Source organism: Hypanus sabinus, chromosome 1 (genome assembly GCF_030144855.1).
Source record: "Hypanus sabinus isolate sHypSab1 chromosome 1, sHypSab1.hap1, whole genome shotgun sequence".
NCBI lineage: Eukaryota > Metazoa > Chordata > Chondrichthyes > Myliobatiformes > Dasyatidae > Hypanus > Hypanus sabinus.
Genome location: NC_082706.1, coordinates 171,247,470 through 171,391,648, shown reverse-complemented (window position 1 = coordinate 171,391,648; position 144,179 = coordinate 171,247,470). Strand labels below are relative to the sequence as shown.

The following is a 144,179-nucleotide window of genomic DNA, read 5'->3' as shown; positions in this document are numbered from 1 at the left end:
TTAAAGTAAGGCCACGTCTTTCTTCGTGATGGACTTAAAAATCCCAAGGCAAAATTTGAAATGCTGATAAATTCTGCCACAATCTAGTTATTAATCCTCCCTTGACTAACCCCACATAGAAGGGCCTCAACAGTCAACCATCTCTTTGCTATTTGTGCAATCTTGCAGTGTGAAAATTAGTAGCCATTTTTTCCAACGGTTACATTTCACGGCTCTACTCTCCCTACTCTGGTGATTGTGGACTAAATACACCTCAAACACCATCTATAACTTTACTGAATACACAATTGCTGTTACTCCTGAATCACTGAGTCTAGGTCTTCAGGCTCCTGTACCCCTTCTCCACAATTCAGAAATAACAACATTTGTGTTATCGGCAAACTTATAGATGGTACTTAGCACACATCATGAGTGGAGAAAGAATGGAGCAGTAACTCTCAGCTGGTAGGAGTGAGATATAATTGGCTGATTCTATGGTGTTGCTGCACTCAACATCAGCAAGACCAAGGAAAAGATTCTAGACTTCAGGAAAGGGAGGTTGAAAGAACACACAATAGTCCTCATTGAGTAGTCAGCAGTGGAAAGAGTTAACAGCTTCAAGTTCCTGGATATCAGCAGCTCAGAGAATATATCTTGAGCCTTACACAATGACAATGATGAGGAAGACACATCAGTGACTCTACTTCATGAGAAGTTTGAGGAGATTTGGTGTGTCATCAAAGATTCTTGAAAGTTTCTGTAGATGTATGGCGGAGAGCATTCTGACTGGTTGCATCACTACCTGGAACGGAGGATGTAAAAGTGTGCAGAGGGTAGTAGATTCAGCATGCATTGTCACGGGCACAACCCACCCCACTATGCAGAACGTCTTGAAGAGGTGATGCCTCTAGAATGCAGCATCCATCACTAAGGACTCTCACCATTTGGGAAATTCCCTGTTACTACCATACAGAAGCCTGAAGACCCACACTGCTATAAAACACCACAATTCACATTGCAGAAATAAGTGATAAGAAATCTGATTCTGAAAAGCTTTTTAGTGACAGTGAATGACTTCACAATATGTGAAAATCCTCCAAACCCCTATTTTCTTTACTATATAACCATATAACAATTACAGCATGGAAACAGGCCATCTCATCCCTTCTAGTCCATGCCGAACGCTTACTCTCAGCTAGTCCCACCTACCGGCACTCAGCCCATAACCCTCCATTCCTTTCTGTCCATACATCTATCCAATTTTTTTTTAAATGATAACATCGAATCTGCCTCTACCACTTCTACTGGAAGCTCGTTCCACACAGCTACCACTCTCTAAGTAAAGAAGTTCCCTCTTGTGTTACCCCTAAACTTTTGCCCTTTAACTCTCAACTCATGTCGTTGTGTTTGACTCTCCCCTACTCTCAATAGAAAAAGCCTATTCACATCAACTCTATCTATTCCCCTCATAATTTTAAATACTTCTATCAACTCTCCCCTCATCCTTCTACGCTCCAGAGAATAAAGAGACCTAACTTGTTCAATCTTTCCCTGAAACTTAGGTGCTGAAACCCAGGTAACATTCTAGTAAATCTCCTCTGTACTCTCTCTATTTTGTTGACATCTTTCCTATAACTCGGTGACCAGAACTGTACACAATGCTCCAAATTTGGCCTTACCAATGCCTTGTACAATTTTAACATTACATCCCAACTCCTATACTAAATGCTCTGATTTATAAAGGCCAGCATACCAAAAGCTTTCTTCACCATCCTATCCACATGAGATTCCACCTTCAGGGAACTATGCACCGTTATTCCTAGATCACTCTGTTCTACTGCATTCTTCAATGCCCTACCATTTACCATGTATGTCCTATTTGGATTATTCCTACCAAAACGTAGCACCTCACACTTATCAGCATTAAACTCCATCTGCCATCTTTCAGCCCACTCTTCTAACTGGCCTAAATCTCTCTGCAAGCTTTGAAAACCTACTTCATTATCCACAACGCCACCTACCTTAGTATCATCTGCATACGTACTAATCCAATTTATCACCCCATCATCCAAATCATTAATGTATATGACAAAGATTTATTGTTAAATCTATTGTTAACACTTATTTAGCAAATATTATCTTCAATTCAATTTGAAAGAGCTGAGCTATTTGTCACTTCTAATTATAGACCCACATTACAGTAATGCAGGGTAATTTTATTGTTTAGAAGGTAAATTAGCTGGATGATATTTCTTCAGCAATGTGTCCCACTTAGGTATTGAGGCAGCAACATAACTATTTTCAGAAGTCATCACAAACATTAAAGTTTGACTCTAACCTATAAAATATACTGTTCTATAAAGCAAAATAATAAATTAATCCCTTAAGACAGGAAGCTTTGTTGCTTTGAATTGCATCTTTTTTTCTGGTAGGAGTGGGGCTGAAGCACAAATAATAGGAACACAGAACCTGAGGACCCCCAGGCTTCTATTGACTTGGTGGCAACCTTGCAGTTAATGTCCTAGGTATCCTCTGAAGATAAGCTTTTGCAAGAATAGGCCACACTGTGGTGAACTACATATACCTGTCTGGACACACCCCCGACAGCTACGCTACTGACACCATTTGCAGCCTCTCCACCCTCAAGATCCCTCCCCCACCACTGTTCGCCAACCTGACCCACGACTGTAAACCTGTGGCAACTAAAAGCAGGAGGTACAGCGCAGGGGATAGGGCCTTCATTCAGTCAGAGGTGCAGCGGCTGCTCAGGGAGGGGATCATTGAGCCCAGCACAAGCCCTTGGAGGGCCCAGGTGGTTGTTGTTCGGACTGGGCAGAAAAATAGGATGGTCATGGACTATAGTCAAACCATCAATAGGTTCACGAAGCTTGAAGCGTACCCCCTACCCCGCATCGTGGATATGGTCAACAAGATAGCTCAGTACAAGGTGTACTTGACAATAGATCTGAAATCCACATATCACCAGCTCCCCGTCCGCCCAGAGGACCGCCCCTATACCGCCTTCGAGGCGGGCGGCAGGCTCTATCACTTCCTGCGCGTCCCCTTTGGTGTCACAAATGGTGTCTCTGTCTTCCAGAGGGAAATGGACCGGATGATGGACCAGTGCCAACTGAAGGCCACATTTCCCTATCTGGATAACATCACCATCTGTGGTCGTGACTGGACAGATCACAACACCAACCTCCAACGATTTTTCCAAGTGGCCGAAGCTCTGAACCTTACTTATAACAGGGACAAGTGTGTGTTCGGAACCACCCGACTCGCTATCCTTGGGTATGTCGTGGAGAACGAGGTCATTGGCCCTGATCCCGACTGTCTGTGCCTCCTGTTAGGCTCCCTCTTCCCACCACTCTCAAAGCCCCCAGACGGTGCCTAGGTTTTTTTTCCTATTACGCCCAATGGGTCCCCCATTACGCAGACAAGGCCCGCCCCCTGGTCAAGTCTACCACATTTCCCCTCTCTGCTGAGGCCTGCGCGGCCTTCAGCTGCATTAAAGGGGACATTGCCAAAGCAACGATGCATGCGGTGGACAAGACCATTCCCTTCCAAGTAGAGAGTGACGCCTCCGATTTCACGCTTGCTGCTACCCTTAATCAGGAAGGCAGGCCAGTAGCATTCTTTTCTTGTACCCTTCAAGGCTCTGAAATTCGGCACTCCGCGGTGGAGAAAGAACCCAGGCCATAGTGGAAGCTATTAGGCACTGGATGCACTATCTCGCCGGCAAAAGGTTCACCTTGCTGATCGACCAGCGCTCGGTTGCGTTCATGTTCAGCAACCAACAGCGGTGCAAAATCAAAAAGGATAATATTTTGCAGTGGAGAATAGAACTCTCTACCTACAACTATGATATTCTGTACCGGCCTGGCAGACTCAATGAGCCCCCCGATGCCCTATCCCAGGGAATGTGTGCTAGCGCACAGCTCGACCAGCTATACGCCCTCCATGCACATCTTTGCCATCCGGGGGTCACCCGATTTTACCATTTCGTGAAAGCCCGGAACCTGCTGTACTGCCTGGAGGACATCAGGACGATGACCAGGGACTGCCAAAGCTGCGCTGAGTGCAAACCGCACTTCTACCGTCCTGAAATGGTGCAAGTTGCCAAGGCCACCCGCCCTTTTGAGTGACTGACTGTTGATTTTAAGGGCCCCCTTCCCTCCACCGATCATAATGTCTATTTTCTCAATATTATTGACGAATACTCACGGTTCCCCTTTGCCATTGCCTGCCCCGACACCACTACCATGTCCGTCATAAAAGCCCTGCGCCAGCTCTTCACTCTGTTTGGATATTCCTGCTATATCCACAGTGATAGAGGGTCCTCCTTTATGAGTGATGAGCTGCACCAGTACCTGCTGGCTAGGGGCAATGCTACTAGTCGGACCACGAGCTATAATCCCCAGGGAAATGGTCAGGTGGAGAGGGAGAATGCCACAGTGTGGAAGGCCACACTTTTAGCCCTTAAGTCAAAAGTGTTGCCGGTCTCTCGATGGCAGGAGGTCCTCCCTGAGGCACTCCACTTTATCCGCTCCCTGTTATGTACGTCCACCAATGTCACCCCTCACGAGCGTCTGTTCTCTTTTCCCAGGAAGTCTGTCACTGGGACCACCCTACCAGTTTGGCTGACGTCCCCAGGGCCAGTGTTGCTCCGGAAACATGTGAGGAGTAATAAATACTCCCCGCTGGTTGAGAGGGTTCACCTTCTACATGCGAACCCCCAGTATGCCTACGTGGTCTTACCTGATGGGTGGGAGGACACGGTCTCCATTCGTGACCTGGCACCCGCAGGAGCAGCAGACCACTACCCCGAACACTCCACGGTAACTATGAACCCTGCACCCGAGGTGACACCGTGCACACTAAGCCCTACACAGACTCCTCACGACACTCATATACTGGGCGTTTCGTACACATATATACCAGGCACCTTGCACATGCGTAAGGGATCACTGACGCCTAGTGGGCTGACACCTCCAGAACCAGCACAGCCTCCGTCTCCTGTGCAATCACCACCACCGGCATCTGCGCAATCACAGCCGGTGCTACGTAGATCGCAGCGACAGATTCGACCACCTGATAGATTTAACCTGTAAGAAACTTCGCCACATGGGGACTCTTTTTAAAACAAAGTGGGGGTGAATGTGGTGAACTACATATACCTGTCTAGACACGTCCCCTGCTGACTGCTCCTGTGGCTCCTCCCACAGACCCCGGTATAAAGGCGATTGAGGCCTGAGCTCGGCCTCTCAGTCTCCAGGATGTAGTATGGTGGTCAATTACAGCTTGTTCTTTCTTCCAGTCAATAAAAGCCGATATCTCACCTTTACGTCTCAGAGAGAGTTATTGATGGTGCATCACACACAAATTGGGATCCAATGATGTCATTTCCATAATGCAAATTGCAGTTGCCATGTGTTCAGCAGCCATGTGTTCAAGATCAATGGAGAGATTGCTTGGATGCTGAAAGCAAATTAAAAGTTTAACTTGATTTTGGGAGTACAAAAGCTCTAATTACTTTCCTATACCAACATTTTGGCACAAGGGTGTTGATAAAACTAGGTCCCCAATCTATGAAATGCAGAAACAAGGGAGAGGGGGAGGGGGGGGAGAGAGGGGGGAGAGAGAGGTGGAGAGAGAAGGGGAGAGAAAAGGGGAGAGAGCAACAGAGAAAGAAAAACTTCAGGGCCACCTTGGGAATGATGATCTCATGCAGCACAGCCTGTGGATACAATTAAATATTCCTGTTTCAGCCTAACACAGCTGAGAATCACAACAACTTCCAAGGTCTGTATAGTTATTAAAGAGTGGGAGTAAACGGGACCTTTTCAGAATGGCAGGCAGAGACTAGTGGGGTGCCGCAAGGCTCAGTGCTGGGGCCTCAGTTGTTTACAATATATATTATTGACTTAGACGAGGGAATTAAATGCAGCATCTCCAAGTTTGCGGATGACACGAAGCTGGGCGGCAGTGTTAGCTATGAGGAGGATGCTAAGAAGATACAGGGTGACTTGGATAGGTTAGGTGAGTGGGCAAATTCATGGCAGATGCAATTTAATGTGGATAAATTTGAGGTTATCCACTTTGGTTTCAAGAACAGGAAAACAGATTATTATCTGAATGGTGGCCAATTAGGAAAAGGGGAGGTGCAACGAGACCTGGGTGTCATTGTACACCAGTCATTGAAAGTGGGCATGCAGGTACAGCAGGCGGTGAAAAAGGCAAATGGTATGTTGGCATTCATAGCAAGAGGATTCGATTACAGGAGCAGGGAGGTTCTACTGCAGTTGTACAAGACCTTGGTGAGACCGCACCTAGAGAATTGTGTGCAGTTTTGGTTCCCTAATCTGAGGAAAGACATTCTTGCCATAGAGGGAGTACAAAGAAGGTTCACCAGATTGATTCCTGGGATGGCAGGACTTTCAAATGAAGAAAGACTGGATTGACTAGGCTTATACTCGCTGAAATTTAGAAGATTGAGGTGGTATCTTATTGAAACGTATAAAATTCTAAAGGGATTGGACAGGCTAGATGCAGGAAGATTGTTCCCAATGTTGGGGAAGTCCAGAACGAGGGGTCACAGTTTAAGGATAAAGGGGAAACCTTTTAGGACCGAGATGAGGAGAAACTTCTTCACACAGAGAGTGGTGAATCTGTGAAATTCTCTGCCACAGTAAACAGTTGAGGCCTGTTCATTAGCTATATTTAAGAGGGAGTTAGGTATGGCCCTTGTGGCTAAAGGGATCAGGGGGTATGGAGAGAAGGCAGGTACAAGATTCTGAGTTGGATGATCAGCCATGATCATACTGAATGGCGGTGCAGGCTCGAAGGGTCGAGTAGCCTACTCCTGCACCTATTTTCTATGTTTCTATGTCTTAGTGTGATTGAATAATCTATCACTGCTTAAAAACGATGGAAACATTGCTGATTGTGGCCTTACATCTCACTGGATTTCACATTGGAAATGTGGCTACAGGTCAGGGATATGGGTATGTTTGAGGAAATGGGGTTTTAAACTCCCAATACTGACTGCCTTGCTGGCAAACCTACAGTCTCAGGTGAATAAAATTGATGGTCTCAGAGCCAGGGTGCTGAATCAGAGGAACATTGTGACCTTTGTGTCACGGAATCCTGGTTAACCCCTTCCGTACCAGACATAACAATTCAGATTGACGGGTTCACTATACACTGTCAGGATAGGACTGTCAAGTCTCTCAGAATTAGAGGTGGAGGTGTATGCCTCATGATCAACCCCTCTATGTGCACAAAGGTATCAATGTTGTCTGAATGCTGCCCACCAGACCTGGAATATTTCACAACTAAGTGTTGTCCATTTTACCTGCAGCGGGAGATTTCTGTGACCATTTTGGTAGCAGTGTACATTCCACCTCAGGCCAATGTCAAACAGGCTCAAGATAATCTGAACTATGGGATCAACATGCACAAAACAGCACACCCTGATGTCTTCACCATCACTTTGAGGATTTTAACCAGGCCATCCTGAAAAAGTCACTAATAAATGCCATCAACAAATCACTTGTAATACCAGAGGAAGCAAGACACTGGACCATCAAGAATGCCGACCATGCTATTCCCATGCTCTCACTGCAAAAACTTGCTGTACATTCCCAAAACAAAAGCCATGGATGAACCAGGAGGTGTATCATCTGCTGAGGGCTAGATCTGTGCTATTTAAGTCTGGTGACCAACGTCTGTACAAGAAAACCAGGTATGACTTGCTGAGGGCTATTTCAACAGCAAGTTCTGAGTGAGGCTGGAGGTGACATCGGATGAACGTCAACTCTGGCAGGGTTTGCTGGACATCACTTTCTACAAAGCGAAACCCAAGAGCATGAATGCTTCACTACCGGATGTGCTCAATGCCTTTTATGCCCACTGTAATAGGGAGAATATAACTACAGCTGTGAAGATCCCTGCTGCACTACGATCTCTGTCTCGGAGGCTGATATCAGGTTGTCTTCAAGGAGGGTGAACTCTTGCAAGGCAGCAGGCTCTGAGAACTTGTGCCAACCAACTGGTGGGTGTATTCAATGACATTTTCAGTCTCTCCCTGCTACAGTTGGAAGTTCCCACCTGCTTCAAAAGGGCAACAGTTGTATCAGTGCCTAAGAGTAGTTTCAGCTGCTTTAATGACTATCATACAGTTGCACTCACATCTACAGTGATGAAATGCTTTGAGAGGTTGCTCATGGCTAGAATCCACTGCACAGCACCGAAAGAAGCTGCAGAAAACTGTAAAAATAGTCAGCTCCATCTTTGATACTAGCCTCCATAGTACCCAAAGCATCTTCAAGGAGCTGTGCCTCAGAAAGGCAACATCCATTATTAAGGACCCTCATAACTCAGGACATGCCTCTTCTCATTGTTACCATCAGGTGGGAGGTACAGAAGCCTGAAGTCTCACACTCAGCAATTCAGGAACAGCTTCCTCCCCTCAGCCAAACGATTGCTAAATGGACATTGAACCCATGAAAACTACCTCTTTTTTTAATATTATTTCTGTTTCTGCACCATTTTTAATTTATTCAATATACATATACTGTAATATATATACTTACTGTAATCGATTCACTTATTTTTTCTTCCTACCTTATTATGTATTGCATTGAACTGCTGTTGCTAAGTTAACAAATTTCACGGCACATGCCGGTGATAATAAACCTGATGCTGAAATGCACAAACGTCTCAACAACAAGGCATAAGCAAGAATTTCGGTATCACTCACCTGCCATCTCAGAAAAGCTGATACATTAAATTTTAGTGCACAGAGTTAAAATTTCAATTCAAGTCAGAAATCCAAATGGTTTGGTACTTCAGGTCATTGAGCAACCAGTCTGTTATAAAATAACTGTGTCATTTTTCAACATGCTGTTCGTTCATATGATCATAGTAGATGTTAAATTGGATTACAGACCAAATTGGACATAATTCATTCAGGTCCATTGGCTGCAAAGCTGGCAAAGCTGATTTAAATCTGTTAAACCTGCTGTTTTAAATGATTGAGACTTTCAAGCAGTGCTTCCTGCAATGCTCACTGGCTCCAATTATTAGAATCAGAATCAGGTTTAATTTCACCGACATATGTTGTGGAATTAGTTGCTTTGTGGCAGCAGTATGACAATACATGAAAACTACTATAAATTACAACAAGAAAAATATATCTAAAGCAAATTAATTAAGTAGTGCAAAAAGAGTGTAAAAATAGTGAGGTTGTGTTTATAGGTTGGTTCACTGTCCGTTCAGAAATCTGATGTCAGAGAGGAAGAAGCTGTTCCTGAAACATTGAATGTGTGTCTTCAGGCCTGTACCTCCTCAAATCAAATAAAGTTTAATTGTCATTCAAACCACACATGGATACAGCCAAATGAGACGGCGTTCCTCTGGGGTGAAGATGCAGAAGCATACATGTGCATTCAAAATAGCGAGAAAGGAAAGAAAAAAGGATATGGTCATGTAAGAAAAAAACATTTTTCATCCAAAACGTTGAGCAACAAGTCCCGAAAATTGGCGGTTTCCAGCAGTCGAGCCTGTAATTCCACTGATACAACACCAGAGGGCAGCACTGATAGGAGAGGCCTCCCACAACTGAGGCCAGGCGCAATGCTACAACACAAGCCTGTGGCTTGAGGCCTCATCCTTGCTACAACCGAAGCAACTTGCTACCTCGCCACCAAACAAAGGAAGCAGGCCTGCAGCAATCAATATCCAACAGGGTCTTACGATTGCAATAGGTTCCAAGACAGTCACTCACGGTTTCACTACGTGCTGCCTTCATGCACCAACTCCTGTGCCTCCGAAAAGCAGACAGCAGTAGAGCCTGCCCCCAGGTCAGCTCTTCCGAACCCAATCCAGCACTTCCTTCGGCCCAAACTCGAATCCCTCGGCCAGACGACCTGACACAAATCCCTCGGTCAGCTAGCTCGACTCCAATCCCTCAGCCCGATGGTCCAACTGGCGTAACTCCCCTCCCTCAGTCCGACTCAAATCCCTCAGCCCGATGGCCCAACTGGCGTAACTCCCCTCCCTCGGTCCGACTCAAATCCCTCAGCCCGATGGCCCAACTGGCGTAACTCCCCTCCCTCGGTCCGACTCAAATCCCTCAGCCCGATGGCCCAACAGGCGTAACTCCCCTCCCTCGGTCCGACTCAAATCCCTCAGCCCGATGGTCCAACTGGCGTAACTCCCCTCCCTCGGTCCGACTCAAATCCCTCAGCCCGATGGTCCTCCCTCAGTCCAACTCAAATCCCTCAGCCCGATGGTCCTCCCTCGGTCCGACTCAAATCCCTCAGCCCGATGGCCCAACTGGCATAACTCCCCTCCCTCGGTCCGACTCAAATCCCTCAGCCCGATGGCCCAACTGGCTTAACTCCCCTCCCTCGGTCCGACTCAAATCCCTCAGCCCGATGGTCCAACTGGCGTAACTCCCCTCCCTCGGTCCGACTCAAATCCCTCAGCCCGATGGTCCTCCCTCGGTCCAACTCAAATCCCTCAGCCCGATGGTCCTCCCTCGGTCCGACTCAAATCCCTCAGCCCGATGGCCCAACTGGCGTAACTCCCCTCCCTCGGTCCGACTCAAATCCCTCAGCCCGATGGCCCAACTGGCGTAACTCCCCTCCCTCGGTCCGACTCAAATCCCTCAGCCCGATGGTCCAACTGGCGTAACTCCCCTCCCTCGGTCCGACTCAAATCCCTCAGCCCGATGGTCCTCCCTCGGTCCGACTCAAATCCCTCAGCCCGATGGCCCAACTGGCGTAACTCCCCTCCCTCGGTCCGACTCCAATCCCTCAGCCTGATGGCTTGACTCGCCTTCTCTGAACCCCCCCCGCCAGTTCTTACGACATGCTGGCCAGCTACTCCGAACAATGAGCAGCTCACTCATGCAGTAGTCCTGCTGTACATGCAGCATTGGAGTCAAGAACATTCTTACTATGTACAAAAACACATTTAACGAAGAATAAAGCACCTTTGTTGGCTTCCAAGAGAGAGCTGTGTGTATACACACTGCCACCTAAAAGAAAATCTTGACAGTATTTAAAGGGGAAAGCATGTCCTGGGTAATGGAGGTCCTTAATGATGGATGTCACCATTTTGAGACGTTGCCTTCAGAGGACATCCTCGATGCTGGCGCGGCTAATGCCCACGACAGAGCTGGCTGAGTTTGCAACCTGCTGCGGCTTTTTCCGATCTTGTGCATTGTGGAACCCAATGCAATAGGAGCCTGGACTACTCAATGCTTGTCTAAAACTTAAAGGTAAGACTCGTTATAGCTGCTGGAGGTGGGCGGCATCAACTTCAATGCGTGCACAATGCAAGAATTGGCAATGATTCACCATGATAAGTAATGAGTCAATTGTCGGTGGATTTTCAGGAGATTTTAGAGGCAGAAGGGGAATGGAATGAAAAAGATTGATGCTTAAAGAGTGTTGGAAATAGAGACTCCAGAGATACAGCAGGAAAAGCCTGGATGTCACTTAGGAAGAAGTTTATTGACCAGAAACCAGAAATAAAAACAATACTTACACCCTCTTAAAAAAACAGCATGAGCCAATATTTACTTAATAAACAACATAACAAGTATGCCAATTATTTCACAGAAATGGAAATTGATAGATAAATAACGGCTTCAAAGAAGCAGAGAAACACAAAAAAAGCTGAGGAACTCAGAACGTCAGGCAGTGAATAAACAGTCAATGTTTCAGGCCCAGACCCTTCTTCAGTACTCGAAAGGAAGGAGGGAGATACCAGAATTAAAAGGGGAAGGAGGATAGCTAGAAGGTGAAAAGTGGGTGGGAAAGATAAAGGGCTGGATGTGTAGGACAGGAGAGTGGACCATGGGAGAAAGAGAAAGGTCACCAGAGGGAGGTGATGGGCAGGTGAGAAGAGGTAAGAGGCCAGAGTGGGGAATAGAAGAAGAGCGGTAGGGGAAGGAATTTTTTTACTAGAAGGAGAAACTGATAATCATGGCATCAGTTAGGAGGCTACCTAGACAGAATATAGGGTGTTGATCCTCCGCCCTGAGGGTGTTCTTATTGTGGCATAAAATTCAGAGGGTGAAGCAGTCAATCGAACATGAGTACCTGGTATCCACAGAGGATCCAAACCAGGAGGCCTGAAAACAGAGCTGTAATCCAGGTGGACCAAAATGGCGGGTGAAGACAAGTTCCCAGGAATGATACATGGCTGTGGTAGCAAGACTGGCTGAAGAGTTGGAGAGAAGCAGAGATCACAGAGGGGGAATAATCAGAGAGGGTCTCACTAAACTCCTGTTGAAGAGCTTCTTCATGGTAAGCAACCTCGAAGCGACTTCACAGTGGAGCACCTAATCATAAGTACAAGAGATTCTGCAGATTCTGGAAAATCAGAGTAACACACACAAAATGATGAGGAAACTCAGCTGATCAGGCAGCATCTATGGAAATGAATAATGAAGGCTGAGACCCTTCTTCGGGACTGAAAGGAAGGGAGAAGATGCCAGAATAAAAAAGGGAGGGAAGGGGAAAGAGCATAGTTAAAAGGTGATAGATGAAGTTGTGTGGTTGGGAAAGGTAAAGAGCGGGAGATGAAGAAATCTGATAGGAGAGGAGAGGAGACCATAGGAGAAAGGGAAAGAGGTGGGGCACCAGAGGGAGGTGATAGGCAGGTGAGAAGAGATAAGAGGCCAGAATGAGGAATAGGGGAGGGAGAAGAAAACATTTTTTCAATTGAAAGAGAAATCGATATTCTTGCCATCAGGTTGGAGGCTACCCGGATGGAATATAAGGTGTTGCTCCTCCACCCTGAGGGTAGCCTTATTGTGGTAAAGAACTAGGAGAGAGAAGTGGCGGGAGAAGGAATTAGTCGAACTTGAGTATCTGGGAACCTCAGTGGGTTCAAACCAGGAGGAGTGAAAACAGAGCTGACAGCAAACTCAAGTTCCCAGGCTGTGGTAGCAAGTCTGGGTGAGTAGATGGTCAAAGAGTTGGAAGCCAGCAGAGATCACAGAGGGACAGCAGTGAGAGAGGGTCTCACTGAACTCCCATCAAAGAGAAGATTTTCACTTCTTCAGGGCAGGCAGCCCTTGAAGAGACTTCACAGTGGAGCAGCTAATCATAAACACAAAAGATTCTGCAGCTGATGGAAATTCAGAGCAATACACACAAAATTCTGGAGGAATAGAGCAGGTTAGGCAGCATCAATGGAAATGAATAAACAGTCGAAATTTCAGCCAAGATGCTTTGTTGGGACTGCAAAGGAAGGGGAAAGATTAAGGTTTAAAAAATGTCTTGAACTAGGAAAGAGCAGTTGAGAGACAAAGCAATTTTAGGAAATAAATACAGAAGTTAGGCCATAGCACTGGAAGGGACAGTTGGCAAAATTAATTTAAATGATAATTATGGAAAGTAAGATTGATCAAAATGTATATGTGTGGGTGATCCAATTTAATTGATTTACAGCTGGCTGAGTTATGTTCAATACCCCAAACTATAGATCTTTCTATTGATCTACCAAGCAATTATTTACAAATAAGAATCATTTTTGAAAAGACCAGCCAAAACCAGGAGAAATCCACAAAATTACTGACAGCTAACGAAGCATGGTTAGCAAAATACAGCCCCATCATCCGGTATAGATTTATTTACAATCTACACCTCAATGTGTCTTATAATTTCTGGAAAGTGCTTCCTTGACATAATTTCACAATTATATGTACAGCAAATCAGAATGAAAAGGTTGATTATTGAATTTTAAATATGGGTGTTTGCATTTTTCATATATTCTGCATCTTATAGAAGCCTCCTCCTCCCTCTAACCTACCATTTCTCACTCCTACAGGTGTAATTGACTTGATATGCTTTTTATTTTATAAATATTCATGGATTTTTAAAATAGCCAGAAAAGTGAACTAAAGCTCTACTACTTTTGAATTTGCACACAAATTACACATGAAGCAAAGTAACCTTGGCAGACAAGGGCTGAAACAAGAGCTGGGCTCAACCTCTTTCCTCACTGATCAGAATTGTCATTACATGTCATATCAAATACGAATGAGCTGGAATGGGCTGGCTATGATACACAGTCTGGAATTACTGCCTATGGTGCCTGTCCAGAAATTTACCTTCTCTGAATGTATAGAGTCAGATCAATTGGGATCCCACAAGGCAGAGTGAGTTCATTGTGGTAAGTCCATCTCAGATGCAAATCCTGTTGTTCCAGACAAGAAAGAGCATTTACAGCCTTAGATATGTGTCACTGTCAAAGGAATTTGAACACTTTTGAAACATCTCTAAAACCATTATTGAATAATTTAAAAAATACCCAAATAATGATAAATTATTTCATAATCAATGATTAAAAGTGACACAATGAAAAAACCTTAAAATGCTAACAATTAACTTAAAATATTAAAATAATTCACTATTTTGGGGGGTTCTATTTTTATTCATATTGTACGAAATCACGCATTTCCTGTATGTCCTCACACAAAGCTGAGGTAAAGGTGCAAAGTACTCTGGGTGCCCCTGTCCAGCACATTGTGGGGTCAATAATGAACCCAGATTTTGACAGCTGACCTTTTCTCCTCTCAAACACACACACAAGTCTGATTCAAGCTGAACTGCAGGACTACAGGAAGATAGCCTTCCTTAGGCAACCACCACCTATCTGTCAGCTACATTACATGTGGCTCTGGTTTTAAGCTAACTATTCAGTTGTATCAGACAGCTGCAAGAAAACTAACTAGCTCATCATTTCCGTGGCTGTCCTCTCCTTTCACGCCGAACCTACTCCTTGAACAGATCTTCCAGCAGCAAATTGTGATCCAATCATGAACTGCACAGAACTGTTTCATAGCCATTTAAGTTATCATATTAACAAAGTTGATACACAATCGGTCACTGTTCTCCCTCTGTGACTTCTGCCTCTCTCCAACTCTTTGACCATGTACTCATCCAGAATGCCTACCACAGCCACGTACTTGTCTTTTCTGCCATCTTGTTCCACAAGGCTTACAACTCCATTTTCAGTCCTCCCGTTTTGAACCCACCGAGGATCCCAGCAATGTTCCCTCAAATTTGTGATGAAATTTGTAGCTGAAATACCAAAGCTAATCAACAAGTCTAGAAAGCATAAGATCATTCAACAGGATGGCCAAGAATACAGCAAAGAGGTAGGAAAGGCCTTCTTTGTCACAACCATACTCAGTCATTAGTGACCTTGATTAAAAAAAACACCCTTCCAATATCATGGTAAGGACTGAGTCCAAAGCTCATGAGCTGAAATTTTCAGTACAGTTGCTGTTAAATTTGCTGTCAAATTTTTTACCCAGTGACAACAAAATGTGCACACTGAATAATTTCTTCAATAAAAGCAGTGTAAATAAGCCAGCTCTAAAATCTGCAGAAAAATCATCATAAATCATTGTCAACTCCGTCCACATCAGAAACAGGAAAAGGAAATGTGATTGTGTACGATCATGCAATATGCCAATGAGCGAGAGGATGCCAACCCTTTGTACGCAGTTTAAATTCTTCTGTGCGCTAGTCGCAAAAGATGTGTGTACGCATACACTTTAGAGGGAACATTAGATCCCAAGTGCTCACATTTGATTGCTTCTTCCGCCACATTTCCCTCCAAATTCTACGCCACAATGAGGCCAACCTCGGGGTGGAGGGGCAACACCTTATATTCCATTTGGGTAGCCTCCAATCTGATGGCATGAATATCGACTTCACTCAGAGACATACAAACTATTAAAATTTTCTTGAGAGAGAGAAACAAGGAACCGCAGAAGCTGGAATCTGAATCAAAAAAACGTCAGCTGCTGATGGAACTCAGCAGGTCAGGCAGCATCTGTGGAGGGAAATATTCGATTAGCATTTCAGGTTGAGACCCTTCATCTGGACTGAGAACTTACTTAAAGGCCCAGAAGTAATAAAGTAATAATAAAGACATGTTAAATTATCTTTATTGATTAGAAACATTGATTACAAACAGGAAAATGATTTGAGTTCTTAGAAGTCAATCACACCAGCCTTGAATATCAGTGCATGAATTCCTCATCATCATCATCTGCTACAATTGTGAAATTCCTTCAACATATCAGAAATGGGAACATTTACTGATTTTTTTTTTGATGGTGGGATATAATGTAAGTGGAATGTAGGTAATCAGTAAGGAAAAATAATGCAGTAGCTAAGGTTTGTTCATCTGAAATGGCCAAAAAGAGGCTGCTCCATTTGTAGCTGAAATACCAAAGCTAATCAACAAGTCTAGAAAGCATAAGATCATTCAACAGGATGGCCAAGAATACAGCAAAGAGGTAGGAAAGACCTTCTTTGTCACAACAATACTCAGTCATTAGTGACCTTGATTAAAAAAAAACACCCTTCCAATATCATGGTAAGGACTGAGTCCAAAGCTCATGAGCTGAAATTTTCAGTACAGTTGCTGTTAAAAAATTACATATTTCCTGATTGAGACTTCGGGAAGTCTGAAAGAAATTTCAATCTGAAAAACTCGCAGCAGTTTTTTTTTGGAGCTTTTACTAACGTCCAATCAGGAGATCAGAAGCTTGAGAGGAGGGAATTTCAGTCAGGCTCCCTAATGGAGTAGGAAATGGAGTATTTTTGGAGCTCGGACCAGTGACCAATTGGCAATTGGGGTTGATTAGCAGGGACAAATTAGAGAAGGTGGGGCAAGTGCAGCAGCCATCGTCTGACTGGACAGAGTTAGATTAGAGTGGTGATTCTTGAGGATTTAGCTCTTCAATGTTTCAGTGAAGAGAGGCTTCAGTCAGAGTAAGCAAAAACAAAAAACTGCAGGTAGATTTACAGTTGCTCAGTTAGGACAGTAGAGATGCTAAGCAGGATCGTGGAATGCTCCTCTTGCAGAATGTGGGATGGCAGGAAGATCTCCAATATCCCGAACAATCCCTAACCTGTGAGAAGTGTATCCAGGCTGCAGCTTTTAAAAATTCTCATTAAGGAGTTGGAGCTAGAACTTGGTGAACACTGGATCATTCGGGAGACTGAGGGGGTGATAGATAGCACATATAGAGAGGAACTTACACCAAAGGCACTGGACACAGGAAACTGGGTGGAAGTCAGGAAAGGGAAAGGGGTTAAGGAGCCAGTGCAGAGTACCCCTGTGGCCAACCCCCTCAATAACTGACACATCACCTTGGAGACTGTTGGACGGGGGGGGGGTGACCTTTCAGAGGAAAAACACAGAGGTTGAATCTCTGGCATTGAGTCTGGCTGAGTGGCTCAGTAGGGAAGGGGGAAGAAGAGGCGTGCTATGTTGATAGGGGATTTGGTGGTTAGGGGCACAGAAAGGAGGTTCTGTGGGCAAGACCGGGATTCCTGGGTGCTTTGTTGCCTCCTGTGTGCCAGGACATCATGGATGAAGTCCTCAGCGTTCTTAAGTGGGAAGGTAAATAGCCAGAGGTCATGGTCCATGTAGGGACCAATGAGATGGGTAGGATGAGTGATGAGGTTCTATGTACGGTGTTCAGGGAGTTAGGTGCTAAGTTAAAGGGTAGGCCCTCCATGGTTGTAATCTCAGGATTGCTACCCATGCCTCTTGCCAATGAGGGCAGAACTAGGAAGACTATACATTTAATCGCATGGCTAAGGGTTCGTGTAGGAGGGAGGGCATAAGATTTTGGGGCCATTGGGCTCTCTTTAAGGGAAGGTGGGACATGCACAGAAGGGATGATTGGCTCCTGAACTGGAGAGGAAGGTTTACTAATGGTGCACAGTGGGGTTTAAACTAGAGTTGCAGAGGTATGGGAACCAGAGTGGCAGAACGGTTAGTGGAGAGGTTGTGGAGACAAATGTTCAACTAAGTCAGGAATCAAAAGATTGCAACTAGTGTCCTGAGCAGAATATATCTCAATGCTGGAAGTATTACAAGAAAGGTGGATGAGCTCAGGGCATGGACAAACACCTGGAATTGTGACATTGTAGCCATTGGTGAGACTTGGTTGCAGGAGGGCCAGGACTGACCACTCAGTATTCCGGGGTTCCATTACTTTAGACGTGATTGAGCGGGAGGGATTAAAGGAGGAGGGGTGGTCTTAATAGTCAGGGAAAAATTCAGGCAGAGCTCCATCAGGACAGACTGGAGAACTGACTGAGTGGGGCATTATGAGGGAAGGCATGACCACACTAATGGGGCTATATTATTGACCAGCCAATAGTCCTAGGGATTTAGAGGAACAAGTCTGTAAAGAGATCACATACTGTTGCAAGAAACTTCAGGCTGTTATAGTAAGGGATTTCAACTTTTCATATATTGACTGGGACTCCCATACTGTCAGAGGACTAGATGGATAGAGTTTGTCAAATGTGTTCAGGAAAGTTTCCTCAATCAGTACGTAGAAGAGTGTGTGATACTGGATCTGCCTTTAGGGAATGAGACAGGGCAGGTGTAGGAGAAGACTTCGCATCCAGTGCCACAATGTCATTAGTTTCAAAGTAACTATGCAAAAAGATAGGTCTGGTCTGCGGGTTGAGATTCTAAATTGGAGTAAGACCAATTTTGATGATATCGGGAATAATCTGGCAGGTATGGATTGGGACAGGCTGTTTTCTGGCCAAGGTGTACTCAGTAAGTGGGAGGCCTTCAAAAACAAAATGTGCCGGTCAGAATAAAAGGTAAAGATAACAAGTGTAAGGAACCTTAGTTTTCAAGAGATATTGAGACCCTGGTTAAGAGAAAAAAGGAGGTGCATAGCAAGTATAGGCAAGTAGGAATAATTAAGGTGCTTATGGAGTACAAGAAATGCAAGAGAACAGTTAAAAAAGAAATCAGGAACTTGCTTCGGCAGACAGGGTGAAGGAGAATGTGTCCTCTGGAAAAGCAGAATAGTAATCCACGTGTGGGGCCAAAATAGATGGGGGGGAGATCTTATATTTCTTTTGAATCTGTATTTACTTAGGAGATGGACACAGAGTCTATAAAAGTGCAGAAAAGCCACATCGACTTCAAGGCCCCTGTACAGATTACCGAGGAGGTGTTCGCTTGCAATCCTGAGGGCAAATCAATATTGATAAATCCCCAGGGCCTAACAAGGTGTTTCCTTGGACCCTACAGAAGGCAAGTGCAGAAATTGCCGGGGCCCTAGAAGAGATATTTAAATTATCCTTAGTGACAGGAGAGGTACCAGAGCATTGGAGAATATCCAATGTTGTTCACTGTTCAAAAAGGCTCTAAGCATAAACCCGGAAATCATAGGCTGGTGAGTCTGAAATTAGTTGTGGGAAAGTTATTGGAAGGTTTTCTTAGGGATTGGATATATAAGTACTTGGATCAACATGAACCAATTAAGGATAGTCAACTAGGCTTTATGGATGGTAGGTCATGTCTAGCCAAACTTATGGAGTTTTTTGAGGAATTTACGAGGAAAGTTGATGAAGGCAAAGCAGTGAATGTTGTCTACATGGCCTTTAGCAAGGCTTTGACAAAGTCCAGCATGGGAAGTTGCTCAAGAAGGATGAGCCACTTGGCATTCAGGATGAGTTAGTAAATTGGATTAGATATTGACTTTGTGGGAGAAGCCAGAGAGTGGTAGTAGATGGTTGCCCCTCTGACCGGAGGCCTGTGATTAGTGTGCCACAGGGATCTGGATCCTTTGTTGCTTGTCATCTATATCAATGATCTGAATGATAACGTGGTCAACTATATCAGCGAATTTGCTGATGACACCAAGATTGGGGGTGTAATGGACAGTGAGAACAATTAACAAAGCTTGCAGAGGGATCTGCGTCAGCTGGAAAAATGGGCAGAAAAATGTTAGATGAAATTTAATACAGACAAGTATGAGGTTTTGCACTTTGGTAAGGATCAAGCACAGGTCTAACACAGTGAACAGTAGGGCACTGAGAAGTGTGTTAGACAAAGGGATCTGGGAATACAGGTCCATGATTCATTGAAAGCAGCGTCACAGGTAGATCGGGTCATAAAGAAAGCTTTCATCACATTGGCCTTTATAAATCAACATATTGAGTACAGGAGATGGGATGTTATGTTGTAATTATATAAGGCATTGGTGAGGTCTAATTTGGAGTGTTGTGTGCAGTTTTGGTCACCTACCTACAGGAAAGATGTAAACAAGGTTGAGAGAGTACAGAGAAAATTTACAAAATGTTGCCGGGTCTAGAGGACCTGAGTTATAAGGAAAGATTGAACAGGTTAGAACTGTATACTTTAGAATGTAGAAGATTGAGAGGAGATTTGATAGAAGTACACAAAAATTATGAGGGACAAGGTTATTGCAAGCAGGCGTTTTCCACTGAGGTTGGGTGAATCTAAAACCAGAGGTCATGGGTTAAGGGCAAAAGGTGAAAAGTTTAAGGGGAACATGAAGGAAAACTCCTTCACTCAGAGAGTAGTGAGAGTGTGGACTGAGCTGCTAGCGCAAATGGTGCATGAAAACTTGATTTCAGCCTTTGAGAGAAGTTGGGATGGATACACGGATGGTAGAAGTATGGAGGTCTATGGTCCAGGCGCAGGTTAATGAGAGTAGGCAGCTTAAATAGTTTTTGGCATGGACTAAATGACTAATGGCCTGTTTCTGTGCTGTACTCTATGACTGTAAGTCTGCAGAGTGGCTATAGTTTATGCTGAGCAGAAGGAGACAAGGACCTGAAATCAGAAATTTGAAAAAAAGAGAATGAAGAAGCATGCAACAAGTCAGGCAGCATCTGGAGTAAGTGAAACAGAATTACTATTTCAGGACTGACAAAGAGAGGAGCTCAGATAGGACAGGTCTAAAGTAAATTGGTAGGTGAATGGATCACTGTGCATGTGAACGTTTGAGGGGGTGATATCATCAAATAGAAAAAGGAAACAGAGTAGAAATGGCCATGATATAACATATGGGGGAACGCAATGATAAATCTCATCAATTTTATTGCAAGGAGTTTGATTAATCATCAGATAAGCTTAGAAAAGTAAACTGCAAAAAGGATTGCGATTTTGTTGCTATCACAGAAACATAGTTGAAAGAACAGCAACTCAGCATTCCAGCATATGGAATCACAGCAGATGGGTGTTATGACCATAAGACAGAAGATCAGAATTATGCCACTCGGCCCATCAAGTCTGCTCTGCCATTTGATCATGAATGATCCATTTTCCACTCAACCCCAGTCTCCTGCCTTCTCCCCATAACCTATCATGCCCTGACTTATCAAGAATCTATCAAACTCCACCTTAAATACATCCAATGACCTGGCCTCCACAGCTACTTGTGGCAACAAATTCCACAGATTTACTACCGCAAGGCTAAAGAAATCCCTCCTTTTCTCTGTTCCAAATGGACATCACTCTTTTCTGAAGTTGTGCCTCCTGGTCCTGATGGACCATCAATAACTCTAGGAGACTGGAAGTGAATGATAGGCTTTTATTAACAGTGAAAAGGGAGCACGAAGACTGAGGGAGGAGCAGCACCCCTATGGCCTTTATACAGGGGTCTGTGGGAGGAGCCACAGGAGCAGTCAGCAGAGGGGCGTGTTCATACAGGTATACAAGGTTCACCACGTTCACCCCAACCCCTTTGTTTTAAAAGAGAGTTCCAATGGGGCGAAGTTTCTGACAAGTATATTTACAGGTCAAGTCTATCAGGTGGTCGAATCTGTCGCTGCGATTTACGTAGCACCGGCTGTGATTACACAGGTGCCGGTGGTGATTGCACCGGAGACGGAGGTTGTGCTGGTTCCGGCCTGACTTCAGGTGACAGCCCACTAGGCATCAGTAACCCCTCATGCGTGTGCGTGGCGCCCGGTATGGGAGTATTGTGAGGGGTCTGTGTAGGGCTTGGCGTGCGCGGTGTCTCGTGGGTATATACATCGGTGGGTACGGGATTCATAGTCACCATATAGTGTTCAGGGTAGGGGTCTGGTGTTCCTGCGGGTGCCAGGTCGCGGACGGAGACCATGTCCTCCTGCCCATCAGGTAAGACCACGTAGGCATACTGGGGGTTCGCATGAAGTAGGTGAACCCTCTCGACCATCGGGGAGTATTTATTGCTCCTCGCATGTTTCAGGAGCAGCACTGGCCCTGGGGACGTCAGCCAAGCTGGTAGGGTAGTCCCAGTGGCCGACTTCCTGGGAAAAGAAAAGAGTCGCTCATGAGGGGTGGCATTGTTGGACGTGCATAACGGGGAGCGGATGGAGTTCAGTGCCTCGGGGAGGACCTCCTGCCAGCAAGAGACCGGCAATCCCTTTGACCTAAGGGCTGAGAGTGTGGCCTTCCACACCATGGTATTCTCCATCTCCACCTGTCCATTCCCCCGGGGATTATAGCTCGTGGTCCTACTAGTAGCAATACCCTAACCAGCAGGTATTGGCACAGCTTGTCACTCATAAGCGAGGACCCTCTGTCACTGTGGATATAGCAGGGATATCCGAACAGTGTGAAGAGCTGGCGCAGGGCTATTATGACGGACGTGGCAGTGGTGTCAAGGCAGGGGATGGCAAAGGGGAACCGTGAGTACTCGTCGATTATGTTAAGAAAGTACACATTGCGGTCGGTGGAGAGAAGGGGGCCCTTAAAGTCAACACTCAGTTGCTTAAAGTGGGGGGTGGCCTTGATAAGTTGCACCATGTTAAGACGGTAGAAGTGTGGTTTGCACTCAGCACAGACTTGACAGTCCCTGGTCATCGTCCTGATTTCCTCAAGGGAGTAAGGCAGGTTCCGGGCTTTCATGAAGTGGAAAAGCCGGGTGACCCCCAGGTGGCAAAGATCTGCAAGGAGGGCGTATAGCCGATCGAGCTGTGCGCTGGCACATGTTCCCTGGGATAGGGCATCAGGGGGCTCATTGAGCCTTCCAGGCCGGTACAGGATATCATAGTTGTAGGTGGAGAGTTCGATTCTTCACCTCAAAATTTTATCATTTTTGATTTTGCACCACTGTTAGTTGCTAAACATGAACGCAACTGAGTGCTGGTCGGTCAGCAATGTGAACCTTTTGCCAGCGAGATAATGCCTCCAGTGTCTAATAGCTTCCACTATGGCCTGGGCTTCTTTCTCCACCGTGGAGTGCCGAATTTCAGGGCCTTGAAGGGTATGAGAAAAGAATGCTACCGGCCTTCCTGCCTGATTGAGGGTAGCAGCCAGCTCAAAGTCGGAGGCGTCACTCTCTACTTGGAAGGGAACGGTCTCATCCACTGCATGCATCATTGCTTTGGCAATGTCCCCTTTAATGTGGCTGAAGGCCACAAGGGCCTTGGCTGGGAGGGGAAGTATGATGGACTTGACCAGGGGGCGGGCCTTGTCTGCTTAGTGAGGGACCCATTGGGCGTAATAGGAAAAGAAGCCCAGCCACCGTCTGAGGGCCTTGAGAGTGGTGGGAAGAGGGAGTTCCAATAGGGGCGCATACGGTCGGGGTCAGGGCCAATGACTCTGTTCTCCACAACATACCCAAGGATAGCGAGTTGGGTGGTTCCGAGCACACACTTGTCCCTGTTATAGGTGAGGTTAAGAGCTTTGGCCGCTTGGAAAAATCATTGAAAGTTGGTGTCGTCATCCTGCCAGTCCTGACCGCAGATGGTGATGTTATCCAGATATGGTAACGTGACCTTCAGTTGGCACTGGTCCACCATCCGGTCCATTTCCCTCTGGAAGACAGAGACACCATTTGTGACACCGAAGGGGATGCGCAGGAAGTGATAGAGTCTGCTGCCCGCCTCGAAGGCAGTGTAGGGGCGGTCCTCCAGGCAGATGGGGATCTGATGGTAAGCGGATTTCAGGTCTATGGCCGAGTACACCTCGTACTGAGATATCTGATTGACCATATCCGCGATGTGGGTTAGGGGGTACACGTCAAGCTGCGTGAACCTATTGATGGTCTGGCTATAGTCCACAACCATCCTATTTTTCTGCCCATTCCGAACAATGACTACCTGGGCCCTCCAAGGACTTGTGCTTGGCTCAATGATCCCCTCCCTGAGCAGCCATTGCACCTCCGACTTAATGAAGGCCATGTCCCCCGCGCTGTACCTCCTGCTTTTAGTTGCCACAAGTTTACAGTCGGGGGTCAGGTTGGCGAACAGTGGTGGGGGAGGGATCTTGAGGGTGGTGAGGCTGCAAGTGGTGCCTGTAGCGTGGCTGTGAGCATGGTGTTGGGTGGGATGTACGGGTCGGTGTGTGTGTGTGGTCAGTAGCGGGGTATATGACAAATTACTACAGAACTGAGGATTTCTGGCAGTGATTGGTGGGAGGGGCCCATCATACTCCATTGTCACACTTTTCAGGTGGCTCTGGAAGTCGAGCCCCAATAGCACAGGGGCACACAGTTGAGGCATGACCAGTAGCGCAAAGTCCCGATATTCTGTGCCCTGCACCGCTAGTGCCGCTACACAACCCCCCCGGATGTCTGTTGTATGCGACCCAGAAGCCATGGCGACCTTCTGGCTTACCGGCCGTGTCACAAGTCCGCAGCGTTGCACCATGTCCAGCTGAATAAAACTCTCAGTGCTGCCCGTGTCAAACAGGCAGCTAGTCCTGTGCCCCTCCACCAGGATGTGCATCATTGACTTTGCGAGCTGGTGTGGAGCGCTTTGGTCAAGGGTCAGGGTGGCCAGAGTTGAATCGCCGTCTTGGTCTGGCGCAGTGGGGTGCCCGGTAAGCACCGGTGGGTCAGAGGCGGTGCGAGGTGGTGCCGACCAAGATGGCCACCCCCATGCCTAGCACGCGGTGGGCAGGCAAGATGGCAGCTTGACCCCGCTCGCGGTTTGGACTTACGGGCCTTGGCGAAGTGGCCCTTCTTTCCGCAGCTGGAGCAGGTAGCTTCTCGGGCCGGGCAGCGTTTTCGGGGGTGCTTCTTGAGTCCGCAGAAGTAACACTTCGCGGACTTGCAACTGGCAGCAGCCGTGGTCGAATCGCCGGCGGGTTGCGGGGACTGCAGTGTCCACGAGGCCGGCGGGAGACCGCGCACCTGGAGAGCGTCAGCGTTGTGCAGAGCGGCCTCCAGTGTCTCGGCCAGCTCGATTGCCGAATATAAGATAAGATCGGCGTGTTCCAGCAGGCACTGGTGCACATACACTGACCTGATCCCCATGACGAAGGCGTCTCTTACTAGGAGCTCCACATGCTGTTCGGCCGTCAGCCTGCCGCAATCGCAGACCCGCACGAATGTCTGTAGGGCCCGGACAAACTCAGAGCTCGACTCTCCTGCCTGCTGCTGCCATGTCGCTAAGCAATGTCTTGCGTAGATGGTGTTCACCGGCCGCAGGTACTGTCTTTTGAGGACGTCCCTCGCACCCTGGTAGCTCAGTTGGTCCCTGATCATGGAATAGACCTGTGGACTGACCCTGGAGAGGAGAACTCTGCGCATCATGGCAGGCTCGGTCACTTAAATCTCCTCCAGGTATGATTCGAAGCATGCTAGCCAGAGTTCGAAAGCGTTGCCGGCTTCCTGGGATTGAGGGTCGAGATCCAAGCTGTCGGGTCATAAAATGCTCCCCATGTTTTAAAATTGCTGTTAATAAAATTGATGGACCATCAATAACTCTAGGAGACTGGAAGTGAACGATAACAGCAAAATTTATTAACAGCAAAAAGGGAGCACGAAGACTGAGGGAGGAGCAGTGCCCCTATGGCCTTTATACAGGGGTCTGTGGGAGGAGCCACAGGAGCAGTCAGCAGAGGGGCATGTCCAGACAGGTATACAAGGTTTACCACAGGTCCTAGGTTCCCCCACTACAGTAAGTATCCTCTCCACATCCACTCTATCTAGGCCTTTCAATGAGACCCTCCTTTATTCTTCGAAATTCCAGCAAGTAGAGGCCTAGAGCCATCAAACACTCATAAGCCTTTCATTCCCAGAATCATTCTCCTGAACCTCCTTTGAACCCTCTCCAAAATCGGCACATCCTTTCACAACTGCCCACAGTATTCCAAGTGAGGCCTTATAAAGCCTCAGCATTACATTCTTGTTTTTCATATTATAAAATATAGAACAGAAGGTGAGATTGGAATAGTAAACTCCAAAATGAGCAAGGATATCCTAGAAGGTAGTATGGGTAGAATCGTAGATCCATCAGGATACTTTCCCTCATAATGGAGTAAAGAAAATGAAGCAATCATTTTGCTGGGGGCACACAGCAGACTTCTTAATAATCAGCAGGAGACAGAGGAACAGGTATGTAGATGGGAAAGGTTAATTGGAATTAGTAGGAGGGTATTCCCACTTCCACAACATTATAACTAGGAATGCCTTATTGTAAAACTCTAACAGGAAGCCAAATTTTTAAAGTACATTCAGGAGAGTCATTCTTTGAGCCAACACACAGAAAGTGTGAATCTGCGAGAACGTAAGCAGGTAAGTGTGTGGTTGGCCTGGACAGGTAGGCATAAGGGCCTGCTTCCATGCTTCATGACTATGATTCTAAGTGTTAGACCATAAGAAGCAGAAGCAGATTTAGATCACTTGGCCAGTCAAATCTGCACCGCCATTCAATTGTAGCCGATTTATGTGCCCTCTCAGTCTCATTCTCCAGCCTTCTCCCTTTGATGATCTTACTAATCACGCATCTCCACAGCTAACTATGGCAATGAATCCACAGATTCACTACTCTCTAGTTGAGGTGTTAGTGGAAAAGCATTTTGGATATGGTGAACATAATTCAGTAAGTTTCAAAGTCGTCATTAAAGGGATAAGAATGGTCTGAAAATTAAGGACCTATACTGGGGAGCCTGATTTCAATATCATAAGACAAGGCCTGACAAAGGTAAACTGGGAATAGCTACTTCAAGGTAAATCTACATCTAACAAGCAGCAGTCATTTAAAAGTAACGAGAGTTGATGCCAATGTCTTCACGAAAGGATGAAAGATAAGGAAAGTAAGTCCAACAAAATCAAGGATGACAAAGGCTATTGATGGTTTGATGAAGAAGAAAAAGGAAGCATTTGCCAGATATGAATAACTGAAAGTTGGTGAGGCCTTTCAGGAAGAGTACTTAAAAAGGAAATTAGGAGGCAAAGAAGCAACAGAAAACAACACTGTCAGGCAAAGTTAAGGAAAATCTCGAAGTATTTTAATGTAAAGAGGGTAACCAGGGAAGAGTAGGGCCTATTTGTTAGTGTGTGGAATCAGGTAAGGTCATCGATGAATACTTCTCTGTATTCACTAGGGAGAGGGACATAGTAATTGTAGAAATCAGGAAGGGAGATTTGTGAAATTCACGATTATGCCTTCATTAAAAAGAGGAATCAGGTATTTTACCTGATGCAAAAGTGGATAAATCCCCATAGCCCAATAAGACATATCCAAGTCTGCTATGGGAGAGAATGAAGGAGATTGCTAAGGTCTGATGGAGATTTTTAAATCTTCGCTGGTCATAGATAAGGTATCACAAGTCCATCCATAGGAGAACAGGTGGTACCTTCCTAACACAAAGAAAGCCTGGTTAAGTCTAGTAATCATGGGCCTGATAGGCTAAGTAACTTACATCCCACAGATGTTAGATCAATTGGCCTATTAACAGCTACCTTTCTTAAATGAAGGCCGATCTCCACTACCCGCCTGTCTACCAACACCTCACCTGTGGCTAATGATGATGCAAGCACCTCAACTATGGCTCCTGCAGTTTCTTCTCTGCAGTGTTATTGGATAAAACTGACTAAGCCCTGGAGATTGGTCTACCTTCATACCTTTTAAAATCTCCAGTACCTGCTCTACTATAATGTTGACTTTCCCAAGACTTCCCTGCTTTTCTTGCTTAGTTCCAAAGTCTTCAAGTCTTTCTCCCCAGCAAGAACAGAGGAAAATTATCAATCAAGGACCTTGCCCATTTCCTGTGGCTCTATATAAATGTGACCTCTGTGTATTTTGAGGGTCCCTATTCTCTTTACTCACTTTTCCTTAGCATACATATAAAATCTCTAGATTTTCCTTAATCTTTTCTGCCCGAGTTATCTCATGCCTCCTTTTTGCCCTCCTGATTTCCCTCATGATGTACTGCTTCAGGGATTCACTTGATCCCAGCCACCTGTACCTGACCCAGGCCTCATTGCTCATTACCCACACCTGACCCATTGGTACCTGTACCAACAGAGTAACAAGGGTAGAGAGAAAACAAAGAAAGGGGCATGGAAAGCTGTGAAATTTAGATCAGAGCTCTTGCTAAAACTTGAAACCAAATGGCAAATGCAGAAAAAAGACCAGGAAGTCAATAAGTATCTGTGGAAAAAGAGTTAATGTTACAGACATTTTTTGTGAGTTAATATTACAGATGGATAAGTTTGCAGCAGAACTGAAACCAACAGAAAATGTGAGTTTACCTGAAACTGATGAATCTGACAATGAGACCAGAAGACACTCAAGAGGAAGATAAAGCTGTTCCTCGAACCTACACTGAGTCTCCAGAGAAGAGCTAAAACCAGAACTGGGCTGTGCAAAGGGGATTTAAAAACAAGGTTGCATGTAAAGTGGAGTGTAAATTTGGATTTCTCTTTCACAACGTCCAGGCGATTAATAAGCAACACTGGACAACAAAGATTTTGCATCCTGTATATTCTTCAGTGTATCTTTGGGATTCTGGGCTGCTGATCATGAAAATCACCTATCATGTACCATTGTTTTGAAATCGCCTACATTTCTTATTTCAATTCATTAATTCAAGACAATTAAAATATTGCCCAGAATGTAAGATAAAAAGTTTTCTATATTGTCCAGGCATGCCTGGGCGAGTGGCAGGTCAAGTTTTAGAAAGGCTATAAAAGCATCAATAATACACTATTTTATGCATTGCATTCACATATATGTCGGACAGCCATGCAAAAGAATTTCATTACGTTAAAAAGGATCGGCCACTCTGTAGGCTGTTGGTTCCAGGGCAGAAAAGCGAGGCAGATAAGCCACTTCTAGTCCCAACAAAGATATTTTTGCTGCCTCTTCATATAAAACAGGAGCTTCTGGAAAATTCAATAGAAGTTCATTTCTTCTTTCTCCAAGTTCCCATGCAATACTTGCAGTTTGGAATTACATTTGTGTTCAGCCTCAAGTGGTCTGTCACAACCACAGAAAAATCTACGAGGAAGCAATACTTTCAAAACAGAAATTGTTGTCCAGTGTAATTTATACTCTAAGATCAATGAACTTGTTAGCCAATATGGAATCAATACAATTGGGATACTGATCCTACTGTGGTGAACTATGTGCCTGTCTGGACACGCCCCCTTGCTGACTGCTCCTGTGACTCCTCCCACAGGCCCCTGTATAAAGGCGATCTGAGGCCTGACGCTCGGCCTCAGTCTCCAGGACATGGTATGATGGACACTCACTCCTGGTTCCTTCTTCCAGTCAATAAAAGCCGATATATCTCGCCTTACGTCTCAGTGTGAGTTATTGATGGTGCATCACCTACATGGGGTTGGAACGTCTAATCCACCATCCTCAGGCAGTAACAGCAACACAACAGTAACAGCTTCTATGTATTGCTTATCAAAGCCTCATCAACCCTGGCAAGCTTTTCAGCTGTATCATCGATGCACATAACAGGTCATATGTCTGGGATTGGTACCCAATGACATATGAATATTAAGGGCACAACCCCAATTTTGCAACTTGATAAGCATTGCCTGGTGGATGAATTTCCTTCGTTATTAAGGAATGTGGGAATTAACCACTCTTTCATAGAGGTCTGCATTGTATATTTTATAAACGCAGCAAAATGCTATACAACCCACATTATGAATCTTAGAGGGTAGAATGTTACTCTACTGTTTGACTACAATAACTTATTTTGATTATACCCTGATACTTCAAATGTCATCAAATTGCTTTTAATAGGATTTGAGTACAGTTTTGTTACAGCAAGGATTTCAACAATAGCTCTTGCTTTGTTGACAATATTAATCTTTTTGATCTCTTATGGGAATTGATGTTTCTGATTTTTTTCCATCTAGGATGTGCCAAATATATATTTTTGTGTGTATATCACTGCTAGATCTGTAGTTCTATTGTCCGTGAAAGGTATTATTGTTCAATTAATCTTAAAACAGAAAGTCTACACTGTGGTGAAATTTTGCAGACAGCAAACACACCATTTCTGTGAGTAAAACCTTATTTGTTATCTTCAGCCTTAGTATTAGGTAGTGAGAGAAACTTTAGAACACCATGTCTCTTCTATATGTGAGTTCATATGTGAGTATTGATAACGATTATGATGGATGCAGAGGATGGACAGTCTCGGGGCAAAGATTAGTACTCATAATGCTATCAGTTCATTTGGAATCATTGGCGTGTCAGCTGCACATATCCCAGAACGGCAATCAAACTTGAAGTAACTAATTGTATCCCTTTCATAGTTGAGTAAGTAGGCTGATATTACAGCAGCTTACTGAAGCTTGCTTGCACCCAGCATGATTTCTCAAGCGGGGGCTACATCTGAAATGCCCTCCTTACACCATACCTTCCAGGTCTGAGACTAAAGCAGAGCATTCCAAGGGTCTCCTGATTCTGATCCTGCATTACATGTCTCCAGTCATCCAGTCCATACCCCCACCTTTTCCTCATCATCTCTCCTGATGTCAATCAACTTCCCAGATTCCATCGCTGCAGTCTGCAGTCTCTCTATGCTATCCGTTCAATCTTCTCGCTTTGCCCAATGCTGAATAGAAAACTTCTCCTCTTATTGGGATACTACTCATGTTACATGGTGACCATGCAATCTGTTTTATTATTCTTTCACTTGCCATTTCGCATCTCCTCGGAGAATACAGTTAACCTTCTCATGAAAATTTCATCTCCACTCAAACAGAGAATTTGGGTAAGTTATATAAATCATCCTTGTCTGAGTTTCAGTATGTGTTACACTGGTGAAGCAGCAAGTCAACCTGAGCGCTACTCCTGAAGTGAGTAGTGCAATAATTGGTCAAGAGGCAAAGTATTTTCTGCTTGTACACCTTCCTCCTTTGTAGAGGCACTACATACGTACCAAACTGCTCTGTAGGCTAATTATTTTTTAGAGAAATCTATGTCTAAAGATTCCTTTTATCCTGACTACAAACTCCAGTTTGTCATCAGTCTGAAAATAATCTTTACCTTGATAAATGATAGCAGAAAAAAAGCAGGAAACAGGAATTCTTATTATGCATACTCCACACTCTAAAGTCCTCAGCCTACCCCCTCCAATCTCACACCATATCATTCCAATGAAGCATGCACCCCCAACACCAAACACACCCTACTTGCCCTATTACACCACAATTCACAGCATACCTCCAAATCACACATCCATTTACTGGAAAGCACTATCTCCAATCCACTTTCTTCTTCATTTTCTTCATTCCCAGTTTATCAGGATCAAAGGTGACTTGTTTCCACCACTCTGATTTTGTGGGTTCTAGGGTGCCAGGTGAACCCAATGCAGAAACTGCAAATTCTCCCATAAATGGGGCAGTTGTTGGCTTGATGAGAGGGGTGGGTAAGTTGTTTGTGAGATGGTCCTCTGATTCCCTGACTTAAATGGCTTCTGTGTGCTTCCCAGTGCATGGCCTTGAGATTCGCAGTGTTTCTCCACTTTACAAATCAGTTGGACTTTTACTCTTTTTGTGTCTACCTGGAAATCACTTTCTATGATAGAACATTTGTTCCTGGAGTTAGGCATTGGACATGTGTAAGGTGTAGCCTGAAGAATGTATTTGAATGATTGCAATTAGGACCTTAATACTGAGGACAATGGTCTGGGAGAGAGTGTACACATCGGTTCCCTTAAACTTTGGAAGATTTTGCAGACGTGATGTTAGTGCAGTCACACACCTTGGCCATTAGAGGGTCCACAGGAGGTTCACAAGAATGATCCTGGGAATGAAAAGGTTAATGTATGAGGAGTGTTTCGTGGCCCTGGAATAGTGGAGCAGACTTGATTAGGTTGAATGGCCTATTTCTGCTCCTATATTATATGGTCTATCTTCCCAAATCTTGAGGTACCTGCTGTAAGTAATCAAGTTCTCAGAAGCTTATGAGAGGACGTGCTGCCTGGTAGACCATAAGGTCAGAGCTCTTGATCTTCAAATAAACCTGTCTCAATTGTTGTATTGGTGCATGAAGATGATGGTGTATTTTAATACTAGTGTCTGCATCTGCTGAGAGGTGGCACATCGATATGAGAAGTATATCATCATTTCCCAGGTCTTGGTGTGAAACTCTATGACAGATAGCACTGGGGTGCAACGGGGCAGTTGGTAGTGGACCTTTGTCTTGCAGATGTTGATTTGTAAGGTGTATCCTTTTGTATCCTTCAATAAAAGCACTTGTTCATCTTGTAGCTTGGCCTCTAAGTGTGACCATCTGCATATTGTAGCTTGGCTACTGAGCTTCAGGTAAGCTTGCTTCAGGAGTGTAGTTGTCATAGGTAGAACTGCGTTCCACTAGTTCTGAAGGTTAGCTCTAGTTCCGCTGAAGATGAGGTGCAACAATGTGACAAGAGAGAAGCATTGCAGTGATGACACGGCTCTATTTGACACCATCTTCATTAAGAGTACTTCTATTGTAGACATGCTGGCTCCATAATCAACTATTGCCACACATATTCTCAGTTCCATCTGAGGCGGAAGCCCTGTTCCTTCCCAGAATCTGTCTCAGCCCGAGGGCTCCTCTCACTTAGTGGATCAAAAAACTTCAGCTGAGGATGATTGACTACCAGTGGGTGTCACTCAAGTGTCAAGTAATTCCTTACTCCTGGTGGCGACAGATGCACAAGCAGACATTCGACAGCAAATACATGTTCAATAGGTTGCCAGCTGGATGATTAAAAGTTAAAGATTATTAAAAGATTAGGTTTGTTTGACTCATGTACATTGACATGTACATAGCGAAATGTGTCACTTGATTCAGATCAAATCAGTGAGGATTGTGCTGGCTAGCCTGCGAGTGTCAGCTATTTCTGGTGACACTCCCTCAACCTGGGCACCTTCCAACCAGGAAACAAAGATAAAATGCCTTGAGTTACACTTGATTGTTGACAAGTCAGACTATCAGTGACAGTCATGTCACTGACTAGCAGAACAGATTCAACTCATTAAATGACTCATCCTGCCCTTATATTATTATTTCCAAAATTTGATAATCAAAGCTTTTGAAACTCCAATCAGAAAATTCAAAAAGGAATTTGAGTAGGTGTTTCTACTTAATGATTACTCTAAGACCATATTCAATGCAGAGCAAATATCTACAAAATGTCATTGTTAATCATTTTTTAGTGCTTCAGTAAACTATCTTGTCACCACCAAACCATAATCATCAAAATTCAGGAAGAAATTTTTGAATTCAGTAGTCAAGTAGTTAAGAACCGATGTTAGATTGAACAAAATCAATATGAACTTTTACTTTAATTCTTTAAGACTGCATCATTTAATACAGTTTATGACTTTAATTTTCTTAAGATTTTGAAAAAATATTGCATGAAGCTTTTCTCAGCCTAAACATTGTCAGCTTTTATTTGCTATATTAAGATTTTGTATTTAATTGGATGATACAAAAAAACTGTCTTTTTTCTATGGCAGAATATATGTGCTTCTTTTTTCACAAATTAATTGTAAGACCATAAGACCATGAGATATAGGAGCAGAATTAAGCCATTTGGCCCAACAAGTCTGCTCTGGCATTCGATCATGGCTGATCCTTTCTTTTTCTCCTCCTCAACCCCATTTCCTTGGCCTTCTCCCCATTACTTTTGATGCCATGTCCAATCAAGAACCTATCAATCTCTACCTTAAATACACACAATGACCTGGCCTCCACAGCTACATGTGGCAACAAATTCTACAAATTCACCACCCTCTGGATTAAGTAATTTCTCCACATCTCTGTTTTGAACGGACATCCCTCTATCCTGAGGCTGTACCCTTTTGTCCTAGATTCTCCTACCACAGGATGTGTCCTTTCCACATCTACTCTGTCTAAGTCTTTCAAATTCAAAAGGTTTCAATGAGATCCCTCCTTATCCTTCTAAATTCCAGTGAGTATAGATGCCAAGCCGTCAAACGTTCCTCATTCCTGGAATCATTCTGGTGAACCTCCTCTGGACCCTCTCCAATGCCAGCACATCTTTTCAAAGATGAGGGACCCAAAACTCTACACAAAACTCAAGGTGAGGCCTCACCAGTGCCTTATAATGCCTCAGCATCACGTCCCTGCTCTTGTATTCTAGACCTCTTGAAATGAATGCTAAAGTTGCATTTGCCTCCCTCACCACTGACACAACCTGTAGGGTGTTCTGCACAAGGACTCCCAAGTCCCTTTGCATCTCAGATTTTTGGTTTTTCTCAACATTTAGAAAAATAGTCCGCACATTTATTTCTACTACCAAAGTGCACAACCATGCATTTTCCAACATTATATTCATTTGGCACTTTCTTGCCCGTTCTCCTCATGTATCAGTCCTTCTGCAGCCTACCTGTTTCCTCAACACTACCTGCCCCTCCACCAATCTTCATATCATCTGCAAACTTGGCAACAAAGCCATCTATTTCATCATCTAAATCATCTATATATACAGCATTAAAAAAAATTGTCCCAACACCGACCCCTGCAGAACACCACTAGTCACTGGCAGCCAACCAGACAAGGATCCTTTATTCCCACTCATTGCCTGCTAACAATCAGCCAATGCTCTAACCATGTTAGTAACTTTCCTGTAATACCATGGGCTCTTAACTTGGTAAGCAGCCTCATGAATGGCACCATGTCAAAAGCCTTCTGAAAGTCCAAATATACAACATCCGCTGCATCCCCTTTATCTATCCTACTCCTAATCTCCTCAAAGAATTCCAATAGTTTCATCAGACAGGATTTTCCCTGAACGAAAGCCATGCTGACTTTGTCCTATCTTGCCCTGTGTCACCAAGAACTCCATCACCTTGTCCTTAACAATTGACTCTAACATCTTCCCAACCACTGAGGACAGGCTAACTGGTCTATAATTTCCTTTCTGCTGCCTTCCTCCTTTCTTAAAGAGTGGAGTGACATTTGCAGTTTTCCAGTCCTCTGGCACCATGTCAGAATCCAATGATTTTTGAAATATAATTTCTAATGCTGCCACAATCTCTAATGCTACCTCTTTCAGAACCCTAGGGTGCAGTTCATCTTGTCCAGATGACCTATGTACTTTTATGTCTTTCAGCTTTTTGAGCACCTTCTCTCTTGTAATAGTAACTGCACCCACTTCTCTTATTTCACACACTACAACATCTAGCAAACAACAGCAATAAAAATAGCATTTATAATTTTTTATTGAAGGCTATAATCTTAATAAAAATATTCTGGTGGGAACTATTTTGTGCATGGTGAAGCTATAGTATATAATACTTCTTTATGATTAACTGTATGGTAGCTTCATTGCACCAAAAAAATTATTGTTCATTTGGTAATGATGCTACAGTTGAAATAATTACAGCATGTTTACATTGTTCATGTTGTAACACAGAGTGCTGCATGAATTTTACACATGTGAAATGAAACACCAGTCAGTTTATTAATTGTAAACAATTCCTAATATTTTTCAAAATTGCTCACTGTGGAGCATTTTATCGGCCATTACCAGTAACCAAATCCCTCACTAAACTGGTTACTATTAACATAAAGTGAATCATACATATCCTTGTCTAAATATGAGCTTCCAGTCTGGTAACACTTAAGCAGGTCAAATGATAATTAGTGGGACTTTGTGGATATATTGCAGGGTTGAGGGATTTTGTTTGGTCATCACTCTTCTGAAATCCTAGGATCAACTGATCAGGGTTCTTGATGGGCAAGTCCAGCAAAAAATCAGTCTGACTGATTCTAAACCAAAATATGACAACAATAATGCATTGAGCAATCTGAAACAAAAGGTAATTTGGCCACAGCAACAAATAATCACCAGAAGGTAGTTTCAATGCAACCACACCTTTAGAAGCAGAATGCAGAAAACAGCCACTATTACCTTGTGTATTTAGTGCAAGCAACTGAAGATAATTTTCTACCACATGTGATATTGCTTGAGGGATGAATGTTTAGTGAGGATAAAGATTCTGCTGTTTGCAACAGCACTGTGGGAAGTAATACATCAGCCTGGGAGAATAAGCAGAACTTTGATTCCAAAAGGTGACAGTTTTGCATTCTAATCATCAGAGAGGTAAGTTTTTATTTCCAACCTCCCCTGACCTTTAGTGGCTAACTTTAATTTGTAAACAGCATACACAAAATGCTGAAGGAACTCAGCAGGTCAGGCAACATCAATGAAGTGTTGATATCAAGACCCTTCATCAGGACTGGAAAGGAAGGGGAAAGAAGCCAGAATAATAAGGTGGGAGAGGGGAAGGAATACAAGCTAGAAGGTATTAGGTGAAGCCAGGTTGGTGGGAGAGTGGGGAAGAAGTAAGAAGGTAAGAGACGATAAGTGGAAAAGGTAAATGGCTAGAGAAGAAAGAATCTGACAGGAGCGGAAAGTGGACCATAGAAGAAAAGGAAGCAGGAGGGGCACCAAGGGGAGGTAATAGGCAGGTAAATTAAAAAAGAAAGGGTAAGAGGGGTGCCAGAGAAGGGAATTGAAGAAGAGGGGAGAGGAAAAATTTACCAGAAGTTGGAGAAATCAATATTCATGCCATCAGGTTGCAGGCTCCCTGTACAAATGTAAGATGTTGTACCTCCAACCTGAGTGACAATCTGTGGCAAGACAGCTGCCTTATCATGGTAACAGAGGAGGCCATGGACTGACATGTAGCAATGGGAATGGGGAATGGAATTAAAATGGTTGGGCACCAGGATATTCTGCTTATTGCAGAATAATTTAAATTTGCACCTTTTTGAAACAGTAAATTGCTACAGGAACAGCATATCACTACTTACTCTGACATATTGTTCAACATTTTTAAGATCTCTATTAGAACATCCATAGATCTTCTTGGCTCTGGTAATTAAAAGTGAAATTTCTCAAGTATTTCTTCATACCACACGTACCTGTACCTGACAGACTCTGCGATGTAAACTTCCCAATGCAACCGTTCATTTCACTATTGTATTCTTCCTAAACCATCACTTCCACATTCATTATTTTATTCTTTATCTTCTCTTACAACATTGCAGAAGATCATACACCCCATTGATTCTCAGGGCAATCCCAACCCCTCATATATTTCTCTGTAATCCATTCCCTCATGCGTGCCCATCAATTCCACTCTGAATCTCCTACCACTCACCTATACTAAGCATTATTTATTGTAACCAATCAAGCTAAAAATCAGCACATACTTGGGATCAATATCTGGAAGTCAAGAAACAACTAATCATTGGTATGTTATCTGTGGAAGCGAAGGCAGAAAAGGGGACTAAACCTGATAGCTCCAATAACCAGCACAGGTTAGCAACATATGGCTCTGTTGACCATTCATCAATGGAACTAGGTTAGAAAACTCACAATGCAACTCAAAATTAATCCAAGCTCACTCTTTATTGCCTCTGCACAAACAACATAACTATGTTGAACCCATGGCCAACAACATGGAATATGAATTCTGCTGTTCCCTCTGTACCAGTTCTCACTCATTCCACTTTTCCAATTTCTAAGACCAAGGTAGGGGATCTCTGTCGGCAGACAATCTATCCTTTCTTCTCTCAGCCCCTTGCATGAGGGTTCTTCCTCATGGTAGTAATTCACCGGAGTTATAGCTCCTAAAGCTATAGCTATAGCTTCTTTTATATTCATTTCTTATCAATTCAAATGTAGCATTCCAGTGTCATTGGCTGAAGGTCATGTGTCTGATCTTTAACACCTTTTTATTGGCTCTGCTCCAGGCCAGCATCTATTAATGCCCTCTTCCTAGCAAGTGAAAATCGGTAATTCATGGCTCTCAATCAGCAAAGAACTTGATTCACGCATAACAGCTACTGACCCTAACAGCCAAAAACCTGCATGTTATATCCAACTAAAGAACATCTTACAAATAAATTCTTACTTGGAAATAATCTATAGTCCAGCAGATTACCTGACGCATCATCGGGTCACCTTTAAAACACTGATCAATCCAAGCAACTGACACAAAATGGAGGACATAAAACAGTTCCACAAAATGGCAGCCTCCATCTCCAAGCACATGGCAGGAACAAAGATAATTGATCTGTCTGCTTCCATTGTCCTTGACCTATTCGAGTTGGACGTTTTCTTGCATGGCCAACAATTCAACTGTCTCTGATGGAGGCAGAACGCCAAGCTCATATAGCCTGCCGAGACTGATTATTGCAGTGTGCAGTAATTGTTTGATGCACTGCTGAAAGCTTGCAAACCTCAGCAGGAACCCAATACCCTCTGGGAACCCTGTAATACATAAAGTTAATGAAAATCAAAATACTGGAAACATGAAATAAATACAGAAAGTAAGTTGATGTTCCAAGTCAAAGGTCTTTTTTTTTTGGAACTTTCCATAGATGCTGCTTGACATGCTGAGTGTTTTAGTATTTTATAAACACTCCTCTCCCCCACCGACCCACCTGGTGAAGGTCAAGTATGACTCCAAAGCCTTGTTCAGCTCAGGCAGATGCCAGAAAGAGGGATAAAGAGAGGCAAGAGAGTACAGATTGACCTCAAAAACATGGTCACAGTTTTGCCCTATTGACCACACGTTACCCTATTCAACTATTCAGTGAGTCACTAATCCATCACTCATAATCTCTAACATTCAGACAGGCGGATCTGTGGAGGTGATCAGGAGTCCTGGATGGTAGTTTGCCTCCCTGGTGCCAGGGTTCGGGACGTTTCTGATCGCGTCCAAGATATCCTGAAGTGGGAGGGTGAGGAGCCAGAGGTCGTGGTACATGTAGGTACCAATGACATAGGTAGGAAAGGGGAAGAGGTCCTGAAACGAGAGTACAGGGAGTTAGAAAGGCAGTTAAGAAGAAGGACCACAAAGGTAATAATCTCGGGATTTTTGCCTGTGCCACGCAACAGTGAGAGTAGGAATGGAATTAGGTGGAGGATGAATGTGTGGCTGTGGGCTTGGAGCAGGGGGCAGGGATTCAAGTTTCTGGATCATTGGGACCTCCTCTGGGGTAGGAGTGACCTGTTCAAGAAGGATGGGTTACACTTGAATCCTGGGGGGACCAATATCCTAGCTGGGAGGTTTGCTAGGGCTACAGGGCAGACTTTAAACTAGTAAGATGGGGGGCGGGAATCAATTTGAGGAAACTATGGGAGAGGAGGTTAGTTCACCAGTAGAGCAAGTAAGTAGACAGTGTGTGAGGGAGGAAAGGCAGGTGATGGAGAAGGGATGCGCTCAGCCCGAAGATGTAGGGGAGAAGAAAGAAAAGGATAATAAATTTGAATGCATTGTTAGGGATGAAAAGAGAGGAGGAGGTGGAGAGTATCTTAAATGTATCTATTTTAATGCTAGGAGCATTGTAAGAAAGGTGGATGAGCTTAAAGCGTGGATTGATACCTGGAATTATGATGTTGTAGCTATTAGTGAAACATGGTTGCAGGAAGGGTGTGATCGGCAACTAAATCTTCCTGGATTTAGTTGCTTCAGGTGTGATAGAGTAGGAGGAGCCAGAGGAGGAGGTGCTGCATTGCTTGTCCGAGAAAATCTTATGGCGGTGCTTTGGAAGGATAGATTAGAGAGCTCCTCTAGGGAGGCTATTTGGGTGGAATTGAAGAATGGGAAAGGTGCAGTAACACTGATAGGAGTGTATTATAGGCCACCTAATGGGGAGCGTAAGTTGGAAGAGCAAATGTGTAAGGAGATAGCAGATATTTGTAGCAAACACAAGGTGGTGATTGTGGGAGATTTTAATTTTCCACACGTAGATTGGGAAGCTCATTCTGTAAAAGGGCTGGATGGTTTAGAGTTTGTGAAATGTGTGCAGGATAGTTTTTTGCAACAATACATAGAAGTACAGACTAGAGATGGGGCAGTGTTGGATCTCCTGTTAGGGAATGCGATAGGTCAGCTGACAGATGTATGTGTTGGGGAGCACTTCGGGTCCAGTGAATACAATAGCATTAGCTTCAATATAATTATGGAGAAGGACAGGACTGGACCTAGAGTTGAGATTTTTGATTGGAGAAAGGCTAACTTTGAGGAGATGTGAAGGGATTTAGAGAGAGTGGATTGGGTCAAGTTGTTTTATGGGAAGGATGTAATAGAGAAATGGAGGTCATTTAAGGGTGAAGTTATGAGGGTACAGAATCTTTATGTTCCTGTTAGGTTGAAAGGAAAGGTTAAAGGATTGAAAGCACCATGGTTTTCAAGGGATATTAGAAACTTGGTTCAGAAAAAGAGGGATGTCTACAATAGATATAGGCAGCATGGAGTAAAGGAATTGCTTGAGGAATATAAAGAATGTAAAAGGAATCTTAAGAAAGAGATTAGAAAAGCTAAAAGAAGATACGAGGTTGGTTTGGCAAATAAGGTGAAAGTAAATCCGGAAGGTTTCTACAGTTATATTAAAAGCAAGAGGATAGTGAGGGATAAAATTGGTCCCTTAGAGAATCAGGGTGGTCAGCTATGTGTGGAGCCGAGGGAGATGGGAGAGATTTTGAATGATTTCTTCTCTTCGGTATTCACTAAGCAGAAGGATATTGAGTTGTGTAAGGTGTGGGAAACAAGTAAGGAAGTTATGGAAGTTATGGCACCTATGACAATTAAAGAGGTGGAAGTACTGGCACTTCTAAGAAATTTAAAAGTGGATAAATCTCCAAGTCCTGACAGGATATTCCCCAGGACCTTGAGGGAAGTTTGTGTAGAGATAGCAGGAGCTCTGACGGAGATCTTTCAGATGTCATTAGAAACGGGGATTGTGCCGGAGAATTGGCGTATTGCTCATGGGGTTCCATTGTTTAAAAAGGGTTCTAGAAGTAAGCCTAGCAATTATAGACCTGTCAGTTTGACATCAGTGTAGTGTAAATTAATGGTAAGTATTCTTGGAGATAGTATTTATAATTATCTGGATAGACAGGATCTGATTAGGAGTAGCCAGCATGGATTTGTGCGTGGAAGGTCATGTTTAACAAACCTTATTGAATTTTTTGAAGAAGTTACGAGGAATGTTGACGAGGGTAAGGCAGTGGATGTAGTCAATATGGACTTCAGCAAGGCCTTTGACAAAGTTCCACATGGAAGGTTAGTTAAGAAGGTTCAGTCGTTAGGTATTAATGCTGGAGTAATAAAATGGATTCAACAGTGGCTAGATGGGAGATGCCAGAGAGAAGTGGTGGATAATTGTTTATCGGGATGGAGGCCGGTGACTAGCGGGGTGCCTCAGAGATCTGTTTTGGGCCCAATGTTGTTTGTAATATACATAAATGATCTGGATGATGGGGTGGTAAATTGGATTAGTAAGTATGCCGATGATACTAAGGTAGGAGGTGTTGTGAATAATGAGGTGGGTTTTCAAAGCTTGCAGGGAGATTTATGCCGGTTAGAAGAATGGGCTGAACGTTGGCAGATGGAGTTTAATGCTGAGAAGTGTGAGGTTCTACATTTTGGCAGGAATAATCCAAATAGAACATACAGGGTAAATGGTAGGGCATTGAGGAATGCAGTGGAACAGAGAGATCTAGGAATAACAGTACATAGTTCCCTGAAGGTGGAGTCTCATGTAGATAGGGTGGTGAAGAAGGCTTTTGGAACGCTGGCCTTTAAATCAGAGCATTGAGTACAGAAGTTGGGATGTAATGTTAAAATTGTACAAGGCATTGGTAAGGCCAAATTGGGAATATTGTGTACAGTTCTGGTCACCGAATTATAGGAAAGATATCAATAAATTAGAAAGAGTGCAGAGACAATTTACTAGGATGTTACCTGGGTTTCAGCACTTAAGTTACAGAGAAAGATTGAACAAGTTAGGTCTCTATTCATTGGAGCGTTGAAGGTTGAGGGGGGATTTGATCGAGGTATTTAAAATTTTGAGAGGGATAGATAGAGTTGACGTAAATAGGCTGTTTTCATTGAGAGCAGGGGAGATTCAAACGAGAGGACATGATTTGAGAGTTGGGGGCAAAAGTTTAAGGGAAACACGAGGGGGGTATTTCTTTACTCAGAGAGTGATAGCTGTGTGGAATGAGCTTCCTGTAGAAGTAGTAGAGGCCAGTTCAGTTGTGTCATTTAAGGTAAAATTGGATAGGTATATGGACAGGAAAGGAGTGGAGGGTTATGGGCTGAGTGTGGGTAGGTGGGACTAGGTGAGATTAAGGGTTCGGCACGGACTAGGAGGGCCGAGATGGCCTGTTTCCATGCTGTGATTGTTATATGGTTATAAAATGCAAACCCAAATTCACAGGCTTAATGCACTCTCACACACTTGGAACTTCCCTTGCATGGTTTATATCTTGCACGTCCAGGTGTTCATCTATCACTACCACACATCACCCATGGTCAAATTTACTTTCCCCTTCCATGAAATCGTACACAATTAAGGCAGTAGAAGTGTGGTAATATATTCTTAACCAAAGGAGGAGACAGTGCTCCCCACTGAAGTAATGCCAGTCTGACATGACAGACAAGGATGATAACCATATATCTAATCCTCCTTCAGCTCATTTTCCTGTTGTGGGTTAGAAGCTGGGGATGGTGTGAAACCTATCCCCTCTCCCCCCACACCCATTCCTTCAACTTTATACCAGCAGCCATGCATTATTAAGGACCTCCAACACCCAGATCATGCCCTTTTCTCACTATTACCATGAGGTAGGTGGTATAGAAGCCTGAAGGCAATTCAGGAACAGCTTCTTCCCCTCTGCCATCTGATTCCTAAACAGACATTGAACCCTTGGACACTACCTCACTTTTTTTAATATACAGTATTACTGTTTTTTGCTTGTTTTTTTAATCTATTCAATATATACATATACTGTAATTGATTTATTACTATTATTTTTTTCTCTTCTATATTATGTATTGCATTGAACTGCTGCTGCTAAGTTAACAAATTACACGACACATGCCGGTGATAATAAACCTGATTCTGATTCTAATCAGTCATCAGCCATCATCGGACATTGGATGTAATTTGAAAGATTGCTCAGAGACAGAAAGTACAAGTGGAAAGAACCAGGCATGAAGAGCTGAAGCCTGGAAGGACAATGTTGCCAATGTTGCCAGCTTTCTGGAATGATTCATTCTTCTGCAATGGACTTTGCTAATGCAGACCACAGATGCACAACTGATTTCTTGCAGCATTTCTGTCAGAGTGCAGCTGCAGGTGCTGCTCCAAAGCTTAGACTATTATAGCAATAAATGCACCTTTGTGACTTTATGGTGAGAAACACTTTGGACCCTTCTTCCATCTCCATCTGTAGGTGAGCCTCAATAAGTCCTGCAGAAAGGATTTCAGAGATATCCTGTATTCTGGGCAGAGAGTATCGATCTATTTTCAGTACCAGATTGATGGTGACCTTAAAATCACCACACGTTGACAAACCCATCCTTCTTGGGTACTAGGACCACTGATTTTGCCCATGGGCTCCACTAAACCTTGGAAAGAATTCCTTCAGCCTCTGTGCAATCCAGCTCACTGGCTATTTTATCACAGATGGTATTTGGAACTGAACAGGCTTTGCAAAACTTGGGTGTTGCATTTTCATTTAAAATTATTTTACCCTTTTTATGATTGAGTTTTCCAATACCATCCTTAAAAAGCTGCTGTGGCATCACCCAGTACCTTTCTTAATTTGCATACAATTGAACTGTTGCAGGGGCTCAGGTATGCAAATAGTGGGTGGAACTCCAATCGAATTTTAGACTCTGAAATGTCATTCAGTCTCTTTTTGTGAACTAACTCAAACAGCCGAGCCAATGTCCAATTCTATTTTAATGAATTTGCCATTCACTTCTGGTGTAAGCCACATTGGTTGTCTCCTGTTAGTTTGACATTGTAAATCTCAAAGCTACGCAGTCCCAGCCATTATGAAATACTTTGAGCAGTTGTTTATGGAGCACATTAAAGCCTTTCTCCCAGCTACATAGACCCTTTCTTATTTGTTTATTGCTCAAATTAATCCACTGACGATGCAATAGCCTCTGCCCTCCACTCTGTCCTGTCCCACCTGGAGAATGGGCTCTCAGATGCCAGACTACTGTTTAAAGACTTCAGTTCGGCGTTCAACACCTCACAAACTAGTGGGGAAACTGTCCTCGCTAGGTCTCAACATCTCCCTCTGCAAATGGATACTGGACCTCTTAACAATAAGACCATAGTCAGTCTGTGTGAGCAGCAACTTCTCTCGTCCCTTTACACTGAGCACTGGCACTCTACTCTGCTGTTGACACTGCTGAAGCTCAACTGTGTCACAGGATCCAGCTCAAACCATGTCATCAAGTTCATGGATGACTCAACAGTGGTTGGCCTTATCAAGAACCATGCCAAGATAGACTGTAGAGAGGAAGTTAATGGGCTAATGCATTGGTGTGAGAGAAACAACCTAAGCCTGAATATGGAGATGACCATGGAAGGTGCAACAAACCATCCCCTTTTTGAATACCTGGCTCCTGCATAGAGAATTAAGTGCACCAAGTTCACAGATGACCTCACCTGGTCCCTTAATGTTCCTCTTCCTAAAAAAATTGAAGCAAGTAATGTTCCCACCAAACCCCCTCCCCCATCTTAACTGGAGCACCATTGAGAGCATCCTGACAAGTTGCATCTCCTTCTGGTATGGGAGCAGCCGAGTATCGGACCAGAAGTCCCTACAAAGGATTGTGAGAACAGCTGAGTCAATCATACGGGTCTCCCTACCGTCCATTGGGAACATTTACCAAGAGTGCTGCGTATACTGGGCCCTTAGTTTTATTAAGGATCCCACCCATCCATCCAGCATTCTCTTTGACATTCTACCATCAGGCAGGAAACTATGATGCATAAAAACAAGAATGGTCAGGAAGAGAAGCAGTTTCATCCACTTCTGAATATCCGGGCACACCATATTTGAAGTGTCCCCAGTTAATCTTTAATATTAATGCACTTTAGTTTGTTACAACACACACAAAATGTTGGTGGAACACAGCAGGCCAGGCAGCATCTATAGGAGAAGCACTGTTGACGTTTCAGGCCGAGACCCTTCGTCAGCCCGAAACGTCAACAGTGCTTTTCCTATAGATGCTGCCTGGCCTGCTGTGTTCCACCAGCATTTTACGTGTGTTGTTTGAATTTCCAGCATCTGCAGATTTCCTCGTGTTTGCACTTTAGTTTGTTAGTTATGTGCGATTCATCTGTAGACTTTATCCGTATCTTCTTAAGTTATCATGTGTATTTGTGTTATATGCTTTACGCCCTGGTTTGAATAAACATTGTCTCATTTCCATATACATTATATAGTTATATACATGTATATAATTAAATGACAATCAACTTCACTTGACTTAAGAAAGCAAAGGTTGGGAATAAATGGAGCCTTTTCTGGATGGCTGTCAGTGACTAGTGCTTTTCCACAGGGCTCTCTGCTGGGAGCGCTTCTTTTTACACTATATGTCAATGATTTGGATGATGGAATTAATGGCTTTGTTGCAAAGTTTGCAGATGATATGAACATAGGTGAAGGGGCAGGTAGTTTTGAGGAAGTAGAGAGGCTACAGAAAGACGTAGGCAGATTAGGAGAATGGGCAAAGAAATGGCAGATGGAAAATGGTGACGGGATGTGTATGGTTCTGCACTTTGGTAGAAGAAGTAAAAGTATGTACTATTTTCTAAATGGGGAGAAAAAATCAAATATCAGTGGTGCAAAGGGACTTGGGAGTCCTTGTGCAGGATTCCTTAAAGGTTAATTTGCAGGTTGAAGCAGTGATGAGGAATGGAAATGCAAATTTAGCATTCATTTCAAGAGGACTAGAATATAAAAGCAAGGATGTAATGTTGAGGTTTTGTAAGGCACAGGTGAGGAGGATTGTGAGAATTTTTGGGCCCCTTATCTCAGAAAGGATGTGCTGACATTGGAGAGGGTTCAAAGGCTTCCAGGATTAAAAGGCTTATCATATGAGGAGCATGTGATAGTCCTGGGCCTGTATTAACCAGATTTCAGAAGAATGGGCAGTATCTCATTGAAACCTATTGAGTGTTGAAATACCGAGATAGAATGGATGTTTTCTTTGGTGAGGGAGTCTAAGACCAGAGGACACAGCCTCAGAATACAGGGACATCCATTTGGAATGGAAATGAGAAAGAATTTCTTTAGCCAGAGAGTAGTGAATTTGTGGAATTCATTGCCACTGGCAGCAATGGAGGCCAAGTAATAAGGTATATTTAAGGCAGAGATTGATAGATTCTTGATTAGTCAGGGCATGAATGGATATTGGGAGAAGGCAGGAGACTGGAGCTGAGAGGGAAATGGATCAGCCATGACAAAATGGGCCAAATGGCCTAGTTCTGTTCTGTTCTGTTCGTATATCTTATGGTCACGTGGTCTATGTGTAACATTTAACTGTGATTTTCTAAAGAATATCAAACACACATTTTAACTTAAGAGCCTCCTTGAAGAACTCATTGCCTATAAAAGCTGCTACTTCATACATTGCACTCTGTTAGGAAGGCTGTTCATCGGGCTGCATTGAAAAAGATTTCTAATATTGTTATTTAAATGAGCTTTGCATGAATAGATTGAGTTGTTACTCTTTGGTTCATTTCCCATCACAACATGCATTAATACATTGTTTTAACAATAGCCTGGATCCTCTCCTCTTTTTTCACAGGCCAGTATTGTCTACTGAGATGTTTTAAATTCTAATTCTATGTAATTTAAGCGTCTTTCCAATGACCTTGTTAAAATTAGCTAAAATCCAATAGTAAAAGAAGAGTATAACCTATTGTGTCAGGATGCGTCACAAGCACACAGTGGTAAACCTAGAATTTCCAACTAACCATAAATGTCAATAGGCAGGATTAATTTTGGTTTATAAACCTTTATTTTACTTTCATTTAAAAAGCTGTAATCTCCAGAAATGTGTCAATATTTCAGAGCATACATTAGGCACTAACCAATCAGGCTAACAGCAACAGTCAGTTATCAGTGAGAAATTAGGCATGGTGGTGCCTATTTTTCAATGCTGCAAGTTCCGGGTGGCCTACATTTCCATCTTTGTCAATGATAGGGTAAATTGCACATTGTGCCATATTAATGAAATTATTAGTGTGAAGATTATAAACATCTGTTGCAAGTATTCAAATCATGTTTGGAGTATGGGTCCCATTACCAATCCTGCCAGTTTGAATTGAATTGAATTGACTTTATTTCTTACATCTTTCACATTAATGAGGAGTAAAAATCTTTATGTTTCGTCTCCATCTAAATGTGCAATGAGCAATTTATAGTAATTTATAATAAATAATATGTGCAACAGGACAGTCAATATAGCATAGAAGTACAATTGTTACAGTGTGAATTAATCAGTCTAATGACCTGGTGGAAGAAGTTGTCCCAGACCCTGTTGGTCCTGGCTTTTATGCTGCAGTACTGTTTCCTGGATGGTAGCAGCTGGAACTGTTTGTGGTTGGGGTGACTCGGGTCCCCAATGATCCTTCAAGCCTTTTTTGTGCACCTGTCTTTGTAAATGTCCCAAGTAGTGGGAAGTCCACATCTACAGGTGCTTTGGGCTGTCCACACCAGTCTCTGCAGAGTCCTGCGATTGAGGGAATTCCCATACCAGGCCATAATGCAGCCACTCAGGATGCTCTCAATTGTGCCCCTGTAGAAAGTTCTTGGGATTTGGGGACCCACACCAAACTTCCTCAACCATCTGAGGTGAAAGAGGTGCTGTTGTGCCTTTTTCACCCCCCAGCTGGTGTGCACATACCACATGAGATCCTCGGTGATGTGGATGCCGAGGAACTTAAAGCTGTTCACCCTCTCAACCCCAGATCGAATGGTGTCAATAGGGGTTAGCCTGTTGCCATTCCTCCTGTAATCCACAACCAGCTCCTTTGTTTTTGCGACATTGAGGGAGAGGTTGTTTTCTTGACACCACTGAGTCAGAGGGATGACTTCCATCTTGTTATTGTTTGAGATTAGGCCAATCAATGTAGTGTCATTGGCAAATTTAATTAGCAGATTAGAGCTGTGAGTGGTGACACAGTCATGGGTATACGGGGAGTAAAAGAGGGGACTTGGTACACAGCTCTGAGGGGCTTCTGTGTGGAGGTGAGGGGGCCACCTGCCAGCTATCTGACAGGATCCAACTGCACAAGGCAGGGTCAAGGCCGAGGTCTTCGAGCTTCCTGCCGAGCCTGGATGGTGCTGAACTGTAGTCCAAGAACAGCATTCTCACATAAACATCCTTCTTCTCCAGATGTATGGAGAACATGCATATTCCTTGTAGGTAGCAGTAACCAAACTCCAATCTTACAGCTGGTGCTGTGAACTGTTGCACTAACATGCCATCCTCCAATCCTCTGCTACTGTGACCCCAAAATAAACACATTCATTTTATTAGTGTGGTGTAATGGTATCATTTTACGACATGATTAAGATACTCCAGTTAACTTTGGCCTTTGTCATTGTGCTTGTTATGTCAAGATTGTTGTCTTCTGGAAAGGGCAGCTGCTATAATCAGCTGGGAAATATGTTCAAAAATTTCCATGGTTTGGGATGGACCGTACACCATAGGTGCTGAAGTCTCATATTGCCTTATTGATTCTTTGACAAACATGAGAAAATCTGCAGACGCTGGAAATCCAAGCAACACACACAAAATGCTGGAGGAACTCAGCAGCCCAGGTGGCATCTATAGAAAAGAGTACTATCGATGTTTCGGGCCGAGACCCTTCAAAAGGACTGCAGAAAGGTCTTGGCCTGAAATGTCATCAGTACTTCTTTTCCACAGATGCTGGCTGGCCTGTTGAGTTCCTCCAGCATTTTGTGACTGTTGCTGCGATTCTTTGGATGTTTATATAAACTGTAATTAATAATTATGGCTCAGATTTTGCTGGCAAATGCCAGTGCATCTGAACAGAACCACAACCAGGTGATCAAAGTCTTTTTTTTTACATGCGATGTGGTGCCCATCAACAGAGATGAATCATGCCAAGGTACCCCAGTATTTACACTTGGATTCAGTGCTAGGTTTGACTTGGTGCCAGAGAAGTAATCCTATTGATTTTAAGAGATAGTGTAAATCGAAGTAAAAGGTACACTGTGAGTAAATCCACTGCCTTCTGAAAATACTCTTTCCTTTGATCAAAAGAAGTCCATATCTGGAGAAGGTTCTTAAAAAGGCATTTTCTCAAATAATGTTTTGCACCTCCATAGGTGGGAAATGCCCTTTTCCACTTTTAATACTGTATATATTTATACCAATCTGTAAGAATAAAACAACTCTAACAGCACTGCCAAATATAAAAAGACAACAGCATAACAGCATGGTTATGAACAAACACATCTGTGGCCCTGATCACAAATTTCAGGTGATATTAAATTATTTTATATTCAAAAGATTAATCATTATTTTGCAAATCTTCTGGATGTATTTCTACTTTTTTTAATCATACATCCAATTAAGTCACCTGCTGCATTAGAGCAGGAAGTACAATGGAGATGGAGTAGATTTGTGGAAGAAAATTAAATGTTATTGTCAAGCTTGACTAGCTAAGTATTGCCCAAGATGTGGGTCATGAGGGTGACATGATAAGACACAGACTGTGACTTGCTTGTGCGAGCTAACAATAGGTCATGCCAATAATGAGATATTGCTGACCTTTGTCCAGGAAACAAAGTGACTTACAGCCTGTCTGTCCACACCAATAATGAGGTATTGCTAAACTTTGTCCGAGTCTGTCTGGCTAAAAGGGAAACTGAATATGGACATGCAGTTCTAATTTTGTGTACTGTGCAGAAGCATTCATAGACTGGCTGATACCTAGCAAGTGCTTCTTGAAAGTGCTGACCAAGTATGTTTTGCTGTTGGCTATTGCTCAAAGTTTACTGTATAAGTTTAAGGTGTAACCTGACATTGGCAGAGTCGTAAGACCACAGCTCCCTGTGACCACGTATTGTAGGGTTAACCTTATCCTGAGGTCTGTATCTTTATTTCTGTTTGCTAGCGGGGTAAAGACTCTTAAAGTAAATTGGCAACAAAATTCTTTTACAGTAAAATACAGTAAATCAAAGTAAATTCTTTGACAAGATATAAATTGGCCCTCTACCAATTATACCACCAGTTTACTATTGTGGAAGGTGCTACACTGAACTTCCATTCCTCCAGAAATGCAATTTGTTGATTTTTACAGCATTTTGAAGCAAAATAATTTATTATAATATAGATTTAATGTAATTGATCAACATCCTATGAACACATAATGACATCTGCACACATTTCACACATTTTTCCTTTCCATTTAATTTATTATATAGCTTGTTCAAGTCTCTTCCTCAGTATCTGTTAGATCATTCATCTCTATCTTCATTATTCTCCACAACTTCTGCCATCTCAAAAGGGATACTACCACTAAACATATCTTTCCTTGCCCACCCTCTCTGCTTTCTGCAGCCATCATTCCCTCTGTGATTCCCTTGTCCATTTGTCCCTCTCCACTAGTCTTCCTCCCGGCACTTACCCTGCAAATGACTGTACCTGCTCACTCATCTCCTCCCTCTCCTCCATTCAGGGCCCCAGTAAGTCCTTCCAGGTGAGGCAATGCTTCAAACTGCAAATCTACTGGGGTCAGCTATGGTATCCGGCGCTCCTGGTGTGGTCACCTCTTCATTGGTGACCAACTGTAAATTGGGGGACTGCTTCGTCGAGCAGCTCTGCTCCATCCACCAAAAGCGGAACTTCTCAGTGGCCAAACATTTTAATTCCCATTCCCACTCTGACATGTCAGTCCATGACATCCTCTTGTGCCAGAATGAGGTCACTCTCAGAGTGGAGGAGTAAAGCATCATATTCCATTTGGGTAGCCTTCAACCTGATGGTATGAACATTGATATCTTCATCTGGTAAAAAAAAAATCTCCTTCTCCCCTCTTCTTCAGTTTTCCACTCTGGCCTCTTACCTCTTCTCAACTGCCTATCATTTCCTCCTGGGTCCATTTTTTTCCTTTCTCCCAGAGTCCACTCTCCTCTCTTATCCTATTTCGTCCCTCCAGCCCTTTACCTTTCCCACCCACCTGGCTTCACCTCTCACCTTCCAGCTATCCATCTTCCCCTGCACCCACCTTTTAATTCTGGCATCTTTCCCCTCCTTTTCCACTCCTGAAAAATGGCCTCAGCCCAAAAATTTAACTGTTTATTCATTTCCATAGATGCACAGTTGCTCCAGCATTTCTGTGTGTCACTTTGGATTTCCAGCAACTGTGGACTTTCTCAAGTTTATGATCTGCAGAATCTCTTAAGTGTAAGATTTCTCATTTAGCAGTTGCATGATCTTACCACCGGGTGATAGTAATGAGCAATTATGTTGAAAGTCCGGCCCTTTATGAGAAGCTTTAACCCCAACAACAGTGGTGCTGGGGTCAAATTGGTGCTTACCAATGTTCCCTTGAATTTGTAATGACTAGTGTGCACAAAAATCTTGTGCTGTGCGATATTTTTACCCAGTGACAACATGTGTTTACTGAATAATTTATTGAGTAAAAACAGTATAAGTGAGCTGGTTTTAAAATGTGCAGACACATCATTGCAAACTCCACGTTGTCAACACCATCCATGTCAGAAAACAGAAAAAGAAATGTGATTGGTTACGATCATGAAATATCCTTAACATGCCAACCAGGCAGAGTGCCAACCTTCCGTGCGCAGTTTAAATTCCTTTGTGCACTAGTAGCAAAAGATGTGTGCGTGAGCACACCTTAGAGGGAATGTTGGTGGTTAGAATAATTTATCTAAAAATATATCCTATGAATGGGCTGTCTTACATCTAACAGTCAATCTCATTCATTCTGTAGATGAATTTCTAAACAATTGTTTAGCAAACTGCAACAAAATGTTGGACGCACATTTACTGATTTGAAATAGACTCAGATATCCAAAGCTCAAAGTAAATTTATTATCAAAGTATGTATGTCACTAAATACTACCCTGAGATTCATTTTCTTGCAATTACTGTAAAACAAAGAAGTACAATAATATCAATTAAAAACTAACACGAAGATTGACAAGGAAACAATATGCAAAAGAAGGCAAGCTACACAAATACATAAATAAATAGATAAATAAATAAATAAATAAATAAATAATGAGAACATGAGATGTAGTGTCCTTGAATGTGAGTCCATAGATTGTGCTCAGTGATCAGCTCAGTTTTGTGGTGACTCACAACATCCCCTCCAATTTTTTTTATGGTTGCACAGACCAACCATATCATTGCTCTGAGCTGGAAATGTTTACATGGCCAGATAACCGTGCAGCAACTTTAAATGGTTTTTATATAATATGTATGCTATGAATACTTAGAATGAAAATTGAAAAGAATCACATAGTTTTGATTTTGCTTTTTAATTGAAGAGTATACTGTAATGAAATACAACAAAGAAAATCTTTCATGTTTCATAAACTTTTTCTCATCCGTCATTATTACAAATCCATTGTCTATAAACACTGTCCAGATTATTTTCACATCCAGATTTGAGATACGTCTTGATCCTCATTATATTATCCAAATGTTGCACTTGAAATGTGCTTCTGGATTACCATTTGATTGAGTTCGTAAGAGTGAATTTATGTTCAGCATCAGCACTAAAAGACTGAAATGTTCCAACACTGTCAACAGAAATTGACAGCTCTTCAAATTCTTTGTTTCTCAGCATCTAGTTCTACGTATCAGTGAACATCTTAATTGAACCAGCCTTAACTTTCGCAGAAATGACAGTACTGCTGCGATATTTTTGAGGCAATGCTTTTATCATAGTTTGTAATAGTAGCTGAGTATTTTTTTGTCAGTTGTACAACATTTTCTTTTCCAAACTCAAAATTGGATGTGTTTGCAATAGGAACAGGATCAAAAGCTTGCCATTGTCTTAACCCATCATCAAGAAATCTATTATCCGAGAGGTTACACACATATTGATTGAATCAACTAAAAGGTGCAGTGTCGATGTCTAAAATCAAGTTGCTTTTTTTTATTGTCATTTCGACCATAAACTGCTCTTAAAGTACACAGTAAAAATGAAACAACGCTCCTCCAGGACCATGGTGCTACATGAAACAACACAAAACTACACTAGACTACAGACCTACCAAGACTACATAAAGTGCACAAAACAGTGCAGGGCAGTACAATAGTTAATTAATAAATAAATAAATAATATGCAAGACAATAGGCACAGTAGATGACAAATATCAATATAATAATAAATGATGTGGATGTCAGTCTAGACTCTGGGTATTGAGTCTGATGCTTGGGGTAAGAAACTGTTGCACAGTCTGGTTGTGAGAGCCTGAATGCTTTGGTACCTTTTGCCAGATGGCAGGAGGGAGAAGAGTTTGTATGAGGGGTGCATGAGGTCCTTCACAATGCTGTTAGCTTTGCAGGTGCAGCGTGTAGTATAAATGTCTGTAATGGCGGGAAGAGATACCCCGATGATCTTCTCAGCTGACCTCACTATCCGCTGCAGTGTGTTGCGATCCAAGATGGTGCAATTTCCGAACCAGGCATTGAAGCAGCTGCTCAGGATGCTCTCAATACATCCTCTGTAGAATGTGGTGAGGAAGCAGATCTTTCACTATCATTCCATAAACAGAACTGCCAAGATACTGTGACCATAACTTGTTCAGTTTTGCTTTTGTATATTACTATGCTTCAGTTGCATTCCAACAGTATCCATGAAGGAATCTGCAAAGAGTTGCCAGATCTTCTAAAAGATAATCAAGGATTTTTAATGCTACTCGATATAGTGGATTAGTCAAAACCTTCAGGCATTAGTGGCTATTTGGATCGTTACATTCATTAACTTGCTCTTCATAATAATGGATCAAAAGTGCGTAATATCTCATTAAAGCAGTAAAGGCAAAATGTATTGACAGCTATTTTACTTTGCTTACTGGTCTGAATTTCACAATGTCACATTCTGTGACATTAGCTAATTCTTCTAGCTTTCTTTTTTTAACTGATGACCTGCTGAACATTGTTCATAGCAGTGTTTCCATATCCTACATAATTGATACTTCTTTCCCATGCATCGTCATCTAAACCCAGGTCTTTGTGCAAAATGCAATGTTGTTCAGACGGATACTTTACTCCTCGTAGAAGAATTGCTGCCACATCATTTTTCTTTTTAAACATATTTGCAGCTTCTGATGTAATAAATATCACCAACTTTTGAATATTAAGATTGCTGAAAATATACCTTTTTTTATTGTTTCAACAAAAGTGATACCATCACCTTCAACAATAGTGATCCCATCACATTCAGTCAGTTTCAAAAATACCCACAAACAGCTTTGTAGGAGGTTTCATTTTCTGGTCCAATCTTAAAATACAAAATTAACATTTCCTGTACAGAAATGTCTGTACTTTCATCAGCAACATATCAGTGAACGTCTTAATTGAACCAGCCTTAACTTTCACAGAAGTGACAGTACTGCTGCAATATTTTGAGGCAATGCTTTTGTTGTAGTTTGTAATAGTAGCTGAGCATTTTATGGCAGTCATACAACATTCTCTTTTCCAAATCTGCTTTTCCTAAGGCAGATTTCTGCAATTCTTCTATTATCTATTTCTGAAGCTCAAAAGATGATGCACTCAACAAATTCAAATGCATAGGTCTTGCTGTGCTGTGCTAACTCTCTGGTATATTTACATATTTGGCATGAATTTCTTGCATGGAGAGCGTAGAAGCATTAATTTTAATTACTAAGATAATGTTATCAATTAACACTTTGGCCATATTAAAGTTAGACTCTTGCATTATGCTCTTTTGAAGTTTCATTCAACTTCCACAAACTGCATCTATATGAATTCTTTTAATTCTTTTAAAAGATGTCTTTTAATTAACCTAGATTCCATTCTTCCCATTTTTCCCACTATTGAACTCAACCCCAACTTTCATTTCTGCACAAATTATGCAGACAGCATTGTCAGTGTCTTGATAGGTAAAAATATTCTCAATTTTTATTCTTGTGTTTTTGATGTGAAGACCATGGTTCAGTTTCTACTAGTTACAATTCTTCCATTCTCTGTTTCTGAAGCTCAAAGCTGATGCACTCAACAAATTCAAATGCTTCTGTTTTTCTTTTCAACATCCTCAGGATACTAAATATAATATTATTTGAGAATACTAATAGCTATTATCATTATTATTTGAAAAAATTTACAAAGAAAGTTAAAAAATAATAATTTTAATAAAGTAACCAGTCATCCAAGCAATTTATAGATAGAAATTAATGTTTACTTTTCAACAATTTTTTAATTAAATAGCTCTTATTAGATGAGTTTCTTTAAAGATTACTTAACAAAGAAGTCAGAATTATAGAGTTGTTCACATCAGACAAATACAAACGGTAGCTCACAACACAAGTAAACGATGTCAGACAGTCAAAGCAACTGACAAGCACAATGACAGAAGTAAAATGTTTTGACTGGACAGTGTTGGTGTTCAGCAGGCCAGTAGTTTATTAACAATCAGCCACTGCCTTCCATTCTGAGTTTATTGTTTCAATTTAGAAAATTTAAGGATTATATTCATTAACATAATTAATTACAGGGTATTTCACAATTACATTAATATAGATCTCAAAATTATATCAGGATAATTCCAAAATTAAATTAACATTATATAAAAGAAAACTCTAGCAGCATGGCAACAAATGGCTATGTGCGTGTGAGCATTTCATTTACTGTGTGGCCATGCACCCATACAGCTGAGAGAGTGAGCACCCATACAGTAGTGGTGAGTGAAGTTGTCCACACTGGTTCAGGAGGCTGATGGTTGAAAGGTAATAACTATTCTTGAATCTGGTGTTATGGGTCCTAAGACTTCTGTACCTTCTTCACAATGGTAGCAGCAAGAACAGAGCCTGGCCTGGATGGTGGGGGTCCTTGATGATGGATGCTGCTGGTTTCTTGTGGCAGCGCTCTTTGTAATTGTGCTCAGTGGTGAAAAGGCTTTCCCTTTGATGGATTGGGCTGTATCCACCACATTCCTTAGTCTTTTCTGTTCTTGAGCATTGGTGCTTCTATACCAGACCCTGATGCAACCAGTCAGGATACATTCCACTGTGCATCTACAGAATCTTGTCAAAGTTTTAGATGACATGCTGAATCTGCGCAAACCTCTAAGAAAGGTAGAGACACTGATTTGCTTTCTTTGAAATGGCACTTATGTGCTGATCCCTGGAAAAATCCTCTGATATGATATGGCCAAGGAATTTAAAGTTCTGATGGTTGCATGATGCTGTGCGGGTGCTTCACTGTAGCGTATCCTGGAAGGCTTGTGAAGGTAAAGGTTTAAATGAATGCAGCAAAATACAGGGAGATCATGGAGAAAAACCTAATGCAGTCTGCAGGTGAACTGTGACTTGGGAGAAGATTTGTTTTCCAGCAAGACAATGATCCCAAGCATAAAGCCAAAACTACATGGGAACGGCAACAAAGTTAATGTCCTGGAGTAGCCAAATCAGAATCCAGATCTCAATCCAGCTGAGAATTTGTGGCTGGACTTGAAAGGTTCACTCATGATCCCCATGCCATCTGACAGAATTTAAGCAGTTTTGCAATGAAGAATGAGGATAAGAATTGCAGTGTCCAGATGTGCAAAGCTGATAGAGACCTATCCACACAGACTCGAGGCTGTAATAGCTGCCAAAGGTGCATCTACTAAATACCAACTTGAAGGGAGTGAATACTTCTACAATTAATTACCTTGTGTTTGATATTTGTAATTTAGTTCTCTTTGTAGAGAGCTGTTTTCACTTTGACACAATAGAGTATTTTTCTGTTGATCTGTGTCAAAGAAAACAAATTAAATCCACTGTGATTCAATGTTATAAAACAATGAAAACCTCCAAGGAGGTGATGAATACCTTTTATAAGCACTGTGCATTCTCTGATATTAAATTGAACATCACTAGCACAAAACTTCCTGAACTTGCAAAACTGATGACGAAACACAGGTGAGACTAAGATACATTCCACATAAATAATTAAAGATTTGATTACCCTATCTGAATAAGATGTCACATATTAATAAACTAGTACCTCAGGATTTTGCTGATTGTTGAAGCTTTTGAGACCATCACACTGAAAACATCCAGAAGATGATATGCTGAAAGTGCTTTACAGAACACAAGAAGGCAATAACAATGATAATCCATGATAACAAGAGTCTGTTGTCGTGGCATCGGAATATGAGGGAGATACACGGGGGTGGGGGTGGGGGTGCAGGGCTGGGACCAAGGAGTGAATTACACAGGAGGGAGCTAGGTAAGAGAAAACTGCAGGGGAGTGAAGTATAGAGGAGGGAGCTGCAAAAGAGAAAAATGCAGAGCTACATAAGTTCAAAGTTCAATTTAAATTTATTATCAAACTACGTATATTTCACCAAATACTACCCTGTGATTCATAGGACAACAAAGAAACATAGAAACATAGAAAAACTACAGCACAATACAGGCCCTTCGGCCCACAAAGCTGTGCCAAACGTGTCCCTACCTTAGAACTACCTAGGCCTTACCCGCAGCCCTCTATTTTTTTAAGCTTCATGTAGCCATCCAGGAGTCCCTTAAAAGACCCTATCGTTTCCACCTCCAGCACCGCTGCTGGCAGCCCATTCCATGCACTCACCATCCTCTGCGTAAAAAAACTTACCCCTGACATCTCCTCTGTACCTACTTCCAAGCACCTTAGAACTATGCCCTCTCATGCTAGCTGTTTCAGCCCTGGGGAAAAGCCTCTGACTATCCACACAATCAACGCCTCTCATTATCCTGTACAGTACACCTCTATCAGGTCACCTTTCATCCTCTGTCACTCCAAGGAGAAAAGGCCAAGTTCACTCAACCTATTCTCATAAGGCATGCTCCCCAATCCAGGCAACATCCTTGTAAATCTCCTCTGCACCTTTTCCATGGTTTCCACAACCTTCCTATAGTGAGGTGACCAGAATTGAGCACAGTACTCCAAGTGGGGTCTAACAAGGGTTAGATGCAACATTATAATATAACACAATATAGCTGCAACATTAGCTCTCGGCTCTTAAACTCAGTCCCACAATAGATGAAGACCAATTCACCATATGCCTTCTTAACCAGAGTCAAACTGCGCAGCAGTTTTGACTGTCCTATGGATTCAGACTCCAAGATCCCTCTGGTCCTCCACACTGCCAACAGTCTTGCCATTAATGCTATACTCTGCCATCACATTTGACCTACCAAAAGGAACCACCTCACATTTATCTGGGTTGAACTCCATCTGTCACTTCCCAGCCCAGTTTTGCATCCTATCAATGTCCCACTGTAACCGCTGACAGCCCTCCACACTATCCACAACACCTCCAACCTTGTGTCATCATCAAATTTACTAACCCATCCCTCCACTCCATCATCCAGGTCATTTATAAAAATCACAAAGAGTAGGGGTCCCAGAACAGTTCCCTGAGGCACACCACTGGTCACCGGCCTCCATGCAGAATATGACCCGTCAACAACCACTCTTTGCCTTCTGTGGGCAAGCCAGTTCTGGATCCACAAAGCCATGACCCCTTGGTTCCCATGCTTCCCTACTTTCTCAATAAGCCTGACATGGAGTACCTTATCAAATGCCTTGATAATCCATCTACACTACATCTACAGCTCTACCTTCATCAATGTGCTTAGTCACATCCTCAAAATACAACAGAATCAATGGAAAACTACACAGTAAGAGTGACAAACAACCAATGTGCAAAACAAGATGAAATGTACAAATACAAAAATAATAAATAGATAGATATGACTAAGAACACGAGTTGTAGATTCCACAGGTTGAGGAATCGGTACAGCATTGAAATGAATGAAGTTACCCATCCTGGTTCAAGAGCCTGGTGGTTGAGGGGTAATAAGAGGGAGGTGCAGATGAGAGGGCTGCAAAGAACAAGGATCCCAAGGAAGGAAATGCAAAGGAGGGAAGTGCAAATGAGTGAGCCACAAGGCAGTGAATAGGAGGGCAGTTCACAGGAGAGGGACGCAGCACGAGAGATTTGCAAGATGTGGGTGCAGTGGAATGGGAACATGGAGAGAGATGCTCTAGAATAGGACTGAAATTGCAGAAAGAAACACAACTATCATAGAAATTACAGTACTGCTTCTGCAGCCTGAGGTTCCTATGTTAAATGGTGGAGGATAATTGCACCACCCAGAAAATAGTCAATTTTTTTGTCTACTGGTATTGTTGGGAAAAACATTACCAATTCCTGTAATTTCACTGTCATCTTCTTCTAATTTTGCTTGAGAACTAGTACAGACAGCTCAAGGATCTTGCAATCTGCTTGACATAAATCCGAAGTAACTAGTGTCCAGTTTGCTTGTTGGAATTGGAATAATAAAAACTCCTTTGTGATGATGTTAAACTAAGTGGGAGGAATAGATTTGTCTGTTATACATGATTCACACAGATTCTGTGTGTCATCAGAAGGCAATAGAGTGCAATTCCAGAAAGCAGTAAAATCTTATAAGCCAGAAGGGATTACAATGTGCAACTATAGTGCAATTGCAAGAAGATATTGATACAACTCTGCACCAAGTATTTTCAAACTAAATGTACTTTAGCTGTGAAGGTGCATTTAAGACCTGCTTCCATGTATTCCTACTGAACAAAAGGCATCAAAACTCTTCAAATTCATTGGATGATTATTTTAAATAAGAATTGTGCCAGGCAGAATATTCATTCTCAATTTCCATTTAAAGCATCAAAACCTGAGCCTGGTAGTGAAACAAATGATTTTTCCTAGTTTGATTTTACCAAAAAGGTGTTTGCAGCTTTCCAAATGAAGATCCATTAGCTTGTTCAGCATGCAATTAATAAAATATTCCCAATATATTTATTACACATCTTTATAAAATAACCTTCAAAAGGGCCTCAATCTTCTCATAGGGTTTGGAGGCTTGCATGCTTCAATGGAGAGCTATGCTGGCTGGAGTCATTGACCTGTGCTTTGTTGCTTGGTAGGGTCATCCATGCCAAACAGGTCAAAGGGTGGAAGTCAGACTGAGAGTGGTCCTTCAGGTTCGGGGGGGGGGGTCAGCTCAGGGCTAACAACCATTAATGGTAAAAAAAAAATTGTTATGGAAAAAGCAATGAAGAATCCTTCTATATCTGTGTACGACAGTATTCCTGAGTCTCCACCCAGGACTTGCATGGCCGATACTAAACCGTACCTGGGGCACAATAGAGAAAACACGAGGAAATCTGCAGATGCCAGAAATTCAAACAACACACACAAAATGCTGGTGGAACACAGCAGGCCAGGCAGCATCTATAAGGAGAAGTACTGTCAACGTTTCAGGCCGAGACCCTTCGTCAGGACTAACTTAAAGGAAAGGTAGTAAGAGATTTGAAAGTAGTGGGGGAAGGGGGAAATGTGAAATGATAGGAAAAGATATTGTTCCTCCAACCTGTGTTTGGATTTATTTGAACAACATCTTATATACCGGCTGGGTAGCCTCCAACCTGATGGCATGAACTTTGACTTCTCTAACTTCCGTTAATGCCCCTCCTCCCCTTCTTACCCCATCCCTGACATATTTAGTTGTTTGCCAGTTCTCCATCTCCCTCTGGTGCTTCCCCCCACCCCCCACCTTTCTTTCTCCCGAGGCCTCCCATCCCATGATCCTTTCCCTTCTCCAGCACTGTATCACTTTCGCCAACCACCTTTCCAGCTCTTAGCTTCATCCCACCCCCTCCGGTCTTCTCCTATCATTTCACATTTCCCCTTGCCTCACTATTTTCAAATCTCTTACTATCTTTCCTTTCAGTTAGTCCTGACGAAGGGTCTCGGCCCGAAACGTCGACAGTGCTTCTCCTTATAGATGCTGCCTGGCCTGCTGTGTTCCACCAGCATTTTATGTGTGTTACACAATAGAGAAGTTGGCCAAGGGCAGACAGAGATGGAGGCCTTCATTACTGCCCTCGACCCCAGTAGCTAAACAGGCAGTAAGTAAGTAAGTTTATAAAGTAACACCACACACTGCAGATGTAAGCAGAGAACAATAAATATTCAGAAAGATTTTGCCAAAATTTCAAAGATATATGACAGGAATATAAATTATTTACTTACCAACCAAGTGTTCATGTTATAATAACACTTTCATATTCTAATTATTTTATCTCCCATAAGTTCAATGAACTGAGGAAATCATTGGAGAACAGTTTCTATAATTGTATAGTTAAAACTTTATGTTGAACATTAAAGGGCTGAATTTCCACAAATGTACTCAAGGTCATGAGACTTAATGTTCCAATAATTTCTCAAGGGCTTCCATAGATCTTCTATCAATATTATCTCAGATGATTGGAATCAGAATCAGCATAGGAATCAGTCTTATTATCACCAGCATGTGTCGTGAAATATATTAACTTAGCAGCAGGAGTTCAATGCAATACATAATATAGAAGAAAAATAATTAATAAATAAATTACATTATACTCTATGGAGAATTAATCACTTGGAACACTGGATCTGAAGTTTAAGATCAGCTCTTATAATTTTAATTGTTTGGTTTAAATCACTCATTCTATGGGATGCTCTTCTGTTTTCGTGGATTTCAGTAAAGAACAAGAATTGCAGGTTATATTCATATATTCATACATTGCATATATTCACTTATATTAAATGGAACTATTGATCTGTTGAACTATCTGTGCCAATCTTATAGTTGGGTGCAATGTAACAAAATAAAGCAAAATTAAAATTGGAAATATTCATTGCGAGGTCGTCATCTGAACTGAAGGGTTCATCACCAGTCCTGCCAAAGTGTTCCTCCAGCATTTTGTGCGTGTTGCTCAGGTTCCCAGCATCTGCAGATTTTCTCTTGTTTGTGAGCTGAACTGAAGGATCTTCTTCTTGGATAAGACCAAGAGAATGACTTTTCTATATTATTAGACATAGAAGCAGAACTAGGCCATTTAGCACATTTTGAACGCTCTATCGTTCCATCATGGCTAATTTATTGATGATTTACTACATCTACTGCATCATGGTGGATTTCTGTTTTGTACATTAGATATCAATTGATTATTCGGTGCAGTTTTATTTTTTATTTAGGTGAGAAATGCTCGTTCACATTTCAGATGAGAAACACTATTTGACTTCTGGATAAGCTGGTTCTCAATTGCTCTACGTTAGATCATCCTTCCAAATAGGTTTCCCAAGTGGAATTAAAGATTCTAGTGATAACCAGGTGGTTGGTTCCTTGATGGAGCAAGGGAATGTTTAGTCAACGAGAATGTCTGCAAGTTTCGGAAACAATATGTTGCTTTGGAATTTAAAGTCCCAGAAGACCAAGGTAAAGTGAGTGCCAGTGACTTCCATTCACTGAATCGCAAGTACAGGGAAAGAATAATATTCCATGACTTCCTGGTGCTTTTTGTTGAAGTGCTCTAACACAAATACAGCGATAGAAGATAATTGGAGGTGAAATGTAAAAACAGAAAAATCATGGGAATATTCAGCACAGAGAGAAAGAGGAGATACAGAGAGACAGACAGAAAGAGAGCACATTATGTTAAAGTTGAATTTATTGTCAAGTACACAAGAGTATGGACACATAGGTGCAATGTAAATCCTGCAGCAGTGCCTCAGGCACATTGCACCAGATAAGCAGTATTCACAAGAAAAGCATAAATTATACAGAAATTATGCACAACTTTTACAAGAAAGAACATAGTTAGATCAATAAATGTTAATTTTAATGCAAAGTGATCAAAGTGCTGAAGGTGTAACTAAACTGCAGTTATTAGGATTTTCCTGGTTGGTCAAGAACTGAATGGCTGAAGGAAGTAATTGTTCTTGAACTTGATGTTGTTGGAGTTAAAGCTTCTGTACCTCCTGCCCAATTGTAGCTGCAAGAAGAAGGGATGACCATGGATGGTGTCTTCTTGAGGTGGTGCCTTCTATAGATACCCTTACATCCCTGTGCATTCAAATTGCCATACCAAACCATGATGCAATCAGTCAATACTTTCAACAGTACATCTGTACAAGTTTGTTAGAGTGTTCAGTGACAAGTTGAACCTCTTTAACCTCTTTAGAAAGTACCTCAATATTTCAGATTGTTCGTTGTTTATCAGAATTCAGAACAAAATCACAAAGGAATTGTTAACAAATGACTAACACACAAAATGCTGGAAGAACTCAGCAGGCCAGGCAGCATCCATGGAAAAGAGTAAACAGTTGACATTTTGGGCCGAGACCCTTCATCAGGACTGTGTGAACAAATGAGAAAGTTTGCACAGATTTCACTCAATCAGTCAAAGTGGGACTTCTAATTGGTAGCAATGGGGAATTATCTGTCAATGGTATGCATGATATAAAAGACCAATTCAGTCTGAACCCAAGTAATCCAATCTGATTGCCTTGTTAGGTTCTGCTAGGTCAGATCTTAAAAAGATCTTTGCATGTATATATAGTGTGCATGGGTACTAAAGAGTCACAAAAATAAGGTGCAAGCTATAGGAAACACACATTTTGTAAACAGAAGCAAAAGCAGAAAATGTTGGAAAAATTCTGCAAGTCAAGCAGCATCTATGGAAAGAGACACAGTTAGCATTTTTGGGTCTATGAATTAATTTAATTTTCAGTTTGTGTACAGAGCTTGTATCATTTGAAAGGAGGGGCCTTGAAGGAAGTGACAATTTTAGGGACAAATAGTAAACTTCCCAACTGAACCGGTATGGCTGAAGAATAAGAGAGAGTGGCTGATCATCAGAGCATTGTATTCTTTGCCCATTTCTTTCAGTCTGTTTTAAAACCTTTAATGGGTAGTCTATCTTCCTTGTATAACTCTGGAGTGTTTTCTCATTGTGTATTGTCTGATTTTCTAAACAATATACACATTCTACCTGCCCATCACACCATGAAGAACGTGAACAAAAACACAAAATGCTGGCAGAACTCAGCAGGCCAGGCAGCATCTATGGGAGGAGGTAGTGACGACGTTTTGGGCCGAAACCTTCATTTCAGAGAACCCCTTATGTTAACTCTCATTGATCAAAAAGTCACTATTTAGCTATTTATTCAAAGGAGGTGAATGCGTAGTCAGCACCAGGGAAACAATCTGTGATAACACAGCCTCTATATGGAATATGTTACATAAATGATTAGAATAGATGCCGTTGAAGGGATGGATAAGAAAAAGGTTTGTAGATTCACTTCAGGTGACCTCATATATTTGAAACAGCAAATAATGTTCGTGAATAATATACCACCATGGGGCATATCATCATGTTGGCCATGAATATGTTACATAATCAATGGCTCCAAAACATTTCATTTTGTAAAGTATTTTCCAATAGTAAGAAGCTGGCACAAGGGGGGGCAAGAAACAAGAAGGTGGCATAAACATCTCTCAAACTCAGCAGGTACCACACTCATTGGCCAGGTGCATTCATTCTAAGTGAATCTAATAGGGCAAATTATATGGATGAGATGACACAGTTGTTGAGAAGTACTAAAGTGGAAGCTTCTGCTAATGGGATCTGTGCGGTACTGATGAAAGCTGTCATGATGTGCTCCTGATTACTTCATGGATGCACACAACAGGCGGTAAACAAAGTAGACCAAACTGCTAGTGTAGATGTCTTGCTTGTGAGAATCCTGCAAATCAAACCAGTATCTCTAGTGGATATGATGATACAGTGCCTAAAAAAAGATGCTTTATATCTACTTTATTTTATGTTAAGTAACGTAGAGACTTAACTCCCTGTGGGCAATTGAAGATTGACTGATCTTGAATATCAGAACTTTCAAGAAATAGCAAATAACTTCTAACAAGAAGAGGGAGCATCATTCGGTTACTTTGTATGATGTGGAGGTAAATCAGTACACAAATACTGGATGCAACAGAATTTAAAAACAAAATAAAAAGACTCATTCTTGACGCACCTTCCACAGTCAGCAAAGTCTCTTTTTGAAAAGGAGACATCTTTATATATGAAGCATGGAAGACACCTTGCATACAACTCCCATATTAAAAAATACGATTACCACTAGTAAACAAATTTGTAGTGTTGTTGAATGAGGGATAAGTTTCGGATTGACTTTCTTAATCTCTGAAATATCACCATGTTAGCTCCTTTGTTTACCCTAGAGAGCAGATAGAGCTTCACTTTAAACATCTGATTCAAAAGAAGGTTAAGATTCTGAAAGTCATCCCAAATAGGATCAGCATGACAAACCACTAACAGTCATTACCTTTCCAACTTAAGCATAAATAACAATGTAAAGAAATTCTTAAAAAACTATTACTCACATTAATTATAACTAAATAGTTTCTACTGAGAGTTACCTTTTATGGTTGATGCAGATCGAATTCCATTCAGGAGACTGGTGAATAAAACGAATAATTAATACAACTTCCATAAAACTCCAGAGATTAGTTGAAATGCAACAATTCGCAAGATCAAATTACCTTACAAAGAATTTAGGTTAGCACTTGAAGCAAGCCAAATTTACCCATGTAAAAAGCAGGCAACTTAATTCTTGCAGATATCCTTATTCAATGAAGACTTTGAACTAAAGGTTGAACCATTATTCTGCTGCTACTAGTTCTGCAGAACTTAATTTTTTGTAAGATTTAATATTTCACATTTTACACTCAGTTCAATAATGTAAATATTGTGAGTTTGTAAAACAATTTTTTAAAATCTTCGTGATAAAATTAATCCAATTTCAAAAAAGGCTTCTTTTTATTATGTATTTCATTTTACTTGTACAAGGTTTATTATGAAGTAAATATCTCACATAATTTTGTATTTTGCTTGGGGCACGGCACTTTGACCTGATAGGGTGGTGTGGATGTTCTGCAGAGTGCATTCAATCTTGTTCTTGAATGCAGAATGAAAACTTCTGGATGTAATTAAAGGCTGTACATAAGTAGAATTTATTTCAGGATTTTCAATGGGTGACATAAGTTTATAGAATCAAAAGAATGTGTCATTACATAAACCAATCATCAGTATCAGAAAGTGCAAAATAATGCTATATTCATGGTTAAACTTTCTCATAATTCCAATTAATTTTACTTCAATCAGGCACATTTCTCTTTTTGACACATCTTGCAATAATCATGAATTCAGATGAAAATGTAACTGTTGTCTTTAGTGGCAAAGGAACAATGAGTGAAAGATGTGCAGCACTAAGTCAACAACTTATGAAGAGAAGAATCCGAGATGAAAGGTTTTCAATCTGTAATGCCATTCTAAGTGCTATTCAGGAAGAACTCATTGACAAGTTCTGAAGAATCCTCTGGCTGGGGAATCAGAATGCTAAGCAGAATTTTGTTCACCCGTATCAGATTTATTGAGAGCTCAGAACACAGTGAATTACAAACTAGAGGAAAAGTTAAATATTGTATTTATCATAAATGTCAAATGCAACTAAATACAATTATTAGTTATATAATTTCCATTGAAAAGGGCTTGAATTATTCATGCTCACGGCAACTGAAAAATATTTGCTTCTTGATTTCCTCTTTCAAGAATTCACTACCCATTTCACACAATGAATGTGTGGAGTCATTAATAATAACAATAATCACAATAACAGCGAAATCAAAATGTATTAATTTATTGGGATTTTCAGTGAAATTTATCATGGCACCATTGAAATTCTGACCCAACTGACAACTTTGCCTTTTACTCAATGTAAAGTTTGCTTTACCTAAAACAGAAATTGCAGGAAACCCTCAACATCTTTGCAGCATCTGTTGAAATAAAGAGTTCATTTTTCAGGGTGTCTTTAGTTTTTTAATAATTCTTTTCCTTGGGTGTCAGTCTTGACTCAATAAGATTTATATTATGCATTGTCCCTCCTTTAAATACGACAGGGAAATAGAGAGATTGTACTTTTGTTCTGTATTACACTAAGATACTCCTACCAGTGCATCTGTAGCATTAAAAATATAAGAGAGATGAGTTGTTAGATACAAATAGCCACATGAATTGTTTCCGTGTGAAAAGTCATACTTTCTCACATGGGCCAAGGATAGTATTTTACTGCACTCTTGTTTTCCTTTACATCAACAATGTCACAGTTTCATTTTTTTTCCCTCACAGACAATCTGCTGGAAGAACTCAGTGGGTCATCCAGCAACTTTGGGAGGTTTGGGAGGAAAGGAACTGTCAATGTTTCAGGTCAAAGTCCTGCATCAGGATTTCAGACAATAACATTGACAATTCCCTTCTTCCCACAATGATGCTCAACCTACTGAGTTCCTCCAGCAGACTCTGTGTTGTTGCAGGTTCCAGTACCTCCCAAATCTTGTGTCTTCATTTTTTTAATTATTTGCAATCCATCTGAATACATTCAATTGATACAAGGGATGTAAGGATTGACTTATGAGGAAAGGTTTAATTGATTGAATGCATATTCTCTGGACCTTGGAAGAACGAGAAGAGCTATCACTGAAATGTATAAGATTCTGAGGTAGCTTGGCAGGGTACTTCCCCCAGTGAGAGATTAGTTTACCTGTGGATGAATCTACTGTAGATCTTGGGGGAATCATCTCAAGATGACCAGATACCCACTTAAGATTGAGAGGAAGAGGGATTTATTCTTTCAAAAGTTTGTGAATCTTTGCATTTCTCTACCCGGAATGAAGTGGATGCTGAGCTATTAAGTAAATTCAAGGTTGAAATAGATTTTGGACTGTAGAGGAACAAAAGTTTTGGAGAATCAAAGAGGAAAATAGAATTGAGGCCAATAATACGATTGTCATGATCATATTGAATGGTGAAGCATACTGGAGGAGTGAGTTGCCTGCCGTGTTCCCACTTCTTATCTTATGTTGAGTAGTGTTACATAAATTGCATGTTTGGCAGGTCTACAACTAGCTGCTTCTCTCCTTTTCCTATTAAAACTAAAGCAGGAGAATGGTGTTGAGAGGAATAATAAATCAGCCATGATGGAATAGCAGAGTAAGCTTGATGGGCCAAATGATCTAATTCTGATCCTATGTCTTACAAACTAAAATGTTGCAAAATTCACTAAACAGCTTTAAAATCAGTGAAATTTTAGTTATCTGAAAAAGAATGAATTTATTAAGGGAAAATATTTTGTTTTAGAAAGAATCAGCAGGTATATACTGTAGATTACTGTAATGCAATTCAAACTTCCAGCAGAGGACTACTAGCTCATTCAAACTCACTGGAGAGTAACAATATTAAATAAATCTGGTGACCAAAAAATATAATGGTTCAAATAGCATTGTGCTTTATCTGCACTAAGTTTTGGACAACTGAACTTGCAATTTTAACTTGCTGCTGGTAAATCTCTATCCCAAGATCATAGTGCCATTTATAATCTACCAACTGAACAGGCAGGAGCTTAAATGTTCAAAGCAATTTAGGTGTTATCAGTATCACTGCCTTCATTTCATTAGCAGGTGAGAAAGATACAACCCCAAAGGCAGAGAGATATTCATATAAGTATGTAGAATGTATCCAAAGATGCTAGGATTTGCTGATGACCACCCACTCACCCATGAAATTTGTTTCAAATTTTCTCTATTGACTCATACCCATGGGTCTGACTGTGGGACATTTTAATCCTGCAGTTTTAGTGTTCTCATGCTGAGAAAAAATACCTGTCACCAGAACCACATTTCCTCTCCTCAGTGATTTGTGGGAGTTACTGGAGTTACAATTAGCCTCATCTTTACAAGACTGGGAGAGGGAAAAAGTAGCTGATTTCATGCCTTTTTGATACTGTTCACTATCCTGAGTCCTAAGCTAGAATGATGAGATAGATTAGCATTGAATCCGTTATTAATTTACTGGGAAGATGGATCCTATGCGGAAAAAGAATGGAGACAGGAATTCTAGTGATATTAAACCTGATTCTAATTCTAACAAATCGTTGTTCTTCACTTATAATACTTATGGATGTGGCTCAGAATCAAAATTACTTGTGAAGCTCCTTGGGACGTGTTACTATGTTATACAAATGTAATAGTGGCTGTAGTGGTGGCCATCCAGTCAGACTTTGTACATGAAAGGAAGTGTGGTCAGAGCAGTATCAGTGAAATACAAACACTTTTGAACTCCGTGGACATACAACATTTCTTTTCTGGCTGTGCATACCATCAGCTGCAATCTTGCAGCTCAATATGGATTTTTAAACAATGGAATGAAGCCTTGAGACCATCATCTCATTTTCACTGAGACGAGTGACGGCAATCCCTCCAGACAGACAATATAATACACATCACCGTTTATACATCTTATTCATATTTGAGATGGATCTGATATGTGGAGGTTCACAACTGCCCATGTTTTAAGAATGCAGAAGAGAACTCTTGTTTCTCTCAGCATAACAAAAATAATTCCAAATTTACCTTTGTTTAATTTTTCAGCCCTTGGATTGGAGTCTGTGCTCTGGCTATGCCCACTGTAAGGTGGTAACAGTTCCTAATTTCACTAGGAAACTCCTTTCTGCAAATTAAAGTACCCAAATAATTATAGTGTATAATTCTCCACATTTTCTAGAGCAATACTATTTACATTCATAATCTGTATTAAACAGTTAAAATGTATTGTAATAACAATAAATATCAGATGATTTACCTTTCCTTGCTGATACTGGTTCCTGTGTATCAATGAGCTGTATTGAACTTTTAACTTTTTTACTGTGAGGGCATATTCTGGATTTCAGGTATATAACAAATGTACACTCTAGATAATTATCCCAAAAATCCTTGTTAAGGACAGCTTAGTTAAAGGTAAATTTAAATGACCTATTTGAGAATCAAGACTACTAAGTAAATTTAACTGTATGTTTAGACTAGAGCTTATCAGAAGGATGAGCAACCATCAAGGTCTGAACTAATTAAAAACAGAAGTGAATCTGAGGGCAAAACAGACTAACTGCTGGAGGAACTCAGCAAGTCAGCCACAGCTTCTGTGGAGAAGAACATTTCAATTCAACTGCCCATTCCCATTCTAACAAGTCAGTCCGCAGCTTCCACTGCTGCCAGCAACGTTTCATACTCTGTCTGGGTAGCCTCCAACTTGATAGCATGAACATCGATTTCTCCAACTTCTGGTAACTTCTAACTCCCTACTCTCTGTTCTTTCTTTTTTTATTCTACATTCTGGCACCCCTCTTAACCCTTCCCTTCTCCTCAGCTGTTCATCACCTTTCGCGGGTGCCCATCATCCTTCCCTTTCTCACATGGCTCATTGTCCTCTCCAATGAAATACCTCACTCTTCATCCCTTTACTCTTACACCTATCACCTCCCTGCTTCTCACTTAATCCTCCTACCCCACCCGGCCACCTCCACCCTCACCTGGTTTTATCTGTCATCTGCTAGCTTGTACTCCTTTCCCTTCTCCATCTTCTTATTCTGGTTGCTTCTCTCTTCCTTTCCAGTACTGAAGAAGGGTCCCAGCTCAAAATGTTAATTATCTATTTCTTGCCATATATGCTGCCTGACCTAAGGAGTTCTTTAGTATTTTGTCCTTTTTGCTCTGGATTTTGAGCATTTGTTGAATCTCTTGCGTATATACTTGATTGATGGGGATGTATTCAGTCCTCCAGATCCTATGGCTAACCATACTTGATCTAGCTTCCACTGGTTCATCCCAAACTTAAATGAATAGAGTTCACCTTTAACGTGCACTGAGCAGCTACTTTATTAGGTACAGGAGTGGAACTCAGCTGTAGCTCATTCACTCAAGGATTGATATGTTGTGCATTCAAAGATGCTCTTCTGCACACCACTGATGCAACGTTTGATTATTTGTCACCTTCCTGTCAGCTTGAACTAGTCTAGCCATTTTCCTCTGACCTCTCTCATTAACAAGAACTGCTGCTCTGTGGATTTTTTTTTTACACCCACCATTCTCTGTAAACTCCAGAAACTCTCGTGCATGAAAATCCCAGGAGGTCAGCAGTTTCTGAGATACTCAAAGCACCTGTCTGGCATGAACAACCTTTCCACATTCAAAGTCACATAGATCTCATTTCTACTCCATTCTGATTTTAGTCCGAACAACAACTGAATCTCTGGACCATGTCTGCATGCTTTTAAGCATTGAGTTGCTGCCACGTGATTTACTGATTAGATATTTGCACTAACGAGCAGATGTACAGGTGTACCTAATGAAGTAACCACTGAGTGTATGTTAGTAATGATATGAAGGAGACTGCAAAAAAATTAAGAATTGGAATAAATAGATGATTCTATAAGAATAGAATTTATAAGAAGAAAGACATTATTTAATGTTCACCAATAATTTTCCTGAGAGGGTTTTGAGAACTACCTTCTTGGCCTTGTGGAATACAATGAAGGAACTAATATATCTCTGTATCAGCATGTTTCATAACTTGAGAGAAATTTGAAAATAGTGGTGTTTCCTTGCATCAGTGCTTGTGCTTCCTCTAGCCGCAAAGGCAAACTAATGTGCCTGATTTAGAATAGTAAGTATGTCAATGTTGGGCTGACTTCACCTGTGTGAAATGCCTTAGAATGTTTCACTCTATTAAAGTAATTATATTTTGTTTACAGTCTCACTAACCTAGAGAGATTCTGAAGGATCATTCTCAAATTTGCTTGCCTCCAAAAATTTATGATCATCCTCAATACACTTCATGCAAGACGTAATCTTCATTAATAGATCTATTAGAAATTCAGTCCCAGACAGACTGGGATCAAACACAGCTGTGCAAATATAACAATATATTTCTTGTTCTTCCTCACTGAAATGTTTATGATCACTTCAAAAAAGCACCTCACCTATAGAATAAATAGGAAATTGTCCAAACTTTATCCACTATAATTGTCCACCTTCTCTCCGGATTAAAGATCAGAAGAATTTCAACTGTCAAATAAATTACAGTGAACAAGCGACATTTGAGTATGTGCACATTTACAAACTATTGTAGACTTCGTCCTTGGAGCACGCAATATGTTGGGCCTTACACTAAAAATATAGAAGACAAAGGTCCTTCACCAATCTGACTATACATTGTGTAACAGCATTTACCTTGGTACACTGATCAATGCAGATCGTTTGTAAACCTCTTGGTGAGGGCAAATACCAATGCTGTATCCAAGGTCTCAATCATTATATTAAATTCATACCTGTTGAGTAATAACCCTCTCCACTTTCCTGTATACAGCAATGATGTGATCAACTTACAGTAGGAATCTCAAAGCACTAGAGAAGTGCCATCAATGCCATCTCCATAAAATCTTCATCATCTTTTGCAGACAAACCAAATGTCAGAGCTCTGAACATGCTTGTCTAGCTTCAGTGTGTGCACTACATCATTCACATATCTGACACCAAAGACTCTACTCTGAGTTCTGCCTTGTCAATTGGCTTTGAGGAAGCCAGAGAAATGCTTGAAGGAGATCCACAAAATCTGCTTAAAAAAATGTAACATCTTTACTAGTTCATGGAGTCCTTGGCTAACAATTGCTCAAGTTGGTGGAACACAATCCAAAAACAAAACAGGAGCACAATGAGTCCCTCCAAGAGAAGCATGTGGAAAGCCAAATGCAAGCAGCAGAAGGAACATGTAATAAACAAATCTACCCAGCTACTTCTGCTGTTATGCTCCATCTGTCCCATCTGTGACAAACTATAGTTTCTGCCTAGAACTTATTACTCTCCCTGGAACTATAGTCAAAGGAATTCTTCTGTCCCTTAGAGCAGTTTAAGAAGAAAGATAACTCAAAGTTCTTTTCATTCTTATTCTTTCTTTTGAAAAAAAATCTATGCCATTTATTTATGGCATATAGAAATGGAAACTTTCAAATCCAAAATTTTAACGAAACTACACATCTCCAATTGGGATGTGTCTATGCTAGATTTTAACATGCAACAAACATAAGAATCACTTTACTGGCTCATATCAGAATGAAAAGTGTTCCCTCAAAGTGATTATTTGCTTCCATTAAACTTACAAAACTTTGAAACTTTTGCCCCTTTAAGCCACAGAGATACAAATGTGCAACTCCCACTACCAATGACTCAGATGAATTTCAAATGTATAGCACCCAAAGATTGAATCCTTCTACAACACTATCAAAAACCTAAATGTGCATTATCAAATTTGATGTCATAAAGTATCAATATACACTCAGTGGCCACTTTATTAGGTACAGGAGGTACACCTCTATGGTCTTTTGCAGCTGTAGTCCATGCACTTCAAGGTTCTACGTGTTGTGCATTAAGAGATGCTAATCTGCACACACATGGTTATTTGAGTTACTGTCATCTTCCCTTTAGCTTGAAGCAGTCTGGCCACTCTCCTCTGACTTTTCCATTAACAAGGCATTTTGCCCACTAAACTGTCACTTGCTGGATTTTTTGTCTGTTTTCACATCATTCTCTGTAAACTCTAGAGACGGTTGTCCATCAAAATCCCTGGACCTCAGCAGGCTCTGAGAAACTCAAATCATCCCTTCTGCCACCAACAATCATTCCACGGTCAAAGTCACTTAGTTCAGATTTCTTCCACATTCTGATGCTTACTTTGAACAGCAATTGGACCTCTTGACCATGTCTGCATACTTTCATGTGTTGAGTTGCTACCACACGATTGGCTGTTTAGATAGTTGCATTAACAAGCAGGTGTACCTAATGAAGTGGCTACCAAATGTATAATAATGTTAATAATCAAGAACTTGTAAGTAATCGTAAAATAGGCAATTCATCCTTCATTGAAACATAAATTTTATTTTACTTATTTTAGACAAGAATGGACAAGAAGATTAGAAATTGAGACCCAGTCTCCAGAGGCTAGTTCACCACTTATCAACGGCATGATTTTCATTTTTTAGTGCTTTAAACTTTAGTGCTTGATTGTTATTTGGAACTTAGAACAAAAGGAAAAAGGGGGCTAAGCGTTCTCTCCCATCACTAATGCTAAATTGGCTAAGCTCCAGGCAAATACTGGCAGTTGTTTCTAAATGCCAGAAGTATAGGAGAATACAGAATTTCTTCTCATTTGGTAAATAAGTAATGCCTCTAGCTGCTAACCTATTTGAAACCATTGTTTGCATTGATGAATCTGAACTATAAAAGAATCACATTATTCTGCATCCACAGAATGCTGGAGGAACTGTACAGGTCAAGCAGCATTTATGGAGAGGAAAAAACAGTCGATATTTCAGTCCCAGCCTCATTGCCAGGACAGGCATAATGGAAAGGGGAAGAAGGTGGGGGAGGAGAAGGAGTACAAGATGGCAGGTAATAGGTAAAACAGATGAGGGGAAGTTAGGTCGATGGGGAGGGAGATACAAGCAAGGGTCTGGGAGGTAATAGGTGGGACATATAAAGGAGTGAAGTAGAAGGAATGGAAGAAAGAGAAGTAGGAGGGGCACCAGAGCGAGGTGATAGGTAGGTGAGAAAAATAGAAAGGGTAAGAGGGGAGCTCGAATGAGGAATAGAAAAAAAAAGTGAAGGGGGACATGGTAGAAATTGCCGAAAATTAGAGAAATAGATCTTCATCCCATCAAACGGAATACGTATGAGGTGTTACTTGTTCATCCTGCGAGTGGCCTCATCGTAGGACGCCATGGACTGACACGTCGGAATGAAAATGGGGAGATTTTAAGTGGGTGGCCAGTGCCACCGGGAAATCCGCCTTTTGCGGCGGAGTGGGCGAAGGTGCTTGACGAACTGGCCTCTCAGTCTATGCTGGGTCTCCCCAATATAGGGAGGCCGCACCGGGAGCAGCTGATACGGTAGAAGACCCTGACATATCGCAGGTGAGGTGTCGCTTCAACTGGAAGGATCGGTTGGGGTCATGACTAGTAGAATGGGAAGAGATGAACGGGCAGGTATAGCTCTTGTCCCGTTTGCTAAGTGCCAAGGAGAAAGATCAAGTTGCCCACTCGTTCCTCCGCACTGATCTCGTCCTGGCATTTACCCTTGCACGTTGGCATCACGTCCGTCGCCACATTTAGGGCCCCATTCAGTCCTTTCGGGAGAGGCGACATCTCACTTGTGATCTGTCAGGGTCATCTGCCGTATCCGCTACTCCTATTGCCGCCTCCTCTACATCAGAGAGACGCAAGGTAGATTAGGAGATCGCTTCGGCAAGCACCTTCACTAGGTCGGCAACAAAATGGGTAATTTCCCGGCGGTCACCCATTTTATTCTGCTTCAAATTTCCATTCAAACATGTGGGTCCACGGCGTTTTCTACGGTCACGAGGAGGCCACTCTCAGGCTGGCGTAGCAACATCTTCCTTCTGGGGAACATCCAATCCGAAGGCATGAACTTCGATTTCACTAACTTCCGGTCAATTCTCCTCCTCCCCTTTTTTTTCCATTCCCATTCTGGCGTCCGTCATACCCCTTCTCATCAACTACCCCTCCTTTCTCCTTTTTTCCAGTTCCATTCTTTTCTTTCTCCAAGATTCCTACGTCTTCAACCTTTCACCTCCCAGCTACTCACTTTACCCCCCTCCCCAACCACCCACCTACTGTTCCTTAACCCTCACCTGGTCTCAACTATCACCTGCTCCTTTGGACTCCTTCTCCTCTCCCATTCTGTTATTCTGGAATCTTCCTCCCTCCTTCCAGTCCTGAATAAGGGTCGTGACTCAAAATAGCGAGGACTGTTTTATTCCTCGCAACAGACGCTGCCCGACCTGCTGAGTTCCTTCAGCGCGGTGTGTGTATTACTAGCATCTGCAAAACCGCTTGTGTTCGCAACTTTCTACATAACCAATGTACAGCTGCTTTTTTCGCCGTTAGTAATCTTACCTGACATGCATTGGCAATTTCTTTATGTTGCTGGGGACAGATAATGTTGAAACCTAGCTGATACAGCTAACTGGGCCAGACTAACACCGGGAACTGACTGCTGTCCAGATTTAGAGGAGTTAACAAAAGGGGTGGAGAAAAAAGCACCTTTTTGATTGTGTTCCAGTGAATTTTATATGAACGATGCATCCCCACTTACAGGAGACAACGAAATACTTAAAAAGCGGCAAAACGAAGTAGGAAATACTCCGACTAGGGTCCCTCCCAAAGGCGCGTCGAATTCGCTGATGCCGGAGCTGTCTGTTCTTTCGCCACTCCAGCAGGGAGCGAACAGCGCTGGAGATCTGGTAGATAACCGACTGTCTAAGCAGCTACATTGCCAATAACTAATACAACGGCGATGGAAAGTTCAGAGATAAATGTCCCCTATATCTACACAGTAACATCATAGAAAGCTTTCTTATATTCTCACAAGGCATAGAAGCGACTCTGTGACTATCCTGGTGTGAAGCACAATAATCCATCAGTCAAATATATGTACGCGTTTAACATTTATGTTACCACTGGCGACACTCACATTTCTAGTGAAAGGCTACTTCAGTGACGAAATGGCTTAGCTTCCTCTGAATTTCAACAACAAAATGTAATATTTGAACAAAATCAGATCCCGCCGGGAAATTGAACACTCGCCGCGACTGCTTTCATAAACGGCAGGCTGTGCCACTAAGCTTAGACCAGGCTTATCACTGTTCAATTTTCTTGTCCACATTTACTACTCTCGTTAGTTACCGGCGCACGACAGCAAGTACTCACGACTCGAAATACAGTTAAAATTATCAAGGAAGGCAAATTGAATTTTATGGACCTTGGGGATGGGCTGTAACTTAGGAATTGTTAATTAGAAAATAGTGATAACTCGATTTAAATCGAATGGAATTCGTTTGATCTGGAATGCGTCCTTTTATTGTTTGTAATTCTATAGTCTGCTTTCTGGGCGGTTGACATATCGGAAGCAGATTGCTGCCCACATCTGCCTCTGTGCGATCTTGCTTAGAGGCGTGTGGTATTACGAGACGTGGCATTACACTCTACTCATAAAGACCTTAATTGATTTGGCATTTACTTTTAACTTGCTTGTCGCTATCTTTTAAATGTTCCCGAAGACTGCCAAATAGTGTCGAAATTTGACTTTAATTTACCGCAATTGTTAACATGTTTTGAAAGATTACATGCTTGTGGGTTTCCGCACTCCTTAAAAGTAGCGATGCGCGAGATTTGTATCAGAATATGAATATCTTGGACAATTTTGCCCTATAGAACCTTTGAAGAAGGACAGGGGCACCAAACGCCCCTCCCCTTGGTTTAAACTAATTTGGCAGGGGGATAGGAACCGGACAGAAAAGGCTCAGGGTGGGACAAATCGATGCGTTGTGTAGTGAGGTTGTGAGAAGGGACAGGCAGATCTTATATCTGAGAGCACGGAATAAAATAAGTGATGTTTGAGCGCAGTTAGAAACTGGCATTTATGACGTTGTGGGTATCACCGAGTCGTGGCTCTGAGAAGATTATAGTTGGGAGCTTAACATCCAAAGACACGCCTTGTATCGAAAGGGCAGGCAGACAGGCAGAGGGGTTGGGATGACTCTGTAAAAAAAATTGAAATTAATCCTTGGAAAGAGGTGAAATAGGATCAGAAGAAGTAGAATCCTTGTGGGTAGAGTTAAGAAACGGCAAGGGCAAAAAGACCCTGGTGAGAGTTGTATACAGGCCTCAGAACAGTAGCCAGGATATGGAATAGAAATAACAGCAGGAGATATTAAAGCATGAAGGTCAATATTACCATAGTCATGGGGAAATTCAATATGCAGGTAGATTGGAAAATCAGGTCGATTCTGGATCCCAAGAGAAGGAAATTGTAGAATGTCTACAAGATGAGCAGCTTGTAGTTGAGCCCTCTAGGGGAAAGGCATTTCTGGATTGGGTGTTATGTAATGAACCAGATTTGATTAGGGAGCTTAAGGTAAAGGAACCCTTAGTGGACAGTGATCATAATACAACAGAATTTACTCTGTTATTTAAGAGAAAGAAGATAAAGTCAGATGTATTGGTGTTACAGTGGAGTAAAGGGAATTATAGGGACATGAGAGAAGAGTGGGCCAAATTTGATTGGAAGGGGGCACTATCAATGTTGGGGAAAGAACAGCAATGGTTGTTGTTTCTGGGGCAATTCAGAATGCACAGGACAGATAAATCCCAATGATGGAGAAGTATTCTCAAGGGAGGGTGAGGCAACTGTGGCTGACAAGGGAAGACAAAGCATAAAAGAAAAAGAGAGGGCACATAATATTTTAAAAATTAGTGGGAAGTTAGAGGATTGGGAAACGTTTAAAAACAATGAAAGGGAATTTTAAAAAGCTATAAGGAAAGAAAAGATGAAGGAAAGCTAGCCAATAAATATAAAAGAGGATACCAAACCTTTTTTTTCAGACAAGCTGTACAAAGAGTAAAAGACAGGTGAGAGTGGTTATTAGACCACTGGAAATAATGCTGGACAGGTAGAAATTGGGGACAAGACGTGGCAGAGAAACTTTTTTTATGTCAATGTAGAAGACACTAGCAGTATGCCAGAAATTTGTGAGTGTCTTAGGGGCAGAATTGAGTGCAATTGTTATTATTAAGGAGAAGGTGCTTGGGAAACTGAAAGGTCTGAAGGACTGAAGGTCTGAAGGGTTCTGAAAGAGAATGTGGAGACATTCGTACTGACCTTTCAAAAATCACTGGATTCTGGAATGGTTTTAGAGGACTGGGAAATTGCAAATGTCACCTCACTCTTTAAGAATAGGAGGCAAAGGAATGGAAATGATATGTGTGTTAGCCTATCTTCAGTGGGTGGGAAGATGTTGGAGTTCATTATTAAGGGTGAGATTTTGGCAGAACATGATAAAGTAGGCCAGAGTCAGCATGCTTTATTAAGAGGAAATCTTGCCTGGCAAATTTGTTGGAATTCTTTGAGGAAACATCAGGCAGGATAGACAAATGCTACTCAGCGGATGTTGTTTAGTTAGATTTTCAGAAGGCCTTTGACAAGCCACCACATACGAAGCTACTTAGCAAGATCAGAGTCCATGATATTAAATGATAAATGCTAGCATATATATAAGATTGGCAGACTTACAGGAAGCAGAGAGTGGGAATAAAGGGGGCCAGTTCTGATTGGCTACCACAGGGGTCGGTACTTACATCACTTTTTCACATTACATGTTAAAGATTTGGATGACGGAATTGATAGCTTTGTGACAGGTTTTGCAGACGATATGAAGCTAGGTGAAGGGGTAAGGTGGTGTTGAGGAAAAAGGGAATCTGCAAAAAGATTTAGACAGATTGGGGGAATAGGCAAAGAGGTGGCAGATGGAATATAGTCTGGGGAAGAGTATGGTGATGCACATTGGTAGAAGGAATAAATCTATAGACTATTTTCTAAATGGAGAGAAGATTCAAAATCAGAGATGCAAAGGGACGATTCCTCGGGCACGATTCCCCAAAGGGTAACTTGCAGGTTGTGCCAGTGTTAAGAAAGGCAAAAGCAATGTTAGCATTAATTTTGAGAGGACTAGAACATAACAGCAAGGATGTGATGCTGAGGCTTTATAAAGCACTGGTCAGACCGCAAATGGAGTATTGTGAGCAGTTTTAGGTCCATTATCTAATAAAAGATTGGAGAGGGTCCAGAGGACTTTCACGAGAATGATATTGGAAATGAAAGGGTTAACGTACGAGTAGCGTTTGATGGTTCCGGGTCTGTACTCCCTGGAGCTTGGAAGAATGCGGGGAGGGGGTGTCTCAATGAAACACAACGAATATTGAAAGGTCTCGATAGAGTGGGTGTGGAGGCTGTTGTTTCCTGTAGTGGGTGAGTCTAGAACCAGAGGACACTGCCTCAGATAAGATGGACGTCCATTTGGGACAGAGATAAGGAGGAATGTCTTTAGCTAGAGGGTGGTGAATCCGTGGAATTCATTGCCACGGATGGATGTGGAGGCTAACTCATTGAGTACATTTAAAACAGAGGATGATGGGTTCTTGATTAGTCGGGGCGTAAAAGGCTATGGCGAGGAGGCAGGAGAATAAGTTGAGAGCAATAATAAACCAGCCAGGATGGAACGGCGGAGCAGATCGATGGGCCGAGTGGCCTAATTCTGCTCCTTTGTCTTCTGGTCTTATTTACGAGCACACGTTAAGCTGCCAATTAGATCCTAAAGTGTTCTGGCCCGTGGGCGGCAATCTGTCACACGCCGCAGAAGAATAAAGTTCTGCATCCCGGGACCTCCAGGCAACTATTCTCTTCTTGTGATCGTTACTCTGAATCGCTTCCATTTCAGCAGCTGTAAATATTAACAGCTTGACAGGTTGGGTAGCGATTGACAGTTGCCCACTGCGACCCGCCCTTACTTAAAGGCGCGAGGCGAGACGGTTAAGAAATCAGTAGACAGGCAAACTGACTACCATAACTACGGGTCATTTGTCTGTTTTCCAGGTTGTTTCCGGAGAGCGGCACATTCCTCTATAAATACCAGGCAAAGTCCGCAAGATCCAGAAACCTTCACCCGGCATCATAAGGGTTTCGTTTTCAGAAAGCCTGCGACAAAGGTAGGTAAAAAAAAAAACAGCTTAATGGGCGTAGGGCGCTACTTTTCTACATGGTCCTTTGATGAACGGGAGCATTTAAGTAAAACTTTCTGAATTCACCGGAACCACGATTCTCAGCAATTTTAACAAGCGAGCGGGTTTCTTCTTGCTATCAAAGTGGGTCCATTCATGTTTACGCTCTTTAGCATAGTGAACGTAACGATGCTCGGAGATGCAGTGAGTTTATATGTAAGTTCACCTTCCAGACCTAGGTGATAAATCGCACTTCCATCGTTGACTGATCTCTCTAGGGCACGGTAGTTCTACCTACTGCAATCGAAACGCCGTCCGGATGGTTTCTTGTTCCATTAGAAGTAGCTGTAGCCATTCTTTGACAGAGCTGATACGCCCGATTAACAGTAGAAATACGTCCTGTGTTTTTTTTTGTGTCTATGACAATAATTTTCAACTTGAACCTTCCTCAAAATTTATTCTGTTACTATAATGATGATATGTGAACAAACCTTTGAACTACCAATGGATGACCCAGAGCTGCGATTACTTTGATCGGTTTAATGCAGTGAAGAATGGTGTGAAGGTGCTTAAATCTAGTTAACTGATGCAGAAAATGAAAAGTTTAAACGAGAAAACGATCATTCAGCTGTATGCTTTGTGTACCGCATTCTCTTTCAGCTAATGGCGTTACCGTGGAAGTGCCATTGCCTGCTGGCGGTGTTGTGTGCCTCCTTCGTAGGGGTCGGGGCAGATTGTGACCAGGAATGTGCCTACTGTGCCTACCATTTAGCCGGCCATGCCACGGAGTTCAACTCGCTGGTGAGTTTAAACGACCTTGCACACTTTAACATAAACATTGATTGTACACACATACAGATGAAAGAACCAACTCGTGTGAAACCCGAACGTCAATGAGAAGTTTAGGGCAGCTGCGGGATGTCACCGGCATTTTTGAGTAGGGTCGCTGACCGAACTGTCCGTGCTGCAAGCGTATGATTGATTTCCACCGCTCGTGGAATTGCGAGCGTTCCGATGTGCTTAAAGGTTCTTAGGAAGATAAATATTTTATCATCCATTTTAATTATTGATCTGCATCATTTGTTTTCCAGTTTAGAGCATGGTACGCGCGTGAAGCGAGCGCAAAGCATAACGGTCAGTAATAGAGCGATAGATTTCGGGGCGATAAAGTGTAGGGGAGGGATCTGACTGACAGCGAGGGAAGATGCGTTTGAGGGAGAGATGCAGCATCATGCCACGGGGCTGGTTGTGCTCAGAATTACTTCCCCGCTACACCAAGGTTTGCCCATTAACCAACAACTTCCAGTCCTTTATTGTAAAAGGGGGGGGGGAATAAACCGGCGTCAACAAAGCAAGTCGTTCTTAAAATATCATGAACACCGACCATCACGGGTTGTAATGTGCCGTACGGAGCAGCTTCGGGGGGAGACTATTCACCTCTCCCCTAGACTTCCCGACATTCTCGCCCCGACGCAACTATACAGAGAACTCACTTAGAAGTTATATCGCGGCAACGGCAGCTCAGGGCTATCTTTTCAAATCTTTATATTTCCGGATATAGATGGAGATCAGCCAAGAGCACCAATGACAACAAATGATCAACAAATCACACTTATTTCACTCCCACTCTCCCGTTAATCCCGAATTCAAATAGTTATTTCCAAGATGTTAATGTAAATTCCGTTTAACTTCCAATGGGACGCAACTCTAATTTTGCTGTTTATCACGAAATATGAGGTTTGATAGAACCCTGGGAAGTACTGCGGAATACAGGAACGTGGGTCTACGTATCCCAGAATCCCGAAACGTGACATCATTAGACAGGGCTCAAAATAATGGAGGGGGCGTGGTTGGTGTAAGGTTGAAAGGATAGACCGCAGCCTGAGTGCAGTGTGGAGTTCTTGATGTCAAACTATAGAAAAGATGTGTTTGGACTGTGCGGCTGCAGCGGAGATTGAACAAGGTATTGCCTGCGATGGGACGTTTCGCTTGTAAGGAGAGAATGGGGAGGCAGGGTTAGCTTTGAAGAGGAGAATGCTCAGAGAATACGTAATTTGATGTGGTTACCAGCAGCATCAATAAAGAAGATGGGGTTAGGAAATTTTCTCCTTAGCAAAATTGTTTATAATCAGATGGTGTAGGAGATCGAAAGGGGAGCCTGGGGGTGCTTGGAAACTGCCTAATGCAAGGTTCCCAACCTGGGGTCCGGGACCCTTCGGTAATGGTAGACGTACACGACATAACAAATGGCTGGGAGGCCCTGAGGGTGTTGGAGACAGGCAATCTCACAACGTTTTCCAAGTGTTTAGAGCAGCATCCGAAAGGCCATGTCATCGAACTCAGACCTGCTGGAAAATGGGAATTGACACAGATAATACACACAAAAATGCCGGGGTAACTCAGCAGGTCCGGCGGCATCAATGGAAAGGAATAAGCAGTCAATGTTTCCAGGGGAGACCCTTAGCTACCCGGTGACGAGCAGGGGCATGGTAGGTAGAAGGGCGAGTTTTCACGTTGTATGATTCTATGACTATAAACTCTGCGTTCAACAACTTCAGGCTCAGTTTGAAGAAGAATGTATTTAAAAGTACTATCTGGAATATAATGGTCAAATTTAATTAGACGACGAACCAGTATCCGACAATTGTCTGTCGCAGAAAAAAATACACAGAATACAGATGCTGGAATTCTTAAATAAAAACAGAAACTGCTTCCGGGGGAAACAGCAGGTCTTCAACATTCGAAGAGAAAGGACGTGCAAAAGTCGTAGTTTCATGACCTTTGACGATATTTGTTGAAATTCTGCAATCCCATGAAAAAGATTAATAGTATAAGGGAGTCCTGCCGTTTTGTTTCCCGCCCTCTACCACTCGACCCCCCACCCAACAACAGCGTATAAACAAATCCGGGAATTCAACGCCCGAGGCGCAATGCATTGGGTGAAGCTCATTCCAAGGGCAAGACCACGGATCTTCATTGGTTGATTGGAATGTCCTTTGCAACCTAAGTAAGACAATATAACCATATAACCATATAACAATCACAGCACAGAACACAGGCCATCTCGGCCCTCCTAGTACGTGCCGAACCCTTAATCTCACCTAGTCCCACCTACCCGCACTCAGCCCATAACCCTCCACTCCTTTCCTGTCCATATACCTATCCAATTTTACCTTAAAAGACACAACTGAACTGGCCTCTACTACTTCTACAGGAAGCTCATTCCACACAGCTATCACTCTTTGAGTAAAGAAATACCCCCTCATGCTTCCCTTAAACTTCTGCCCCCTAACTCTCAAATCATGTCCTCCAGTTTGAATCTCCCCTACTCTCAATGGAAACAGCCTGTTCACGTCAACTCTATCTATCCCTCTCAAAATTTTAAATACCTCGATCAAATCCCCCCTCAACCTTCTACGCTCCAATGAATAGAGACCTAACTTGTTCAACCTTTCTCTGTAACTTAATTGCTGAAACCCAGGTAACATCCTAGTAAATTGTCTCTGCACTCTCTCTAATTTATTGATATCTTTCCTATAATTCGGTGACCAGAACTGCACACAATATTCCAAATTTGGCCTTAGCAATGCCTTGTACAACTTTAGCATTACATCCCAACTTCTGTACTCAATGCTTTGATTTATAAAGGCCAGCGTTCCAAAAGCCCTCTTCACCACCCTATCTACATGAGACTCCACTTTCAGGGAACTATGCACAGTTATTCCTAGATCTCTCTGTTCCTCTGCATTCCTCAATGCCCTACCATTTACTCTGTATGTTCTATTTGGATTATTCCTGCCAAAATGTAGAACCTCACACTTCTCAGCATTAAACTCCATCTGCCAACATTCAGCCCATTCTTCTAACCGGCATAAATCTCCCTGCAAGCTTTGAAAACCCACCTCATTATCCACAACACCTCCTACCTTAGTATCATCGGCATACTTACTAATCCAATTTACCACCCCATCATCCAGATCATTTATGTATATTACAAACAACATTGGGCCCAAAACAGATCCCTGAGGCACCCCGCTAGTCACCGGCCTCCATCCCGATAAACAATTATCCACCACTACTCTCTGGCATCTCCCATCTTGCCACTGTTGAATCCATTTTATTACTCCAGCATTAATACCTAACGACTGAACCTTCTTAACTAACCTTCCATGTGGAACTTTGTCAAAGGCACTGAACCTTCTTAATTAACCTTCCATGTGGAACTTTGTCAAAGGCAAAGCCCTGTAGAAGATTTAAATTAGCAGATAGACTAAATAAATAACGAAGGTTTAGTTTGAAAAGGCTGGCTCCCTTCATTAAGGAGAAATGCCACTGAAATCAAAAATTAACGTTATGAGTAGGTGTAAATTACAAGCAAACGTGAAAAAGGCGCACGCCGCAAATTCAAAATGGGGCGGATCGCTGACGTTACTACTAAATTCAGGCTGTTAAGTGGCCCACCAGCTTAAAGAAGCATGAAATGGCCATAACGTGAATGATCTTTAAAAAGAATGGACTTTGCCAGCTGCAACCTTGAAACAGCCAAGATGTCAATATCCTGCACTAAGTATACCAGAAACAGCAGATTGATCATCTAAATGGTGTTTACTGCAGTAGCCTCCTGCAGACCACAATTCTGTTTCTGGTCTCCTCACTACAGGAAGGATGTGGATGCTATAGAGAGAGTGCAGAGGAGATTTACAAGGAAATTGGCTGGATTGGAGAGTGTGGAGGTGACCTGATAGATGATGAGAGGCATTGATCATGTGGATAGCCAGAGGCTTTTTCCCAGGGCTGAAATAGCTAACATGAGAAGGGATAGTTTTAAGGTGCTTGTAAGTAGGTACTGAGGGGATGTCAGAGATGTTTTTCACGCAGAGAGTGGTGGGTGTGTCGAATGCACTGCCAGCGACGGTGGTAGAGGCAGATACAATAGGGTCTTTTAAGAGACTCCCAGGTACATGCAGCCTAGAGACAATAGAGAGCTGTGCAGTAGGGAAATTCTAGACAGCTTCTATAGGTTACATGGTCAGCAAAATATTGTGGGCCAAAGGGCCTGTGATGTGCTGTAGATATTCTTATGTTCTATGTTCTAAATGTAAATCTAGAAAAGCCAAATGATAGCAGTAATTTTCACTACCTGCTTCTATTGGGAAGATGGCATTTTTCAAGAAATGGTTTTGGAAGTGCTGCTGGCAGCATAACTAACATACAAGTTATTATTTTATGAGACGAGGCACTGACCCAATAAATAATAACCAGATGATAGTGGTGCTGAAGCTTTGTCTACATGCAGCCAGTTGAATCATGTTGCATTCTTTTTCAGAGCTGTGAACACAACACAAGCTGGGATAACTCTCAAACACACTGGGAGGCATCTTCAGTAGAAATCAAATCACAAAAAGTTGCTATGTTACATAAATCAGTGCTAATACATAAGGCTTTTCGTGGCCCCAGGATAAGTACTTAATAACCAATTGCTTCCTTTTTGATGTAGAAAATGGAACAATCAATTTGCACATCTGAAAGTCTCACAAAAAACATTAATCTGCTTGTGATCAAAGTCTCCTTGGTACGCTTGGGCTATCCTTCAATTTTGTATAAATTTTATATATCATCAAACAAATTTGAAAGTATAACACTTCTTTAGTTCTGAGTTGAAATGTCAGCTAGTCTTTAGTGCTTAGGACTTCGGAGTGAGAAATTTCATTCAGCATTATTCTGACACGGTGAAAGTATTGCAGCAGAGATCACATCATGAAATATTGTTAGCATGTGAATAATAATTTGTTAACATGCTACTTTCCCTATATCTGTGTTGTATTATTTCATTTTAAAGCTTTTAAGTTTCAAGTTAATTGCTTATATTGTACATTAATGTAATGTGTATTATAAAGACTGATCTTAGAGCAATGAACAAGAAATGGAATAAAAAGTTGGAATATCTTAGCTAGCAATATCTCTTTACAAGAGTTATAATTTTTTAAAAGGATTCTATGAATACAAGTCAGAAAGGGGAATATAAGGATCTATGTCTCTCCTCCAAAGGATAGTAATGTTCTTGGAAAAAATGCAGCCTGGCTGCTGCACTGGGCATTTAGACTTCCCGGGAATCAAATGAGTCCACAAACCAATAAATCAGGAGGATGAGTAGGCTTCTTTGCACCTTGATAGATGATTGATTTGACTGGAACCTCGATTTTACATTACAATCAATTCATAGTAACCTTTCATCGCTTTGTTTATCAAGAATCCGTGTGCATCCTCCATCAAAATCTCCCAAGACTGCTTTCATCACCATTTTGGAAATGATTGGAATCCCCTGGGATCATCTCCATATTAAAAAGGCAACCTTCCTCTTTACATCCACCCTTTAATACACCTCAGAAACTTAGCTACAAACAACCTGGTTGGGTTTCAGTTCGTTGCTAGTTGAGAATTAGAAGCCAGGGTTTGAAGTGCTTAAGGGGAACTGAAGAAGAGTGATTTAGTTTCACCTTTTAAATAACATTCCAACATTCTTTACTCCAAAATGTTTCAACTCATCTTATCTGCACTGAGATCTGTCAAAACTCTGCCTGCTCACTCAATTTAAATTTGTATTCATCAAAGGCAAGCACATCCTTAACTGCCTGCAGGAGGTGCTAAACTGCTGCAGTCCTACACTGATGATACTCCCACAATGTTGTTGGGAGAGTGTTCCAGCAGTTAGAGTTAATGACAAAGGATATTTCTCCTGGCTAGATTAATGTGTGACTTGAAGAGAAACCTTCAGGTGGTGTTCCAGTTTGACTGTTATTAATGTTCTTGGCTCCACTTCTTTTTATACAGCTAATACTTTATTGTTCAGTTTAAAATTTGCTTCCCAATTATGTCATCAAATTCATGAATAAATATGCTAAACAGCTGATGACCAGCATATACCAGGGGTGATTGATAAGTTCGTGTCTTAAAGTAAAAGGAGTCAATAGACAATAGGTGCAGAAGTAGACCATTCGGCCCTTCGAGTCTGCACCGCCATTCTGAGATCATGGCTGATCATTCACTATCAATACCCAGTCCCTGCCTTGTCCCCATATCCCTTGATTCCCCTATCCATCAGATATCTATCCAGCTCCTTCTTGAAAGCATCCAGAGAATTGGCCTCCACCATCTTCCGAGGCAGTGCATTCCACACCTCCACAACTCTCTGGGAGAAGAAGCTCTTCCTCAACTCTGTTTTAAATAACTGACCTCTTATTCTCAATCCATGCCCTCTGGTACTGGACTCTCCCAACATCTGGAACATATTACCTGCCTCAATCCTATCAAATCCTTTAATTATCTTAAACGTTTCAATCAGATCCCCTCTCAATCTCCTCAATTCCAGCGTGTACAAGCCCAATCTCTCCAATCTCTCTGCATAAGACAGCCCTGCCATCCCAGGAATCAACCTAGTGAATCTACGCTGCACTTCCTCAATTGCCAGAATGTCCTTCCTTAAACCTGGAGACCAAAACTGTACACAATATTCCAGGTGTGGTCTCACCAGGGTCCTGTACAAATGCAAAAGAACATCCTTGCTCTTGTATTCAATTCCCCTTGTAACAAAGGCCAACATTCCATTTGCCCTCTTCACTGCCTGTTGCACTTGCTCATTCACCTTCATTGACTGGTGAACTAGGACTCCTAGGTCTCTTTGCATTTCTCCCTTACCTAACTCGACACCGTTCAGACAATACTCTGCCCTCATGTTCCAGCTTCCAAAGTGGATAACTTCACATTTATTCACATTGAATGACATCTGCCAAGTATCTGCCCACTCACTCAGCCTATCCAAGTCTCCCTGTATTCTCCTAACGTCCTCTTCGCATGTCACACTGCTACCCAGTTTAGTATCGTCAGCAAACTTGCTGATATAGTCTTCAATGCCCTCATCTAAATCATTGACATAAATCGTAAAGAGCTGTGGTCCCAATACAGAGCCCTGTGGTACCCCACTAGTCACCTCCAGCCAGTCTGAGAAACACACATTCACTGCTATCCTTTGCTTTCTATCTGCCAACCAGTTTTCTATCCATGTTGAAACCCTGCCCCCAATGCCATGAGCTCTGATTTTACTCACCAATCTCCTATGTGGCACCTTATCGAATGCCTTCTGAAAATCTAGGTACACAACATCCACTGGCTTACCCTCGTCTAACATCCTTGTTACACCCTCAAAAAACTCCAACAGATTAGTCAAGCATGATTTGCCCTTGGTAAATCCATGCTGGCTCGGCCTAATCCTATTTCTGCCATCTAGATGTGCCATTATTTCGTCCTTAATAATGGACTCAAGCATCTTCCCCACGACTGACGTTAGGCTAACAGGGCGATAGTTCTCCGTTTTCTCCTTCCCTCCCTTCTTGAAAAGTGGGACAACATTAGCCACTCTCCAATCTTCAGGAACTGATCCTGAATCTAAGGAACATCGGAAAATGATTACCAATGCATCCGCAATTTCCTGAGCCACCTCTTTTAGAACCCTCGGATGCAGACCATCTGGACCCGGGGATTTATTAGCCTTCAGTCCTACCAGTCTACTCATCACAGTTTCTTTCCTAATGTCAATCTGTCTCAATTCCTCTGATATCTTATGACCCTGGCCCATCCATACATCTGGGAGATTGCTTGTGTCCTCCCTGGTGAAGACAGATCTAAAGTATGCATTAAATTCTGTTGCCATTTCCCTGTTTCCCATAACAATTTCTCCCAATTCATTCTTCAAGGGGCCAACATTGTTCTTAACTATCTTCTTTCTCTTCACATAGCTAAAAAATCTTTTGCTATCCCCTTTTATATTCCTGGCTAGACTGAGCTCATACTTGATTTTTTCTCTCCGTATTGCCTTTTTAGTTAAGATCTGCTGTTCCTTAAAACTTTCCCAATCATCTGTATTCCCACTCATCTTAGCCCTGTCATACTTCTTTTTCTTTAATGCTATACAATCTCTGACTTCCTTTGTCAACCACTGTGGCCCCTTCCCCCTCTTTGAATCCTTCCTTCTCATTGGAATGAACTGCTTTTGCATCTTTTGTATTATGCCCAAGAATATCTGCCACTGCTGATCCACTGTCTTTCCTGCCAGGGCATCCGCCCATTTAACTTTGGCCAGCTCTTCCCTCATGGCTCCGTAGTCTCCTTTATTTAATTGCAACACTGACACCTCTGATCTGCCCCTATCCCTCTCAAATTGTAGATAAAAACTTATCATGTTATGATCACTACTTCCTAATGGCTCCTTTACTTCAAGATCACTTATCAATTCCTGTTCATTACACATCACCAAGTCCAAAATAGCCTCGTTCCTGGTTGGCTCAAGCACAAGCTGTTCCAAAAATACATCCCTTAGACACTCCACAAACTCCCTATCCTGGGGTCCAGCACCTACCTGATTCTCCCAGGCCACCTGCATGTTGAAATCTCCCATAACGACTGCATTACCTTTAGCACATGCCAATGTTAACTCCCTAATCAACTTGTACCCAATATCCACGCTACTGTTTGGAGGCCTGTACACAACACCCATTAGGGTCTTTTTACCCTTACTGTTCCTCAGCTCAATCCACACAGACTCTACTTCCCCTGTTCCCAAGTCACCTCTTGCTAAGGACTGAATCTCATTCCTCACCAACAGGGCCACCCCACCCCCTCTTCCCATATTTCGTCTCTACGATAGCACGTATACCCTGGTACACTCAATTCCCAGGCCTGATCCCCTTGCAGCCATGTCTCCGTTATCCCAACAATATCGTAGTTCCCCATTTTCATCTGAGCTTCAAGCTCATCTGTCTTATTTCTGACACTACGCGCATTCAAGTATAGAATTCTTAGCCCATTCCTCCTCTCTTTCCTTAAAACACCGTCTACTGTACCTAAGCCAGCTCCTTGAACTTCCATCGGGCAAATTGCACCCTGAATTTTGATGACCTTCTCAAGATCACCCAAACCTTGTACACATTTAAACCCATGCACCTTCTGACCAACCCTCTGGATCTGGATCCCTGCCCCCTGCACATCTAGTTTAAACTCCCCCGAGCAGCACTGGCAAACACTCCTGCAAGAATGTTAGTACCCCTCCGGTTCAGATGTAGACCATCCCTTCGAAACAGATCCCAATGTCCCTGGAACAAAGACCAATTATCCAAAAACCTGAACCCTTCCTTCCTGCACCATGCTCTCAGCCTCGTATTAATGTGCATAATCATTCTATTCTTCGCCTCACTCACACGTGGCACAGGTAGCAATCCCGAGATTGTCACCCTGGAGGTCCTGCCTTTCAGCTTCACTCCTAACTCCCTGAACTCTCTAAGCAGGACCCCCTCACTCACCTTACCTACATCGTTGGTCCCTACATGGACCACTACATCTGGGTTCATGCCCTCATTCTCAAGAATAGCCTGCACCCGATCTGAGATGTCCCGGACCCTGGCACCAGGGAGGCAACATACCATCCGAGACTCCCGATCTGCCCCACAAAATCTCCTATCTGCCCCCCTGACTATAGAATCCCCTAAAACTATCGCTCTCTTCTCTTCCCTCCTCCCCTTCCTAGTTGAGGGTTCAACCTCTGTGCCAGAGGCAGGACCACTACAACTCATTCCTGGTAGGTCATCCCCATCAACAGTATCCAGTACGGTATACTTATTGTTAATGGGAATGGCCGCAGGGGTGCTCTGCTCTCTCTGCCTGCTCCCCCTGCCTCTCTGGACCGTCACCCATCTGCCTACTTCTTGGTTTTTTGGTGTGACTACCTCCTGATAACTCCTATCTATCTCTGCCTCCACCTCCCGAATGATCCGTAGTTCATCCAGCTCCTGCTCCAACTCCCTAACTCGGTCTGATAGGAGCTGCAGCTGGACGCACCTTTTGCAGGTGTGGTCATCAGGGACAACTGTGTTGACCCTGACCTCCCACATACTGCATACGGAGCACACCACTGCTCTGACCGTCTCCCCCATACCTGAACTGGATTAATAGAATAAGTCTAAAAAGCACCTAGCGACCTTACCTTCTTCCCCTCAGCGAGCAATCACACAGGCTTACCGAAGTCCCCTTACGCCGAAGCCCACTTAGCCAAAGCCCAGGACTCTGCTTCCACGGACTCCGCTGCCCGCTCTGAAAAGAAGTCCTGCCTTTTCAATTTTAGAAAACCTAGCACATTTATTTTTCCTACATTTACACACTTAGTCCAGCGGTCATGGAGCATACGGATTCCTTCTTTGTAGAAGTTGGCATCCTGGACCTCCAGAAGTGGTCCACAGCAGGGGTGATTGATAAGTTTGTGGCTTAAGGTAGAAGGAGATGAGTTATTAACTTCAAACTTTCTGCATTTTCACTCAAAGAGTTAAACTGCAAGCGCATGTAACAAGAGCTGTATAATTCATTTCCTTCCACCTTAGGCCACAAGCATATCAATCACCCCTCGTATTTTCTCAAAGTTGTAAGTAGGGAAATATGATTCTTTGATTGTAATTTTTACTGATTGAATTGCAGGTAGTAGGTTCAAATCCTGGATGATACATGGGAATTTTCTGCTCTAATACCACTTACCACTTTTTGTCTTCTGCTGTCTCACACATCTTGCAGGCAGCCCAGAAGAAAGATTTTCAGCTTTGTGATTAATTTTGGCTATGCACAGAGAATAAAATACATGGATTAATTTATCTGAGTACAGCAGTTTGCTATAATATCTTGTAAAGCAAAATACTCAGAATGTTGGAATACAAACAGAAGGTGATTGAACACTCAGCAGGCCGGACAGAGAATGTGGGGCAGAGAAAAGAACAGGTGAACAGGTTTTTAAGATGCAATTGAATCTAAGAATGATTGAAAAGACTTGTAATAGGATGAAAAGATTGTGTCATGAGCCTCCAAGATCTCTATGACTGTGGGACATCTTGGAAGTTGCTTCTCTCCCAATTTGCACCAGCAACACACACAAAATTCTGGAGGAACTCAGCAGGGCAGGCAGTATCTATGGAAAAAAGTACAGTTGACGTTTTGGGCCGAGACCCTTGGGCAGGACTAGCTACAGTTGCGTTGCTTCAAGTGTTGTAACAGTATGAAACCAGTTGGGTTACTTTAGATTAATTTTTTGTGGGCATTCATGACAAATCTATAACTATTACAGAATCAATAAAAAGTCCTTCCAACTAGAGTGTTCTACCAGAGTGCAAAAGACAACAAGAACATGAGATGAAGAGTTGAAGAGTCCTTGAAAGTGAGCTTATTGGTTGTGGGAACGTTTCAATGATGGGGCAAGTGAAGTTGAATGAGGCTAGCCCCTTTGGTTCAAGAGCTTGATGGCTGAGAATAGTAACAGTTCCTGAACCAGGTGGTGCAAGTCCTGAGGCTCCTGTGCCTTCTTCCTGATGGCAGCAGTGAGAAGACAGCATATCCTGGGGTGGTTTGGGTCTCTAATGATGGATGCTGCCTTCCTGTAACAACTTTTTATGTAGATGTACTCAGCGGTGGGTAGGGCCATATCCACTAGCTTTTGTAGGATTTTCCTTTTAAGGGCATTGGTGTTTCCATATCAGGCTGTGGTACAGCCATTCAATATATTCTCCACTACACATCTATAGAAGATTGTCAAAGTTTTAGATACCATGTGTAAACTCCTAAGGAAGAGGCACTGCTGTGCTTTCTTTGTAATTGCACTTATGTGTTGGGTCCGAAACAGGCCCTTCAAAACAATTACACATAGGAATTTAACATTGCTAACCCTCTTCACCTCTAATCCTCCAAGAGGACTGGCTCATGGGCCTTTGCTTTCCTTCGACTGAAATCTATAATCAGCTCTTTGGTCTTGCTGACACTGAGTGAGAGGTTGTTGTTATGACACCACTCGGCCAGATGTTCATTCTCCCCCCTTTATGCTGATTCATCACCATCTATGGACAGTGGTGTCATCAGCAAACAGTTATGGCATTGGAGCTGTGCTCAGCCACACAGTCATAACTGCAGCAGTTAGTTTTTGAGGAGTGGCCTCACAGTTTTAGTGTGAGGAGCCCAGATTTAGGAGTATTGGTTTAGTTGACATAAATGTTTGCCTTGTACTAGGTAGTGGAGCATTGGACATCCTACTGTACGGGAAAAGGGGAATAACAGAATCATTATTTTAAATTGTTTAATCTAGAAAGCTGCAACATGCCTAGCTGATCACAAAAACACAAGATTCTGTAGATGCAGGGAATATTGAGTAACATACATGATATGTGGGAGGAACTCAGCAAGTCAGGCAGCATCTATGGTATATTTTCTTTGGACATGAATACCTTTCAACAGTGGTTAGCTGTTGGCATTAGATAAACATAATACCTAGAGGTTAATTGGCAGAAATGTCATATAATTTTAAAACTATACACTGCTTCAACTGAGGGATATATTCATAATTTAGAAATATGGACACTTAGGTATAATTGACAGTACTATAATGGATAAAAATAAGCTAACTAAAAGACTTCCTCAAGAATCTACCACCCTTCTATACTAACACCATAGCTGAATAATATACACACTTCTACACAGCAAAATTCCAGAACACAATTGTACCGACTGTTTCCTATTTTCAGTGTAAAGCTTGTTCAACTTGTATACTGCCTTTGCTGGATGTTGAGTGTGATGTTGGATCTTGATCATACACCATGGAAAATAGTGTAGAAGTTGTAATATCTCTTAACTTACATTTAGAATTCTGCAAATAGACTAACAGATTTCTGGGAAACAACGCTAGTGTAATCATAAAGAAATCATATGGGTGTCCTTGCGCAAAATACCCTAAAGTTTAATCTCCAGGTTGAGTCGGTTGTGAAGAAGGTGAATGCAATGTTGGCATTTATTTCTAGAGATCTAGAATATAAGAGCAGGGATGTGATGTTGAGGCTCTATAAGGCACTTGTGAGACCACACTTGGAATATTGTGTGCAGTTTTAGAAGCATAAAAAACCTACAACACAATACAGGCCCTTTGGCCCACAAAGCTGTGCCGAACATGTCCTTACCTTAGAACTTACCTAGGGATACCCAGAGCCCTCTATTTTTGTGAGCTCCATGGACCTGTCCAGGAGTCTCTTAAAAGACCCTATCGTATCCACCTCCACCACTGTCACCAGCAGCTCATTTCATGCACTCACCACTCTCTGCGTAAAAAAAAAACTTACCCCTGACATCTCCTCTGTACCTACTTCCAAGTAGCTTAAATCTGTGCCCTCTCGTGCTAGCCATTTCAGCCCTGGGGAAAAAAGCCTCTGACTGTGCACATGATCGATGCCTCTCATTATCTTATACACCTCTATCAGGTCACCTCTCATCCTCTGTTGCTCCAAGGAGAAAAGGCCAAGTTCATTCAACCATTTTGGGTTCCTTATTTTATAAAGGATATACTGACATTACAAAGAGATCAGAGAAGATTCACAAGAATGATTCCAGGAATGAAAGGGTTACCATATGAGGAACGTCTGGCAGCTCTTGGTCTGTATTCCCCGGAGTTCAGGAGAATGAGGGGGGGAATCTCATAGAAACATTCTGAATGTTAAAAGGCCTGAGCAGATTAGATATGGCAAAGTTACTTCCCATGGTAGGAGATCCTAGGACAAAAGGGCACGACTTCAGGACTGCAGGACATCCATTTAGAATTGAGATGCGGAGAAATTACTTTAGTCAGAGGGTGGTAAATCTCTGGAATTTGTTGCCACAAGCAGCTTTAGAGGCCAAGTCATTGGGTGTTTTTAAGGAAGAGATTAGCCAGGGCATGGGGCAAAGGCAAGGGAGTGGGGATGACTGTAAGAATTGGATCAGCCCATGATTGAATGGCGGAGCAGAGTTGATGGGCTGAATGACCTACTTCTGCTCCTATATCTTATGGTCTAAAACATAACTGGTTGGATTATATAAGCAGAAGATTCTGGCAGCGGCTGGTAAAGCCTACTTTTTCAGTTTAGCTGGTAATTAATCTCTGGTTTTATAATTTCCTACATGTGAATATAGTTTTTAAATTCCATCTGAATAAAAATGAGAAATATTCAGCCACTACCACAGACTGAGCACAATTTAAAGATCTTCAAGTGAAATTCTAATAGGATGATTTTACCTATCATTCCTAGTTGTTCTGATACTTGGCAAAGGGCCTTCTCATTGAAACACTGCAGGTGATGGGGCTTCCAATGCAATAGTGCTCTTGAAACCCATGAAATTCCAGAAATTAAACTACTTATTAAGTTGAGTACTTGCTGTCAACTGAGCAGAACTGAATAATAAAATAAAAGTTAATTGCAAAATCATGTAAAAATTCTGTTAACATATTTACTTCATGCAAATGAAGTCAAATTCTCTTCACTGCAGCACACATCAAAAAGGGAGCAAAATAGATTTTAAAGCACCAAGATACAGGTTTAAGAACCAGCCCATGGTTTGTTTGACTACCATGTTGCCTTTCGGAAAGAGTTATGCTTTCTTTGATACATAAATATTATTTTATTCCAGAGTTGCACATTGGAGTGTGAAGGTAAGACGTCATCAGGAAAGGCATGGGGGATGTGCAAGGAGCTGGAGGAAATTAATAAACTCCACGAGGACAGTCAAAGTGCTCCTGAAAATGACAAGGAAAAGGAAGAACAACATCAGCTTCTGAACAAGCGATATGGCGGCTTCATGAAGCGCTATGGTGGATTTATGAAAAAAGGAGACCCCAGTGACACATACTTCGCCAACGTTCACGATGAAAATAGGGGGAGGGAGATACTGAATAAAAGATATGGGGGGTTCATGAAGAAGGATGTTGAGAGTGCTTCTTCAGTAGATTCTTCTGACATTCTCAAAGAACTGCTGAACCTGAGTGAGCTCAATGATCAGAAGCATTACTTGGACCACGGCGACTCTGATGGCCGCAGTGACATCATGAAGAGGTATGGGGGATTCATGAATGCATTCAAACAAAACCAAGAATTAGACGAGTGGCCTGAACTGCAAAAGAGATATGGAGGCTTCATGAGAAGGTTTGGGAAACCAGATTACCAGAAAAGGTATGGCGGTTTTATGAAACGTTGGAATGATGCTCTCGTCCCTTCCGACGAAGATGGTGAAATATATTCCAAAGAAGTCCCTGAATTTGAAAAGAGATATGGTGGATTTATGAGGAATTAGAACCTCAATCAGAAAGACTGTCCCTGTTCTCAGATTTAAGTGTATTGTGTTGCTTAGAATGTACAGGTGTTTGTTTTATTTTGAACTTAGATTACCAAAAACAGGAGACCTGCAACTTAACATGTTGTGTGCTGATCCGTGTTACCTTTGGTTAAGGTGAGGTTGTCAAATATAATTGTATGCCTTCTTTGTGCACTTTCTTCTCTAACTGTAATTTGTTAAATGTTGTCTAATTTTCATTAAATGCAAAACAAAGAAAAAATCTCAACTGTGTAGTTGTATATACTAAAATAAATTTAACTGCAAAATATTTAAATTCATTGCGCATTTTTATATTTCTTCATTAACTCAATAGAAAACATATATTAAATATTGCTGTCATTTATCTTTTTCAAACTCTCATTTATTCCTGTAGTTGTGTTGTGTTTAGTAACTCCAGGAGCTAATTGAAAGAAAAACATGGGAGGCAGGATTGCATGTGTACTGCATTGTTACTTTAGTGAGGCGCACACATATGATGTGGTGGTGTAATAATGTATGCCACTCACATACTATTAACATATAAACTCTAAAGAATTATGTAAACAAATAATACTTAATCAAGCAATATATTTACAATATTACTTAAATATTAAATACACTACAGTCCTGCCTGCTTAGCTGTAAACTCCAACTCAATATAAAATCCATCGCAAGTATGTAACATATTGCTCTGTCACACACACACACACACACACACACAATAATACAACTACTATATATATAGACAGTCACAGCATAGTAAATTTTAAGTTGTCCCATTCAGCCTAAAGGTTTAATCGCCGTGGACAGTTTCTTACTCTTGTGGCATAATGTCTTTCTCGACAAGGGGCCACTCTGCCTGGCAGGTAAGACTCGCAGCTGTGAAACAATCTCAGATCCTGCCGGAAGTGGTTCCGCCACCTTTCTTCTGGACATGTTGGTATCCCTGAACAACGCATGGCAAGCAGCTTAATCTGCTGATCTATCCCAGGCCATCAGACAAAGCTTTGAGCCAAAACTTTCATCCCAGCCACGGTAAAAATGGGGGGGGGACTTTAATATCTGCTGCACATTCCAGCCGTGTAGATCTGAAACAGGGTGGGGTATTTTGTGGTTTCACTTTGGATTATCTCCACCATAATACAGAGACTTGCAATTTGCATTAGGGAGAATGCATCAAGAGGAATGACCTCTTTTGTAAGTTTTTCAGTTATTTCCTTTTCCACAGGGGAAAAAAACCCAGGACAATACATCAGCCTTTCCATGATGATTTGTCCTTTTGAATTCAATCCTGTAATTGTGTCCTCCAAGAAGCGTAGGACATTGCTGCATTCATGCTGCTGCTGTTAATGGAACACTCTTCTGTGGATTGAAAATGGGCATTAGTGGTTGATGATTAGTAATGAGAGTAAACTTTCTCTCACACAAGTACTGGCTGAAACATTTTACACCCCAGACCAGACTCAAGATCTCTCTGTCAGTTTTCTCTGCGGTGGTCAGGGAACATGATGCAAAGGCTTTGGAGTGTTCTCATGTGATATGACTGCTTCCAAGTCATAAGGCAAGACTTCACAGGCAAGCTTCACTGGAAGATGTGGATCATAATGTGTGAGTATAGTGTCTGATGTCACCATTTTCTTTGCCTTTGGAAAGCTACAGCACACTGCCTTGTCCATTGTCATTTCTTCCTCCTCTGCAGTAATGAGTTCAAGAGGTGGAGCACAGTAGCTGAGCTTGGTAGGAATCTGTTATAGTAATTGACAAATTCTAATAAAGACCACAACTGTGACATATTCTTTCATCTTGGGACATCTACCACTGCATAAACTTTCTCAGCACACTTGTGTAATTCTTGTGCATCAATGGTGTGACCACAGTAAATGACCCTTGGTTTAAAGAATTCACACTTGTTGCATTATGCTCTCAGCCATAATCTTCTAATTTTTTAAAACAATGTCTTGAGATTTTGGAGATGTCCTTTGTCATCCACACTGGTAACAGTGATGTCATCCAGGTAACACTGAATGCCTGGGTAGCCTTGTAGCACCTGGTACACAGCTTTCGGCCAGAATGCGGGTGCAGATGCTACTCCAAAAATGAGCCTATAATAGTAATACAGCTCTTTGTGAATGTTTACAGTGGGAAAGACTTTGGACTTTTCTTCCTTTCCCATTTGTAGGAAGTGTTTTCCTCCTGAAAGGTTTGCAAAATTATCCTCTATTCTGGGCAGAGGACATTAATCTGCTTTCAACACTGTGCTGATGGTGACTTAAAATCACCACAGATCCTGACAGACCCTTCCTTCTTGGCTACTGGTACCACTGGTATTGCACATGGACTTTACTCAATCTTGGAAAGAATTCCTTCAGCCTCCATGAGATTCAGCTCACTGGCTGCTTTACCACAGATGGTATAAGGAACTGGACAGGTTTCATAAAACTTCGCTGTGTCATTTTCATTTAACACTATTTTACCCTTGGTATGATTGAACATTGCTGTGGCATAATCCGGTACATTCCCTAATTCACTTTCAGTTGACTGTATGGCAGGGAAGTGGCATGCAAATGGTAGAAAAATCTCCATTCAGGTTGTAGTTGGCTCAGCCTATCATGACCCCACATGCTAGCCCTCCTGTTTTTACCACGTACCAGCCCAATGTAGCTTGCTGGTTGTTGTATTTCCTAGTTATGAAAATGTCTGTGGGAATGACTATCTCTTCTCCAGTGTAAGTTCTTAGTTAGATATCTGCAGGCTTCAGTGCTGTTGAAGTAACTTTCAAACTCATTTTGTGGAATAACTGAAACAGTTGAGCCAGTGTCCAATTTCATTTTAATTAATTTGTCATTCACTTCTGGTTTAAGACAAATTGCTTGTCTCCTGTTAGTTTTCACATTGTTATATCTCAAGGATACACAGTCCTACATCACTCTCATCATTATAAGATTTTTCATCAACAGCATGCACATTAGTGCTCTTTTTGAAACTACAGCTTGACTTTTTATCTTTATCTCTTCCCTGTGCAGTCCATTTATTTTTGTCTGCCCAACATGCTCATTGTGTGTGTCCTACTTCATTGCAAGTTTCACCATTAAACCTGCATTGGTCTGGTGTATGTGAGCCCCTGCTACAGCAGTAAAACAATGTGTTGGGCCAGGCAGCTTTCTGTTTCAATGTTGCAATTTTGTTCACATTCATTTTCGTTCCTGACTGCAACTCAATTGTGTCTCTGGCTGCTAATTCCTTTGTAATTCCAACTGCTATTCCAAATGTGAGTTCTGCTTCAGTTAGGAGCCATTTTTGAATACTTATAAGAATCCTCAAACTAAATGATTTCTCAGTACATCATTCAGCCCATTGCTGAATTGACAACGAATCAGGCCAGCTCCCCGAGCACTTTCCATCCGTGATGGGTTGAGTGTCAAGCGAACAACTCAGCCTCATAAAAAACAGACAAAAATTGCACAGTAACAGCAAAGTTGCCACCCAATGCACCACAAGATGCAGAAAGGAACAACGTATGAACTGACAATGTTCAGACAATTTCTTCAGTTCAGCCATATAAGCTGAAATGGACTCCCCTTTGCATTCTGCATACAAAACCCAAGCTAAATGTTCCTGTATCAGATTCAAAATATCAGCAAAGCTGATATTTGGCTGGATGGTTGGAGCAGTTAAACTTCTAAGCAAACTGTACGCGTTTCCACCTATTGCACACAGCAACACTAGCATTCATTACTCATTGGCCATTTCATTTGCTTCAAACTACTGCTCAATTCATTCAGCATACAGCTACCTATTGTGCGATTAATTTTACTATCTTTCCAACATAGCTGGACATTTTTTTTCATTCATCATTATTATCGTTCAGTACTTACTGCTTACCTTCCCATGAATTTCATCTGTTTTCTGACTTTTCTTTAGCTTGAATGTCATTCTCCCCTTCTGAAGAAACACATTTGAGCTAAAAAAAAAACCACAGCATGTCTCTCTCCCCTCTTCTGAAGAAAAAAATATGCTGCGCTTCTGCAGGCAGGTAGTTGCCTTGGGTCCATTTTAAAACTATTGTGTTTTGTAACTCCAGAAACTAATCAAAATAAAAACACAAGAGCCCCGAATGTATGCATAATTACTTTTTATTTTAGTGAGGCATGCACATATGACATGGTGGCGTAATAATTTATACCATTCATCCTCTTCCTATATATAACCCGCAGTGAATTATGTAAGCAACCAAAGATTGCTTAATCAAACAATATATTTACAGTATTAGTCAACTATTAAATACACTACAGCTGGGCATTAAACATCTGACCAAACTGTACAATAACTATAACACTGAGACTATTCAACCCAATGTCTACATCATCTCCTGGTAGAGCAATACCACCAATACCACTGCCCTACCGTATTAAACAATACTGTTTAAGCACTAATCCAGCTCCCTTATGTAAGCCCTCTTGATTTTCTCTACCATCCTTAATGACATTGACAACTCTATATTTAAAAATGATTTTTGTCACAACCTGCTTGTACCATCTTTCCCAAATAAAATCATGTCTCCCAGTCTTCGAGGTGTTCACTGACAGTTTAGCTCACCTCTACTCACTTAAACCAATCATGACCTTGTACACCTCTCCGTCTTCTTTGTTCCATGGAGAACCATGTCAGTTTTTTAATGTAATGTGATGGCTAAAATCCTGGAAACTAATGTATAAAAACTTTTTTAATGTCCACTTTGGGAACTTTCACATCCTTCCTGAAGCTAGGTAACGAGAAATGGATGCAGTATTCCTGTATGGCTACAGCAGAATTTTATGCATTTCTTCAGCAGTAACCAGCATTGGTTCAATGTTGCAAACTGCTTTGCACTAGCCAGATGCCTCCAGGGAATGGGGAGTGATAATTTGAAAGACTTTCACCATTTCGATAATCTCAAACAGGGCTCTTTCACACATATTCACATTCTTCCAACAGACCACTGTAAAATGATAATTGTTTTGGCGAACAATGGCAGAATAGTTAAGACATTGGAGCAGTACACAGAACTCTGAACAGTGTTCTGCTGTCATAATTCTGAATTGTCATAAAATACTATCGGTTCCATTAGTTTTCTTCAGGGGCTAAAATCTGCCATTTTAGCCTTGTCCACTCCATATGTGATACCAGTTCTAAGGCTACGAAATTTACTTTTAAATGTTATCTGAAATATCCTAGCAAGTTCAGGGACCATTTGGAATGCACGGTACATTCTATTGATTTTCAACCTCCTACTGCTACGGTGCTATGGTCAGAAGTTCCCACTTGCTTCAAAAAAGCAACAATTATACCAGTGCCTCAGAAGAATAACATGAGTTGCATTAATGACCATCACCTGGTAGCACTCACACCTACAGCGATGAAATGCTTTGAGAGGTTGGTCATGACTAGATTGAACTCCTGCCTCAGCAAGGACCCGAACCCACTGCAATTTGCCTATCGCCACAATAGGTCAATGCCAGACACAATCTCAATGGCTCTCCATGTGGCTTTAGATCACCTGGACAACACAAACACCTACGTCAGGATGCTGTTCATTGACTATAGCTCAGCATTTAATACCATCATTTCCACTCAATAATTCAGGAACAGCTTCTTCCCCTCTGCCATCCAATTCCTAAATGGACATTGAACCCTTGGACATTACTTCACTTTTTTTAACATATAGTATTTCTGTTTTTTGCATGATTCTTAATCTATTTAATATACATATACTGCATAAAGTATACTGAATAAGAAATACTTACTTATTTAATATTATTTCTTTCTTCTATATCATGTATTGCATTGAACTACTGCTACTAAGTCAACAAATTTCATGTCACATGCCGGTGATAATAAACCTGATTCTGATTTTGATTAATATTTTTAATGCAAAGTTCAATGTAAGTTTATTACTGAAGTACGTATATATTACCTGATGGACCTACCTGGATTGTGAACCAAATAGATAATGCCATATTGTGGCCTAGTCTCACTCAGAATAAACAAAATTGCAGGTCTCTGTTGTTATCTTCCCCTTCAATGACAAAAATGTGAAAAAGACTGTCAAGGATGAACTACTAAAGCATCACTGCAGATCAATGTAATACTGTAAAATAAATGTTAATTCCTAACTTACAAGAGTTTTCACTTATTGTGAAATCTAATTTGGGCCTGAATAAGAGAATTTAGCATGAAGGTCAGCATGCTGAGTAACAGCTAGTCATGAGTTCCCATCAGTTAATGTCAATGTCTGTAACAGCAAGAGCTGGTTTACACATTGCCTCTTGCACTAGATTTTGTAATCTGAACTTTCAGTAAGGCTGTTTCAATTTCACAGGAAATTCGTCAGAATTTTAATATGAAGATGAATAATAATAATGCTACAAATACCTCTTGAGAGTGGTAGTGAGGAAGGGAAAGTAGGTAAGTAGGGAAATCATGCTCTGAGTCGTAAGCTAAGAGACCATCCTCAGACTCACCAGCTGCAATACCTGTTATAGAGTCATACAGCACGTAAACACACCCTGCAGCCCAACTGACCCATGCCAGCCAAGATGCCCCTCTAATCAAGCCCTAGTTACTAGTGTTTGGCCCAAACATTTCCAATCCATGTACCTGTCCAATAATCTTTTAAAAATTATTATACTACCTGCTTCAACCTCTTTAGCTGATTCCACATAGATATCACCCTTTGTGTAAAAAATATCATCCCTGAAGTTTCTCTTAAATGCTTTTCTTCTTGCCTTATTATTATGCTCGCTAATTCTTCATTTTCCAACTCTGGGAAAGATTCTGAATGCATTCACTCTATCGATGCCCCAAAGGCATTTATACACATCTGTAAGGTCATTTCTTCGTGTCCTGCACTTAAATAGAACATAGAACACAGAAGAGTACCGCACAAGAACAGGACCTCTTCCCCCTTTCTACCTATGTCATTGATGTCAATGTGCAACACAACCTCACTCTCCCCCTTGAGAATATTCTACAGCCGCTCTGAGACATCCTGTACCTGAGCACCTGGCTCCGCTTCCCCAGCCAGGGAACTCCCTGTCTGTTCTCCTAACTATTTAGTCTCCTACTACTATCACTCTGCCTGATGTTAACCTTCCTTGATGAGCCTCAGATGAGCTGCTGCTGCTGCGCGCCTCCCCTCCCCACCCTGCCTGCAGTATCCAAAGGATAATGGCCACAGGGGAAGCTTGCACTGACTGCTTACTCCCCTTACTTTTCCTATTGATAACTCAACTACCATCTAAAGCCCCAGAGTCTTTGGGGATTTAAAGTCCCAGCCTCCAACTTCAAAGTAAATTTATTACCAAAGAACGTATATGTCACCAAATGCCCACCTGAGATTCATCTTCTTTCAGGCATATGCAGTAAAACAAAGAAATATAATGGAATCAACCAAAATCTACATATAAAGACGACAAAGTAGCCAATATGCAAACGAAGACAAACTGCTAATACAAAATAATAAATAAATAAATAATGCCAAGAACATGGAGTTGCAGAGTTTTCAGTGATTAGTTCTGTGTTATGGTGCATGAAGTTGTCAACACTGGTTCAGGAGTCTGATTATTGAAAGGTAATAGCTGTTCCTGAACCTGGTGGTATGGGACCTAAGGCTCCTGTACCTTCTTCCTGATGATAGCAGCGAGAATAGAGCATGGCCCGGATGGTGGGATCTTTGATGATGGATGTTGCTTTCTTGTAATAGTAGTCTTTATAGACTTCTCAATGGTGGGAAGAGCTTTTCTTGTGATGAACTGGGCTGTATCCATCATTTTTTGTAGGCTTTTCATTTCTTAGGCAATAGTGTTTCCATACCAGCCATGATACAACCAGTCAGGATGCTCTCCTCTATACAACTATAGAAGTTTGTCAAAGTTTTAGATGATATGCCAATCTGTGCAAGCTTCTAAGAAAGTAGAGGTGTTGGCGTGCCCTCTTTAAAACGACACTTACGTGCTGATCCCAGGACAGATTTCTCTGATATGATAACACCCAGGAATTTAAAGTTAAGTTAACCCTCCCCACTTCCAATCCCCTAATCAGCACTGGCTCATGGACTTCAAAATTCTTCCTCTTGTAATGAACAATCAGCTCTTTGGTTGACGTTGAGTGAGAGGTCATTGTTGTGGTACCACTTAACCAGGTTCTTCTGTCCAATTTCCTCCCATAATTCAGTTCCTCAGGTCTGGTGGCAGCATCCTTGTAAAAATTTTCTGCACTCTTTTCAGTTTACTAACATCTTTCCTATAGAAATGTGAACAAAGCTGGACACAGCACTCCAAGTGTGGCCTCACCAGCATCCTATATAATCACACCATCACCTCGCAACTATTAAACTCAATGTCCTGACTTAGGAAGGCCAGCATACCGACAGCCCTCTACACTATCCTGTCTACCTGGGACTCCAGTTGCTGTGAACCATGTACTTCTACTCAAGGTCTATCTCTTCTACAATACTACCCAGTGCTCTGTCATTCACTGACATAGTCCTACCTGGATTTGACTTTCCAAAATGCAACACCTCATGCTTATCTGAATTAAACATAATTTGCCTCATCCCACCTATCCAACTGATCAAAGTTCAAAATAAATTTATTATCAAAGTACATAAATGTCACCATATAAATCTCTGAAATTTGTTTATTTGTAGGCATAAACAGTAAATCCAAGAAACAGAAAAAGTCAATGAAAGACTGCACCCAACAGGACAGATAGACAACTAATGAGCAAAGGACAATGAAATGTGCAAATACAAAAGAGAGCAAAAAAAGCAATAAATATCAAGAACATAAAATGAAATGTCCTTGAAAGTGATCCATAGGTTGTGAAAACAGTTCAGCAATGGGGTGAGTGAAGTTATCCCCTCTGCTTCAAGAGCCTGATGGTTGAGGTATAATTGTTCCTGAAACTAGTCAAGAACAAAATCACATTGTTTGATAATATTCTTCATTGTTCATGATACTACAGTTTCAGAGTCATCTACTAAACTTACTAACCATGCCTTGTATTTCTTAAATAGATTACTGATACAGATGACAACCAACAGTCTGATCCAGCGATCACCTGTGATGCCACCAGTCGTGGTTCTCCAGTCCAAGAAACAATCTTCCACAATCCCCTTTAGTTTTTATCATGTTGTTTACACTGGATGGCAGTCAATGACTTTGGTACCCATGTACAAAAATTATTGGCAACAAAAAAAATTAAAGTTATTTAGCAGTTTTTTAAATATTATAACACTAAAACATCTACACATGCTTAAAAACAATGACATATTTAAATTATTCAAATTAAACCAAATTTTTTAAAAAACTAATTTTTATTTTACCATTTACTCCACAGCCATTCTATCTCATCAATGTCAATAGGCCTACAACTAATCTGGTAAATGTTCAGCAGACTAACCGTACGGAATCTTTGAGGATCGTTGCCTTTCCTCACTGGTCACTAGGGCAGCACAGGTGCTCTAACATCAGCATTTGGCTGTAAGGAATGCTGGACTTACACTTGCACTCAGGAATCTGGAGCCTCTGACATCTAAGACCTTAAGACATAGGAGCAGATTTAGGCCATTCGACCCAATGAGACTGCTCCACCATTCCATTATGGTTAACTAACCCTCTCAACCCATTTTCCGGCCTTCTCTCATAATCTTTGACCCCCTGATTAATCAAAAACCTGTCAACCTTTGCTTTAAATATACGCTATGAGTTGGCCTCCACAACCATCTGTGGTAATGAATTCCATAGATTCAATATCCTTTGGCTAAAGAAATTCTTCCTCATCCCTGTTCTAAATGTATATTATTCTATTCTGCATTTGGGCCTTCTGGTCCTAGAGACCACCACTATAGGAAAAATCTTCTCCACATCCACTTTATCTAGGCCATTCAATATTTGATAGGTGAAATCAATAATTGGGTCATAGCTGTCAGAACTGAATGGTCTTTAAATGGAGGTTGATAAAAATGAGAACTGTTTATGTCAAAAGAATATTCTAAAACACTGATTATTATTTCTTAAGATTGGATAAATGCTTTTAGACATTTTCAGCACTCTCTATAAAGCAGCAGCAATGAATATGGTATTGTAGTAAGATGCAGATAATAGGAAGATCTTTATAATCAGTTTAGAATATACTATACATTCTACATAGTCTATCAAAATTTTGTGACGTGCAGCGACATTGTTAAAAAAATTGTTCTAGTAATGGTTAATGTGGTGAATAACATGTGATAGGAAGTTGTTTAATCATGTGTATTAAATATTTTATTTTAATGGAGAGAACTTCTTTGGGGTAGAGTTGGATGTGGTACTAAGAACAGAGAATACACACCTATATTTGCTGTTACCAGAGAGTTGAAATAGGAGATAGGATATTGTTTCATCCTTCTTTGAGAACAGTTTCCTGGACTGAATGGATAGACTTTGCCTTCAAATTGTAGTTGTCACTCAGTGGTGTCAAGGGCTACTGGTGACTCTTATATCAGCTGTTGCCAAGAATGGCAGGTAGGTTGTAAATTCAGTTTTATTGGATGGTATTAACTCTTCTTGTCACTAATACTACAATAAAACAATTTCATTGCATAATGACTGGAATCATATAGTATTAAACCAGTGTTATGCAGCAAATATATAGGATTCAAATCTCAAACAGCATACACACACACACACACACACACACACGCACACACAAGAATATAGGATTGCTTTATTCTTGCAGAACAACTTCTGATGTATACTTGGGTTTCTGTGGACAGGAGATATTGAGAATCAGGTAACATTGCTGCCCAGAAGCTGGGGGGTTTTTATGTGCACTAGAACTTAGAACACAGAACACAGAACATGGGACCTTTGGTCCATGATGTTATGCCAACTTTTTAATCTACTCTAAAATCCATTTAACCCTTCCCACCTACATAGCCTTCCATTTTTCTATTATCCCTGTGTCTTCTAAGAGTTTCCTAAATGTTCCTAATGCATTTGCCTCTACTACCACCCCTGGTAGGGCATTCCACCACCCTGTGTAAAAAAAAAAGCTTATCCTTAATATGGCCCCCAATACTTTCCTCCAATCATCTTAAAATTATGCCCCTTTGTATTAGCCATTTCTGCCTTGGAAAAATCCACTCGATACATGTTTCTTATCATCTTTTGCACCTGTCTGGTATATCACTAAACTTGTTGTTTTTTTCTCTTGAATACATTTGTCCAACTCAAATAAATTATAAAAGTGTAACACATTCTAAGGTTTCACTGCTAATGTAATGGTTTCTCTGTAGCAGCAATGTTTGTGTAATGACTAGAGATAACAGGGTTTGGAATGAGGGCTATCCAATGAGAGAGATGTTGTTCGTTCTTGTGGGTCTGGGAGCAGGGATTTTGCGGTCTTGTGCCGGGGAGAGATGAGGAGAGAAGATGTGAATGGAGAGAGTTGGTAGACCGCTAGATGGCATGGACTTGCAGTTAGGGTCCGAGGGTTGGCTACACTCGGAGGTCAATGGGAAACTAATGGACTGAACCATGAGCTTCAACGTTGCCCATTAAACTGTTTCATGAGAATGGGCCCTTTTCTTTCTTTTCTAACCATATTGTCAAATAAGAATTATAAAAAGCTCAATCATTTAATCGCATATTGTGGACTGTTGGTTATTTTGTGGTATTGATTTGTAACAGGGGACACATTGTGCAGCATCCATCCAAACAAGATTTCCTAAGTTTTGCCAGGCCGAGGGCTGTCTTTCCCTAGATTAAGCCGCTAGCCCAACCGAGAGTTACAAAAGCAACAAGTTGAAGCATAACTTTTTTGATCTTATATTCAGTCCCCTGATTAATGAAGGCCACTATCCTATTTGTCTCCTTAATAATCTTATCTATCAGCTGCCATATTCATGGATCTTTGAACTTATTCTCTCCAGCCTCTGAACTGAATTTTCTGCACTTTTAAGCAAGCTTATTTCATCAGCTGTGACAATGGATCACTCATCTAAAATGTTAATTCTTTTTCATCTGGCTGCTGTCTGCCCTGATTAATCCCAACAATTTCCTTTTTATCCAGTTTTCAAGCATCTGCGTTTTATTACTCTTCAAGCAGAATCATTACATTTCTCATATCTTCTTAAGACTTAGAAAGTGATCATTCAGCATGTGAAGACTATGATGACTTAGTGCCATGCCTCCACTTTTTCTCTGTAACCTATTACGTGTGTGCCCGTCAATTCCCTGCTGATTGCCTGTCACACACCTACACCAGAACAATTACAATAATCAAATAATCTACTAGCACGTCTTTATGACATGGGAGCAAATAAAACCACCCATGGTGTCACAGGGAGAATCTACAAGCTCAATACAGATTCTAAACACAGGATCAAAGGTTGAATAGGTTAGGACTTTATTCCCTGGAACATAGAAGAATGAGGGGAGATTTGATAGAGGTGTATAAAATTATGATGTGTATAAACAGAGTGAATGCAAGCGGGCTTTTTCTACTGAGGTTAAGGGAGAAATAAAACCAGAGGACATGGGTTTAGGGTGAAAAGGGAAAAGTTTAAAGGGAGCATTAGGGGGAGCTTCTTCACATAGAGAGTAGTAGGAGTGTGGAATGAGCTGCCAGTTGAAGTGGTGAATGCAGGCTCACTTTTAACATTTAAAAAAAACTTGGACAGGTACATGGATGAGAGGGGGTATGGAGGGATATGGTCTAGGTGCAGGTCAGTGGGACTGGGCAGAAAAATGGTTCAGCACAGCCAAGAAGGGCCAAAAGCCCTGTTTCTGTGCTGAAATGTTCTATGTTTTCTATGGTTCTATGGCCCAACTTAGGCTAAGGCAAAAGCACAACCAGTTGCAATACTGTTCTAGCCAATTAAGTTACCAAAGAAATGGACATGTGGCAACTTGGAAATCTGAAATAAAAACAGGAAAAGTTGCCAGTCTTGCTTGTTTGGGTTTGTTGAAATTTGTATTGAGTATGGGACCCATAAGTGTCTCATTTGGAAGAAGTGGTTCATAAGTGTTTAATTTTGCTAGAATCGCTGATTATACAACACTTTTAATAAGAGATAATTAAAGAGGTAATGCAGCAGTTCTAGTGGATGTCCTGAGATACTGAGAAATTCAAGATTCACCAGGATTGCTCACAATTAAAAATAAGATCAAATCTGCAGAGCTAGAGACAAAGTTACACACACAAAATGCTGGAAGAACTCAGTGGAAACGAGTAAACCGTCGATGTTTTGGGCCAAGACCCTTCATCAGGACTGGAATGAAGCCACAATAAGAAAGTAGGAGGAAGGCACGGAGTATAAACTAGCTTTGGATAGATGAAACCAGATGAAATGGACGATGGGTGGCTGGGGAAGAGGGGATCAAGCGAGAAGCTAGGAGGTGATGGGTGGAAGAGGTAAAAGACCAAAGAAGGAATCTGATTATTTATTTAGAGATACAGCGTGGAGTAGGCCCTTCAAACTACACCGCCCCAACAACACTAGAACTCCATTAAACCCTGACCTAATCAAGGGACAATTTACAATGACCAATTAACCTACCTGGTAGGTCCTTGGGCTGTGGGAGGAAACTGGAGCACCTAGGGAAAACCCACACATTCCACAAGACTCCGTATGGAACAGTTCTGGAATTGAACTCCAAATTATGGAACGCTATGGCGCTGTGGCACCCTGATAAGAGAGTGGACCATGGGAGAAAGGGAAGGGGGCAGGGGCAGAAGGAGATGGTGAGCAGAGAAGCAGTAACAGGGGAGCCACTATGGGGAATGGAGGTAGAAGAGTAAAGGAGGGGGAGAAATTTCCAGATGTTAAAGAAATCAATATCATGCCCTCAAATGTTGCTTCTCCAACCTGCCAATGGAATTACATATATATAGATGTTCAGCTGTGATTTTTGTATAGTTCCTTTGAATTCTGTCCTGCTTTACAACTCATACCGAAGTAAGGACATTTTGATTTGAGTCCATGTTGGGGGAAAAAACTTGGCGAAGTCACTTTATCGCTCATAAAGGAAGGAAATTTTCATGCAACCAGCTCCACAGGTGCAATTTTGAAAGCTAACACTAGAGGTATATTTTCACCAGCGCAGCATGAAGCAGCAAAATGCATCTCCGAAACCTATAGATGGCATTACTTGATTACAGAAAGGGGGGAAATATATACAAGCAAGAACTGGAATTGCAGGCTCCAGAAACGGAAGCGCAACAAGCCGTAGCCTGCAAAGCTGGAAATGCGTTTGAAGCGCATATAATTAACAAGTGCTTACGTGTTTTGATCAAAGGTCGCTTGTTTTCTGACAACAAGCCTGGCCAGGGTGTTCCGTGTGGAGAAAGACTGGATTAGTTGCGTGTCTCCGACTGAGCAGAATGAACTTCTTCCTGGAGACGCTCTATACGCTCGTTCTCTGGCTGTATTTCAGTCTGGAAGTCCTGGTGAAGCTCGTCCTGCCGGCACGGAAGAAGAATGTGAGCGGGGAGATTGTGCTGATCACGGGCGCGGGCAGCGGCATCGGGCGCCTTGTGGCCCTCGAGTTTGCCCGTCTGCAAACGGTGCTCGTCCTCTGGGACATCAACGAGGAGGGCAACCAGGAAACGGCGCGGTTGGCCCGAGAGCGGGGAGCCTCCAGGGTCCATACCTACTTGTGTGACTGCAGCAAGAGGACATCCGTGTACGAAGTAGCTGCCAAGGTCAGGGAAATGCATCCCCTCCGAGAACCAAGAATAAAAAGTTGTCTTGTTTCCCGGAGGTGACTGAGTGCTGTTTTTTTCAGAGAAGATGAAAGTTGGGCCTTTCATACAATGAATCACTAAAGAAAATTGATACTGGGTAGATGGGGTGGTAATATGAATAAATGTTTACTGAACAACAAAGAAAATGTTGGAAGCAATCAGCATGTCGGTTAGAGTATGTAATTAGGGGAAACGGTGTTAATGTTTCAGCTCTATAAGAAAATCTGACTGCACAGCCCTGGGCCTGGAAGATTAATGTTTCTCCTTCTGCAGAATTTTCAGTAAGTGTTGTCACATGTGGCATCAAGAAGGGACAGCTTATCTCTATTGTGAAGATGGTGAAGCTAATGCCTTGCTTTTTCTTTGTATAACAATAGTTTATTTTAGAGAAGTATTTGAAAAATAGACTGGTAGGCTTGTAATGAACCCTTGCTAGGCTTTGTGCCTTGTGTTTTATAAACCAGAGAGGTACTGGAGAGGTTACAGAACACAAGAAACAGAGAAAATGAATACAAAATATTGGAAATATTCAACAAGTCAGTGTGTGTGGAAAGAGACTTAGTTAATGTTTCAGGTCGAACATCCTTCATCAGAACTGGGAAAGTGAGAAAACAAATTCCTGTTCTGTTGTGGATGGGTGGTGGTGCTGACAAAAAGAATTAGGAGAATTTCTCTGCGAGAGTGATGCCAGGGTTGCCATAGTGATAGAATAATAATAACTTATTTATAGAGCACTTTTCGTACAAACAATACAGTTCAAAGTGTTTTACAAGAGGATAAAGTAGAAATTTAAAAAAGTGACATGTTAGTTAAAAGCAAGGTTAAGTAAATATGTTTCGAGCTGGCATTTATAAGTGTCAGCTGATTCTGTATCTCCTGTGTATTGAGTTCCACAGTTTAGGAGTGTAGTTTTTTTTTTAATAAAATGCTGATCTGCCAGTCTTCAATTGAGGAAGACTGTTTAAATTTAAGATACAGGTGGAAGAAGACCTGAGAGTTTGAGTAGAATCATAAAACAAGAGCAATTCTGTGATGTATTCTGGACCCAGGCCATACGGAACTTTAAAAACAAGTAAAAGTCGATTCTGAAAGATACAGGAAGCTATTGCAGATTAGCTGTGATGTGAGTGATATGCTCCCTCATCCTGGATTTTGTTAAAAATCTAACCGTGGCATTCTGAATAATTTGTCAATAGATTGCTTTGGAAGGTTAGTTACAGAGTGCATTGCAGTAAGTTAGTCTATTTGATATAAAGACATGAATTGGTTTTTCAGCATCTTTATATGACAGAAATAGAGGTACTTTTGCAATATTTCTCAAGTGTAGAAATGCTGCTGTGATCACTTTATGTGGAATTTAAAATTCAAATCTGAATCAAATTTCACATCCAGGCTTGTACTTATGACTTACACAAGGGTAGCCAAGTTCTCAAGTTTTATAAAGAAATTGGTCTTTTGGCTTGGGATCCAAGTAAAAGTATTTCAGTTTTATCTTAATTTTAGAAAATTATTGCTCATCCATTTGTCTATTACAGCAATAGCAGATGTTGGAGGAGATAGGATGTTATCATTGTCAGGCTCAACCGAGACATACAGTTGTGTGTCATAACTAGAAATCAGGTTTATGCTCTCTAATGATATCTCCTAAGAGTAGCATGTGTAAGGAGAAGAGTAGGAGACCTTTCTGAGATATGAGCAAAACCAATTAAGGACACTACTACAGAGACCAACCCAGTTCTCATGGCGATCTAGGAGAATATGTCTCAATTGTGTCGAAGGAAGAAATCTGATCTTGGAAGATCAGAGCTGAGGCCCTATTGGCATTGGTGCTGAGCCTGAGGCCACTGACAATTTTGGTAAGCGCTGTCTGCATGCTGTGGTTTGCTCTAAATTCTGACTGAATTTTTTTGAGAATATTGTTCTCTTTCAGAAAGTTGTTCAGTTGCTACATTAAATAGAGAAATCAAGCAAAAAGAGGCATGGTACTTTAGTGAAACGTATTACCACTTTAAAAAGAAGGCAGAGAGGAGTTGGTCTAATCCAGGATTTCGAAATTTTGGAAGAGTAAAAACGAGTCACTTGTGAGTATGGACAGCTCAAAATTGAATGATATCAAGAGCAATGTTTTTACCTGTTAAGTCCATGGGCACCTGAGAAATAGTCAGGTTTTCAGCTCAGTCAGTTTAATTCTATATTATTGGGTTGTTTTTGGTTTTCTAGATTTTAAGTCACTCTACAGAATGAATATTCTTTTCCCACTAGGACCATATACTTCCATGCAGCATGCAGTGAAGTGCTTGTTTAATTTTATTTACATACATATATATATATATATATATATATGTGTGTGTGTGTATATATGTATGTATAGGAACAGATAGAGTGTAGGAACAGATGTATGGGAGAAGGAAGAAAAAGAAGACAGTAAAGTTCTTTGTACTGTTAGAGATAAACAGAAAGGAAGGGGTGGAGAATTTCTTAAATGCATTTATTTTAATGCTAGGAGCATTGTAAGAAAGGTGGATGAGCTTAGAGCATGGATTGATACTGGGAAATATGATGTTGTAGCTATTAGTGAAACATGGTTGCAGGAGGGGTGTGATTGGCAACTAAATATTCCTAGATTTCATTGCTTCAGGTGTGATAGAATCGGAGGGACAAGAGGGGGGAGGTGTTGTGTTGCTTGTCAGAGAAAATATTACAGCGGGGCTCTGGCAGGATAGATTAGAGGGCTTGTCTAGGGAGATTATTTGTGTGGAATTGAGGAATGGGAAAGGTATAGTAACAAAGGGGTGTATTATAGACCACCTAATGGGGCGCAAGAATTGGAGGAGCAAATTTGCAAGGAGATAGCAGATATTTGTAGTAAGCACAGGATTGTGATTGTGGGAGATTTTAATTTTCCACACATAAACTGGGAAACCCATACTGTAAAAGGGATGGATGGTTTGGAGTTTGTAAAATATGTGCAGGATAGTTTTTTGCAGCAATACGTAGAGGTACTGACTAGAGAAGGAGCAGTGTTGGATCTTCTGTTAGGGAATGAAATAGGTCAGGTGACTGAGGTATGTGTTGGGGAGCATTTCGGGTCCAGTGATCACAATGCCATTAGTTTCAATATAATTATGGAGAAGGATAGGACTGGACCCAGGGTTGAGAATTTTGATTGGAGAAAGGCTAACTTTGAGGAGATGTGAAAGGATTTAGAAGGAGTGGATTGGGACAATTTGTTTTATGGGAAGGATGTAATAGAGAAATGGCGGTCATTTGAAGGTGAAATTTTGAGGGTACAGAATCTTTATGTTCCTGTTAGGTTGAAAGGAGAGGTTAGAAGTTTGAGAGAGCCATGGTTTTCAAGGGATATTGGAAACTTGATTAGGAAAAAGAGAGAGATCTACAATAAACATTGGCAACATGGAGTAAATGAGGTGCTCGAGGAATATAAAGAATGTAAAAAGGATCTTAAGAAAGAAATCAGAAAAGCTAAAAGAAGATACGAGGTTGCTTTGGCAAGTAAGGTGAAAATAAATCAAAAGGGTTTCTACAGTTATATTAATAGCAAACGGATGGTGAGGAATAAAATTGGTCCCTTAGAGAATCAGAGTGGACAGCTATGTGTGGAGCTGAAAGAGATGGGGGAAATTTTGAACAATTTCTTTTCTTCGGTATTCACTAAGGAGAAGGATATTGGATTGTGTAAGGTAAGGGGAACAAGTTGGGAAGTTATGGCAACTGTAACAATTAAAAAGGAGGAAGTACTGGTGCTTTTAAGGAATATAAAAGTGGTTAAGTCTCCGGGTCCTGACAGGATATTCCCTAAGACCTTGAGGGAAGTTAGTGTGGAAATAGCAGGGGCTCTGACAGAAATAATTCAAATGTCATTAGAAACGGGGATGGTGCCGCAGGGTTGGCATATTGCTCATGTTCCATTGTTTAAAAAGGGTTCTAAGAGTAAACCTAGCAATTATCGGCCTGTAAGTTTGACATCAGTGGTGGGTAAATTAATGGAAAGTATTCTTAGAGATGGTATATATAATTATCTCGATAGACAGGGTCTGATAAGGAACAATCAACATGGATTTGTGCGTGGAAGGTCGTGTTTGACAAATCTTATTGAATGTTTTGAAGAGGTTATGAGGAAAGTTGATGAGGGTAAAACAGTGGATGTTGTCTATATGGACTTCAGTAAGGCCTTTGACAAGGTTCCGCACGGAAGGTTAATTAGGAAGGTTCAATCATTAGGTATTAATATTGAAGTAGTAAAATGGATTCAACAGTGGCTGGTTGGGAGATGCCAGAGAGTAGTGGTGGATAACTGTTTGTCAGGTTCGAGGCTGGTGACTAGTGGTGTGCCTCAGGGATCTGTACTGGGTCCAATGTTGTTTGTCATATACATTAATGATCTGGACGATGGGGTGGTAAATTGGATTAGTAAGTATGCAGATGTTACTAAGGTAGGTGGCGTTGAGAATGATGAAGTAGGTTTTCAAAGTCTGCAGAGAGATTTAGGCCAGTTAGAAGAGTGGGCTGAACGATGGCAGATGGAGTTTAATGCTGATAAGTGTGAAGTGCTACATTCTGGTAGGAATAATTCAAATAGGACATACATGGTAAATGGTAGGGCATTGAAGAATCCAGTAGAACAGAGTGATCTAGGAATAATGGTGCATAGTTCCCTGAAGGTGGAGCCTCATGTGGATAGGGTGGTGAAGAAAGCTTTTGGTATGTTGGCCTTTATAAATCAGAGCATTACATATAGGAGTTGGGATGTAATGTTAAAATTGTACAAGGCATTGGTAAGGCTGAATTTGGAGTATTGTGTACAGTTCTGGTCACCGAATTATAGGAAAGGTGTCAACAAAATAGAGAGAGTACAGAGAAGATTTACTAGAATGTTACCTGGGTTTCAGCATCTAAGTTACAGGGAAAGATTGAAAAAGTTCTGTCTTTATTATTTGTAGCGTAGAAGGTTGAGGGGGGACTTGATAGAGATATTTAAAATTATGAGGGGGATAGATAGAGTTGACGTGGATAGGCTTTTTCCATTGAGAGTAGGGGAGATTCAAACAAGAGGACATGAGTTTAGAGGGGGCAAAAGTTTAAGGGTAACACAAGGGGGAATTTCTTTACTTAGAGAGTGGTAGCTGTGTGGAATGAGCTTCCAGTAGAGTGATAGAGGCAGTTTCAGTATTGTCATTTAAAGCAAAATTGGATAGGTATATGGACAGGGTTTGATAATCCATCCACAATTAATGTTTGGTAACCAGGGAGGTGTAAAACAATAAATGTGGATTAGCAACCCACTGAAAGCTCATTTCACATCAGTGGTTTTTCAGGGCTCCTGAATAGTAAATGGATTGGGAAAGTGTTGATTTCTGAAGATTACACTACTGGAGTATGTTGCAAAATGCTACTTTTCTTAGAGCAAGAGGGGTCTTTGACAACAACTTCCAAGTTTTCATATGAGCAGTACAGTGCAAAGACAATTACAGTGCAAAACAATAAATAAATTACAAAATAAATAATGCAAAAAGTTAGGGTAGAGTTCATGGATCTTTCAGAAATCTAATGATGAAGGCCAAGAAGCTATTCCTGAATTGTTGAATGCAGGTCTTCTCTTTCCTGTACCTCCTCTCTGAAAGTAATTAGGAGAAGAGGGTTTGTCCAGAATGGTGAGATTCTATGATTGGTGCCGATGTCTTGAGACACCCTCTCTTGATAATGTCTTTGGTGGCGGGAAAGATTGTGCCTGAGATGGAACCAGCATTTGTAATCTTGTATATTGGAGTTTCCATACCAGTCAGAATGTCCTGCATCGTATATCTGTTGAAATTAACAAATTACCAAATCTCCTTAAACTCCTAGCAATGTAGAGCTGCCTATGTACCATCAATGTGTTGAGCTTTGGCGAGATCCTTGATGAAGTTACCAAACAGGAACTTAAAGCTGCTCACTGTCTCGACCCTGACTTCTCAATGAGGACTAGTGCAGGTTCTCCTGACTTCTCTTTCCTGAGTCCACAATCAAATCTTTAGTATTGCTGACTTTGCAAGGTTCTTGTGTCTCATTCATGTACACTGTCTCATTGCCATCTGGGATTTTGAGATCCTTAGCAGTTGCATTCATTTAAAAATAACACTGTTTTTGCTAAATTCATACTGGAAAATCTCATGTCACAAATTTGTCATTTCTGAATATTGTGACACATTGCTTCATGTTTGCTCCCCTACTTGCCATTTTTAATCAGATTTGACTAGAAGATGCCATACTTGTTAGAAGTAGTGAGTGCAGGGTGGGAGCCATTTGTAAACTCAAGTTTCATAAAATAATTCCGTTGTATGTTGGAGTGGCCAGACTTGAGCATAGGCTAAAATTCCTGAGTCTTTTGGAGTCATTTAGTTAATCGTAGAACTTGAACCTAGGAAGTTAGAGTGAAAGATATAACAAATGTAGACAGGATGGTAGCTAAGGCAATGGAATACTTCTCCTCTAAGATATGGAATTGTAGAGTACCTAACGATCTCTGTGATGATGATATCTGCAGGAAGTGCACAAACTTCATCTCCTGACTGGCAAAGCCAAGGAACTGGAGCTGGTGTACTTAGGACCATCCAAGAGACCGAAAACTTCATAGATGAGAATTATACTGAGGTGGCCACATGGAGAGTGCTGGCTTCAAGTAGTAGATGGGTGACCACCAGGAGAAGTAAGTAAAGTAGACAGATGGTGCCGGGTTCTTCTTAGGCCATTCTCCTCAGCATCAGATTTACACCTTTGCCAACTGCTGGGAGTGGTATATGGAAGGGTAAAGTCAGGTGCTGTGATAATGTTAGGAGATTCAATAGTTAGGGAAACAGACAACAGATTCTGTGGCCACAGAGAAGACACCAGGGTGGTGTGTTGCCTCTCAGGTGCTAGAGTAAAGGATGTCTCAGAGTGGCTGCAAAATATTCTCAGGAGAGGGTGAGCAGCCAGAGGTCATGGTGCAGATTGCTACCAATGACAGGACTAGAAATGGGGAAGAGCTCCTGCACAGTGTGTATAGGAAGTTAGGGAACAGGCTGAAGGGCAAGACGTCCAAGGTAATAACTCCCAATGCCACATGCTAGTCATGGCAGCAATACGATGATAGTACAGATGAATGGCTGAGGATTTGGTGCAGGGGGCAGGGCTTCATATTTCTGGTTCATTGGGATCTCTTCTGGGGAAGGCATGTCCTGGACAAAAAGGATGGGTGACACCTGAACCTAAAGGAACCAATATTCTTGCAGGCAGATTTGCTGGAGCTGTTCAGATTCGGAAGAGATTTAAAATAATTTGTTGGGGGATGGGAACTGGAGTGATAGGGCTGAAGATGGGCATTTGGTGTACAGTGTGCAGTGAGACTGAAGGAGGACAAGAAGATGATGAGGCAAAATTTGTAGTCTGGGATGAGGTGAAGTATAACATGGCAAAATCGAAATGGGTGATGAATATAGGACTAAAGGTTTTATATTTGAATGCACGCAGTATGTGGAATAAGATAGATGATCTTGTAGTGCCGTTAGAGATTGGCAGTTATTACATTGTGGGCATCACTGAGTCATGTCTGAAAGAAGATCATAGTTGGGACACTTGCAGGGATGACGGCAGAACAGCAATGGCTGGAGTTTCTGGGACCATTTCAGAAGGTGCAGGATGGATACATCCCAAAGATGAAGAAATACTCTACAGGGAGGATGAGGCAACCGTGGCTGACAAATGAAGTTAAAAACAGCATAATTCTTTGAGGAAATAGCAGGCAGGATAGACAAGTGATAATGGATGACGTTTACCTGGATTTTCAGAAGGCCTTTAACAAGATGCCACATTTGAGGCTGCTTAGCAAGTTAAGAGTCCATGGGATGATGGGGAAGGTACTTGCATGGATGAAGGTTGGCTGACTGGCATGTGGCAAAGAATGGGAATAGAGTGAGTTTTTGCTTGTTGGCTGTTGGTGACTAGTGCTGCTCCACAGGAGTCGGTATTGGGACCACTTCTTTTCATATTGTATGTCAATCATATTGTATGGGTGATGAAATTAATGGTTTGTGGACAACAGGTGCTGGGCAGTTAGTACTGAGGAAGCAGGGAGCCTGCTGAAGGACTAAGACAGATTGGGAGAGTATGCAAAGAAGTGACAGATGGAATATAGTGCAGGGAAATGTATTGCCATCCATGTTGATAGAAAGAATAAAGGCATAGATTATTTTGGAGTCCTTGAGGAGGATTCCTTACAAGTTAACTTGCAGATTGAGTCAGTGGTAAGAAAGTCAAATGCAAGTGTTCATTTTGAGAGTACTGGAATATAAGCGCAAGGATGTAATGGTGAGGGTTTATAAGGCATTGCTCACACTGCACTTGGATTACTGTGAGCAGTTTTGTGCTCCTTATCTAAGAAGAAATTTTTATTTTATTTAAAGATGCAGAGTAGATCCTTCTGGCCCTTTGAGCATCACCACCCTGCAACCTTTGAATAATCCAATTTAACCATAATCTAATCAAGGGACAATTGACAGGACTGTGGGAGGAAAATGGAGGGCTCAAAGAAAAGCCACGGATTCCACAGGGAGGATGTACAGAGAGGCTCCTCACAGAGGACACGGGGATTGAACTCCAAACCCCTACACTCAGTAGCTGTAATACATCATGAAAACTGCTACAGTATCAGACAAAAGATCTGCTGCCATTGGAAAGTAGTCCAGAGGAGGGTCACAAGAATGATTTCAGGAATGAAAGGGTTAGAATATGAGGAGTTTTTGATGGCTTTGGGCCTGTACTCACTGGAGTTTAGAAGAATGACGGGGGAATCTCATTGAAGGCTATTGAAAATTTAAAGGTCTAGATAATGAGTTTGAAGAGGGTGTTTCCTATAGTGGGTGAATCTAGGACCACAGGGCAAAGCCTCAGTATAGAGGGGTGTCCATTTAGAACAGAGGTGAGGAATTCTTTTAGCCAAAGGGTGGTGGATCGGTGGAATTCATTGCCATAGATGGCTGTGGAGCCCGAGTCATTGAATATATTTAAAGCAAAAGATAAGTTCTCGATGGTAGCACTCTAGTCCAAGGTTATAGAAAGAAGGCAGGAGAATGGGGTTGAAAGGGAAAATAAACCAGCCATGATTGAATGGCAGAGCAGATTCAACTGGCTGATAGGCCTAATTCTGTTCCTATGTCTCATGTTCTTAAGTAATCAATGATCTCATTTTACAGATTTCAAATGTGTATCTGTTACTTTTTCTAATGAGTTTGCACATAACACAATGATCTGGAGAAAAAAAGTTAGCTTGGTTTTCATATTTTAGCTTACTGATTTCAAATAAGGTAGATAATGATCAGCTGAAAATATATTTAATGTATTAACCACTTCAGAAATCACAAATGAGTTAAGCTTACCAAATTAATTTTCAAAGCAACAGAAGAACAACTCGCACTTTTGTGCGAACGTTGAAGTCTTCAAACCTCCAAGTTAGTTCTTTTGCTAATATTTATTTATTTTCCACAGGTGAAGCGGGAAGTTGGAGATGTTAGTATTCTGATAAACAATGCAGGCATTGTTACTGGAAAGAAATTCCTTGATTCATCAGATGATTTATTGGAAAAAACCATGGCCGTGAATGTACTTGCTCACTTTTGGGTAAGCAATCCTTAATGCGTATTATATGGAATTACAAAAGTTGACTGACCTACAGTAAAAGTTGTCCAAGAATAATGAGTTAGTCAAAAGGTTAAATTAAAATTAATTTAATTTTAATTTTAATTTTAACCTTTTGGCTAGCTCAATTCTGGGATAACTTTTATTTATTTAATACTAATGAGGAAGGATATGACCTCCACATTTCATTATGGGTAACCCAAAGGAGCCTCTTGCATTAAACCTTTTCATGCATGTGGACTAGAGGGGGAAATCCTGTATTTGCAGTATCCGTATAGATAGTTCTTTGTACCTAGTTAACTAAGGTTCTAATTACAGTGTATAAGCATTCTGAGTTATATTAATATCATGCAAGTTACATTGCTGTCAGTTGTCTTTAAAAATCATTACTAATCTTTCTGTGGACCAGTTTCTAGATTCCAAAACCTTTCACATTTTTTAAAATGTTCCATCTCTAATTTCCCTTAAATATTCCAAATTTAGTTGGGCAACCTCCTCCATTGAAAATCATACGCTAATCAAAAAACACATTTCATGCAATAATTTTTTTTTAAGTCAATCAATTTCAAAGATGTCATTTAAACAGATGTATCTTAGAAGTGTTCATGGGTCATGTTATGTTTTGTAACTCAAACAAAGAATAATTGAAAGCAAAATGAGCTGGGAGATAAATAAGCAAGGTGTGCACTTACCATATGGTGGCCTGTGACATGTGCCATTTATGTACTTTTACAGATAACCCGCAATGCATTACGTAAACAACAAAGAAGGCATAATCAAACAATATGGTTACAATATTGCTCAAATAATACTGAAATATTAAGTGCAGAACATTTCTGCCTACTTGGCTATAAACTCCAACTCAATATAGAATGCATCTCAACAGTATATAATGCAACTACTATGTAGACATCCACAGCATAGTTGATTTTAAATGTTCCCATTCAGGCTTAAAGATTACACTGTGACAGCTTTCTTGTGGGATAACGAGGGAGTCACTCTGCCTGGCAGGTGACATTTGTGGCTGTGAAAACAATCTCCGGTTCTAGGGCCTTCTCAAGGTGGTTGTAGGAATCGGCTCTGAGACCGCATGAAGTGGTTCTGACAGCTCTTCTTCTTTTCTTGGTTTTTTTCTCTGGGTGTACTTTGTTTCCTCGCTCCTCTTACAATTCTTATTATGGTTCCGATCCTGCTCATGCTCTCGTTTTTTTTTCTTTCTCATGTTCCTTCTCTCTTTCATGCCTTGGTCTTTCTTTTTTTTTAAAGATTGTACATCTTAATCCTAGGAAGTTGCATTTAGTTCACTTAAGTAATCTCTTAATTAATCCTTCTATTGTTACCTTTACAATCTGATCTCTCCTCTTGTTTCCTGATCCAAAATATCATCTGACAAATCATCTGTTTTCGTATCTCCATTTGACTCCTTTCTTTTTGGTCTTCCATGCATCCAGCTGGGTTTTGGTCTTTGCATCTACTTTTACAGGCAGCTTTTTGTCTCCCACTTGAAGTTCATGCAATATCCCAAATGCACACAGAGATATTATGGTTCTTTATATAAAAGCCGAGTACTTGTAACTTTCCTGAAGATCTTTGAGCTCTCCTCCAGCTTAAAAACAAGCTACATTTTGCAAGTAACAGCCTGATGAACATATCAGAAGCTTTTCAGATATGTTGCCGACAAAAGCTGTTGTAGTCGGACCACTGTTTTCATCACTTTCGGGATTCCCCCAAGCAGTATAGTCAGTTCTTGGTCCTATATTCTTTCCAGCCAGAGGCACAGAGGTTAGCACCAGCACCTGTTTACCCTCTGTTAGGCAACAGTTCATGGAGTACAGCACGGAGACAGCTGTGGCATTATCCAGTACCTTTCTGACTTCACTTTCAGTTGACTGTATTACAGAGGTGTACAGGCAAATAATGCATCGATGGCCGATTAAGTTGTAATAGTTTCAGCTACTCACAACCACACAATGCTGGCTATCCTGCTCACCACTTGCACTGGCAGTTCACTCCACACTCTCATCACTCTCTGAGTAAATAAGTTTGCCTTCATGTTCCCCTTAAACAGTTCTCATTCCATCCTTAACCCATAATAACTAGTTGAAGCTCACCCAACCTCAGTGGAACTGAATTTCATGCTCCCTTTGTTTCTCAACTCTTCCCTGCTCTTTTTCCTTCTTGGCTCTTTCCTTTTCTTTTTCAGCTGCTTCCAGCTGCTTTAATTTAATTTCATGTTCCAACCTTAATTTCTCCAACTCTATCTGAGCCATCCCACTAGCTGGTGCCTTTTCATGGATATTTTCTAATACCTCGACAGAAAACACATTCTTCACAATATAATTCTGAGTTATGGCCCTCCACAGCTCCCGCTTTTTCATTGACAACCTCACCTCTGCGAGGTTTAGTCCTTTCGCAATATTTATCAATTCTGACTTTGTGGCCGCCTCTAGTGCCTCTAGGGTCGGGTTTTCTATAAATTCATGCTCATCCATCTTTGCTGGTTTCCTGTCTGGCTACCCGCGCAACCAGATCCAAGTTTGGACTTACAAGCCCGATTCACTGGCCCTCCAATTTGGTATCAAATCTCGAGACAAGAACCCCAAGTTGTTACGAACCCCGTAACTGGGTCACTTACCAGCAAAGATAGAGAGGTCTGTTGAGGTCTGATGGTACTATTTTTAACAGTATTTATTGATAAAAATACACAAAAATAATATCAATGCAAACATACAGATAATATACGTCGTCAATACTAACTCTAAAAGTGCAGGTATAATGATAATCAATAAGAAATAAGCTCTATTGTTGTCTAGGGGATAATGTATTGTCCGATGGAAATATAAAAGACACTCAGCTCATTCAGGCTGCAGCCTTTGGTTGGAGAGAGACAGATGTTTGAAACTTGCCAGATTTTCCTTTTTATGATTTCGATCCTTCGAGAGTTCCGTTTTTGTAGCCGGTCCTTTATCTAAGCCGTTCCCTGGAAGCCTCGTCATCTGGGCAAGGATGGACACACACACACACACACACACACACACACACACACGAGTCCCCACCGGCTGTCACTATTAAACGCTGTCACGGGGTTTCTAGTGTTTCTCCTAGTGCGTGTAAAGGGGTTGTTCCCCAGACCCTCTTTTATCCTCACTCACGGGGTCTCAGATGTCAGTCAGGTTGGGATGATGCAATCCCTCAACCAGCCCACTCTGGTCATTCCCTGGGGGCTTCAATGAATAATACAGTACTCAGTACACAATTCCGTCTCCAAGAGACAATAGTCGTTATCAATGGTTCCGCCTTTCTGGGGACCAGGACACATTCCAAACCCTTGTGGATTCTGTGTGTCTCTCTCTCATTTCCTAGGTCCTAGACCCGAATTAATAGCGATCTTACGATTCTCAAAAAGGAGGGGGCTACTTTGTACCCTTCGGCCCCTCAGAGTTGTGGCACATTTGTAACATAAGTATAATGTGTTGCACTTTGGGGAGTCCAACCAGGATAGGTCTTGCATGATGAGTGGTGGGGCACTGAGGAGTTTGGTAGAACAGAGAGATCTGAAAGTACTGATCCATAATTCCTTGAAAACGGACTCTCATGTAGATAGGGTCATAAAGAGGGTTTTTGGCATATAAATCGAAGTATTGAGTACAGGAGTTGGAATGTTATGTTGAAATTGTATAAGATGTTTGTGGAGCCTAATTTGGAGAATTGAGTACAATTTTGATCAACTACCTACAAGAAGATGTAAATAAGATTAAAAGAGTGCAAAGAAGATTTACTAGGATGTTGCCAGGACTTTGGGACCTGAGTTATAGGGAAAGGTTGAATTAGTTAGAACTTAGGATGTAGAAGATTGATGGGAGATTCGATAGACATATGCAAAGTTTTAAGGGCATAGATCAGCTAAATGCAAGGAGCTTCTTCCACTGAGGTTGGGTGAGCTTCAACTAGTTATTATGGGTTAAGGATGGAATGAGAACTGTTTAAGGAGAACATGAAGGCAAACTTATTTACTCAGAGAGTGATGAGAGTGTGGAGTGAACTGCCAGTGCAAGTGGTGAACGTGGGATGATTTCAACATCTAAGAGAAATTTAGATAGGTGCATGGATGAGATGGGAATGAAAAGTATGCTTCACATGCAGGTTGATGGGATAGGCAGATTAATGGTTTGGCGCAGACAAGGTGGGCCAGCAGGCCTGTTTCTGTACTGTAGTGTTCTATGACTTCTGAACAAATGTAGGAGTGAGGATTCTCTTTTCACCAAATTTATCAAAATTAATGTCTTTAAGTTTGAGGAGGCTGTCACTTAAATTGCCTGTCCAGTTTATCCCTTGTCATAAGTATAGTCACTATGAATTTATTTGTCAATGTTCCTTCACGAAACTTGTTCCTCTACCACTATGCCAAGAATTTGTTCCACGCACTGAAATTCTGTGCACAGCAGAAAAGAACACTTGGGTTCAATTAGAACAAATATTTTAGAGTTTTATGAGGTAGAAATTAATAGCTGTTAAATTCTGTAATTGTCACTAACTTCCTTTTTGGAAAATGCTTTGGGCAGAAATTAATCGCACAAGTTAACACAGCAATGCACCCACAGACTAAGCTGTCTATCATTTTTAGCTTATTAGCTCCAGCAGCATATTTCATGTTTCCAACTTAAAAACTACTGGCTTCTTTGAATCAGTCATTAGAGGTTTCCTAATGTGTGTCGGTAACTTCTTTGAATATCTGAGTCTTGCCTCTCCAACATGTTCCCATTCCCCTTCCCCGGCCCAATAATGATACTGATACTAATATGGAAAGTGCATGTAGTGTGGTTTAGAGGGTTTTATAATTGTAGGGGACATTGGATGCCCTGTGCTTCGCTAAAGTAAGGCACTTGTGGCTTTTACTTTTATGGTTTCTTCCCAATTTCTCAAAAAACAAATCTTGCAACTTTGTTTTTCTGTGCTTTTGAATAACTTTATTCTTCTTAAAAGCTCCAGCCTTGATTGTAGAATTGTTGATGTTTTCTAGTCAGAGTTTTCATTACTGGGTTGAATTGCAAACTGAGCAGATATACTAATTGACAAGATGCTTAAGTAGTATTCTATTAATAAAAATAGAAAGTTTACTAACAACTAAATTAATTTAACTGATCAGCATTGTTCAGAATTATTCATATTCTATAGGTTTTTTTTTAAATTAGGACTTAAGAGCTGTATCCAGTCACCAAGAAGATATTCTGAAGTTGGTTCAATGTAGGCCTGCACAGAAACATTGTGGAGGTTGTGTTCCTCATGATTCAATCCATGGAAGTAATAGAATTATGATCAACCTTTGTGTCCATTAAGTCTGCTTCATCGTTTAAAATGATCGTTTCTTTCAAATCCATTTGTCTTCCATCTGGTTCTGTGCACAAAGATCTATAGAAATACAATGATTCAAAACCATCTGAATGAAGAACTATGTTGTCTTCTCAGTCCCAAATACTTAACTCCTGATCCCTGGCTTTGGACCCTGTAATTGCAAGATTATTGAGCTGAACTTGGAATTACAGAACTGCCTTTACATCACTATGCACCCTAACCTGTTCTGTATCATTTGAAAAACATGTTTCATTAAAAGAAAAACTCGCTTAGAAATTAATGTTGGATTTGTTGCCTGTTTTATCTGCAGTGTACTTTGGATAAATACATGTACATAACGAATAGTATTTGTTAAAAGCGTAGACAAAAAGAATAACACTGATAGAGTTAAGTCTGAAGAATGAGATGGTTATTATGTTCAATATCTGCATCTCTCAAATGCAAATAATTTGGATTTATATTTCCCCTTAGTCTGTATGCTTTAATTACTGGATTCCTAAAATGCACTAACGCTCTCTGTATTTGACAGTTTACTCTTCAATTTCCCCTCAGTGGTTAAGGCGATGGTCTAGTGATCTGAAGGTCGCTAGTTCGAGCCTCAGCTAAGGCAGCGTGTTGTGTCCTTGAGCAAGGCACTTAACCACACACTGCTCAGTGACAACACCGGTGCCGAGCTGTATCAACCCTTGCCCTTCCCTTGGACAACTTCGGTCGCGTGTAGAGGGGAGACTTGCAGCTTGGGCAACTGCCAGTCTCCCATACAACCCTGCCCAGGCTTGCTCCCTGGAAACTGTCCAAGGCGCAAATCCATGGGCTCTCGAGACGAATGAATGCCTATTATTATTAATATTATTAATGGTAATTAATGTCAATATTCAGATAAGTGATTGTCCACACAATTTTCAAGTGTGCTGATCTTCTCATTATAATCTTAATAATTTTTATAAATTTCACAGTCAGTTATAGTTCCTTTTGTAATTCTGAGATTATATATTTTTAGACCTACAAAGCATTCCTGCCTGCAATGACTGCTAGTAACCACGGCCATCTGGTTAGCATTGCCAGTTTAGCAGGCTACTTTCCAGTAAATGGATTGGCAGGTAAGAATCACCTCTTTGGTTACTGATGATTTTCCTTTATCATTATGTTTAAAGAAATATGTGAACTCTGAGGCAGAATAAGTTTAAGTTTGTTGTTGGTTTCTATGCTGTGATTTGTTCATACATTTCTCAAAGTGAAATTCCTGCTGGTTTTCCTAAACACAAGTGCGATCCTGCTGTTTTTATAATTATGATCATTATTCTATATAATAATAGTGTACAGAATATATAAAAACTCTCACTTTATTGTAGCGACCCCAATCTGGTTTATTGCAAACACAGCAAGGTTACACCAATGAGTTTGTCTTAATACTTTATCTATTAATGGATACTGCAATGGGACAGTCTATGTAGCAGCAGGGTTTCTCTAATGCATGTAGAACTGCACAAGCACACTCCAGAAATTGATGTCAGATTTGCATCATTAGAATGATGAATAATGTTAACCTCGACATAAACTTTAGACTTTGGAGTACTATTTTATTATGAAGCTGGAACTACTTGCAGCTGGACAACAAATTTAAACCCATTTAATTGCCATTTAAAGGCTGGACTATTCTAGAGGGAATAATGTATAATTGCAAGCTTTTTAAGTACTTGAGATATTTAACGTGTGATTGAAACCCATAAATAATATATGTACTTTGCTTCAATGGTGGGCAATCCACTCGGAGTTCAAAAATATCACCACTTCATGCTACCTTAATGCACCCTTCCCACAAGTAATGTGTGCTAAGGTGGACCTACACAGTCCTTTTAACTGTACTAATGTAAGTACAACTTTAAGTGAGAGCAGCTCCAATGCCAACAAGTGGCTTTTGTTTTGCACTATTACAGGAAGTGGGTTGAAATGATCTGTATTCAGTGCTCTAGACAATTGAAGCCTGAGACAAAGGGAATTTGTTTCTAGATGGGCAAAGTTACCAACCAAACTATAAAAATAATTCATTTATAAATATTATATCTGGATCCTTTTTCTCACTTCTAAAACCATTGTAAGAGGAGTGGTTTAATTTGCAGTAGTTGAATTTGTGCCTGGCACCAAAATAAGTAACTAGGGTTCTTTGTTCACTGCAATTGTTTGCATGATTTTTTTCTTTCTCTTGCGCATCAAATGTTTGTCTTCTACATTAATTTTTATTCTTTCTTTAACTGGATTATTTTGGGTTCCATGCTTTGTGGCTACCTGTGAGCAAGCAAATCTTATGGTCGTATAATTTATACATTCTTTGATAATATAAAAGAATTTTGAAAGCCAAATAACTCAACCTAGGATTGCAGAGAGTAATTACTCAGCATAGCATCCTATGCTGCATTTCCTACTACTGCGAGCTACATTTCCATATGCAGTTCCTTAGAAACAAAGCAGTTTGTGTCTGCATGCAGCATGGTGTAAATAACATTCAGGTTTGGGCTGAAAGTATCTTTTTCACCATGCAGAAGCTGGTGAGCTCCTCCAATAGAAGAGAATCTCAACTATATACAGCGATATTACCATTGTCACTATTTTTTCAGAAACTAAACTGGTCTTGGTACCTAAATCTACAAAGCAGTTGACACACCATCACTGGTTTAAGTATCAAGTCCTTCAGTTTCCAGTGGACATTTAGTGGAGTCTGAATCATCTATCGAATCCACTGCAGCAACATGCCAAGACTTTATTAGCATATCCCATAGTTGTGAGAAGCCACCAAACAGCAGAGGTAGTATGTGCATGAAAGCGTCATCACATTTAAGTCCCCCTGGAGGAAAAAAACTCTCAGTCATAAAACATACTGACATGGCACTGATGTTCTTTCCTAGTGCTTGTTGAAAATAATGGAATTTCTTATCTGCATTTTTGAAAGTATCTTCTCTACACGAGCTGCAGTGTTTTAATAGTGCAGCTCATCACAGCCTTCTAGCTAGGTTTAGCAAGTAAGTGATAGTCTTGTGGTGAACACCCTTACATGAGGACATTTTTTCCCCTTAAATGTCAATTCCACTGTACCGTTGACCAGTAATTCTAAATGTCTATGTAGACGGTGAATAGCAGTCTCGGAACAGAATGTCACGGGCACCTCCATCCATCTCCATCTGCTCTTGCTGATTTTAGTGGAAAAGGAAGCATGATATTTAAGCAGGGAATACCTTTTTATTTTCAAACCAGATTGTATTTGTACTCCAAATTAAAGGAGGAACAGCACTTGCATTTTATCCTCCTCGTAAGCAGTCATTAAAGAATATTTACTTTCAAAGTCACAGCTTTTAGTGGCTAAATCTGACTTTGCATGTTTGTAGTCATTTGCTTTAACAAATCCAAATATTGCATAAGCATAGCACACAAATGCAGCAGAGTTTGAGGTGAAGAACCTTTCGGCTATTGGACAATAGTTCATTGTAATATCAGAGACTGTGTACAATATACAACCTGCTCGTTGCAGATGTCTCTGAAAGCAGAAGAGTTCCTCGCAGAATGAGTGACTTTAGAACATTAGAACCCGAAGCCCCCTTCCCACACGCAAGCATCAACCCTCCCCATCCCGTCCCCCACATCAGCAACTACGACCTACTATGCAAGCAAAAGCAAAGACCCCACAAGCGAGACAGTGCAGCATCACAGATTTCAGCTTACAAATTTTTCACCTGCATGTTTGATCTTTTTACTACTGATTTAATTTTCTAGAAATTTCAACACAAAATGACCCATAACATTTTTTTAAAAATGGCTGTTCATTAGGTACACCACCTGGATACGAAATGTGCAGTTGAGTGTATATATAAACTCCTACTTATTAAAAAATATATGCTGCAAAATACCTATTGCAACATGTATGTATGTTCAAAGTAACTTAATTATCAAATTACAATAATGTCATTGTACAAGGGGTGATTGATAAGTTTGTGGCCTAAGGTAGAAGGAGTCAATTTTAGAAAACCTAGCACATTTATTTTTCAATATAGTCCCCTCCTACATTTACACACTTAGTCCAGCAGTGGTGGAGCATATGGATGTTGGGTCTCCAGAAAGTGGCCACAGCAGGGGTGATTGATAATTTCATGACCTAGGGTAGAAGGAGATGAGTTATACAGCTCTCTTTACATGCACATGTAGTTCAACTCTTTGAGTGATTATGCAGAAAATTTGAAGTTAATAACTCATCAGGGGTGATTGATGTTCATGGCCTAAGGTTGAAGGAGATGAGTTGTTAACTTCAAACTTCCTGCATAATCACTCAGAGTTGACCTGCACGTGCATGTAACGAGAGCTGTATAACTCATCTCCTTCTGCCTTAGGCCATGAACTTATCAATCACAAACCTGTGGATACGTTCTGGAGATCCAAAATCCGAATGCTCCACCACCATGGGACTATGTTGAAAAATAAATGTGCTATGTTTTCTAAAACTGACTCCTACCTTGGGCCATGAATATATCAATTATCCCTTGTATACTACCTTGAGATTTATTTTCTTGTGGGCATTTGCAGTAAATACAAAGAAATAAATAGAATCAATGAAAAGCACAACAAAGAAGGACAAACAACCAATGTGCAAAAGCCAATAAATTGTGCAAATACAAAAAGAAAATAAACAATAAATATTAAGAACATGAAATGAAGAGTCCTTGCAGGTGAGTGCATAGGTTGTGGGTACAGCTGAGTGATGGGACGAGTGAAGTTATCCTCTCCGATGCCAGAGCCTGATGGTTGAGAAGTATTAACTGTACCTCAACCTGATGGTGTGGGACCTAAGGCTCCTCTTGTGCCTTCCTGATGGCAGCAGTGAGAAGAGAGCAGACAAGGATGGTGCTTCTTTCCTATGACAGTGCTCCTTATAGGCGTGCTCAATGGTGTGGAGGACTTTACCCGAGACAGACTGGGTAGTATCCACTACTTCTTGTGACTTTTTCATTCAAGGACATTGATGTTTCCATACCAGGCAGTGACGCAACCAGTCAATTTACTCACCAAGGTGTACTGATGGACATTTCTTAAAGTTTTAAATGACATGCTGAACCTTCGCAAACTTCTAAGAAAGTAAGGTGCTGCCTTCTTTGTAATGGCAATTGGTGGACCCAGGGATGGATTCTTTGAAATGATAACACCAAGCACCAAGGAATTGAAAGTTGCTGACTCTCTCCAGCAACTATCTCCCTTGATGAGGACTGGCTCATGAGCTTACGGTTTTCTCGTCCTGTATTCAATAATAAGCACTTTGGTTTTGCTGACAAAAGAAGTTGTTGTTACGGTACATTTCAACCAGATTTCAATCTCCTTCCTATATGCTGATTTATCATGATCTTTGATTTGGCTAACAATAGTGGTGTCATCAGCAAACATAAATGTAGTATTGGAGCTATACTTGGCCTCACAGTAGAGCAGGGGGCTAAGGACACAGCCTTGTGGTGCTCTTGTGCCAATAGTGATTATGGAGGAGATGTTGCCCATCTGAACTGACTGGACTCTGCAAGTGAGGAAATCGAGGATCCAGTTGTACAAGGAGGTATTCAGGCTCAGGACTTGGAGCTTGTTGAATAGTGTTGACTACAGCTTTGCATTCAATGAAGGGCATCTTGATGTATGCATCTTCACTGTCCAGATGGTCCAGGGTTGAGTGAAGAGTCAATGAAATGATATCTATTGTTGGCCTGTTGTGATAGTCAAGTCAAGTCAAGTCACTTTTATTGTCATTTGGACCATAACTGCTGGTACAGTACATAGTAAAAATGAGACAACGTTTTTAGGGACCATGGTGTTACATGACACAGTACAAAAACTAGTCTGAACTACATTAAAAAAAAACACAGAGAAAGCTACACTAGATTACAGGCCTACACAGGACTGCATAAAGTGCACAAAAACAGTGCAGGTATTATAATAAATAATAAACATGACAATAGGGCAAGGTGTCAGTCCGGGCTTCGGGTATTGAGGAGTCTGATAGCTTGGGGGAAGAAACTGTTACATAGTCTGGTTGTGAGAGCCCAAATGCTTCGGAGTCTTTTCCCAGACAGCAGGAGGGAGAAGAGTTTGTATGAGGGGTGCATGGGGTCCTTCATAATGCTGTTTCCTTTGCGGATGCAGCGTGTAGTGTAAATGTCCGTGATGGCAGGAAGAGAGACCCCAATGATCTTCTCAGCTGACCTCACTATCTGCTGCAGGGTCTTGCGATGTGAGATGGTGCAATTTCCGAACCAGGCAGTGATGCAGCTGCTCAGGATGCTCTCAATACAACTCCTGTAGAATGTGATGAGGATGGGAGGTGGGAGATGGACTGTCCTCAGCCTTTGCAGAAAGTAGAGATGCTGCTGGGCTTTCTTTGCTATGGAGCTGGTGCAAACTGGAGCAGATCCATGATCCTTCTCAGGCAAGAGTTCATACATTTTATCACCAACCTCAAGGCACTCATCACCAAGGACACAAGTGCTACTGGACAATAGACGTTGATGCAGGTTACCACATTCTTCTTGGGCACTGCTATAATTGAAGCAGGTGTGTACCAAAGACGGCTGAAGCAAGAGGTAAAGATATCAGTGAATTATCACAAGGTCTTCAGTAGTTGGCCAGATATTTTCTATGGTTTCACCCTCCTGAAGTATGCTGTCACTTTGGCCTCAGAAACTGAAGTCACAAGACCGCTAGGGGCTTTTGGAGGTTGTGAAGGTGCCTCCATGTTTTATACTGGTGTGTTCAAGTATAACTGTTAAGAAAAGGCTATTTCTTGAATAGAATGTGTTAACTTAGTGGAAATCTATAAAATTAGTGTTGAAATGTACATTATATTTCTATTTAAAGAAGGTCTAATGAATATATATGTTAGAAGTCACTAATAAATTCAGTAAGGAGAAGTTTCTTTACTCAGTGTTGAGAACATAACTTGCATAGTCTCTCCAGTTTATAAAACACTTGTCTTTTAAGGGAAAGCCAGCTAAATACACAATGTGAAACGTAAATGTGTTGATTGAGTGGCTGGGGCATTTTAGAACGATGAAACAGTAGCATGAGCCAGTGGAACCAAATGGATTTGTATGTAAGCTCTTTGTAATTAAAGTGATATTTCTTCACCTGATATACTTAATAAATGAGCTTTCCAATTTGTGTCCTGTTTGTTTCATTAATCATAGCACACAAAATGTGCCTACGTAACTATGTAAACTCATCCTTTTTAGTGCATCTGATTTGATATATCCTTCACTCAAGAAAAATAAGTATTATCTAGCTTGATACTTGATATCTAGCAACCTACTTGAAAGTGCCCACCACATAAATTTTGCCTGGTCCTGCTGAAAGCTAAACTTGGATGTTATTTAGAGGGGGTGGGTAGTATGTGGCTCCAAATATGTTTTATTTCTGCGTACTGAATGATGTGAGGACAATGTAACATCATTGCTAATATTATTAAGAATATTAAACTCTCGTACTTTTTTATCTTGAAAGTATAAAATAAACTTTGAAGAATTCCTAAATACATCTCCTCAATATGAAATTACTAGAATCATAGTCATATTTACTTCAAGATTATTAAACATTGGAAAGTATTCAGTAGCATTGATAAACAGTGTTACTTTCTTCTCTTGCAGATTATTGTTCAAGCAAGTTTGCAGCAATTGGTTTTGCGGAGTCTGTTGCACTAGAATTGTTAGTTTCAGGAAAAAATGGAATCAAAACGACCATTGTTTGTCCATACTTCATAAACACTGGCATGTTTGATGGATGTAAAGCTAAGTATGTAGAGTGTCTCTAAATTATGGAATGAGTTATTTAAATTATACAGTCCTGAAAAATTGAAAATCAACTTTGTAATTTCTAAAAAATATTTCATGCATACTAAATTTGAATTATTTCAAATAAAAGCACTGAGATACAAAATTCAATGGATAATTTTACATGTTAGATGATGATAGATGAAACTGATAGATGCAAACAGAATTTTCAGTTAGGTAGAAGAAAAGGCAGGAATCCAAAGCAAAGATAAAAGTAGTATCAATGAGTGATTTTTTTTAAATGATTGGATTGTTGGCAGTTTCTGGTTTAATTAAGGATGAGAATAAACTATGGATGATAGGAGAATGAGAGTTGGATTTCAGTAATAAAATTTGACAATTTAATATGTGAATTTTTTTCTATGGGAGGGAAAAAAGAACCTCAAAAGGAATTGTTAAAATTTGTTTTTTTTTTCTAAACGGGTTTATGGACTATTTCTAGACAACCAAAGTATTACAGGTAACCTTGATGACATTTTCATTTGTGTTTTTAAACTAAATAAATAAATAAACCTGAGGACTCTCTTTTTCATGCACTGTTGGGATACTCAAGCAGCATACTAAATCAGGCTCCTATTTATGAAGCATCCTAAAGAAAATATACACGGGAATATATACAGTACATACTCCCTCTACTTACCCAGAGAATTTGTCACACTTTGAGCATTCAGGACTCAAGAACCTGAGTTATAAGGGTAGGTTGAATAGGTTGTGACTTTATTCCCTGGCTCATGGGAGAATGGGGGGTGGGGGGAGAGATTTGATAGAGCTATATATAATTGAGTATATACAAGCTGAATTTCCGCCCTGAGGTTGGATGAGACTAAACGAGGTCATAGGGTTCAGGATGAAAGATGGAATATTTAAGGGGAAGCTGAGAGGGAATTTCACACTCAGGGTGGTGCTAATGTGGAAGGAGCTGCTAGCGGAGGTGCTGGATCTGGCTTCGATTGCATTTGGAGGAGATGGGTGTGGAGGGCTCTGTCCAAAGTTGAAGGTGGCTGGAATTAGTCAGATTAAGAGGTTGTCAGAGACTAGGTGGACTGAAAGTCCTGTTCCTGTGTTGTAGTGCTCTGTGATTCTATGACACAGCATGGAGCTTGAAAGGTGACTAAACAGTTAACATACAAAAATATTAAATGTTACTGGGGCAGGCAAAGCACAGCTGGGTATCACTCCGGTTAATGATCGTGAGAACATCACTCTTAGTCTGTACCTCCCATCCTTCTTGACAATGTAATACCTGAAGAGGCAGCAAATGTTTAAACTAGGAAATCACAATAAGGAGATTTTTTTCTGAATAATAATCATGTCAAATTTATGATATCATCTAGCTTTATAACCATATAACAAATACAGCAGGGAAACAGGCCATCTCGGCCCTTCTAGTCCATGCCGAACGTTTACTCTCACCTAGTCCTACTTATCTGCACTCAGCCCTTAACCATCCATTCCCTTCCTGTAGATATACCTATCCAATTTTTTTTAAATGACAGAATCGAACCTGCCTCTACCACTTCTATTGGAAGCTCATTCCACACAGCTACCACTCTCTAAGTAAAGAAGTTCCCCCTCGTGTTACCCTTAAACGTTTGCCCCTTAACTCTCAACTCATGTTCTCCTGTTTGAATCTCCCCTACTCTCAATGGAAAAAGCCTATCCATGTCAACTGTATCTATCCCCCTCATAATTTTAAATACCTCTATCAAGTCCCCCCTCAACTTTCTACGCTCCAAAGAATAAAGACTTAACTTGTTCAACTCTTCTCTGTAACTTAGATGCTGAAACCCATGTAACGTTCTAGTAAATCTCCTCTGTACTCCCTCTATTTTGTTGACATCTTTCCTATAATTCGGTGACAAGAATTGTACACAATACTCCAAATTTGGCCTCACCAATGCCTTGTACAATTTTAACATTACATCCTAACTCCTATACTCAATGCTCTGATTTATAAAGGCCAGCATACCAAAAGCATTCTTCACCACCCTATCCACATGAGATTCCACCTTCAGGGAACTATGCACCATTATTCCTAGATCACTCTGTTCTACTGCATTCTTCAATGCCCTACCATTTACCATGTATGTCCTAAATTTATGCAAAGATTTAAGTGATTACTTATCTCAGCCAACAAGAAATTTTGTCTGTTGATGAATTGCTGAGAGGCTTTACGTTTTCTGCAGTGATGACACTTTAGTATTGCCCATTTGTGCATCTGTTTATTCCAACCAAATCCTCAAGTCTTTTTCACACACCTTCCATTAATATCACAGATATATTACTATGTTTGTGTATATATACCACATAATTACTGTTTTCTGCAAGTAGATCTTAGACAAAATAGCATTTTAATACAATCTTGAAGAATTTATAATGAATTATTTTGAGTGGTTACTTGAGAATTTTTTATGACAGTTAATTTTGAACAATTAGGTAGTGCCGTTGCATTCTAATTTACATTTGCATCCCTCTTTCTGTAAAGGTGGCCAAATTTCATTCCCATTTTGGATCAAAACTATGTTGCCAAGAGGATTGCAGATGCTGTTTTACGGGAACAAGCATACCTTGTGGTGCCACGGAGCCTGATTTTCATGCTTGCTATTAAAAAGTAAATATAATTTTATCTCTGCACATTTTTAATGCAAATAGTCTTAACTCTTGATGTGAATTTTTTAATGTACTGAATTCTTTTCATTTTGGGTAAAGATTTCACGTAATATCTATTGCATATAATAGTGTATGAATATAGTATTCAATCAATGTGTAACAAATTCCAAAACTTTGAGTAGTTGATTTAATCCCTGTATATGGAGTTTATACATAATTAAATCGTTAAACTATGTAATTACATAATTGCTGTGAAGCTCATGCATCTGTGCAATTGGAAAAAGCTAGTTAATTGGCTTATTGCTCTAATGCAAACTATAACACCATATATTGTTGCCCAGTAGTTGTTAAACCTTGTTGGCATAGGTGAAGAAGCATTTGTTTAATATGCCTGACATGCCAAGTCAGCAAATTACAAATTTAATGCTATCAGATTAATTACAAGATTTAAAGCAGAATCAAAGAAAGAACTTCGCTGTAATTAAACTTATTCTTTTGCAGAAACCATTTTAACATTTAAGATCTTGCACAAATGACTCTTAACAACCATGAACAACACATACAAGCTCGCTAAGAATGCCCAAAGAAAATAGGAAAAACTTGCATTGAACTTGTATATTTGTCAAACATTACAAATAAATATACATTCTATAAAATACAAATTTACCTGAGGTTCAGTGTCCACTTCAAGTAGATCAGTAGTTTATGTGAGGATAGCATTCTAAATGTCCCTTCATTTCTGACTGGGGTTTTACCCTGTAAGTTTGTGTCTCAAAATGAGTTTTAATGTGTATTTGATTGCAAAGTGAGTGAAGTTACATTTATTTGAACTGGTACATCAAAACAATTTCACTGACAGTAAAACTTAGAAAATCAAGACAATCATAGCCATTAGGAAATCCCAAGCTACTTCAAAGTTGTTAACTAGAAGTTTTTCAAGTTTTTAAGTTTACAAAAATGTCATTTCTAAAGTTCTTTATTGCTGTTACAAGTTTTTAAAAACATTTTATAGGACGTTTTAATTGATTTTGAATATTGGAGACATTTGTAAACGTTCCACTATTCCTCTCTTGAAATTCCAGACTTCATTCATTGCCTACTTGCCCTGAAAGTACCTTTTGTTATTTAAGGTCTTTAACACGGCCAGTTGCATTATCATTTTTGTCGGTTCTCTTCTTTCTTGCCTCCATCCTATCACAGACCTTCCATTTTCTTCTCTCCTCTACATTTCAGCTTAAAACTTGTGTTATCTTGAACTGTTCCAAACTCTGAGAAGTCGTCAGCTTGAAAACCAACTCTTCTCTCTACTCTGATGTTTTCTGGCCTGTGATGAATTTCCAGCATTTTCAGTTTTTATTTCAAGTTCATGTCTGCTATAACAGCTACTAAAGCCCATGGGCATGGTTTAACAAGCTTTCAATGAACATGTGTAAATTGAGGTTGTTCAGATCCAATATCCACAGCATGATATTATTTGTTACTGGAAAGCCCTACAAGGTCTCACAGACCAGATTGGGAGTAATTTTGTTTAGATATTGCCATCACAAAGGGGCATCCTTAAACGTATGGATACACCAGGCTATGGAGCAATGAAATATTACAGGTATCCTTGATGACATTTTTATTTGTGTTTCTAAACTAAATAAACCTGAGGACTGTCTTTTTCATGCACTGTTGGGATACTCAAGCAGCATGCTAGATCAGCCTACTATTTATGAAGCATCCTAAAGAAAATATACAGTACATACTCCCTCTACTTACGCAGAAAAATTGTCACATTTTGAGCATTCAGGACTCAAGGACCTGAGTTATAGGGAAAGGTTGAATAGGTTAAGGCTTTATTCCCTGGCGCATAGGAGAATGGGGGGAGATTTGATAGATGTATATATAATTGAGGAGTATATACAAGCTGAATTTCCGTCCTGAGGTTGGATGAGACTAAATGAGGTCATAGAGAATTTCAAGATGTTCACTTTAACTTCAAATGGCAATAAAATTAGAAGTCAAATTTAAGATTAAAATAAACTGATTTTTCTCAATTAAAGATAATTGGTTATTTCATTTGTGCTAATCTGTTTTTCTTTCCCCTTTCCCCTTGGTTATTACATTGTAAGAAGAAAAGTTATCTTTTTTTCTTTGTTTTTTTTTAAAACAGCCTTCTTCCAGTGAAAGTTGGAGCTCTTTTTGGACGGTACTTTGGCCTTTTTGAAATCATGGATAATTTTAAGGGACGCATTAAGGAGGATTGATGTGATTGCCAGCAGAAAGCTAAAAGCAACTGCTTTATGTTTGGAAGGAAATTGTGGAATAAAATATCATTGCAATATATTGATGTTATTTTACCTTGCTATTTTAATGCAATTCTACCAGTTTAAAATATTAATGTTTACAGATAATTTCAATTTTGTGGGAAAATGATCTTATTACAGAATATTAGGCAATGAAGTCTTTATAACTCAAGACCTGATAAGTCTCAATAAAGTAACACATTAAGAAAATCTAACTTGGCTGCATTTTTGTAGCTTTTTGTACTTTGATAAGCTGAGGAAATCGTTACATTTTAACAATGATAACAGTTTAAAATCAGCGGAAAACTGGAATATAAGCACAAAATAAAATGTTAAATTAATGAGAAATTTTTTTGGAGTTACTTGTTAATTATTATGCAGAGGAAGGGAAGTTTAGATTGAACTCCATTTCCTTCAAAAGGCATGACATTCTATTGTATAAAGCTATTTTGCTCCTGTAGTTAAAATGGCTGACAAAAAAAAGAACATGTATTTTGAATAAAAATTTGTGAATGTAATGCCCGATTGTTGATGTCAGCACCGCATATCAGGCAATCCATGAACACCAAGGCTGCATTCATGATAGATAAACTCATTGTCGAATTTGCTATGCTCACTGGAATTTTAATCAGAGCAGTAAATTTATGTTTAGGAGCATTTTAAATGTAAACTCTTGTACCTCACAAAGATTGTGGAAACATTTCTCTTGAGAGATGTAAAATATGAAGTTGAATGTTTGTGCAGGTGCTTACATTGAAACAGATGTATGATTGGCTTTAGGATGCACCAGTGTGCTCTATAATTCTCAGCTCTGATCACTGGTGCAGTGATACTCCTGTTAATAGATGCAGGAATTATGTAATCAAGTAAACAGAATTCTGACTTGGACAAGGGATTGAAGAAAAATAGGACAAGCAGTTATTGAATGGGCCATTACTGGAATGTATCCAACAGAGATAGAAACTGGAGGAATGGCGTGGAGTTTTTCAGAAGCTGGTGAGCATATGCGTAATATTGACAGCTATACCCCACAAACTAGTGGGGAAACTGTCATTGCTGGATCTCAACGCCTTCCTCTGCAATTGGATACTGGACTTCTTAACAGTCAGTCTGTGAGCAGCATCTTCTCTTGTCCCACTACGTTGAACACTGGCATTCCCCAAGGCTGTGTGCTCAGCCCACTATTGTTGTCACTGCTGATGCATGACCATGTCACAGGATACAATTCAAACAGTGTCATCAAGTTTGTGGATGACACAACAGTGTTGGTCTTATCAAGAACGATGATGAGACTGAGTATAGAGAGGAAGTGGAGTGGCTGGTGGATTGGTGTGCGAAGAACGACATAAGCCTGAACCTGGAGAAGGCAAAGGAAATCATTGTGGCATTCAGGAAGGTGCAAACCGTCCCCTCTACGAATGCATGGCTCCTCTGACAAGAGAGTTAAGTGCACCAAGTTCCTGGGAGTTCACATTACGGATAACCTCACCTGGTCCCTTAATATCATCTCCCTGAACAAGAAGGCACAGCAGTGTCTCCACTTCCTAAGAGGATTGAGGCAAGCAAGGCTCCCAGGATTGAGGCAGAGCAGAGATGGCTGAAGTTTCTGGGAATAGTTCACAAGGCACAGGATAGACAGAGAAAGAAGTTCTCAGATCGCAGGGGTAGTTAAGTTCGTCCATCGCCATCGATGAAGACCTCGATACCGTTAGTACTTTTTACGAGGTCAAGTTGCTAGCTTGACACTCAACCCTGCACGGATGGAGAGTAGGCAAGGGAGCCGGCGTGATTTGAGCTTGAGACCTCTCACCCCGAAGTCCTGCGCTGATGGGGTCGAGACTAGCGCTTGATTTGGATATAAGTGAGGGAGAGTTGTGCAGCGTCAGCCTCACTCTGTCTTCCCAATTCCCAATCCCACTGGATCCTGTGGCAAGACAGGAGTCGAGATGGCTGGAGATGGGACGAGGTGCAGTGGATGACCAGGACATGTTCTGTGTCATTGTGCTCTAACGCATTCCATGACACTTACAGAGACGGTCTACTTGGCCGTTGGACCTTCCATTGGTCTCGTTCACTCAATCCGCCGGAGTCTGTCTCCACATGCTGAGATAGACAACTCCCTATCTCACTGAGTGTTTGAGACCCGTCGGCTACCTTCACCTGGTTTAGCCGGCTTGTTGAAACCGTTGCCTGGGGGGTGGTCACTGTCGCATGCAAACGGCTATGGGGAGCCACAGGTGAGAGCAGAGTGCCAGGTGGGGACCAAAGGTGGACAAACAGCCTGAAAAGGACATGACATGTTCCCCCAACAGAGGTGCTACCCCTCCCTGATACCCCATGCACCCCTAAGGACTACATAAAAGCCAAGGAAAGGACATATAAGGTAGCAAAAGTGAGTGGGAAGCTGGATGATTGGAAAACCTCTGAAATCCAACAAAAGGCAACTAAAAAATCTGTAAGGGAAAATGTATGAACCAATAATGTAAAGCAGGATATTAAAAGATTTTTCAGTTATATAAAAAGAGAGGTGAGAGTTGATATTGGACCACTGGAAAATGACACTGGGTGAGGTAGTAACGGGGGGAAAGAAATGGCAGATGAACTTAATAGGTACTTTGCATCAGACTACTAGCAGTGTGCCAGAGCTCCAGGAGTGTCAGGGAGCAGGAGCAACTTCCATTGCTATTACAAAGGAAAAAGTCCTAAGCAAACTGAAAGGTTTTTAAGGTGGATAAGTCACCTGGACCAGATGGACGACATCCCAGAGTCCTGAGAGAGATTGCTTAAGAGATAATGGATGCATTGGTCATGATATTCCAAGAATCACTTGATTCTGGCATGGTCCCGGAGGACTGGAAGATTGCAAATGTCATCCACTCTTTAAGAAGGGAGGAAGGCAAAAGAGGAAATTATAGGCCAGTTATTCTAACCTCAGTGGTTGGGGATGTGTTGGAGTCTATTATTAAAGATCAGGTTTTGGGGTACTTGGAGACTAATGATAAAATAAGTCGAAGTCAGCATGGAAATCTTGCCTGACAAATCTGTTGGAATTATTTGAGGAAGTAACAAACAGGGTAAACAGAGGAGAGTCAGTGGATGTCATTTACTTGAATTTTCAGATAAAGTGCCACACATGAGGCTGCTAAACAGGATGAAATCTAATGACATTACAGGAAAGATACTGGCATGGATAGAAGAATGTGTGAGGTTCGCATTGAAACCTACCAAATGTTGAAAGGGCTAGATAGGGTGGATGTGGAGAGGATGCTTCCTATGATGGAGTTATCCAGAAGTAGAAGGCCGAACCTCAAAGCTGAGGGGCAAGCTTTTAGAACGGAGATAAGGAGGGATTTTTTTAGCCAGAGAATAGTGAATCCGTGGAATGCAGTGGAGGCCAAGTCCGTGGCTATATTTAAGCTGGAAGTTGATTGTTTCCTGATCGCTGGGGGCATCAATGGATATGTCGAGATGGCAGGTATATGGGGTTGAGTGGGAGCCAGGATCAGCCATGATGAGCAGACTTAATGGGTTGAATGGTCTAATTCTGCTCCAATGTCTTTTGGTCTTAACTGTGTTTTACAGGAGCACCATTAAGAGTATCTGATAAGTTGCATCTCCATCTGATATGGGAGCTGTCAAGAATTGCACTGGAGTCCCTACAAAAGACTGTGAGAGCAGCTGAGAGGATCATAGGGGTCTCCCAACCATCCAATGGGGACATGTATCAGGAGTGCTGCATATGCTGGGCCCTTAGTATTATTAAGGATCCCACTCACCTATCCATCAACCTCTTGAGATTCCACTGTCAGGCAGGAGACTGATGCATAAAAGCAAGAATGGTCAGGATGAGAAACAGATTCTTTTCCCATGCCATTATGCTAAACTTCTAGCGGCATCGTATTGAAAGTCTCACTGGTTAATCTGTTCTGTACCTTACAATATTTAATATTAATGCTCTTTAGTTTATTATTTATGTATGATTCATCTGTAGACTTTATCCTTACTTCCTTAAGTTATCATGTGTTAATATTTTACACCCTGGTTCAAAGAAATGTCTCATTTCTATATATATTGTATATGTTATATACGTGTATGTAGTTAAATGACAATAAAATTCACTTGACTTAATAATGTTAGTGCCAATCCTATTCCCTGATCCCTTCCCTTTTACAACGTTTGAAAGAGATAATTTGCTGCTCAGCACCCTGGAATTGCAATATTTTTCCACTGTGATTTGCACAGGAGTTCCAACACCCATACCATTTCCTCACTCACTCACCAGTAATCTACGGGCCCAATCTCTCCGTGCAGGTGAAATAGTAATTCTCTACTACTTGCAGTTGATATTTGTGATTCACAATATGGTCTTGCAGATCTTGCAGAACACCCCGATTCCATCTGCTAGTGCGGCCATGAGTTTTCAACTACTTGTGACTTTTAACTTTTCATTCCATTCCAGATGGAACCCTACTAGCAGCCATAGAACAGCACTTTTCAGACATATTACAGTAACCAACATTCAACTCAGAGTTCAGCAGTTTTCGGTTAAAATGACTACCTTTATTTGGCCATTACTGATACTGTTTGTTTTACTGTTCCTCCAGTAATTAATTTTCACTCAATGCTCAAAAGTTGCTGATCCTTTTCTGCCTTAGTGCTTTTCTTAAAGTTTATGTATCTCTACAGCCAACCCTATGGATCATATTGTCAACTAGACCAGCTGTCATTCTGCCAAGAAAGCTAAGGTATATGCTATGGGGTGAGGTGAGAAATACCAAATAATTTCTGTCAATCATAGAACGGCCCTACCATATTATACCAGTGATAGTTGTTTGATCAGACTTTTGGACTTTTGGACTTTTGGACTTTTTTGTGGAAGTCAATAAACCAATACAGAACAAGGTTGCACTTTCACTGTTCAGCTGAATTTAGCAAATTCTAGAACATTATTCATGTTGGAGAAGTCATAGAAGTTTCACTTTACG

At 41.2% G+C, this 144,179-nt stretch overlaps 2 protein-coding genes across 4 annotated transcripts; both read left to right on the top strand.

Annotated features, from left to right (window-relative positions):
• Positions 1–80,315: 80,315 nt before the first annotated feature.
• penkb (proenkephalin b) lies at positions 80,316–96,900 on the top strand. Of its 3 annotated transcripts, none has more exons than XM_059951774.1 (3): positions 80,316–80,459; positions 81,132–81,272; positions 95,979–96,900. In XM_059951774.1, the coding sequence occupies exons 2-3, from the start codon at positions 81,135–81,137 to the stop codon at positions 96,636–96,638; spliced, it is 798 nt and encodes a 265-aa protein (XP_059807757.1). In that variant the 5' UTR covers positions 80,316–80,459; positions 81,132–81,134; the 3' UTR covers positions 96,639–96,900. The 3 variants fall into 3 exon arrangements, with proteins under 3 accessions (XP_059807757.1, XP_059807608.1, XP_059807666.1); XM_059951625.1 differs by lacking the exon at positions 80,316–80,459 and adding an exon at positions 80,548–80,687; XM_059951683.1 differs by lacking the exon at positions 80,316–80,459 and adding an exon at positions 80,891–81,036.
• A 13,983-nt stretch (positions 96,901–110,883) lies between these two features.
• sdr16c5b (short chain dehydrogenase/reductase family 16C, member 5b) lies at positions 110,884–139,542 on the top strand. The gene is made up of 6 exons (XM_059981218.1): positions 110,884–111,386; positions 120,951–121,082; positions 127,453–127,552; positions 134,114–134,258; positions 136,782–136,907; positions 139,062–139,542. Exons 1-6 carry the CDS (start codon positions 111,066–111,068, stop codon positions 139,153–139,155), a joined length of 918 nt encoding a protein of 305 aa, XP_059837201.1. The 5' UTR covers positions 110,884–111,065; the 3' UTR covers positions 139,156–139,542.
• The last annotated feature ends 4,637 nt before the right edge of the window (positions 139,543–144,179 follow it).

What these genes read in the sequence shown, in the direction of transcription:
- penkb (XM_059951625.1), top strand. Translation starts at nt 80,628, where the DNA reads ATGTTTACGCTCTTTAGCATAGTGAACGTAACGATGCTCGGAGATGCA. An exon ending in GAGATGCAGTGAGTTTATAT is followed by an intron (nt 80,688 to 81,131) that starts GTAAGTTCACCT and finishes ATTCTCTTTCAG; the next exon opens with CTAATGGCGTTACCGTGGAA. An exon ending in CCACGGAGTTCAACTCGCTG is followed by an intron (nt 81,273 to 95,978) that starts GTGAGTTTAAAC and finishes ATTTTATTCCAG; the next exon opens with AGTTGCACATTGGAGTGTGA.
- sdr16c5b (XM_059981218.1), top strand. Translation starts at nt 111,066, where the DNA reads ATGAACTTCTTCCTGGAGACGCTCTATACGCTCGTTCTCTGGCTGTAT. An exon ending in TGTACGAAGTAGCTGCCAAG is followed by an intron (nt 111,387 to 120,950) that starts GTCAGGGAAATG and finishes TATTTTCCACAG; the next exon opens with GTGAAGCGGGAAGTTGGAGA. An exon ending in TCCAGTAAATGGATTGGCAG is followed by an intron (nt 127,553 to 134,113) that starts GTAAGAATCACC and finishes CTTCTCTTGCAG; the next exon opens with ATTATTGTTCAAGCAAGTTT.